The sequence below is a fragment of the Carex rostrata genome, chromosome 20 (assembly GCF_964058835.1).
Source record: "Carex rostrata chromosome 20, lpCarRost1.2, whole genome shotgun sequence".
In the NCBI taxonomy this organism is placed as follows: domain Eukaryota; kingdom Viridiplantae; phylum Streptophyta; class Magnoliopsida; order Poales; family Cyperaceae; genus Carex; species Carex rostrata.
The window spans coordinates 1,915,491-2,059,669 of NC_135937.1; the positions used below are offsets into that span (position 1 = coordinate 1,915,491).

The 144,179-nt window shown below is 33.7% G+C and overlaps 9 protein-coding genes, 1 long non-coding RNA gene and 2 other non-coding genes across 15 annotated transcripts; 4 read left to right on the forward strand and 8 right to left on the reverse strand.

Annotated features, from left to right (window-relative positions):
• Window positions 1-11,698: 11,698 nt before the first annotated feature.
• On the forward strand, window positions 11,699-12,168 carry LOC144572487 (SAUR-like auxin-responsive protein family). Its single transcript, XM_078322078.1, has one exon. It carries the CDS (start codon window positions 11,762-11,764, stop codon window positions 12,119-12,121), a length of 360 nt encoding a protein of 119 aa, XP_078178204.1. The 5' UTR covers window positions 11,699-11,761; the 3' UTR covers window positions 12,122-12,168.
• A 7,345-nt stretch (window positions 12,169-19,513) lies between these two features.
• On the reverse strand, window positions 19,514-20,719 carry LOC144572523 (uncharacterized). Its single transcript, XM_078322123.1, has 2 exons — window positions 20,317-20,719; window positions 19,514-19,991 (listed from the first exon to the last, which is right to left on the reverse strand). Exons 1-2 carry the CDS (start codon window positions 20,633-20,635, stop codon window positions 19,720-19,722), a joined length of 591 nt encoding a protein of 196 aa, XP_078178249.1. The 5' UTR covers window positions 20,636-20,719; the 3' UTR covers window positions 19,514-19,719.
• A 2,096-nt stretch (window positions 20,720-22,815) lies between these two features.
• Window positions 22,816-34,028, reverse strand: LOC144572361 (anaphase-promoting complex subunit). Of its 2 annotated transcripts, XM_078321904.1 has the most exons (20): window positions 33,707-34,028; window positions 33,092-33,251; window positions 32,548-32,669; window positions 32,010-32,274; window positions 31,408-31,501; window positions 31,088-31,166; window positions 30,897-30,982; window positions 29,431-29,569; window positions 28,738-28,770; window positions 28,161-28,418; window positions 27,665-27,742; window positions 26,964-27,220; window positions 26,628-26,687; window positions 26,230-26,297; window positions 25,658-25,763; window positions 25,025-25,166; window positions 24,335-24,433; window positions 23,846-24,110; window positions 23,512-23,579; window positions 22,816-23,152 (listed from the first exon to the last, which is right to left on the reverse strand). In XM_078321904.1, the coding sequence occupies exons 1-20, from the start codon at window positions 33,911-33,913 to the stop codon at window positions 22,991-22,993; spliced, it is 2,748 nt and encodes a 915-aa protein (XP_078178030.1). In that variant the 5' UTR covers window positions 33,914-34,028; the 3' UTR covers window positions 22,816-22,990. The 2 variants fall into 2 exon arrangements, with proteins under 2 accessions (XP_078178030.1, XP_078178031.1); XM_078321905.1 differs by lacking the exons at window positions 25,658-25,763; window positions 26,230-26,297.
• Window positions 34,029-40,821: 6,793 nt separating this feature from the next.
• Window positions 40,822-48,144, forward strand: LOC144572080 (S3 self-incompatibility locus-linked pollen protein). The gene is made up of 14 exons (XM_078321480.1): window positions 40,822-41,165; window positions 41,711-41,773; window positions 42,457-42,846; window positions 43,087-43,168; window positions 43,458-43,519; window positions 43,817-43,911; window positions 44,533-44,612; window positions 44,982-45,065; window positions 45,530-45,646; window positions 45,902-45,987; window positions 46,285-46,391; window positions 46,784-46,875; window positions 46,987-47,063; window positions 47,518-48,144. Exons 1-14 carry the CDS (start codon window positions 41,001-41,003, stop codon window positions 47,932-47,934), a joined length of 1,917 nt encoding a protein of 638 aa, XP_078177606.1. The 5' UTR covers window positions 40,822-41,000; the 3' UTR covers window positions 47,935-48,144.
• A 3,107-nt stretch (window positions 48,145-51,251) lies between these two features.
• Window positions 51,252-54,985, forward strand: LOC144572750 (uncharacterized protein At4g15545-like). Of its 2 annotated transcripts, none has more exons than XM_078322423.1 (8): window positions 51,252-51,724; window positions 52,190-52,258; window positions 52,553-52,612; window positions 52,710-52,770; window positions 53,179-53,424; window positions 53,643-53,685; window positions 54,464-54,542; window positions 54,691-54,985. In XM_078322423.1, exons 1-8 carry the CDS (start codon window positions 51,449-51,451, stop codon window positions 54,778-54,780), a joined length of 924 nt encoding a protein of 307 aa, XP_078178549.1. In that variant the 5' UTR covers window positions 51,252-51,448; the 3' UTR covers window positions 54,781-54,985. The 2 variants fall into 2 exon arrangements, 1 of the variants encoding a protein (XP_078178549.1); XR_013517802.1 differs by having other exon boundaries at window positions 51,300-51,724; window positions 53,633-53,685; window positions 54,691-54,748.
• A 112-nt stretch (window positions 54,986-55,097) lies between these two features.
• LBD4 (LOB domain-containing protein 4) lies at window positions 55,098-58,294 on the reverse strand. Its single transcript, XM_078322424.1, has 2 exons — window positions 57,888-58,294; window positions 55,098-55,667 (listed from the first exon to the last, which is right to left on the reverse strand). The coding sequence occupies exons 1-2, from the start codon at window positions 58,083-58,085 to the stop codon at window positions 55,278-55,280; spliced, it is 588 nt and encodes a 195-aa protein (XP_078178550.1). The 5' UTR covers window positions 58,086-58,294; the 3' UTR covers window positions 55,098-55,277.
• Window positions 58,295-78,600: 20,306 nt separating this feature from the next.
• LOC144572901 (U5 spliceosomal RNA) lies at window positions 78,601-78,718 on the reverse strand. The gene has a single exon (XR_013517827.1). It is a non-coding gene; the product is annotated as a U5 spliceosomal RNA (small nuclear RNA).
• Window positions 78,719-79,923: 1,205 nt separating this feature from the next.
• LOC144572693 (uncharacterized) lies at window positions 79,924-82,750 on the forward strand. Its single transcript, XR_013517784.1, has 3 exons — window positions 79,924-80,150; window positions 81,063-81,146; window positions 82,411-82,750. It is a non-coding gene; the product is annotated as an uncharacterized LOC144572693 (long non-coding RNA).
• A 1,648-nt stretch (window positions 82,751-84,398) lies between these two features.
• On the reverse strand, window positions 84,399-84,516 carry LOC144572899 (U5 spliceosomal RNA). Its single transcript, XR_013517826.1, has one exon. It is a non-coding gene; the product is annotated as a U5 spliceosomal RNA (small nuclear RNA).
• Window positions 84,517-91,238: 6,722 nt separating this feature from the next.
• LOC144572309 (phytoene synthase 2, chloroplastic-like) lies at window positions 91,239-93,779 on the reverse strand. Its single transcript, XM_078321840.1, has 6 exons — window positions 93,262-93,779; window positions 93,111-93,161; window positions 92,624-92,796; window positions 92,266-92,501; window positions 91,972-92,164; window positions 91,239-91,627 (listed from the first exon to the last, which is right to left on the reverse strand). The coding sequence occupies exons 1-6, from the start codon at window positions 93,587-93,589 to the stop codon at window positions 91,469-91,471; spliced, it is 1,140 nt and encodes a 379-aa protein (XP_078177966.1). The 5' UTR covers window positions 93,590-93,779; the 3' UTR covers window positions 91,239-91,468.
• A 6,196-nt stretch (window positions 93,780-99,975) lies between these two features.
• Window positions 99,976-106,484, reverse strand: LOC144572527 (Haloacid dehalogenase-like hydrolase (HAD) superfamily protein). 2 transcript variants are annotated; one of them, XM_078322129.1, is made up of 11 exons: window positions 106,192-106,484; window positions 105,585-105,634; window positions 105,438-105,501; window positions 105,284-105,332; window positions 104,890-104,958; window positions 104,376-104,437; window positions 102,183-102,263; window positions 101,600-101,754; window positions 101,144-101,228; window positions 100,883-101,026; window positions 99,976-100,482 (listed from the first exon to the last, which is right to left on the reverse strand). In XM_078322129.1, exons 1-11 carry the CDS (start codon window positions 106,464-106,466, stop codon window positions 100,380-100,382), a joined length of 1,137 nt encoding a protein of 378 aa, XP_078178255.1. In that variant the 5' UTR covers window positions 106,467-106,484; the 3' UTR covers window positions 99,976-100,379. The 2 variants fall into 2 exon arrangements, with proteins under 2 accessions (XP_078178255.1, XP_078178254.1); XM_078322128.1 differs by having other exon boundaries at window positions 105,589-105,656.
• Window positions 106,485-111,196: 4,712 nt separating this feature from the next.
• Window positions 111,197-114,067, reverse strand: LOC144572819 (transcription factor JUNGBRUNNEN 1-like). Its single transcript, XM_078322493.1, has 3 exons — window positions 113,734-114,067; window positions 112,430-112,731; window positions 111,197-111,988 (listed from the first exon to the last, which is right to left on the reverse strand). The coding sequence occupies exons 1-3, from the start codon at window positions 113,924-113,926 to the stop codon at window positions 111,578-111,580; spliced, it is 906 nt and encodes a 301-aa protein (XP_078178619.1). The 5' UTR covers window positions 113,927-114,067; the 3' UTR covers window positions 111,197-111,577.
• Between the last annotated feature and the right edge of the window lie 30,112 nt (window positions 114,068-144,179).

Genomic DNA, 144,179 nt, shown 5'->3' on the forward strand with positions numbered 1-144,179 from the left:
CCACATTAAATTTTATCATTGGATTTAATAATTTCTTAAAGATTAAATGCATTGATTAATTGCTAATAGGCAGTAAAAAGATAGGATTCAAACCCGCAGCAATTCCATGTTAAACGCATATACGGTGAGTTTGGATGCGGAGAGAATAGTGTTTGTTTTGGATTAGTGTACTATTTTTTGTTTGGATCACATAAAGAATAGCGTTATTCTCTGTATTAGCGTTGTTCTCGCTAATCCGTCCAAACCATAAGCTAGCGCTAATTTCATAACAACATTATTCTCACTATTTCTGCTACAACATTCAAACACATCCATAGAAAAGAGAGAAAGAGAAGAAAAAAGGGAGAAAGATATAAAACAGGAGTACTCTGTTATTCTCGAAGAATAATAGCCGATTTACAAGCGAAAGGGAAACAACTGAATGTGAAAATAGTAATGGGACCCGCTGAATTTTTAGGAAGTCAAATGGATCTTGATGGATAATAGAGAATTAGAGATTACTGAATATGCCAGCTATATAAGTTATAAATAGAGGTTTCAAATGCCTCCATTTATAATGGAGTATCTTAGTCATGTTTTCATGTTTAAAATTTTAATAACTAAATATTTAAAATTTAAATTTTAAAATAAAACCATTAAATATGATCTACATTGTTTTCTCTATGAACATATAAGAGATTATGACATTTCAATTTTGTTTGGATTGTTAATTAAAAGCTTGTAAAAATATACTGATGATACTGATGTGAATAATTTATGGACATTGATTTTTCAACTTATTAATTCACATATAAACTAAACTAAAAAGTGATACTTTTTCATATGCATATAGAAAAATAACAAAAATTATATTTAACAATTTAATTTTAGGATATAAATTATGTAGTTGTTATTAATAAATTTAAAAATGGAGACATTTAAACTCTCAAGTTTTAAGTACTCCATACTTAATCAAAACCCAAGCCAAAATAGATACAAAGATGTAGGGATAAATAAATTGTCTTTGTTGAGTTTTATTTTGTGATCAAATGCAATATCTTATTTAATGTGCATATACATAGTTATTTAAAATAAAATGATTTATTTTGCCGTTGGTTTACTTTTTCAATCACTATATTTCTTCGAAATTAAAAGAATTATGGAGAATAAAAATTGATAACAGTTCAACTTTCTCATTATCCTTGTACATTTTTTTTTTCTTGAGTTAGTTCATGCTCATGAGAAATACATTTTTTTTTATTCGTAAAATATTTGAATCATTTAATTATTTATATATAACAAAATCAAAGTGTTGAGATTTATGAATCATAATAATAAGTTTGCAAGACAATTACAGATATTTTTAATTTCCTTCAAGGTTGGGCCACCCCTGTTCTCACCTTCGTATGGAATTTCTATTTAATGCATGCTGAGGTGTTAATGGAACTTCTATTTAATGCCATTTTTTGAGTAACTACTCCGCTCCCATAATTTGTTTTTTCTTTTATTTTTTGGTCAGGTAGGATCGCACTCGTATCTTTTGCAAGTCAATGAGTACAGGGAATTTTAAGAGAAGAGTTTGATAGTTGCAGAAAAAATTTGAATTGTATTTCAATGATCATAATTTCCAATCTGTTAAAATAACTGATTGCCTAACCCCATGGAGACAACGCAATAGGCACGTTTGGCTACTAATCACGATGGTAACCCTATGGAGACAACGCAATAGATTGGAAAATTTGAATTGAAAGACCACAAATTTTCTTAAAATTTCCTATGGAGACAACGCAATAGGCACGTTTGGCTACTAATCACGATGGTAACCCTATGGAAACAACGCAATAGATTGGAAAATTTGAATTGAAAGACCACAAATTTTCTTAAAATTTCCTATGGAGACAACGCAATAGGCATGTTTGGCTACTAATCACGATGGTAACCCTATGGAGACAAAGCAATAGATTGGAAAATTTGAATTGAAAGACCACAAATTTTCTTAAAATTTCCTATGGAGACAACGCAATAGGCGCGTTTGGCTACTAATCACGATGGTAACCCTATGGAAACAACGCAATAGATTGGAAAATTTGAATTGAAAGACCACAAATTTTCTTAAAATTTCCTATGGAGACAACGCAATAGGCATGTTTGGCTACTAATCACGATGGTAACCCTATGGAGACAATGCAATAGATTGGAAAATTTGAATTGAAAGACCACAAATTTTCTTAAAATTTCCTATGGAGACAACGCAATAGGCGCGTTTGGCTACTAATCACGATGGTAACCCTATGGAGACAACGCAATAGATTGGAAAATTTGAATTGAAAGACCACAAATTTTCTTAAAATTTCCTATGGAGACAACGCAATAGGCGCGTTTGGCTACTAATCACGATGGTAACCCTATGGAGACAACGCAATAGATTGGAAAATTTGAATTGAAAGACCACAAATTTTCTTAAAATTTCCTATGGAGACAACGCAATAGGCGCGTTTGGCTACTAATCACGATGGTAACCCTATGGAGACAACGCAATAGATTGGAAAATTTGAATTGAAAGACCACAAATTTTCTTAAAATTTCCTATGGAGACAACGCAATAGGCACGTTTGGCTACTAACCCCGATGGTAACCCTATGGAGATTACTTCATTGCGTTGTCTCCATAGGGACCACAACACTGACGTGAAATAACTGATTTAAACATGCCTATTGCGCTCGCTGTTACTGTTGCAATAGAAGTTACATGAAGCCTCTCAAGTATCAACAAATTGAGGCTAGTGAGAATTGAACCCAAGCTCTCTCCAAATATAAAAACAAAAGCATTGAAAATCTCATATTTAAGCATTCGTTACTCATATAATATCCTATTAATTAATAGATTTGAATCTCATTCGCTATTTTTGACAATAATTATGAATTTGTCCCTGTTGGATCATACAACGACCAGTCGACCAGTCAAATATGTAGGCCCCACGGTTGAATTGCAAATCCGGATAAAGATTTGAAGGGTCCAATATGTCCAAGACAAATCACACTTAGAATCAATTTGATTCTTTCACGGAAGGTATTCCAGGAATTTGCGTTTGTCGTTATTATTGCGGTAGCATCGTTCTATAGTTTACCTGATTAAAAATCTAACCTACACAATCTGATTAGTTATACGATTCTTCTGTTACTGACAATGATTATTTTGATAATTTTGAAAATATTTAATTAAAAATTTATAATTAGTTATTAAACATAAAAATAGTCTAGTATTTAAATTTGATGTAATTTTAGAATTATTTGAAGATGCACAAGGACTTTTATTTCAGACCATTAAAGTCTAAAGACGTTCAACGTACACCAAAACATACTAGAATGTACCCCAAACAAAGTACCCGCTTGTGTCCCCCAACCTTCTAGAATGTATGTTTTGTGCATATAACATAAACAAAACATTGAAAATTTGTCCATATAAACATGTGTTTACAAACATATTTTAAAGCATATAAACCTGTGTTTACATACATTGAAAAATATGTGATTACAAACACATTTTAAAACTTATTCTTTAAACACATTAAAGCATATAAACCTGTGTTTACAAACATTGAAAAATTTGTGTTTACAAATATATAAACCTGTGTTTACAAACACATTTTAAAGCATATAAATATGTGTTTACAAACATTGAAAAATCTTCATTTAATAGATTAATTGTTCAAAATGAAGACTATTTTTTTAGTTATTAAATATCAAAAGCTGTTAATTTGCATAATTAAAATTAGAACAAATCCCCCCACCGCGTCCTCGAGCTAAGTGGGTTTAAATTGTACTTTAAAGTACGTTCAAGTACTTATAACTAGTTTAACTAGTTAAAGTACTTAAGTAGTTAATTAATTATTACAGGACTGTTAACAAGCTGGGGGACTAGCTCGGGAATTAGTGATTACAACTCCTCCTAACAGACTGTCCACGAAATTAAAACGTAGGACAAAACCGTGCAAAGCTAACATTTAAAACAATCAACGTAGAACAGCAATGTGTTAAAACAGCGATTCGTTAATTAATGGCAAATTAACAAATTTTCGTTATTAGCGGACTGTTAAACCCAATTAAACCAGTTCAAAGACAAGTTCGGATTTGATAGCTCGGAGTACCAAAACATTTCTCTAAATCTCATTATTTATAGACAAAATAAGTGAAGTATATAAATCGTTCTTATGATATTAAATTTCGAATTTGAACTTTACTAATAAAACTTGTTAAGATTATCAAAATAAAATATTATTAAATAATCCCTTTCAATATAGAATTATAGATATAATATACAAAGGTAAATTAATGTACCTGGTTCTCAATTCTCACCAGTGTTCTAAATAGCTAGCTATAGCGATTTTGGACCTAGAAAGCTAAGCTATGGAGTAAAACTGCGCTAATCGAGCTACAGCTGCTATAGCGCTAATAGCGGTCCGCAATAGCGTGTAGCGCGTAGTGTAAATAGCGGTCCGCTATGCTACATGGACTTATGATTTTGTAATTTTAATGGGCCTTAATGTCCAGATAGGCTTTTTTTTTTTTTACTTTATCAAGTTATATCAATATAATAGAACATGTGCGGGCTATACCTCTATATCAATTAAATTTTGTATCATGCATTAATATATGGTAGTGGTATATTTTTTAATATAAAATATATCAATAGTTTTTGAATTAGGGATATTTTGAATGACAATTTAAACTTTGTATTGGTTCAATATGAATATTAGAACTTCTTAATCAATTTAATATTTTTTTCTTGGTGAGACATGTTAGAAATATAAAATATAATTTTTAAAATAAAACAAGCGCTATTTATGATAGCTTTCGTTATAGCTGCACTATTCGCTAAAGTTTTTTTTTGTCTCCCCGCTATGCCGCTATAAATGCTATTTAGAACCTTGGTTGTCACTATTAATTGTCATGTGCTGTTACGGAGAAGTTAATTTGAAAGAATAAATATAAACAGGAGCAAGGTAAAATGTAAAATGTAAAAATCAGGGTAATCACCAAGCACGCTACTTGAAATACTTGAATCATTTGGCATTTAATATTTGAATTTGACCAATACGATATTTATATATCATGTACATGAAAAAAGATGCAAGTTTTTTTTATTTATTAAACAACTTTAAAATTACACCAGTATATATTTAACAGTTTTTGATGAAATATTAAATGCTATTGAATAGTACCACAACTAATCCATAAATCCTATAAAATATTTACCAACCTTTTATTTTAGTTAATTCGAAAAATATTATCAAAAGCATGCATATTAACTCATTAATGTGATTGGTTTCCGACCATAAAGACACTGAATTATAAATTCTACCGAAGCGAGAGATAGAATCTTCCAGAAAGGAGTGTAAAATATGTTTCCGGGGCCCGGGCCCAGTAGAGAAAAAATGTAATATTAAAAAAAATAAGTGGGTCGTTCTGCTCTAGTCATGCTCCATTCATGTCAGAGACAGATTTAAGTAGATCAGCAGTCAACTTTCTCTCTAGACTAAGCACAAACAAGTCAATAATTGATAATGGAATTTATCAGAATATGCAGAATGTTTGATCCTCTATTGCAATTGCACCCATTTTTTAAATACAGCATCAAGTCTTTTTTTTTTTTTTTTTTTAAACATTTTTAAACAATAACAAAATAGCATTCATAAAAGATCAGAAATATAATTTTGTATAAATTTTCTTTTGAACTACAATTAACAATCTAGATTTATGTTCTTAAATAAATTAGAAAGTTTCAAACAACGTACAAACATTTAAAATAAATAAATGTGTACTTATAATTTACATACGATAGATATCTTATACGGTACACATATTTAACGTTTTTGGTACTAACTCTCTTCAAAATTATCAAAATTAAAAAAAAAATGTAGTTGCGGTACTTCGTTGTAGTCACTAGTCAGTTAGATATGATGTATGTTATTTTTTTTGTCCAAATTATAATTTGGTTGATCATTCATTTAAAAAATATTCAATCTCAACCTCTTTAAATTTAAAATTACTTGATAGAAAGCTAATCCACGTTTAAAATGACCAAAATAAATTAAATGCACTCTAGCTATTTAAATACGAAGAACACAACTATAGTTTAGTTTTTCTTAGTTTCGATGTGTTGCCAAAAACATCATATGAATGTATAAAAATGAGATTGTGCTATAGAATTAATAACCACAAATAATCACAGACGATTAACTACATGTTAAAAACATTTCATGATACAACATTGTCGTTGGTACAGAAAATCAAAAGAAAAATTATTTTCTTTTTCCTTTTTTAAAAAACCCCCTCGACTTGTGTCGCTCCACCAAGAAATAGAAGTTGAATGTTTATTGGATAGGAAGGCACCTCTAGATTCAATTAGAACGTGCTTTGTAGAGAAAAGACAAGTACCACTAATTCATTTTGAAAAAAACATTGTCAATGTTTTTTTTAGACCCGGTAGAAACACTTGGCCCGTCTCCTATTGATTTTCTGTGGCTAGAGCTAATGAAGATTGTTATCGAAGACAACCAGAAAAAAAAAAAAAAAAAAAAAAAAAAAAAGAGTTTCCATTTTTTAAAAATCAGGCGGAGTTTTTTTCTAATCGGATTCATGGAGTTGACAAAAAAAAACTCTTTGTTTTTTTTTTTTATCAAAATCAGGCAGTCTCTGCCGGATGTGTTTGTATTGATATGAAATTATGAGATAGGTTACAGTGTTTCATCCTCTTCCCGTTTACCCTGCGCAAACGCAGTCTCATCCCCTACCAAACAACTAACATATATACCATATATATAACATGACCCTATCTCACACTCATTACATTAATTCAACAGACATACTAGATTCTCCAAATACTATCTAGGGGCCAGAGATTTGTGAATTCGTTCAAGATTGGCTTAAGAAAAGTTTGTAATTAGCTTGCTCGATTATAGCTCGGCTTGTCATTAGCGAGTTCAAGTTTGATCTAACATGACTCAAGCTGGTTCAGCTTGTTACTCAGCGCGTTACAAAACGAAGGAGATTTATTTATCGACTCTTTCACTAATTCTCTTTGTGCTCATCATAAGATGATGAAGCTCATTGTAAGAAGAAGATGAAAATTTTTTGGTGACTCATGATCTATGAGCAAATCACAATACCAAATTGACGAAAATCTTTAGTCTATGTGTAGTTCATAGTACAAACGAATTGTTAATAAACAGATTCAGCTCGGGCTCGTTCTTGCACTAACCGAGTTCAAGCTTTGTTTAGCTCGACTCGTTGATAGCCCTACCAAGCTAACTATTTTATTCGAAAAAAAAAATTAATTCCTTTAAGCGTTTTGCCAACAAAATTTTTAGGGCGTTACTATTTGAAAAAAGAAGAAGTATGTATGTCCTGAATCAAGCTAGGAATGGAGATTAGGAGGGGACGAACAAAACTACAAGGTGTTTAATAATTAATATTGCGTCACAACTAAGCGCCACATGGGTTCTTGATAGTGCAAACTGCAAAGGATCCTACATTTTGGATATGTATCGAATGACAGATTCTAAGGGATGGAGATGAGAATCCGTATTCTCCCAGATACCTGACTGAGACAAATTATTGATGGACGGCTCATATTAATTTCAGCTGGGTCAAATTTAATTCGGTATTTATGAAAACTATAGGGGTCTGTTTTGTAATTCATGTCAGATTAAAAGAACGTTTGCTACTTGCTAGTGATTTGTCTCAGTCAACCTAGGGGATCCGAATTCTGGAAATATATTAAAGACGTGAAATTTATAGATTATATTAGGATTAAATATAAATGTGAATACTTTATGAAAGTTTATTCAGATAATTTATGGATGTTGACATCTATATCTATGACAAATATGCAAATATCTATATCTATGACAAATATGCAAATAAGATATAAAATAAATATTTCAAAATTCAAAGGTAATAGCATAATGTTTTAAAATTACAAAACTAATACAAACTTGTAGATAGTATGTCAATTTGAGGGTGAATAGATTCAGCATCCAATTTTACATCTTTTTGCTAACAGTACAATGGTATATCTAAATGTAGAAGTGGAGTCAGACTTTCAAACTATAAAAGTCGTCAATCATATATAATTTTCATACTAAAGATGAGAGTTAATTTTTACAATATTCATAACATTTAACTCTAAACTATATAGAAAATCATGTACAAGTACATAAATTTTGAAATTAAATGTGGAACCAGAGTAAGACTTTCAAACTATGCATGTCAAAAACACGTTTGGAGAACAATAATATAAAATTTTCATGTTGTGTATAAGGGTAAATTTTACAGTACACACATCATTTTACTCTAAACTATATTGAAAATCACATATAAGAGCACACAAATTTTGAAAATGAATAGATCAATTAATACAATATATATAGATCCGTCTGAGTTCAATTGATCACATTCACTCCATATAAGACCGTCTCTGTCTAGATGTAAAGTTCAACACAAACTTTGATAACATGTTGATTTTTTATTGAACAACTAGAAAATTTAACACTTCAATTTTACTGATACTAAATCAATAAAAAATAATTTTAAATGCATTAAATTTAATACATAACTTATTTTATTTTATTTTTTATTGAAAAACTCCGGTATACTCAAGCATCTTTTAAATACTACTTTCGAAAATTGAATCTACGACATCTTCGTAAAGAAATGACTCGTACCACTACACTAAATCGGTAGTTCTAATACATAACTTATTTAAACTAAGAAAAACGTACTTATTAATTAGTTTTCCATTTCAAAGAAAATAACATTAATTATCCCTTCTCAGAATTATAAACCATCAATAACGCTCCTCTGCTTTATCGATATAAGCGTGTGTTACATGTCCGTTTATAATGGATTCAAAACCGTTGTTTTTCTTTGAGAAAAGCATGTCCCCATTTTAGAATGAGTGATAGAAAAAAGGAACAAAGAAGAGTTTTACTTATCTTAGATAATTGCAACGGATTTGATCATTAGATATGGATTCCATGATGTAACTCAAATTTACTTAAGCGCCGCTTTGCTTATTAGTAGAGTTTTACTTTTCCATTTCCATTTCGAGGCAATGTACTTAATCAATTAGAGCATCTACATCCCTGAAACTTTTGGAGTTTCTAATCTGATGTGGCAGTTTCTAAACCAGTTTCAGGGATGCAGATGAGTTTCTTATTTAGCAACTTTGCTCCAAAGTTTCTTAATAAGAAACTGTTTATAAACTCTGACGTGGCCAAATAATTCGTTGAAATTCTTCTCTCTTGTAATTTATTTGCTGATGTGGCAATTAAGAAACTCTAATTTTAGTTTCAGGAATGTGGGAGTTTAGAAACTTTCAGAAACAAAATTTCTAAAAATTAGTTAACAGTTATTTAGAAACTCCAAGAGTTTCACGGATGTAGATGCTCTTAAGCGCCGCTTTGCTTACACTTATAGCCGTGTATTTAATTATAATCATAACAATTAAAAAAATAATTATTAAAATAAAAATTATTCATTAGTGCCTTACATAATCAAAATTCAGTGCCAAACGCTTAATTATTTCTTTTATCTGGCCTTTTGTATTAGTTTTTCATGTTTAAAGAAAAGAGCCATTCTATTCTAAATGCAACTATATGAAGATACGCATTTTGTGTTGAAAGTAGGTGAGAAGTGATTATCAAAAGAAGCTAATGTAATTTTATTAATCTATCCTCCACATATCACACATTTAATATATATTTTGAAATTTTTATTTTTAATTCATTCCATTGTTTAAGTAAGAATTTGAGGGTATCATTTCTATATTAATACTAATTAATATATGCCTTTTCTAACTCGGGATGAGATGCTTCATAGTCTCCTGAAATCTCTTAATCGTGAAGTTCATGATTAATCTTCTATGGATGGGATTGGGAAACAAAAAAAAAAATGATTGATGATCAATGGATTTACAAATTGTACAAAATTAATATATGGTCAATTTAAACAATAAAAAGAACAATTTGTAATTTTAGTGTTCAACTGTAATGAAGTTTAATTAAGTACGATTGGATGATTAGAGTAGTTTAGATTTAGGAATGATGATCATTTGACTCATTGTAGATTTTTTTATCAATGAAATCGTTAAGAGACATTTAAAGTCACTAACTTAAAAAATATATATTTATTTACATTTAATTTGATAGGTTTTGAAATTCAGCTCATCAAATCTTTTGATAATTTGAAACACACCCTAATTATAGTCTTAAAACCGTCTTTAATATATGTTTCTTAACGATCCTTAGATACACTAAGAAAACAAATTCAATTATTTTTATCAAAATTGAAGAAGTAAAATTGTAAAAATATTCACTATAGCTTAAATTGGATAGTGCATTAAATTTGGGGATTCAAATCATTTGATCAGTTATCAAATGTTATGAGATTAAATAGCATATGATTGATGATTAATCGACTTTTAAGTTGCTTCAAACTTAATTCATAACTATTTTAAGCTATGTAAAATATGTGTAGCTTTTTTTTTTTTTTTAAGAACGTAGCTACAAGACTCTATCACTATTTACATAGGTGAAAAATGACTATTGTTGAAGATAAACTGACAAAAATAATTATTTCTGAAAGTATCACTATTATTGACGAAAGTATCCACGATAATATTGATTGTAAAAACACTTTTAAGTGTTAACACTTGAATCTGTAGTCACTATTTTCAAATAAATAATTGTAAGTATATTCTTATAAGCTTTATATATTCTCTGAATTTTTTTTAGAGTAAATTTCATGAATAGTCGGAATCAAAGTTATCATTTTGATCTCCATAATTATCATCAATATGTACCAAATTTCTCCGATCATTGAAATTTAATCAAAAAAATGTATCCTAATCCAAATCATTATAAAAAAATTTGATGATATAGATTCTAATTCGGATTAAAATTTGAGCATACAATGCCATCATCACTCATATCGTCAATAAAAATGAAATGGATACTAATATTATCATCAAGATCAGTGTTGAGAGTGTAGGACAGACTGGGTATCAACGTATCATCAAACAATTAATTGAGAATAATTGAGAATAATCGGCTATAATCAGGTCTAATTGGCTGATTAGTCAGAAAAAATTGTAACAGTTTGATCGCGCCAACGACTAATCGACCGATCAAGATAAGCAAATATTTGTTATATGAACGATGAAATTAGCGTTCAAATCTTCTTAGATCTACATATTTCAATTATCTTTTTGTATTTTCTTATCCTTATAACTAATTTGTTACAAATTTATAATTTTAGAGACTAAATTGATCATTTTAAATTCTAAAACAACAAAATAATATATAATAATATTTTAAGGACCTATCTGTATCTTTGTATATATATTATTTTTTTGAAGAAGAAGAAGAAGAAAGAAGAAGTTACTCCAAGTCGTAACTGCAGCTGAAGAGAGAATTAAAAAAAGGGTCGGTTACATCCCACGTGGCAGGCCTTCACTGGCAAAAACGCTGTACCGCATGAAAACATCCTGACCCAATGTCCCAATCCTGATTCCACCTGATTCTTTTCTTTATTTCTCAATTTCGTACCTGCCGTGCAATCCCTCTTGTACTCAAAAATCAAGATAAAAATATAAATCCAAAAAGTTGAAACAACACCCACCTAATCTCCGTTATATATAACCCCCCCTTCCTCCTAAACTCTTCCAAGTTCTAACCCTCCTTCCCTTCACTCTCAAAAATAAATCTCGACTGTTGGAATCCATGAAGCAGATGATCCGACGGCTGGCGCGTGTTGGCGATTCCTCCCACTGCCACTCCCTGCACTCTGGAAAGGATAGCAGAATGCGTCAGAGTCACGTGACGGAGGTTCCAGAGGGTCACGTGCCGGTCTACGTGGGGGAAGAGATGGTGCGGTTCGTTGTCCGGACCGAGCTGTTGAGCCGCCCGGTTTTTCTGGAGCTGCTGAGGAGGTCGGCGCAGGAGTACGGCTATAAGCAGCGCGGCGTACTCCGTATCCCGTGCACCGTGAGCGTTTTCAGTAACGTCCTGGATTCGCTGCTCGCTGGAGACGGGACCTACTCTGACTCCGATCTGCTTCGGTCCATTGACTGCGACGCTTGACCAGGAGGCCTGTTTGTTGTAGGGTTTTTTTCTTTTTCTAATTTCCATCTTTCTTTTTTTTGAGGGACTAGGTGGTGGGGTAGTGTGGATATTCCAATGGCAGGCGCATGGAGGGGTAGATAAATTGGGAAATTCGCCGCTTGGTGTTGTGTGCTTTTTTTTGTACAATACCGTGGTGTGTTGCAACTTGTAAAGGTTGATTCGATCTTTACAGAAAATTTACATATCGGTCCTTGTTGTTACATCGAAATTTCCAAATATTTCCTCAGCCGAAAAAAAACATATAAATATTTCATAGTTTCTTTTTGAAAAAAATTAAGGATAAATACAAGGATTAATAGGTTTCTTTTGCGACACTTAAAGTCGTCACTCGTCAGGTAAAATCCAATTAATATGTGCTATATTATATAATAGCTTAAATAATCTTTTAGGCAACTTCTAGCCTATCCCAGTGTGACTTAATTACTATAGCCGTTCTGCGCAAGAAAATATAATATTTGCAAAGTCGACCTCTTGAGGGCTGATGTTCACGCTAAAAAATTGTTATTTAACCCAACGTAATTCAAAATTTATAATTTATAGACAAATTTATCCCTCATATATTTCTTCTAGTTCAATTCACTTAAAATTCTTTAAAAAAAAAAAACAACTCACTATAAGAAGAAACATCGAACTTATAACTATTTCCTTTTTATTTTTTTGAAATTAAATGAAAGGGAATTTTAACAAAATATTATATTATTTGATTATGAAAAAACTAGATTTTTTTTCAAATGGCTCAAGTTTGTTCCTTTTAATTGTTTCAATTGATTGTAACAAGATTTGTTAGTGGCACTTTTATTAGATTGTCTTGTTCTTGAAATTGTTAACTAAAAGCTTAGTTCACTATTTTAATGTTTGTAAGTGTATGGTCACTAGAATGAACATGCAAATAAAAAACGTGCAACTATAATACAAAAGGAAAGGTTGATAGCTACAAGAATATTAACTTGCTAGAGGCATTAATTGTACAATTTTGTTTTATTGGATTGGTACTGGAAAACAATATTGCGAATTAATTAAGAAAAGATGATCAAGTGTTTGATAGTCAATTGAAGGGTAAAGTTGTCTATCAAATTAAAATAAAAATAATATGCTATTAATAATAAATTGAATAAAGATTTATTTTTCCCAATTTATTTCTCCCATCCATCCCCCAATCATTAATTATATGAGGGGACCACAACTTCTAGCACAAAAAGACAAAAGAAAACGCGTATCAGTCATTAATAATGTGGAGGACCGCTAATTAACTGGGAGACCACTTATATTTGAAAAACTTTACAACTGTTGCGCGTAAATATGTACACACGCAAGTATTAACATCTAATATAGTAAGTATTCATATGTAAGATATCAAGTATTCTTTAAAAACAATATTTCTTATCACATACTCATTTTTTATACATTTTTAAATATGTTTTTTTTTCTTACTTCAATGTCGCTCATATTTCTGACAATTTGTGATTTTTTTGCAAATCTAAAGTAACATACATTTTTTACGTAATTTTATCTTTCAAATGAGATTCATGATGAAGTACTTTTGAGTTGTCCGCCGGGCAAGTATTCATACCTCGTAGTGCAAGTATTCATACCTCGTCATGCAAGTATTCATAACTCGTCGCGATATCGATCCAGACTGCATCACCTCCGACTTCCTATCCATCGACTCCTACCGATCCGCCGGCAACAAGGTAGGTTGTCACAGGCGATTTATTAATACTTTCCCAACAAGGTATGAATACTTGCTCGACGAAGTATCAATACTTGCACAAAAATGTATGAATACTCGCTCAACGTGGTAGAATACTTGCCCGACGAGGTATGAAACTACATGACAAGATATGAATACTTACGCGACGGACGACCTGAAAATATATCATCATGGATCTCATTTGAAAGATAAAATTACTTAAAAAACGTTCGTGATATTAGATTCAAAAATTTCATCACAGATCGTCAAAAATATTGGCAAGATTGAATGGGGGAAAAAAAACTCACTTCTAAAAACGTGTAAAAAATGGATGTGATGTGTCCAGTTTTTTTTTTTTAAATACTTGATCTATTATATATTAACACTTGCGTGCATATGTATCCATATTTACGTACGCCAGTTATAAAATCTATCTAATATTCAGCGATCCCTCAAGTAGTTAGTGGTCCACTCAGTAAATGAGCGGCCCCTTAACTTAATAATCGATATTTTGTTTTGTCTTTTAGTGTTGGAAGTTGTGGTCCCCTATTAATTAGTGGTTAACAAAGATAGTTATTGACCGGGAGATAAATGGAGAAAATAAATTGGGAGATAGTTGGCCCTAATAAATTATGTTGTGCGAGCATCCGTACGGAAGTCAAAGGTACTTGTCCTTTCTCAAAAAAAAAAAAAAAAGATAATATTGATGGTTTATTCTTGCAAAATTCCTACTGCACGCTTACTTTTTCTCCGAAGTCGTAATATTTCGTTAATATTTTTTTTCTCTGAATGTGTAAATAAATACAAAAGCATATCTTATAATCTAAATGGGAATATGCTGGCATGCTACGCGTAGCATAGAGGGCTTCCGTGCAACGGCTTAATATTCGACTTTTCAAAATCCTAACAGTTGATCCGAACCGTTCATCTTGTTCTCCATATTAATATGTGTGTGGAGACCAAATTTTACATTTTTTAGAATTTTCTTACTATATATTTAGATTTATTGAAAATTATTGTTTTCTGTAAATCTGGACCATAAAAAAAAAAAGCGATTTTCAATAAATTTAAAAAAATAGTAAAAAAATTTCAAAAAATGTAAAATTTGGTTTCCAAACACATATTAATATGGAGAACAAGATGAACGGTTTGAATCGACTATTAAGATTTTGAAAAGTCGAACATTAAGCCGTTGCACGGAAGCTCTCTATGCTACGCGTAGCATGCTAGAAGGTTCCATCTAAATGAATGATTATCGGTTTAGAAATATGATACCTTCTGCGGGGGCGGGGAGGGACCACCTCTGCAACTTGTCTCTAAATTCAAACAAAAAAAGGCATCCAATATCATATTACCATCATTAGATGCATGCTCATGTCCTTATTTCTAACTCTCTTGAAATCTGCTGTATTTATATATTAAAAAATTTAAATCTCGGATCTTATCTCGAACTTAATTTACCCGGTATTGATGGGCTAGGCTACTATGACATTGGTGTTATTTGAAATTAAATAACACCAACTTTTAAATCCTTAGATCTGCCTTGAGATTCGTACAAAATAAAGTGCTTGAACAGTAAAAGCGGATATTACGAATCTCAAGGCAGATCTAAGGGTTTAAAAGTTGGTGTTATTTAATTTCAAATAACACCAATGTCATAGTAGCCTAACTCGGTATTGATTCCCTACTAAACTTTTACCTACCCGTAGGGGTGTAAACGGATAGGATATAATCTTATTTCATCCGAATCTGAATCTAAAAATTACTTAAATTATTCGATCCGTATTCGAAACTTGACCACTATATGATCCATATCCGACCGTTTACACCCTAGCCAGTTACCAACCATTGTACACCAAACTTGCCCAAAATTTTTTTTACCATATTTTAAAAAATAAACAATTTAACCATTTTTTTTTATTAAAATTTACATTTTTATGACCTCCGTAGTCTAAACCTGAGAAATCATAAAATTGATTCTACAGGTTTAGACTACGGAACAAAATTAATACAATTTAGGGTCATATTTAATCTGCTTTGGTCCTACAGTCTAAGCTTGCGGAACTAATCTTTTGGTTTCGCAAGTTTAGACTGCGGAGGTAATATAAATGGAATTTTTCAAAAAAAAAATGATTATTTGATTTATTTTTATTCAAAGATGATGAAAATAAAAAATTCTGCCAAACTTAGGGATCCGATCAATATATATTTTGTAAAGTATTTTCTTTTTGAAGTTTTGTTTTGATGAACCACGAATTTAGATACTGCCATTCATGCTAATGCAAAACCAATTTTTCTTTGCCAGCTAATTTGTAGTATATAATATGACGTCGCATCCGCATCAATGTATCAAAATCCCCATATATTCTTTGTACAAGTCAAAACCACTATTATATCTATCACTTCAGTTGTGATGTAAGTTTGGAAAATTATATCTAACATTCAAAGTTTATTAAGATTTCTTAATCACAACAGCAACTAAAATAACATTCAATGTGTGGATCGATTGCTTGTTTGCATTACAGATGCATTTATTTACATGCAAGAATATTTTGCAATCAAACAATTAAACACTATTCTTTTTTATGTCAAGTCACTCTCATATTAAAAGCTAATGCCACTCGCAAAAATATAACAGTACTGTGAATTTAATGTTTGCTTTCAGATGCTTCCGTAAGCTAATTTCATTGGAGAACTATATATATATTAGCTTATAAGATCGTGTCCTGTGCAGTGCATTCATTCTTATTTGGTGTTGTTTATATAAAAAAAAAATAATTCTAGCATACATCTAACTCATATGTATATCTTAAAATAATATTTAGGCTAAAAAAATATTAAATGTACTTTTTTTAATTTCTTCATCACATGTGCAACAAATTTAGACCGACTTCATAGATATATAGCCTATATACTATCAAATAGTTTTAAATATTAAACAGTGGAGTTTTGCTGGCTAATGATGAATGACTAATCATATTTTCAATTGACATAATTTTGATATAACATATCATGTCTAAATAATTAAGAGTACATCTATAATTTTTTAATTTGGATGATATTTTCTCAGATATTAAATGAATGCACCATACAAATTTGATGTACGTTAAAGTTAACCAATAGAAACATAACCTTATCCTATAGGAAAAAAAAAAAAAAAAAAAAAAAAAAACACAGAATATCCTTTCTGCATAACATAAAACACGATCAACAAATTTAATATATATACCACAAAATTTAATTTATATTATAAGGAAAGAAGTTTGTGGAAGTGATTGCAAGTGCAATTTTAATTTTACACTGCGAATTTGACTCGCTTCACACAAAGCTACTCTCAGAAGGCAATATTTTTCCCTGTCGCATAGTAGGTAAGTTATTTCAATTAGTCCTTTTTAGTTAGCTCGATATTCATAATCAGTTTCTGGTATTGTATCAGCATAAAACAGTTTATGAGTATGTACTGTTCCCTACTGGTAATCTTTCCTTTTCTCACTTGAGAAACTAGGCAACAGATGAACTGAACTCACTATTATCATATTATGGACAGAAAAAAGTCTCCTGTGACGATTTCTTTGTAGACTCCTGTGTTACTGTACAATTTCTGACAGCCTATGTTCTTCTTTGCTATTGTGGTCCCAATTACTGCATGTGCTGACAATGATGGTATCATCTCAACAGCCAATGTTTTATGTTTTATGTTTTATGTTTTATGTTTATGCCATGAATGGAGGATCGGATTAAATTATAAAACACAAAGAAAAGTAACCTTTTGAACTATAACATAAGAGATATGCAAGGACCTGTTATCTCAAGTAATTATGATATATGCAGTAAGTGGTTTTAAATAGACGAGCTGTTCAACTACTTCAGTGATATGCAAATGAATCACAGCTCTATAAATTTAACAAAAGACAAATAATATCTGAAAACATTAAACTTAATAACTGATATAAATATAAATTTGGTATCATTTTAACTTTGATAGTGTAAACATGCAAAATCATTAGTGCAAAACTCAAACGCACAATTTTTGCATATAAAGCATAATTCTTTGGTAAAGATCATTTGATTCAAAGAACAAATCAGCAAATTCCTACACTGGTAGTTTGGCAGTTTGGCACATGGGCTCAATAAATAAAGCGCCTCTTTTACTAGTTGGGCTTAGCTCGTCGTATTCGTTTCCACTAAAAGCCTAAATAATTGGCAAATTTAATCGTACATTATTCACATGAAATTATTCCACATGACCCCCAAAGTCAAAACCTCGTATACCATTTAAAAATTTGACCGTTATACAACGGCTACATTTCTTCCCCTTCTACCATTAAATACCCCTCTCTGCCTTTACAGTCTTCAAATTTCACACAAGCTTCTCAAGTTTCTCAATCCAATTCAAGATCTAAGCAAATAGAATGGGTTTTGTCATAGTGATCTCTCTCCCCCTCATTCTTTTCTCCATTTTGATGGGGTTTGGTTGCTACTTCTATGGGAAAAGAAAGGGCCGTGAGGAAATGCGAACAGGAGTGGGGTCCCAGGTGTATGGCATTCCCTTGCCACCACATGGCACTGCTGACTCATCACCGCCTCCAGTTAAATGTGAGAAAGAGCGGGTCAACAATGTTTGAGCAGATTATATTTCTTTGTTTGGTTGATTATTTTTTTATTGGGTCGATGAATGTTTTTGTTCATTGTTATTTTTTGTTTGGTGTAAGTTTATACAAACCTGTTTTATTTGTTAATTATAAGTGATTAATATAATGTGATGTGGCTGTTTTCAAGTAGAACTAAGGTGTTCCTAAGTTCATCAAGCTTCTTTGTGAACTCAACTCTAAAACCTATTAGATTGGTTTCAAACGACAAATCCAAGCCGTTAAAATCCTTCTACCTTACGAGTGATGCATGCAAAAAATTTAAAATTTCGAATTAATTTTGTATAGAATCAAGTAGTCAAAATTAGAAAGTTTATAAATTAATCTTAATGATATTTTTTGAACATCCTTTGACCACTTGATAAAATTAATTCGTAAGGTAAAAAATGATTTTAACGGTTTGGATTCATCGTTTGAAGCCAATTTGATAGGTTGAGTTGAGTTCACAGAGGGGATTAAGCCAATTCCACTGTTTTCTGCTCAATGGCATTATCATCAATACATTCACGCTGTGAAAGCATTTCCCTCCTTGCGATAATATTGCTGGCAATGACAGGATTTTCTCAGCTTTGAAATACGTTATTTTGTTAACTTTTAATGAAAATCAAAATATAGATAAAATATTTCATTTTAATTTCATTAAATTTTAAGTTTAATTTTATAAAATATTTTATAGATAAATTTTTAGTTTCATGAAACAGATTTAGAACATTACTCAGACAAAAAAATCCACAAAGAAAAACTAAATAGAGTTCAAGAATTGGACTAAATTTACTTTTGGCACTGCAGAACAGAAAAAAAATTCAGCTACTTTTGTCAAATTGCATGAGAGCTGAAGTTAAAACGCAAACGGCCATATTTTATGCTAAAATTCTCAATTAGCAAAAAAAAAAAAATTGCATCCGATTTTGCTGGTATGTTTAATTGTTTTAATGGAATATTTGATGCTGGATGCAATATACCAATTTCAAATACTAAGAAAATTAACTGTTTATAAACCCAACAATTAACATAATTTATCCATTTATACACTAAGAAAAATTGGATGCAACATACAACCAAGTTATTCCTGGAACGTACAAAAATCAACAAACAAAATCAAAAATAAAAAGTACCCAAAGACGTGGGAAAAGAAAAAGGCAGAACAATAGTTCTGCTACTGAGCAAGAAAAAAACAGGCCCAAAAGCCACCATATCCCAAATCTTTCATTATCTTTCTAACTACAGAGCACAAATCTAATCAGACCCAAAACCGCAAAAGAAACAAGAAGCATAACCATGGTGGCGAAATCCCTGGCCGACCATTTCTTGGTGCCGCTCGCCACTTTTGTCTCCACGCACAAACTTTTGGCACGTCTCAGCGCATCAACTTCTTTCATCAGATCAAATTCAAGACCTTTTCTCTTTAATTCCTCAACGCATCTGGCTAGCATTAGTGCGTCCTCTCTTTCTCTCTCTAAAAGCTTTCCAAGAGATGCCTCCGTATCACCTGATAAAGCCCCAGATTAATTTTGGTTATCTTATAAAAAAAATTATGCCATGCGGTACTTAATTGTTGGGAAAAGAAGTGTCATCCGTTAATTTTCTAGAATAAAACAACAAAAAGAAAGGTTGACCAATTAAATTGAACCCAATATTGTAGAAACTGTCTGTCAAGAAAGAAAGAACAAATCTTTGAAAAAGGTCAAAATTTTAGTAACTCTCCAGTAACGGTAGTTAAGAAAGACCATTGCTAATTAATAGTCACAAAGTGACAATTACGCAAGATCTTTCGACGACAACAATACAAAAGAAAAAGAAAGATAAGAACCCACCTTTATAGCGCAGGGCCCACAAGACGGAGAGAGAACAGAGGAGTGAGGTGACTGACGGGACCCACGCCCGTTTGCACCCAACGGAGCCGCGGTCGTGGGATGACGTGGCAAAGAGGATGAGGAGAGAGAAGGAGTGGAGGATGAAGAAGAAGCAGTAGAGAAAGGTAATTTCACGACGCACAGAGTCTATACGGGATTCCTTGAGGGAGATGCGGCGAGAAATCAGGTCTTGCTCCTTCAGCCACTGCTTCAGGAGGAGGCGGTGCGTCGAGCTTTCGGCGATTTGGTGCAATGGATGAGGCATTGACGTGGATGCCATCTGTGTGTGTGTGTGTGAGAGAGGGGGGGGGGGGGGGAGGGAGAGAACGATGAATGGGAGCGGGGTTGCCAACGGTCGAATATTGTAGACACTCGGGAATGGGGATCCTTTTGAAAGGTTGTGGAAATAGACCGAAAGTTTGGAGAAATTACAGGAGTGCCACGGGGACTCGGTTCAGATCCGCACGATCGTTTTTTTAATTAGCGTCAAAACAAGATTAACGGCTAAATTGGATCTAGCGATTTAAATTGGAAGCTGGTGCTAAAAGAGAGCAACTACGTAATAAAACCGTTGAATTAATTCGAAACGAAATTCAAAATTAACAACTTATGTACAGTATGCGGTTCAATTTATTTGGCTATTTCTTTAAAAAAATTAGTTCTTTTCTTATAAGAAAAAAACGAGTATCGGTCTTTATTGAGTTGACAAAACGTTTCTTTCAAGTTTTAACGAAGCACCTTTTGCCTTTGCAAGTATTGTATGGCAGCATTACGGATTTTAATTTTACTGGTTCTGATTGGCGTTTAATTTTTTTTTTTTCTTGTTTCATATTATTATTTTCTTGCTTCATGATTTTTTGTCACGATTAGATCAATAAAAGATTATAGGAGCTAGTTTTCTCAATTCGTCACATTTGATTAAATATTATAGAGTAAAGATGTTGTCCCCTAACTATCCCCCTAACTGTCTAATTAATAATTATTCCTCCAACCTTCTAGAATCTGCATCTTACCCAACGGTCCAGCCTTCTTTTCTCTTGGCAGAGCCTTCTTCTCTAGCCACCCAACTATCTCTTTTCATATCAAACAAAATTTGTGCTCTTCACGGCCTTCACAGCCTCCGCCTCTTCTCTTTCTCGGCGTGGTGCACCGTCGAGATCCGGCGAGGAGAGCGTGGTGCACCGTCGAGATTCATAGAGGAGAGGAGAGCATGGTGCACCGTCGAGATCCGGCAAGGAGAGCGTGGTGCACCGTCGAGATCTAACGAGGAGAGCCTGGTGCACTGTCGAGATCCGGCGAGGAGAGCGTGGTGCACTGTCGAGATCTGGCGGGGAGAGCGTGGTGCACCATTAGAGGGGATCCATGCTAAGCCCAGCGAAGGTTGTCAAGAGTGCAACATATGAATACTTCATTTGTTTGATATGTATACTTCATATTGTTAGATATGAATACTTCATATTATGAATACTTGATATGTTATATATATATTTTTTAGAAATACAAATGCCATATGTAAAGAATTCATACTTCACTTATAAGTATGAATACTTTATTAAGTATCTATCAATACATTCAAGCACCAAATAAATTAACTTATTTAAGTTACTTTACACCATAGCAGTTCACACTTCAATGCGTAAGATATGAATACTTCATTTGTTAGATATGCATACTTCATGTTAGATATGAATACTTCTTGGAAGAGGTGGGGTGAGAGAGATAAATCTGACAATGAGTTTTGAATTGTACAAATTATTTCGAACATGTATGAATACTTCGTAATCGTCAATATGAATACTTCTTGGAAGAGGTGGGGTGAGAGAGATGAATCTGACAATGAGTTTTGAATTGTACAAATTATTTCGAACATGTATGAATACTCCGTAATCGTCAGTATGAATACTTCTTGGAAGAGGTGGGGTGAGAGAGATGAATCTGACTTTGAATTTTGAATTATATAAATTATTTCAAACATGTATGAATACTTCGTAATCGTCAGTATGAATACTTCATTTGTTTAGATATGAATACTTCTTTATTTAGATATGAATAATATATAGATTCGCTCTAGTGGTCCCCAATCTTGACAAATGTCGCTTTCAAACGGTTGTGATCCCCAATCCAGGCTGTCACAAGACGTCAGCGGTCCCCCTGGTCGTTACTGGTCCCCTCCCGCTTGTGTTTACATATGACAAATGATTCTGATAATAAGTATGAATACTATAAATTCGTAGGTATGAATACTATACGTTTTGACTATTAATAAAATAGCATTAATCTTGCTCTTTGGTGGTAGTTAGCGCATTTTAACTATTTTTTTGTCTTTTAGTGCGGGGGACAGATAGGAGACTGAAGTAGGGGGACGGTTAGTCGATCCCAATATTATATAGCTTTGCAGATTGTATTTGTATATCAATTAATCTTTCCGTGTATCGAAACTATTTGTATGGAGACGTGGTGAATCCTTCCTGCAAGTATTTTAATCCATTCGAAGGTGTACGGATCAATACAGAGGTGTTCTGATTCAGAACAAAATTTTACATCTCACTGGTTGCTATCAGAAATATCCTCCTCTCAGAACCCCAATGCACGTGCGTGCAAAAAAACAAAAACAAATAGCTAAATACATATTACACTAATAAGACATCAATTCCTCATCTTCTGCTTCATTATGTTTTTCAAGAGCAAACACATAATCTCTAAAGGATGCAGCTGCTTGCTCCCTTTCATCTGCCATTCCAAGATTATTGTACACCATCGCAATCAAGTAGAATGCCTCTGCTGCCATCTCATTATACTGCAGGAAGATGCATTTTAATTCAATACTTTCAGAACATCAAACCCACACAGTCATCTTGAAATCTATTTTCATTTTATTCAATTTTGTCTATTTGGACCCTAGGTTTGTTTACATTTTCCTGTAAATTTTCAGTACTACAAACCAACATCACCAAGTATCCATATGCCAGTAGTGCTGGCTTGGTAAAACTAAAGAAATTAAACTAAAACTATATCTTCCAAGTAAAAGGTGATGAAAGGCAAATAAAGAGAGGATATAATATAAACATGTACAGACAAAATTGTTATTCATAATTTTTACCCTACTGGCAAATGGTGCCATTGCGACTTTTGAAGTAACAAATCATTTAGGCTCACCTCTAAAATTTGTAGCTCTTCAGCAGCTTGACAGAGAGGGTCCAACACGCAAGATGGATCAACCGAGACTGCAAAAGACAAAAAAAAAAAAAAAATAGTGGAAGAAAGAACTTTTCATTGCTCTAAATGTTTCAAGTGACAAAAGTTCCATACAGGTGGATGCCAATTAAACTTTTTTTTTCTAATTTATCTGTCTACTGTTGTTACCTAACTCCTTCACTTTCTGGGGTATTGTTACAGATAGGCAAGTATCAGATACTTGCAACCATGTAAGAAAAACAAAACAAATAGAAAAATACACTAATGAAATGAAAGTGTCAAGGGAGAGAAATACTTGAGAAGGTTGGGTCAGAAAGATAACACTTGGCAAGGGCAATATTAGCACGGGCACGCAGTTCGAGGCCACCATGGCCGAGAATCATGGGAAGAGAACGGTGCACGAGGGATGAGGCCCGCTTGGCATGGCCAGGCCCAAGCACAAGCCAAAGCTCCACAATTGTCAGAGCAGCACATGCCTCAAGCAGATCCAAGTTGAATGCTTTGCAGAAGGAGAGGCTCGCCAGAGCGTATGGCAGCCCCAGTACGGCATTGCCAGATTTCTGCTTCACAATATTGTAAACAATTATGTATATAAATAAGAGTAAGAACCTAGAAGCTACATATATATTATCACACATGCAAAACGTATTAAATCTTAAACTAAAACCAAGCTATATTTCCATGTCTAGTTAAGAATGGTGTTTTTCAGCAAATTTATGCCTTTTCAATTGGCAACATAAAATTAACAAACTAATGAGAAAAACTCAGAAATTAACAGAATTACCTTTTGTATTTCAGCAAGCAAAAGAAGGACAGTTGCATTCTCAACTTGCATATTGTACTTGTAGCAAGTGCAAAAAAGATCACTTGCCACAGTTTCCGCCTAAGAATAAATAATAAAAAAAATGTCACATGAATGAGTGCAACTCCAATTGCTTGAGCTAATTTTGGACTCATTATTCTGCTTTTTCAAGAGAGAAAAGCAAAGAGTACATAAAATAAGACGGTCTATCTGCCACAGCTTACCTTCTTGTTTTTATTTGTTTTATTTTATCTATTTCTCTCTGTTGGTGTTTTTCTAATTTGCACTTTTCTATTAGAACAATATCCATCTGATCTTTTTTAAACTCAATAGTTTTTGTAGGCAAGTAATGAACAACAGCATGGTAAGCGCATCGACTGTGCACAAGAACCAAATAAGTCCCTAATTTGCAACTGGTACACAAATTTACTAAATTGCACACTGTGCCAAAGTACCCCCTCAGCTGAACCCAATTTAGACTCTGAACTTACCCAAAACGTCCAATTAAGACGCAAAGCTCATGTTAAAAGATGGTCTAATCCAATATTCATGTACCTTACCTCACCCCAAAACCATGTTATCCTCCGCACCCAAACAAAGGAAACAGCAGCTAACCCACACAAGCTCAGTATTTCTAAAAAACAGAAAAGGTAAGGATTGCAAAGCACAAACCTGTCCAAATTGATTTGAGGCAAGGAGAGTGCGGGCTTGGCGAAGGCCAGCCTCTGTTTTAAGATCCATATCTACCCCATTACCAGATGATGCCAAAACTCCAAGCTCATCGCATATACTTTGAGCTAACTTCAGATGACCTCTGTGTTAGATTTGTTCATTTTTAAGTCAAGGAAAGTTAATAAAAAACAGTACCTGACCTACCAAATATAAGATAATTATTTACAAGTACCAAAAAAGACACTACTGGTAAAGCACACCATTTCCTTACCCAACAGGACCCTTGAACCGTAGACCATAAACCCAAAGTCTGGCTAAACAAACCCTGATCCAGATCGATGCTATGAAATCCCAAATTCTACATAATCTCTTATACAGGTAAGGAACCAACTAACTATTAGGCCCAAACTATCTCAAATGGGCAATGATAAGCACAAATGTAGACCAATTTGCCCAATATATCCCCTATTGTGCAATTACACCTCAATCATTACCACTTTACTTCAGTTGCTCATGGGAGTGCTCAGAATTCAACAGTTAAAATAAATGGGGTCTCAAAATTGGTAAGAGTATCAGATACCAGTTTTACACACAGGTATTACACATACAGTGTAGCTAAACCTGGAAACGAACCTATGTAACGCACGATCATGCAGCAATTGTAGCTTCAGCAAACTGATTTGAAATTTTGATGTGGAGGGCACTTTCTCTTCTGCAAACTTCAGAGCACTGAATGCCTCTAAGGGCCAAAATGGTGATTATAGAGGACACATTATTATGTTAGACACCTTATTAAGTTATCTGCTAAGGACGTGTTCTAGTCTATTGTCATTTAGATTGTTTAAGTTAGCTAAAGGCTTTATGGCTTAAAATATACTGAGGTACAATTAGGCTTCTGACTTAAGGTTCTGTCGATCGGACGGAACCTTTAATCAGTGTCAGTATTGTACCGCTTGTTTCAATATGTACAATTCGGATGGAATGATTGATTTGAACAGGACTAAAGGGGCCAGCATCTTGGGTCTGGAAAAGGGTAACGAACCAATTTTTAACCAAAGTTTTTTTTTTCTGATGGCCTTTAGTTTAAGGTGGCTGGCATTATTTCTTACTCTTCTTTTTACTTTTAAACCTGTCAAAAAAAGAAATAACAGAATCCAGTACCCTCACTAGTCAACACACACAAAGACACACACAGAGAGACGGACCTGTATATCCATTAAACACAGCCAAGTGTTGAATGAGTTTGACATATGCGAGGGACAGCTCTGACGAACTGGAAGATTAAAATTAATCATTCAGTTTCTAATCTTTCCCCTTAAATTCAAAACCCTCAAAAAGTAATAAGACAGGGTCCATGTGTGCTGCTCATTGTAAATTAACAGGTGTGCTCTTATTTAATCCAGATCGTGCTGATCAGCACCCTTGAATAATGGGAGGTTGCTTTCCTATTCCAAATCCAACAATCTGGCATTAATCAAACGGCCTGGAATAAATAATGGCATGCCCATGCCATAATTTATATTGGCATCTGAAACCAATCCTTGGACAAGTTTATATATGTTCCCCGGAAAATGATTAATTAAGAGTTTTTCAATTCCCTCACCTGGCAACATCCGCGAAGCAAGTGGCATAAACCAGTGCATTTGCTCGAACTAATGGAGCACTGCCAAGTCACATACAAGAGTTAGATAACAATGACAACAAAATATTATTTTTCATCAAACATAATTTATTCTATTGTTTATTCTTGTGTAGCTTTTGAATTGCTCAGTTGCAGTTAAAAGAGGGCTCATTGGCTTATGGTATTAAAATATGGCCATAAAAAAAATGAACATCAAGTCATCAGCAAATCCATACCAGTATCCTTTCATGGCTACCTCTACTTGTTGAAATCAATATCCTTTAATAACATACTGATACAAAACATTTTTGTATGTACCTGCCATAGTGCTCCCAGGAAGTAGACCTCAGCAAGTACGACGACCCAGCTAGTTGCAAAACAGAGGCTGGTATAGGACTCGGTTGCACATACCAATTGAACACATCATAGTCATTTCTGCATAGGCCCCACATGTTATTATTATCCACTGCTGCAAGGTTTTTAAGCCAAGAGGTGCTAAAAGTACCACTGTCATTCAACAAGGATATGTTGTCCGAACCAAAATCTGTGAGAACACGACCACTTAGCCTCAACTCCTACATCAGGACAAAAAACATACAACAGTGAATCTTATAGAAGCAGCAATTTAAATTTGTATTTCCTGTGTCCTTATTGTAATTATTAAAACAGTAACCATGCAAGATAAACGGGAAGGATAGGCTATAAAACCAGAACACTATTAGATGGTGGAAATCTAGCATTGGAAAACAGAGGGGATATACAGCTGTTAACTTTATTTTATAATACAGGTCACGTCACAAGGTGCTAGCCACTTGTGAGCATACCAAGTACCAGTCTGGTCATGTAGCATCGTAGCAGAGCCAGAGACTATGCACTACCAGGCACACTGCATTTGCAGCCTTCATCAAAACAACCCTATTTTTCTTGAACCTTCTTCATAGGAATAAGTTTTGCATCCTGTTTTGTCCATCTGGAACAAAGGGCCTACATATCTTACTTGTAAATATTAAAGATCATACCCGGCATACATCAATGGGGCATGTCTTGAGATTAGTCGAGGCCTTTGGACCAAATGATAGAAGTGGTCGTTTGACATGCTGAAAGAAAAAAAGGAATGAATTAAACCAAATTAAAAGGAAACATTACTCTGTTTCAAGAAACCAAGTTTAATATTGACGTTAATGTGTTAGTCAATACCACATTTACAAGCTTTTACCTCCCTATCAGAGGACCATTACTATCAAATATCTAAAAAGATTAGCAATGTTCTTCAAATGTCTAATATCATCACTTTGAGAGTTAGTACGGCATCATCTAGTAATATGCAGTACAGTAAAGTCAGCAGGCCCAAGGTTCAAAGCCTTTTGGAATACAAATACAGAAGTTATATAAATTATTTTAGAAAGGTGGGGAGCAGCTTATTGGGGTTTTAGGAACAAAACAGATGTTGTACCAAAGTGCGCAGTATTTTATCACCCATGTGTACATTACCAGTAGCCCTAGCCTTAAGCTTACCTTAAGATCAAATTTTGCAAGTGTAAGCCTGTTGTGTGCTAAGAGACTTGTTAGCTTCAGGCTATCAGCCCTCTTAAGTGACCTTTTCAAGAGAACAAGTAGTAGTTGCTGCGTGGAAGATGGTGTACCCATACCAGTACTGGTACCGAGTGAATGCGGAGATCCAATAACCCCAATAGAGTGTCGACTTGTACCAGTCTCAAACAAGAGGTTGCAAATGGCCGCGAGTGTATAAGTAAGACATGCATCGTCATTGTTCTGCACAAGAGATTGATTATATTATTGTACAAATTGCACCAATAAGGTCAGGTAAGCAGCACGTTTGATGACACCTGACCAATAGCCGTCAACTGCAACTTTTATCAAGGTTTCACAGACGAATCAGGGTTTAACTTGATAAATATACAGTTGCACCAATCAGGTGTCGTACCATTCTACCATGTGAAGTAATAGGTACATATAAAGGCAATTCTTATTCTGGGCTTTCCTGCCTAATAAATAACAAAAAAAGTATATTTTTATTTTTTCATTCTACTACTTTGCTGTAATTTTTTTCCCAAAGTGCAAAAAGAAATACCCTCTGAGAGAAGCACACTGCTTCAGTTAGTGCCTGAAAGAATAGAAAATAGAGCAAAGTAAAAAATTGTGTATCAGAAGAAAGTTTCAGAGTATATTTGAATAATCTTATAGAACTTGCAATGTTTGGATTTCTTGAGAAGCACACCCATCATCTTTATTAAAATTTCCTTTGTCAAGCACCCACATTTCAGATGATTACTTTTATTATAATTTCCTTTGTCAAATATCCCAAAAGAGTGCTAGTCAAAATTTTCACATTACAGATTTTGCAAGACTAAAGCTAATATTTGAACACCAGTTCAACAAGCATTCTTAAGAACACCAATCAGTATACAGATAATGAAGAAGTTTATTTTCCATGTTTTCTTTTTGCTCTTCTTAAAAACTCCGCCTGAGTAGTCAGCCTGTAGCAAGCCAGGAAAAAGGAGGAGGGTCGAGATAAGATGTGGCGAGCCAACGGTTAAAAAACAGCCTTTTTTATGGAAATGAAACCCGTTCATATTCTGGTTGGGTTTCATTTCTAGCTTACCCAACTTGTTTGGGACTAAAGGCTTGGTTGTTGTTGTATTCTTGGCTTTGGACTTAATTGATTTACTTTTCAGTTTACTATTCGTGTTCACATAGCTGGATTACAAACTAAGGAACAATCAAAATTTACGCTTCATTCCAATGTTTGGTCCAAGTAACATACATCCAAGGCAGTCTTTGAGTGCCCAAATCGTGAATGCAAAGTCCCTAGGCTCAACAAAGCTGCCTCATATCTACCTAGTATAATTCCGGACTGAGGCACCTGCGGAGAAATGCGGTTAAATAGCCCATCCTTCCCTGCACTGAGAGAAAGCAAGAGATATTAGACCAATAATTAAAATACAGCATCTAGTGCCATTTGTATAGGTGGTGACAGCAATCGGGTCATGTCAAAAAAGATTTAGGTGAATGTTGGGGCTTGGGCTGTTAGGATCAGATCATTGCAGCCTGGGTTTCAGGTGTTGGGTCATCAGTTTTGGAATTTGCATCATTATACCCCTGAACTTGATGGTTATTGCAACCAAGATTTTATTAAGGCAGAGGATTGCTTCTATGATGATAGGTCTTAAGTTTCGGCTCAGGGTGGATAGCAGTTCTCAGTTGGGTCAAATTAAAATTCTGGTTTTGTTAAAACTTAATTACGTATTAGGGTGGATAGCAGGTTTTTAAAGGTCGGCTCAGTTTTGTTGGGTTTGCATCTTGTTTTGTCAGGCATGCATGTCATCTGCCAAGACGGCGGTGTGTGGTAAATGGGCTTTATGCAATCACTAGACTTAATCCTGTTAGGCCACAGTAGTAGTTGGTAGTCCAATACACACAATAGCATAAGCATGGAATGAAGGAATTTGCTGCTGAATGTTAGCTATGTAGGCATAATGCGGTTGGTACCGATATCTAAAGATTGATATAATTGCTATACAGCATGAATCCAGTTAGGGTCATACTGACAATTTGGTACTATAAATCTTTCTTTTGTTCTTTCACAGGTCATGATTACTTCTGTCTTATACAATTGCTCATGCTCGAGATATTTGTTTAAGAGCATAGAGAGCAAAGTATAAAATACAATCAAAGAATTTGCAACATTATAATTTAGCAGGGTTCCGGGCAACAGGAGTCTATTATGTTGTGAGAAAACATTGGGGCTTCCTTTTGAACTAATGGTTCGGATTTCTGTAGTTTCACTTCAACTCATAATTTACAGATCAGGAAAATTTTGCAACTCAAACATAGAAATAAATCCACATAACACCAGAAAAACTAAATCCCGGTACATAGAAAATACCATCAGGCACTGTACAATGAACCAGTATGTTCTCGAATTGAAATACCAACAGTAGCAGATTGCAAGGATTAAAAAGCTTGTTGCCCCCATCTTATACTGATTAGTTGATTAGTTGTTTTTCTTTTTCTTAGAAGTTCATTGTTATACATCTGAGCATAAGAAGTGAGAGTATCTTTACCGGTACTGATACAGATCCAATTCCAAAACTTGACGCATAAGTAATGAACCTAATCTCACTGAACACATATTTTAAACCACCAACCACTGGCGGAAACTCAACCCCCCACACACACAAACAAAAAACCACACAAAAGACACCTGCTTGGTAAGATCATAGTAAGAACCTGTAGTCAAAATAGTGGTGAAGGCTGTCTGCTGCAGAAACAAAGTCATCATGGTACAAAGCATTCAAGTATTGCAAATATTGCACCTACAAATAAATTACACAAGTTCATTGTTTTTAGGAATTAGTTGCTTTCTAAAACTGAAAAAGAAAAAGTTGTATGATTGCTTTGTTATAGGATTAACCACTTACACGGTGCAGATTAGGGGCTAGCTTTTGGATATGTGAAAGGGCCGCATTAAAAGAATTTAAGGGAACTGAGCTGGAATTCCTGCATTAATACATAAAGACAATATAAAAGATAGAAAGGATTCAATTCCATTTGGAGCTTCTGTGGTTTAAATTTTTTGATGTTGCAATCTAATGCTGAGTTAAATTATTGGTAACAGCATGTACCAACCATGGGTACACAGATGATAAATAGATTCAAACTTCCTCAAATGGACATCAAAAACAGTATGCAGGCATAAAAGAAATGAAAAGGGAGAGTTTGCCCAAGTAAAATCACATACTTCTCCAGTAGATCCGCTTGCTCATTAAGATAACCTTCTATTTGCCATCTTGACCTCAGAATGTCTAAATTGTGCTCTTCTCTCTGATTATTCCCTACCACCCAAAAGAAGAATATAGATAAAACTACCGTTAGTAACAAATAGAAGTATTGAGTCGTGTGCCAAGCTAAGGTCAGGATTCAGGTCTCGAGTAACCAAATAATAAGTAGACTTACCAGAAACTTTCTCGACTATAGAAAAACCAAATCACCAAATTGTTACTTTGCAATAGAAAAATGGGTAACATAACAATGTAAGCATCTCATATGCACCTTCACCATTTAAATATCGTTAGAACTAACCCATTTTACTCTACATAAGGTCATAATGTTTCTATTTTTTATGATATCAATTTTAGGGCTGTTTTTGTTATTCCATATTCATATATGTAAGCTGGAAAAACTTCATTGTATTTGGTGTATGGAAACAAAGATGCATCTACATGTGAATTTTGTACATACCAACAGATATTTTGTTCAAAAACCTTCCCAAGGAGAAATAGAAATTGCCAAACAAACAAACAAAAAAACTGTACATGTAGAAGTTTAAATTGTTGGCCGCACCTCCATGGTAACGAAATGCGCTATGCATACGAAAACCACTCGATGAACTTTCCCCCATAGGTGTTTCTGGCCCAAAACCCTGTCCATATATGGCCAATATGGAGGGTTCCATTTCCTCATCATCTGTCAGCTCTCTTTGCATGCCTTCCATTTGCATGTGCATCTCAAGCATCTCATGGTCGGTATTGAATTCTTCTTCAGCCAGCTCATATGCAAAATTGGCAGTGCAATAGGTCCCAATTTTGGCTAAGAGGTGGCAGATGCCCTGAAATTTTAATTCCAATAAGCATGAGTTTAGAACAAGAAGAAAAGGAATAATTGATCAAAGTTTTCTTTTGGAGCATGTTGTGTGTGAGAGAGCATGTTTGCTCGGGCTTTTATGGCTGAGTCAAGCTCACATCAAATGAGGTTCCCTTGTGACATTCTTGGGCAAAGTTTCAATTGAAACAAAGGCAAACTATTTCCATACCAGAATAATATATTTTGATAATCTAAAGAAGATAAAATACATGAAAAGATAACTGCAAGAATCTGAAACCTCAAAACTCAATGAATTAAATGCAAGGATGCAACAACGAAGAAAGATGCCAAGATGACTACTTGGATCAAGGAAAATCTGATCCCCATCCAAGTTCCCACCTTCTGGGGCCACAAGAACGGCTGTAAAAAAGAAGGAAAAAATTATAAAGATCTAGTAAAAATTAAATCAAAGGATTGTACTCAGGCTAGTACATGCTGTAGATCAGTGAGGTAAATCTTGTGCAGAAGTTTGATTAAGTCTAAATTCCACCTATTGATGGGCTCGATCAACCATCAACTTGTGTAACTAAGCATCAATCTTAATTCATATTCAATTTACCCTGAACCAAGCAATTGAGAAGCCAGAAAAAGAATAGAATGACAATTTTCAACATCAAAGAGACCAAATTGTAGTGAACTGGAAATTTGTATGATACTGACAAAAAATTACTGTCCTGGGTGCGACTTGTAAAATAAATAAATAACTATGCAGGAGTTTGCCCCGATGCATACTCAATCCTTTTTCTCTCTGTGCCAGTGAAATGACTGTTATTTATTCATACTTTGTACTTTATCGAAGAAGTTGAATAAATCATCAGCTGAGGTTAGAGTGTCTAGTTCAGTAGTCAGGTGGTCGCGAAACCAGTCATGTACTGTAACATCAATTGCCTTGAGCTGGTTCAACAGCTCTTCTAGAGGTGGCTCCAAGTAATCCTCACATGACTATAAATACATAAAAAATTAGTAAAGAGAAGGCATATTACAACAGAGTCTGCTTATAACCAAGATAGTGCTTGAGAGATCTAAATTTATACTTTCAGTAACGATGGATTGGGGTTGATTTGGGCCGAAGGAAAACTAAATCAAAACACCAAGATAGCTAATTTCAGTATAAAGTACTAACCCAACGGGTAACTAATGTAACATTGGAGTGTTTGAGGTATAACTGAGCACCAAAAGCATAATTAGCGCGATATTGTCAAACAAGTAGCGGAGATTAAAACCTCGCTGCACCCACACAGTCAAGGAGGTCCCTTATCTGCTAAATACGGACCCTCACTGTGCACTGTTTCGCAACACTGTCCCCTCAAACCAATTTACTGTTTAAAACCTAATACTCATAGCAATTCAAGTGCATGTAAAATGTGCGTGTGTGTGTGTGAGAGAGAGAGAGAGACTCGGGTGAGTGAGAAGAGGAGGAGGCCGAGGCGATTGTGGTGGGAGACAGACTGGAAAGGAAATGGGAGGAGATTCTGAGCTGGCGGAGCGAAAACATGGATGAGCTGACACAGCGCAATCTTGTGTGGCGTCAGGTCGTAGACTGCAGCCCCGCCTCCGCCGGATTCCCTCGAACCTTGGCCACCTCCGAGCGAAAACAAGCTCATTTTGGCGGGAGGTAGGGGGAGAGGCTACCGCTAAAGGGCCCTTTTTGTAGGGTTTTTGCGTTGGTTTTAGAGGGAGAGTGAAGAAGAAGAGGTTTTGATTTTGATCGAGGGCTTGGGTGCAATCGGTTCGATGAATTCATATCGCCTAAAGTAACTCAAAAAACGAGTTTAGATTTGGACCGTCAGATCTAATTTGGCACGAATATTAAATTGTTGCATTCCACCTCGGACCGAATTAATTTCAAATAATCAAATCTAAACTCAAAATTTTTATTACTTCAAAGGATTCCGATTCTTATTTGATGGGGAGAACTTTTTATTCGTAGAAATTAATTAAACAACATATACAGAAACAGTAAGGGTGTTGAAATTGCAGCATTTGTAGAATCGGAACTATTGAGTTAGATTAAACTTTTTTTTATTTTGGAAGCAGCTAATGGTTTCAAACTCCAGTCTCCCAAAAATCTTTGAATATTTTTAAAAATCATGTAAACTAATGAAGCAAAGTCAGTAAATTTCAATACTAAATTCTGTAAACTAACTCAACAAATTCTGTCAACATAAAAAAAAAAAAATTCTGTGTGGTCCCCAATAACTTCCACTTTAACTTTCACTTTAACCTCCACTTTAACAACTTTAACTGCTTTGACTGTGACTACTTTTAGACCTTTGACCATGACCACTTTAAAATTCTAGAAATAGATATATGTAAAAAAAATTCAAAAAATTTTATTCAATTTTTTTTTTCAAAACTTTTTTTCAACTTTTTTTTTTCAAATATCCTTCTATATGCTACTTTCAATTATTTTAAATTCTGTAAACCTTATCACATAACTCTGTAGATAATTTTGTTGAATCCTGTAAACGGTAAAAAAAATTCAAATTTTAATTTTTAATTTTTTTTAAATCTCCTTCTAGATGCGAGTTTCAATTATTTTGAATTCTGTAAACCTTATCACAAACTCTATAGATGGTTTCATTGAATCCTGTAAACCTGTAAAAAAAATCAATTTTAAATTTTTTTTCAAAATTTTATTTTTTTTAAATTTGCATCTAAATGCTACTTCCAATTGTTTTGAATTTTGTAAACCTGATCACATTACTCTATAGACAATTTCGTTGAATACTGTAAAAAAAAAAAAGTTTCAAATTTTGTTTTTTTTTTAATTTGCATCTAGATACTACTTCCAATTGTTTTGAATAATGTAAACTTTATCACATGACTCTGTAGACAGTTTCGTTGAATACTGTAAAACGATAAAAAAAATTCAAATTTTAATTTTCAAATTTTTTTCCAATTTTTTTTCAATTTTTTTAACAAATCCAATTCTTACTAGTTATAAGGGTGTTAGGAGATCTTCCTACTTAACAAAAAGAGAGGTAACAAAAACAAACATATATATTTATCGCGACATCATCAATATTTACACCTTAGTTGTTCTGTTGATTACCTAATTTTACAAAAATGCCAACGGCATAGTCTTAGTAACAAACAACTATCCTACTCAACCCGGCAATTCTATTCATAAGTCACAACTTGCATGCTTTTAAGAGTTTCAACTGACCATTAATCATCTGGCACTTCCCCTTCCATTACCATCCAATGTAGCTTCGGCCCCTAAATAAATGCCAACAATACAACAAAATTGGTCACGTTTCCTTCAAGAATCAAGATACTGTATAGTCAAACAAGTCACTCTTGTGACATCTTCCAGTCTAAAAAAATAGTCCTTACCACAAGCATGACTCCCCTTCATCGATTTTTGACTAAAAAATGATTACAAGAACAATGCTACTACAAAGTAAAATATGTAAAGACCAAAATAGGGACTCCAAGAGTTTCTGGGCGAAGTTAGGAAATTATTGATACTTCTCAGATAATGTACTTTATTCCAAACAAAAATCAATTACTGTGTTTTGATCTCAAGTACCATCAATTAATTTGACAATAATTACTATCATAACAAATCTCTGATATACTCATCTGTATTGATGCAGGTCAAATTTCTGCCTATGACGGATAAGGCTAATTTTTTATGCTTCAGGGTTCTGACTTCAGTGTTCTTGGTGTTCAGTTGAGACAAATTTATTAAAACAAAAAAACTGGCTTCATACAAGTACAAACATTTCCAAGACGAATTACAGTTGGGTAGTCCCCAGTCAAATCAACCACTGTTGATGGCTTAGCTACTCTGACTCCATCATCAACGATAAAATCAACATCCTGAGCAACAATTAAGGAAAAAAAAATTAGATGTGAGAAGATAAAATTTAAAACATTGAAGTGGCCAGTATGGCTGTTACTTGCATTTTTAGGAATCAGATAAAAGAATGGACAGATCAATCCTAGTACTAATATGTATCTGCTAACCTGGAACCAACATCAGTTGGTCACATTTTCCTATTCTATTCATGGGTTTCCATGGTTGCATTATGATTTCTTATGCTTTGTGTCTTTACATGTTTCAATTTGGGGGAGAATTTTTTGCCATGAATAAAATAATCAATGCACCGAATCAATCACAGCAAACCGTTAGTTTTTTTTTATTGGAAACAAAATGCAAAATCTATTTTATTCTTGACTTGAATCTGTTGCAGTTATAGATAATACACGATCGATAATTTGTATTTTTCAGTTGAAATTTAATTAATCGATAACGATATCAATTCATTCCTTGAAAGTGTAGCTAACTACAATATATAGCTCGGCAAAGTCACCACATAATAAATATTTTTTTTGGTTAAAGCCTGTAGGCGCTTCATTAAACTCCAACAAGTAACTTATAGGGTTTTACAAAGTTGCGTCCATACTTACAAAATAAAACACCTCTAAGACCTGTTATAAGAATTTTCAAACCAATTCTATATTCAGAGAAGGAAGGGAGGGTTAAGCCAGTGTAAGTGAACTGTTCCACATGCGCTTTATTAGCCAAGAAGTGCACCTTTGTATTCTCTTCTCTTGGTATCAGTCTGCAGCAAAAATTGGAGTGAGCTTTTAGGATTAGAGAAATCTTACTCAACTCCCTATAGCATCTCCAATCCAGCACATGTATAGCTTGCCATTTTCTTCTAGGGACAAAAGTATCCACCAGTAGCTTTGAGTCAGTAAAGAACTGACATTGTTCAATTTTCCGAGAGACCGCCTGTTCCATTGCCATCAATAATGCTATGACCTCCATTTGGAATGGTGAGTTAGCGTTTTGAAAACCTTGTACTCCATACTCCATGAGTTGCTGATTGAGCTGGATCACATATGCCGCTCCTCCTTTTCCTGACACATCAAAATAACCATCTGACCACACACAATGCCCCTCTTGGCAGTAAGATGGTTGTACTTGTATTGATGATGGGCCAGTTGTTCAGTTTGTCCTTGTACTCGCCGAGTGATTGGGTAGATCACATGCTGCCGACACTACCTCTTGAAAGACCTGTTTGCACCTTGCTTTCCAGATGTTCCAAGCTAGTGTCATGAAGAATGTTATTTGTTCTTCTGTCAGACAGTTCCAGAGCTCGGCAAGAGTTTGAGCCAGATGTTCTTGAGGTAAGTCTGCAGTTCTCAAGCCTAGAGGGGACATGAACCATATTGCTCTTGCATGGGGACAATGGAGCATTGCGTGAGCAGCATCCTCTGTTTGGAATTGACACAAATTACAGTGCGGTGCATGGATAGTGCGTATTCTCTTAGAAAGTGCTCCAGCTGATGGCAGAGCCCCATTGATCGCCTTCTAAAAGAACATACGCACTCTTGGAATTACACCTTTATTCTTCCATATTCGTTTCCAAAGTCTCTTTTCCAAAGCGGTTGTTATAGGCCTCTCCAATGCTTGCAGAGTGTCAAGCATATAATATGTTTTCTTCACGGAGAACTCCCCATCTTTTGCCCATGTAAACATGAGCTTATTCGGGACTTCTGGCATGAGCATGACCCCTTGATGTTCACCAACAATCTCCATTGCCAAATGGTTGCCCGCAAAATTAGTCACTTTCTAAAGGTACCATTGCAAAGACATGCTATCGAATAAAGCTCCTACCTTGAGTTGTAGCTGTTGTGATGTTGGTTTAGGTAGCTGCCTCCAACTCTCGAACCATGGTTGACCATATGCCAAGCAGTTTAGCCCATTACCCAAGGACCATCTTGAGTTGTGTGCTAATACTGCTTGCAGTTGCATCATAGCTCGCCATAACCTTATGCATGGTGCGTTTCTTCGAGTTAGCCAGAAAGATGATGCCGGGAAGTATTTCGCGCGCATGACAACAACCCATATTGCTTCATTCCCCGAAGCTATCTTCCAAGCACATTTTAAAATCATTGCATCGTTCATTGTGACCAAATCTCGCAAGCCTAAGCCCCCGTCAGCCTTTGGCCTTGTCAGTTTATCCCATCTGACCAAACAAATTGGTCTTGTTTCAGTTTTCCCCCAAAAAAATCTCACGCAAGCTGATATAATTTTATCCAGAACCGACTTGTGAATCAGCGTGCTACTCATCAGATAAATGGGAAGTGATTCCAATACTGACTTGATGAGAACTAACTTACCGGCAGGCGAAAGAAGCTTTGCTTTCCAAGCATGTATTATTGTGTCTATCTTTTGGATTAGTTGCTGAAAAGCTCGGGGCCTTGACACATTTACTCATCCTCCCAAATATGTTTTGTTCTCATCAGCAAATTTTGCATGAAAAATTCTCATAATGGATCTCACTTGAGCCAGTGTTGTAGCTCTCGAAAATCAGAGTTTTGATTTTTTTGGAGATATTTGTTGGCCCGAGAGATGACAAAAAGTTTGGAGCACATTTTTTATACGAAGTGCCTCTTGCCGATTTGCCGACCCCATCAAAAGTAGGTCATCGGTATACATGAAGTTTGTTAGGGGTGGTGCTTATCGCGCCAGAATTAGTCCTTTGATATTGCCTTGTTGAAGTTGGTGTTGCAACATGGAAGTCAGAATATTCATGCAGAGAATAAATATGTATAGCGACAGTGCACACCCTTGTCGGAGGCCTTGCACCGGAGTTACGACCCTCTCCCTGAACCTTGAAATAGGACAGTGAAGCATGCTGAACGCACATAAGCCATAATTCATGTGATAAAAGGTTTTGGGAGTTCATGCACTATGAGTGCCTTCTCGAGGAAAGCCCAACTCATTACGTCAAAAGCCTTGGATAGGTCTGACTTCAAGCAAAAAGCTGACTGCCGGATGTTACTTTGCAAAAAAAAAAAGTGTAGAATTTCTCTCATGATTATGATCTGATCCGAAATCTGACGGCCCAGGGTGAAAGCTACTTGGTTAGGTTGAACCAGGTGTTGCAAGAGGGGTTTTAGTCGGTTTGCAAGTATCTTGGAAATGATTTTATAAATTACATTGCAATGTTAATCGGTCTGTAGTCTGTAACTTTCGTTGGGTTATCTGTTTTCGGAATCAAAATGACCTTGATATTTCCTGTGGTAGTACTGCCGTGGCAAAGAATTGATATACCTCATGTTCAATGATTGGCTTAAAGAAAGACAAGAAGATTTGTACAGATCTTGCATTTATACCGTCGGGACCCGCTGCCCGATCCGTACCCAAACTAACCACATAATAATCACCACATGATAAAAATTAAAATTGTGGGAGAATTTCATATATACCACTCAAAAACTGTGAAATTACGTATTTACCATTCAAATTTTTATAATTACATATTTACCATTTAAAAATCTAATAACTCACATATTTACCAATATAACTTTAGTATATATCAAATATGGATTTGGCTAATATGCTATGGGTAGCTAAGAGGCCTCCCGTGCTACGGCTTAATATTTGACTTTTCAAAATCCTAACGGTCGATCTGAACCGTTCATCTTGTTCTCCATATTAATATGTGTTTGGAGACCAAATTTTACATTTTTTGGAATTTTTTTACTATTATTTTAGATTTATTGAATATCGCTGTTTTTTATGGTCCAGATTTGCCTGAAAAACAACGATTTTCAATAAATCTAAAAAAATAGTAAAAAATTTTCAAAAAATGTAAAATTTGGTCTCCAAGCACATATTAATATGGAGAACAAGATGAACGGTTCGGATCGACCGTTAGAATTTTGAAAAGTCAAATATTGAGCCGTAGCACGGGAGGCCTCTTAGCTACCCATAGCACCGTAGCCAAGTCCATCAAATATACCCAAACACAAATTAATTATGTTTAATTTACCTAAAATTATAATTAATCAATGATTAACTTAACACCCTCTCTTTCTTTTATTAGAAGCCGTTCTCTTTTATATCCAATATAAAATATTAAAAAAGATATTCTAAATTAAGCCAATAACAAAACACAGATTCTCAAACTCAGTACTACTTTTGTAATGGATTGTAATATCATTGTCAAATTCAGCATGAGTTTTGAAAAAATTGGAGTGATTACCTTGTATTTAGATGTTTAAGCTGGAGCTGGATCCTAATATCCAGTCTGCTACCCCCTTCTCTCTAAGTTTAAGCGGGAGAAACGAGATGAGGAGAAAGTTTCAATAGTAATGAGAAAGTTACGTCCATAAAGACGGGAGAAAAATCTGTGCGCATAAAAAAAATGGGTGAGAAAATATTAAATAACTTATTAATTATATTTAAAAAAATATTAAAGTTGAATTAATCTTTTTTTTATTAATTAAATAAATATGAGAGTTATTAAATTTTTAGATAGTAAATACGTAACTATAGAAATTTGAACGGTAACACGTAATTTCACTATTTTTGAGTGGTACATGAAATTCTCCCTGCAATCCTTTGACATGACGCTAGCAAAGATTATTGTCTCAACTCACTCAACCGAGGACAGAATCAGTAATCAAGAAAATTCAGCACCGCGGGACACCACACACTCGTCGTCATCCACTGGTACTTGTCTCTTTCCGGAAACGAATAGCAAAATTACTGCGACCCGTTTCCCAAGAAAGCACAACAACAACAAAATAAATAAATAAATAGATGCAGGAAAGAAAAAGAAAAGGAAATCTCTCTCGTCTAGGGTTCAATTATCGGGCCTAACAAAATCCAGGAAAAAGGCCTTAAATTTTTCGAGAAGAGAGAGGGAGAGTGAGCAATCGATGGATCCAGAGCAGACCTTTCTACGCGTGCACGCGCGCCTCTCAGGAATGCTATCGCAGCTCCTCACGCCCCGAATCAGGCTGGCGTTGGAGTATGTATACTTTGGTGTTGCTGTTGCTTTGTTTTGCTTGCTAGTCGTGATGCACACGAATTTCGTACAACAGGTGAGGGACGTGCCTGTGAATTCTTGTTTCCTGGTGCTAATTGCGAATAGTGACTGTTCGGATGTATAATTTGTCTTGATCATTACCTTGACTAAATCAGTCGGTCCAAAGCAGTTATTGTTTGAACGTGGATTTTGCTTAATACAAGTGAAGTGGTTCAATTTTTTGTTGGGTATACAATTTGGTGCGGATGGACTTTAGCTTTTATCTTTCATACATACAATATGCTTCATATGGTATTATAGCAGTTAAATGTTATTTTGCTCGAGTTGCTAGGAGACATTGTAATCTCTAAGCAACAATTGAGCTCCCAGCTGACCTGGATCAGGCATTCAAGTGCATAGAAAAGGTTAAAGAAAATTTTAAACGACATCCAAAATCAAATTGGAGATTTGAGACAAGCTGCTGGTCCCGAAGCTTAATAACTGCTTCATATATCAACAATGTCCTCGAATCCATTCTATTCGTAACAAGTTACAATGTTTCTTTAGTTTAAATTTTACTATTTTTATCTAATGCGGGTTTATTAATTTTGTCATGCCAAGCCTGGATGCTCAAGCGAGTTTACAGGAATTGAGTTTACCGAAGCTCAACTTGTCCAGATTAAGGTTAGTGCAAAGTGCATCTCTAATTATTTACAGATTTTACATTATGATGATCAACAAATTGTGTCCGTGTCGTGCTGTCATTTTAGTACAGAAATGTGCTGTCATGTTACATGATACTGATGTTGCTTTGACTGAGGTTAGATGGGTCACCATATTGTTTGTTTGATGTTGTTTATAAAATATGTTGAATTGTCTTTCATTATTTCTTGGCACCAAGGGTAAACTGTTTGTTAAATTGAGTCTCCAATTCCATAAAGGACTTTTGAAATCAATTGGTGGAACCGATCTAAACTTGGTTATACTGTTTTCCTGTTGTTTTTACTTCTATGTAAGCGCACAAAATCATATGACTGTGGTACACCTCAGATAGGCTCGATGTCGACCAATGGTCCTATTTACTATTCAAAACTCTTCTCATGCAAGTAATTTGGAAAATAAATTGAGTTATATATATCTATCTATCAGTCTACAGTTCTTTTTTTTTTGTCATGCAATTTTGGTCCAGTTGGATCCTGTGCTCAATTGAGAGTTAATTGAAGCAAAAATCATTTAAAAGAATTGTGCATCGGTTGAGCTGTTGACACTTAATTTAGCCTTAGTTGCACATCTAAATAAAATTGGGCTGAACGTGTGCCATACTGTGAATTCTTGTGAATTTTACAAACCATTGAAACATATATTAGATAACTGGAGGCGGTCTTTGGGCGGTAAGTGGTATTGATCAATTGTCAATCGCCTCAACCCATGCAATATCATCAGAGCTGAATGCTGATGAGTTCACATTTCTGACGACCAAGTTCTGGTCCAACTGGATTGGATCTGGGGCCCGACGAAGCAAGGTCATCTTCAGGCCATGGAAGGCTGAGAAGGAGTTCCTTGAACAGTCCCAGACACAACAGCAGGAAATCAACACTGGAAATGGTGGCACTGGTGGCAGCGAAGATGGTAAAGCAACGGTTGATAGCACTGATATTAAAGCAGCAGTAGCACATTTCATGCATAAATGGTGCAGACGTGTTGTCTCTCTCTGGAGGAATGGGGTGAATGCTGTGGCCCAGATGACCCAAGTCATGGTAAGATATTGGCATAGTAAAAATCTCAAAATGACCTTATGATCTTGTTCCCCAAAACAATAAATTAATAGTGCATAAATATTGATACTTCAACTACGAAAGAATATTGGCATAGTAAAAATCTCAAAATGACCTTATGATCTTGCTATGATATAACTTTTTGCTCGTCTTTTATTAGTTAATTTTGTACTGCTTTTCCTTTTCAAGTGGAATTAACTTGTTTGGCATTGCTTTGGACAGAGCAGTCTAACTTGGAGGGGGTTTCTTGATGTTTCGTGGTCATATAAACTATTCCGTGCTGCTCATGTTAAATCCTTCATAGGTAAACTAGATTGCAATTGGCTAAAGTGTTACTGATAACTCTTTTTAAGTATTGCCTCATTCAAACACAATGAAGTTCACAACTGATGTATAAATGAAAAAAGCTATAAATTGTTGCAATATCAGGGCTGGTACAGTTGGTTTGATACCTGTACATGAGCCAACTAGAGGTAGGAACCATGTTGAGTACTACTGTGCAGGTTGCGTTTAGAATTGACAAAAATAGTTTCAGAACTTTTGTTATACCAAAATTGTCACTTTATTCTTATCTGTACTTGTGGGTTTTATAGTGCAATGGCTAGAGAGAAGAAGTAAAGCATTTGAGCCAACCTATCTTTATGCTGTTGAAAAGGTACTATAAATTCAGTTAGTCTGTAATTTGCTACGTTGAAAGTAGAATTTGGGGTGGGGGGTATAAAGAGCGCTCAATTATTAATGCACAAATAATGCTCCTAATATAATTTATTCTCACAATTTCTGTTCATTACGAAAAATTAGTTTTAAGAAAATTTGACCAATTCAACCTTATGGAATAAAATAATAGAATCCAAGAGAGAGAGAGAGAGAGGTGTCTGTAACTTCGATGGTACTTGCACTCTTTGTATTTTGCCTGTTTGCATGACCTATCTTCAGTTTTTTCTCCACATAGGGTTACTTCCTGCTTTCAGAAGGCGTCAAAACTCGGCACGGTATTAAAACTGTCAACGTTACAATATCGGCCCAAAATTCCTGTTTTGGAAACAGGTTATCATTATTAAGATTTTTACAGATTTTAATGTCTCATGGATTACTGATTAACATGTTTACAAATAATGGCCCAATTCTTTAATGGCCCAATTCTTTCCCAACTTATCAAAGTAATTTTTTTTGTTGCAAATTAGAACCTCTAGTTACATGTTTGCGAATAACAACTAACATGCTCCTGTTTCTAATCTACCTTGTTTGTATGTAATTTTGAGCTATTCAAGAATGGCAAGTCAGAAAAAAAGAAATTCTATGTTGCAGCTTTTATACATTGCCTCCGGACGTCCTTTATAACTAGATAATTTGTCTGTTTTTGGAAACTAACACCTTTAACACAAGGACTGTTTTTTTTCCTTGAATTTGGTTCAACATAAGATTGGAACAACCATGAATGCTTTACTAGGATAGGCCAAAATTACAAGTAGTTAATGTAGCATTTTTCATACACTAGTTAGTATTGTAAAAGCAAATAGACTTGTTCGTCTGTGAAACTGATTGAATTTATTGATCTTTAGATTGTAGTTTTTTTATGTCTATTTGCGAAGACTATTATGACCTCTAGTGAATTGAGAAGACTATTATGACTGTTTGCATCTTACATATCTTTGCATCCTTTTTCAGGTGGCAACAGCTTTTGATAAACAGCCTTGTTGGATATGATACTATTCTCACAAATAGTCTTCTCAATTCACCTGGCCAAGGTAATAGCATTATTGACTGTTCTTCTTTGAGAATGCTATTTTGACTGACTTGTTCTGTCTTAAACTTTGTGTTAACAAATCATTTTTCTTTATATCACAAGTCTTAATATTCTTTAGTTTCCATAGCGTAAGGTTCATACATGATGAACTCTTTTTTAGGTGCAATCAGCCACTAGATGAAGAATATATGGCCATGAATGCAAAGTTCATTAAGCCTGAACAACCCTGAATATTTCATTGTATTTTAGTTTGTTTTATTTTTAACTTGTAATTTGGGACAGAAGTCAGGAGATTATAAATGACCATGAAATAGCCTATTTACTTCTTTTGTCCACTTAATAATATAATAACCCATGAACATGTCAACAGGTTATCTTTACAACTTTCAGACGAAGGAGTTCTATGATCTCAGTTATGGGCATGAACCGGCAGTGGGCCCCTCCAGGTTTGGAGGTAATGCATAATAGTACAGTTCTGCCTGTTGACAGATTATTAGTGTCTTCATGCACCTGTTTGATTGCTAGTTTGCTTTGATTTTTTTTGTTGTTGTTGTCATTGTTGTTGTATTGCCCAAACAAGTGTAAATTGAGGCCATATTACTATTCCATGGGGCATAATTGAACACCCGAGGGTTAATTTATATCGATTTGGATTATACCAAGGCTGAATTGCAAATTCAAAACCAAAAGAAGATAATCTGGGTTGCAGTACTTGTTTCTCACCAGATTAATCAATTTGGTTAGGATTATGCCTGGTAAGTGCTGGTCAGCATTGAGGCTTATCATCCCAAATCCATTTCTATGAAGGACAATGTTGCAATTTTATAAAAACTAGATTGCAATTCTTTGCTTACATAGGTTCGTTACAGGCTTGTCATATCTTATGTGATACACATATTATGTATATTGAAATGGCAGATTACTTTGTTACCAAGTGTGGGGTGCTTATCATGTCTCTGTTTGTATTCTTCACGACCACCATGTCAGTCTCTTTCACTCTCAGAGAGACCCAGTCACGCATGCTTAAATTCACAGGTTTGTTGTTCTACCCTGAAGGGCTTGATCACTGTATACATATTATGTATAATGAAGTATGCATGAAATCATTACAATTGATTTTGCCTGATTAAACCTCAATTAAACTCAATGGAGCCTCATTTAAAGTGCAGTTGAGCAACCTAAAGAAGATAAACCAAGTGAAATTGATAAGAATATAAATAAAAAACTTCTAGGATACCCTGCTTCCCGGATATGCTTCAGGGTGATCTTATCTATCTAAATAAATTTCAGTGCAGCTTCAACATCATGCCCGCCACCGACTCCCTACCTTTCAGTTGATTTTTGTACATGTCATCGAGTCTTTGGTTTTTGTTCCTGTGAGTAAACCCTCTCCTCCCTCTCTCTCTCTCTCTCTCTCTCTCTCTCTCTCTCTCTCTCTCTCTCTCTCTCTCTCTCTCTCTCTCACGCGCACACAGTTTCATACCAAGGTCTTCTGGTCTTCTAGTGCTTGGCACTGTGCCCCATGTTGGTCTACTCTTAACTTACATTTTTAATAGTACTTTTCTTTTATTTCTTGCCCATTTGTTGATTGTCAGAACCTTGCAAACCAGCTGATGTTGATTTGTTTGATCATTCCTTTTTTTAATTTGATCTTCTTTGTGGCATTATTGCAGATAATGATTGGGATATTGTTCTTCCTTTTTGAGTTCTATGATGACCAAATGCTGGCTTTCCTTGTTTTAACACTTGTATGGCTCTGTGAACTGTTTACTATGATTAGGTATTCCTTTTTTTTTTTTCCTAATTGGAATTTACTATGTATGCTTGAGTCAGCTGCTTTAGTTCCAAGGATAATATGATACAGGGTCACTAAGAAGTACTAATGTCAGGTTTCCTAAAGCACTGGTTTGTTAGTAATTGGATTTGTTTGGATATAGAGTAGAGACTGAAATATATATTATGATATATAAAATTAAAGAAAAATAAAAGCTGAGAATAAACTTTGTTCAGTAAAAATGAGGTAATGGAACAGTACAAATATTTTACAGATGACTCGTATATTCTGTTGCAACTTGATAGTCTGGTTTTGGATATGCCATGTAGCAGTGAATGTTGCTTTACATTTTAACTTTGCCAATGAAGTATCTTAATTTTTTAGGGTTTGTTATGCAGTGTACGTACATCAATATCGATGCAGTTCTTCCCTCGGTTCTTCCTTCTGTATTTTCTTGTTTTTCACATCTACTTCTTTTCCTATGCCTATGGTATGTTTGTTGTGTTTTTATTTTATTTACTAGGACATGACATCCATTGGTATCAAGATTATCTCTTTTACAATTTCTTCTAAATGCACCTTGGTGTTTGTTATCTTGCAGGATTTTCATATTTGGCCTTCTCTGCAACTGCCGCTTTTATGCAACACTTGATTTTATATTTCTGGAATCGCTTTGAGGTATTTTGTTCCTATAATTTACTCAATTTCTAGCAACTATTTACAAAGTTGCCTTCAATTCATGTTCTCTCTAATTTGCAATCAACACCTTTTGAAAAGTTTGCAAAAGACAGTCAATTGTTGGATTACCTTTTGTTAAAGATACACTTTCTTTAAAATGAGGCAGTTTTAGCCCTTCTCATCATGCCCTTTTTCCTAGGCGATAAAACTTGGGTTAAGCCATTAGGCTCAGACATTTGGTATCAAATTTATAATCTGGCTGAGGTGCAACTTTCTCGACCTAATTCTTGATACAAATAAGTCAGGTTCATTACAGTCACTTTTGCCTGCTTGACTTTGTTTTAGAAAGCCCCTGAATGGCCAATTTGTTGTTTGCTACTATGGAAATGTCTTGCATTTAATGTGCCAAAAGCCTTGCATCTTTTGCCTGTTCACAATTTGAATTTAACATCAGGTCCCAGCCCTTCAAAGGTTTATCAGGAGTAGGGGCCAGCTACAACAACCTGGTGGGGTACACATTACTTCCTCTACAATTTACACTTCTACAATTCAAATTGCACGAGTAAACATGAGAGAACAGCCGCCTGTTGCACCACCTAACAATCCCCAGTTAGGGTCTGGCCCCGAGCTTGAACTGAGCCCAGATCAGGCCCATCACACTGAACAGGCAGCTGTAGATGAACATGTGAATGTGCCTCCAGGGGGATCCAATAACCCATTAAACCCATTTGGTTCCCTCTTGCTTTGGTTGCTTGGGGGTGGTGCCTCGGACGGAATTGTTTCATTCTTTTCAATGTTTAGAGATATGCGGGACCAACCTCAAGAGTTTAATGCCGACCCTCCTCAGGATGAAAATGCACAAGTTACGTGAAGTGGAATAGTGACAAATCTGGATAATGTAAATCTAACAAGGTGCTAAATGTCATATATGTAATAAGTCGGTGATCGATCAGCTTTCAATTTTTGTTTTAGTTAGTTTCAGTAAAGCAAGGTGCATTATTTCACTACCTATGAGATGTAAATTATGTAATGGATGCATAATTTGATCATGCTGCAAATAGGGTTCCCATTTTGTATAGAACCTTTTTTGATGGTTTCAAGTCCTTTGTAATTTGTATGCTCGGAATTGAAGATGTTTTGCTTATGTTAGTGTTTTCGTATCATCTATTTGGACCCATGCTGATTTATTAGAGAGGAAGTTGAAAGTTCTTCTTGAAGCCCGTTCTGGGCCGCTAGTATTATTTGGCAGGGTCTACGAGTGAGAATGGTTTGTGTTCGTTAATTCACTGGAAATGTCTAATTATCTATCAGTAGCATGCAAATGTCGGTTGACTACCGGGTAGCAATTTTTTACTTTTAAAAGGTTTTGTATATTTGTTCTACCCAATCAGCTACGGATCTGCATAGAGCTAGAGAGGCCATCTGCCCTCTGGTTAATTTTGTTTTTTGTTTGTCAACAATATGCTTTTATTTAGACTTTTTTTCAGAAAAAAAAAATATAAAATTATATCTATCAAAATGCTGGCTCTGCTAATAGATAGATTTAGCCGTCCATGTGTGATGTGTCTATACTCTATAATCATCAGGTAACCATAATGCCCGCAGATCGAATATCTGATCACAACATGCATTTTTTACCTGCAACTATTTCAGATTGATACTACATTCTTACACATCTTTGTATGTATCTAAGAAAATACACGGAGAATTACCTCTAATCTAGCCAATGTACTGTAAATGGGTTACATTAATAATGACCTAACGTGATATTTTTGGCAATATTTTTTAAAATTAAATAAAGAAAAACTTATAAAAATTGAAAAATAATTATGGAAATGTTGTTGGCCAGATTTAAAACAATTTAAGTATCACTTGATGATTTATTTAAGATCGTTATAATATAGACCAGAGTTGATTTCAAATCGTTTGATAAACAACAAAAACTATATCAAGTTCCATCATTTTTTATATGCTTGTATAGATATACTATAGATTATATTTGAAATATCTGATTTCAAACCTAAATGTTAAGTTTTTATGATTATTAATACTGTAAGTTAGCAATTGTCAATGATCCTAAACTAAATAAAGATCCATTTTCTGTAATAAAATTAACGCAACTAGTATAGCAGAAACGGGGAGCATACACAAACTTCTCACAGATTTATACGCTCTTCTGTGTACTCTGTCCCACCCCCTTTTTTTTTTTGAAGTGGGATCCACTTACATATTTGAAAGTTACATAATTTGATGTTGTGATTTTCAAAGTCCAAATAATTGATCCAAACCGTTAAACATGACCTCTATATTAAAATGTGGAGTAGAACTAGGGTATTCTTAAGTTCACCAAGTTCCTTAGTGAACTCAAATCTAAAACCCGTTAAATCGGCTTTAAATGACGAATCCGAACCGTTGAAACCTGCCTACCTTACGAGTGATGCGTCTACATGTGAAAATTGTAAACATTTGAATTAATTTAGTATAAAGTCAAACAATAAAAAAACTTAAAAAAAATATAAATGCATTAAAATTAATTTATTAACCTTCTAATTTTGACTGATTGACTTTATGCTAAATTAATTCGAATGTTTAAAATTTTCACATGTAGACACATCACTCGTAAGGTAGGTGAGTTTCAACGGTTCGGATTCGTCATTTAAAGCTGATTTAACGGATTTTAAACTTGAGTTCACCAAGGAGCTTGGTGAACTTAAGAACACCCTAGTTCTACTCTTAAAATGTGCTGTAAGATCAAATTTTACATTTTTTTGAATTTTTTTTTACTATTTATTAAGTATTTTACCAGACTGTTACTTTTAGACAATTCTAAAACACTGAAAATGACATTTTTGTAAAATACTTAATAAATAGTAAAAACAATTTAAAAAAATGTAAAATTTGATCTCCAAGCGCATTTTAATATAGATACCATGTTGAATGGATTAGATCGACTGTTTAATTAGACTTTAAAAATTGTAAAATCGAATTGTTGCAAGATGTTGTAACTTTTAAATGTTGTAAGTGTATCTCTCTTCTCTCTCTCTCTTTTTAATCTTTTTTAAGGTTAGTTGGCAATAACCAACTGATCATTGCATTAAAAACAAAATGAAAGTCACAAAGAAATACAAATAACATTTTTTATCTGAAAGGAAATAAAATGAATATATATATATATATATATTTACATTAACCCGTTTCGAAGCACTGACAACATGCAAATCATCTTTGAATTTTTTCATTTACCTCTGCCACACTGAAAAAATTCATCTATTCCTTTCACAGTGCAACTTGCTCGCCTCTAGTTTTTGCTCAGATTGGCGGTTCTGTAAGAAAATACTACTACAGTAAGTAAAAATTATTATTATTATTTTATTTTTATTTTTTTTGGTAAACACCATGCCAGATTGCCAGTATCACTTTTTCACTCGACAAAATCCACGCCGAACCCAATACAGTGAAAACTTCTAGAACCCCCATCGGTACGAAAACTATAAATACAACTCTCAAGTCTCAACATATACCGAGGTAAATAACTGAAAAAGAAGTAACCGCAAATTTTGTACTTCGAAATATTAATTAACCATCACCAGCACCAGCGGAAATTTTTTATTGATAGAAATTAATAAAAAAGTTGAAACAGAAATAGAAAGAATACATAAATTGTAATATTGATAGAAAGATCGGTAAAATTTATACCGATCTTTCTATCAATATTACAATTCATGTACTCTTTCTATTTCTCTTTCAACTTTTTTATTAATTTCTATCAATAAAAAATTTCCAGCACCAGCAGTTCAAAATTCAAACCGCACTGGAGGAAGCGAAGGCACTCTGCCAGTCTCCAATATGATTCGCGTCTTGTTTTTAATCTGACGGCAGTAACATTACAGCATCTTATATCCGTGCTTCCTCTGCCAATCCAACGGTCAAAATGGGAGAAGTAGCTACTTCAAATCCAACACGACTGCCACTGCCAGATAAGCAGAGCGCGATGGCTATTTTGGTTTTAGGCGCTAAAGCGGCCCCAATTTTTGAATTTCAGAAGGGCAAAAACTAAAAAGGCCTAAACCCAACAACGGAAACAAAATAATTTTTAAAAACAGCGGTCCCGGTCCCAGTAGCAGATCCCAAATTCAATTCCTTTTTAATCTAAAATAAGTTTCGTTTTTTTATTTCCCCATTGTAGTAGCGTGGTCCCTCAACGCCTCGCCTCAATCTCGCTAAGCTAGCAAATGAGAAGCGCCAATTTCACCTTTATCATTTTCTCAAGTTGAAATAGCTCCAATTTCAAAGAACTTAAATTTCCCCCACCTCAAAGCTCAAAATTCTCAACAGAACAGATCTCATCTCTCCTCAAAACGACCCAAAATAAGAGGAAAACAAAAATGGCACAAACTGGAGGTAAAGGGGAAGATGTTATACCAGGAGAGTTGATGGCAGTGATGCCGCGGGACCCGCACGAGCAACTGGATCTTGCAAGGAGGATCACCAGCATGGCGATCGAGTCGCAAGTGTCTCAGCTGGAGGCCGAGGTAGTGCACTTGAGGGACAAGATGAGTGAGAAGGACAGAGCCATATTTGAGCTGAAAGAGAGGCTGATGGAGCTTGATCAGTCTTTCAAGAAGGCCGATGGACGGCTCAGATCTGTTCTTGAGGAGAATGTCAGTGTCTTTCTTTCTTTTTTCAAATTGTTACCCATCCTAACTAACATAACAATTTTCGATTACATGTATCCTTGCATACCAAACCCAAGTTATACAACTGCCAAAATGATAGCTCACTCAATTTAACAATGACCTTCACCGATTAGAAGGACAGTGAACAAACCAATCCTAAAAAAGGCCAAGTAACAGTTTATTCATCCTGATTTTACACAAACTCACAAAAAAAGAAATTGATTGTAGAAGGGCAAAAGAGCAAAGCTTTATTATTATTATTTTTTGGGGGGGGGTCAGTTGGCGAATAGCGCAACTTTAATTAGTAATGTACAATTCTCATCACACTAATAATCTGTGGTCCTCCAATAAATTTACACAGAGCAATTCCTATTGTGCATAGGTGATTTTCTAATTAGGTTAAATTTCTAAACTGTAAAGTTTGTTGTTTTGGGCATGTGTATTTTATAGATTATGATTTGTAAGGAAAGGGACTCGTTAGCTCAGACATCTAAGAAGCTAGCTCGCGATGCTCAAAAGGTACATTTTTATTGTTTTAATATTGTTGTTTTCAAGATAATTGCTCCTCCCTTACATGGTTAATTTTGTTTCTGTTACCACAAAAGCAGCCCACTGATTAAAATTTATGCTTCATTAGAAGTTTGTTTGTTTCCATTATGTTCCTAACCTTTGATAAACTTGTAAATCTAACCATCTGTAATCGTGAATTATTTATTGAATTTAATTATTTCGTATTGCATACAAGTCTAATTTAGCTAATGCAAGTGTGGCAATCAAAGATAATTCCTAACTAGAACTCTTTAAATTTGGCAGTTGGAGAAATTCAAGCGGCAAGTAATTCAGACATTACATGAAGACAGTCCATCTTTTCACGTATGCATCTATCAACTTCTTATTGCTTCCTGAAACTTCATTACTTCAATTTTTCAAGTGAGGTTTTCTGATGTTTACCTCTTGATTTCACTTTCAGAAGGAAGCAATTGATATCACAACTTGTGATCAGTTGAGCACTGAAGTATCAATAGATGGAGGTGCTAGCACTTTTCTTGGCTACTTAGCCCATCAATTTTTTTTGGGATAAATCTCTGTGACACTTAAATTTTGAATTTTTCTGGGCATTTGCAGACACCAATTAATGTTAGATCACACCGTCAACTGATGAATAAATTATATTATTTGACAACTCTTTTGTACTCCATAACAAGGCTATTTTTCTTTAATTTGAGTCCAAACTTCCAGAATAAACAAAACTAAGAGTCAATAAATTATCAGAATAATGAATTTGAACTCTTTTAAGTTTCTAATCTGGTGATATTTTACAAGGAATGCTATAGGGGGAAATTGACCATTTTATCATGAGTTATTTTTATTTTATGGCCCAGTTCACGAAAAATGTTCTGTGTATAATTGCAAATAAACTGTATTGATTCTTCGTGCAGGTGCAAGAAAAGATATTCGAGATTTTTCAGCACTGAGCTCAGTACGGAAAATCAGGTCTACTGCTGGATTCCCAAGAGGATCAGTCTCAGCCATTGGATCGCCAAAATTGATACCAAGCTCAGGTGCCACATCACCAACTAACAGACCTCATCCGGAGTTGCGTGTGGCGATGACGCCATGGCACAACCCCTCGAGCAAGCGCTCTTCAACTGTCGGCTCGCCAACTCGTGCCCGGCCAATCTCAGGTCTAAAATTGTATAAAGCGTGTAGAAATTACAATTACAACATCGGTGACGAATCACTCTTGCTCAGTATCGTTCCCAACTTTTGAATCAAATAACTACCTGCTTTTTTAAAAATGATCCTTCTATTTGTCAGAAAATTCAACAGCATCAAATATGAAAATTCTATAAATTATCTTCTTGGTTATTATTCTTTTTAATTTTACTTTAGCTTCTTTCAGGACATGCTCAAGTAGATGGTAAAGAGTTCTTCCGCCTGGCCAGGTGCGTTAGTATTTTTTATAAATTGTATTGTTAATAGATCCTAGGAACACCTGTTGGTGAATAAGGTACTGGCACTCAAATCTGACCTTACCAGTACTATACGGACTGTGATGTGGTCCATGTTGAGGGTTAACACTTCAATATACAACAGGAAATTGAGCTGAAAGTCTGAACAATCAGAAAAGAAAATGGATCTGTCTAGAAAATTTACCTCTATATGCAATTTATGTGGTGGTACAGTTCTGAACCTTCAATTGAGATTTGACATGCTGTCTAAAAAGTCATGGACCCTAAATGGCAAGTAGCAGATAGTTATTCTGGGTCTGGTACCTTACAGCATGTAACGGGTATTGTAATGGACCAGACATGTTTACTACATAATAGAGTTGGCCTATGCTGGTAGGTTTTGACTCTCAACATTTGTTGATTTTATAAACTGAGAAAAAATATTTTATTATATTTTGTGTATTTTTACAAGGTTTCATAAGTGCTATTTATATTACAAAGGCTCTTGTAGCCATTTATTGTACCATTGGCCCCTATTTCCATTTTCGCTATGCATTGGTACCAGTGTATCAATGTACATATACTTGATGATATGATCTTGGTCCTTGATCAATGATGAAACTATCTTATGAGATCATCTTTATTTTCAACAACATTCAAGCTTTAAGCTTCACAGAGCTGAACAAGTACAATATACTAAGGATACAGGTCTGGTACCAATTATATGCACCATTACTATTTAGCAATGTTAAATTTGCTATTCATTTTCCAGGACCCGTCTCTCATATGAACAATTTGGAGCATTTCTAACTAATATTAAGGAGCTGAATTCGCACAAGCAATCAAAGGAGGTTTTACTCCTGCTTTCTAAATTTTCCTTTAATTTTGCAAGGAATATCTGAAAGTGATAATTGAGTATAAACCTTAGTCCTGCCAGCTTTCAGCAGCTGGAATTTCATGAGAAATTTTTATCAGACATGAACCCTCCCTTTTTTGTAGGAAACCCTGAAGAAAGCACAGCAGATTTTTGGTTCAGAAAACCGGGATCTCTATCTATCATTTTACAGTTTGCTTAATCGTAACATGTGATGAATACTACAAGATGTCCCTCTTCCAGTTTTATCGAATACTACAAGAGCCTGGTTCTAAACTAGAAAAATTATATCACCAGTCATAAAATTTGTAATTGGATGGGTTGTATCTGCAATTGTTTTTGCAATCTTTGGTATAGTTGGGGCTTGATTGTTAATCTTTTGAGGCTATCTAGACCTTGCATCAGTGGCACACTGCACCATATGAGGTGTGCTTTCTAGTTGTCGCTACTTTTGGATACCCTTTGTGCAATCAATGTGAAGTATTGAAAGTAAAATGTACAAGAGTGATCTCAAACAAGAGTCACATGATCAGCAATCAATATGTAATAGCAAAATGACAATATTTCTTTCTCATGGCATCATCTTACTATACATTGATCTATTTCCAAAACACCCTATTATATTAGCAAACTCCTAGACTCACTAACAGAGTGTTGCAATTTTAAACTTGACAGCAATATGCAACCCAGAAAATCCAATTATGCCTTTACGTTAGCAAGACCACATTGGGCTGTCCAAATTGGTTTGATCCACAACTACATCCAAATTATACATAGCTTTGAAATTAGCATCACACTCGACTAATTTTTGTGAAGACATGCCTGATGAATCTGTGCTAACAGTACCACCCTTGCCAAGACCAATGTAAGTATTGTTTTGCAGTGTTTCATGCTCTAGTTGGTGCGCTAGATAAGCTGCTTGCCGCATGCGGAGATTTACCATCTCAGCTTGGGCTAAGGCTAATTGAGCCTGGAGAGATTCAACTTGGTGTTGCAGGGATGAGATTGCACCGACGCAACCATAGATTGGATCTCGTACACGTGCATTTGCCTCATAGACTAGGCTGCTAACTGCATCTCCTCGGTGTTGCACTGGTATCTCCTAAAAATCCATCATAAAAATATTCAAACTGATGTCAAAAGGTTTAGTTTGCTAAGAGAATCTTAATTGCTTGCCAAGAAGGAAAATGAAGTCACCCATCTAACACAACTGCTTGTCAAATAAATAATCCATTTTACCAGTGTATAATTTTTTTGAAAGGGGATGCAACTTCCAACCATTTTCTGTCTCAACTTTCTGTGCAATATACAATTTTCTATATATTCATATAATTTTAATTAACTTGGTTCATATTTGGACAATTCTTTGATTGCATCTTTTTGTTAAGACTATATATCAAGGGGATAATAGTTCTGGTTCTATATTAGGATATGTTTAGAGTTGTGTAAAACAAATGGCATTAAATGAAAGTGAAATGGTTCTTTAATTAATATCCTGTTTGGGAAAACCTGAAATAAATAAAATCTAGCTTTTAGTTGCACTGTAACACAGCCCCAACTTTTTTATTACTTTTAAATCCAGCTAACTTGTGCTTTTATCTTTCGGTGAGCTTTTATTAACTGTGACTGCTTCCTCTCACCCAACAAAAGCAAGGCCACTCATTTCCTAGAAAGAGATTTTGCCATTTGCATTGTTCCACTTTTCTATGGAAGGAAGAAGCCTAGACAAGACGTGATAATTCTAGAAGGAGAGAGGGGAAGTTGAGAGCACGAAACTAATTGTATTAATCTGGTGTGATTTGATTACAAACAAATACATGGAACATATATAATATTTTCTGTAAACATGTTCAACTAAATAGCTCCTATCTATCACGTGGAATATTTCTAGCAGTAACTTAAGTACTTAACTGATCAACACTCTTTATTAACATTTGAATATATAAAATCCTAAATACGGATTCTGAGCGTAGGTCGTATTTTTTATCAATGAATTTATTTAAATTTATCTATAATAGAGGACTTGGATAAAGTATGTTATATTTTACCACAACATCGATCTGTAGAGCACAACAAATTTAAGAGCTTGTATATATTTTTGCAACACCATTAAAATTTATTGAGAAAATCTGTTATACAGGATATGGAAAAATTATGCTAAAATTTGCCAAAGCATTTGTAGTGTATAATAACTAAAATCAGGGACAGAGTCTAACTTTCTTACTATAAGGTCAATCGTGAAAAAAAGTCGATTACAAAAAAAAATTCATGCTCTAAATGTAATCAATTTTAGAGTCCAATAATATTTTACTCTAAATTATATAGAAAACGGTACATAAAGTATAATTTTTTGAAAAAAAAATAGAGTCAATTAACCCCATTACTTCTTACTCCGCCTCTGACTGAAACACTTGTAATTAAAAAAATAAATTCAGTAACTTGGTTTTTCTATTTGATGACTAAATTGCAGTAATTCCTGAAATAGAGTACGATCAAAATTAAGCTTTATTTAATTAAAGGACAGGATACGGCTAGCGGAACTATAAAATAACTTATCCCTAGAAAAAGAATGCATGGGACATTAGAAATTAATATTCAGTAATTTTCACCAGATCATAATTGTACTACCAAATTATACAGTAAAGACATGATTTGCATCGAAGGTTAAATTAAGAGAACTGACACAATTATGTGATATACGAAATAAAAATTTCGCCGCCTAGGCGGGTAGGTCTGATTAAATAAGGAACTATGTAAGGCATCTCCAACATTCATTAAGAATAGTACTTTGTTTGTTAAGTGAAATTACGTAAATATTTATTGAAAAACTAACTATTTATAGAAAAAATTATGTAGATTCTGTAAATATTTATATCACTAACAATTATATTATATTTAATTAATTTAACATATCTTTTAAGTTAACATTGCAATAAGGGATGGGCGCGATAATATTTCCCTTTTTTTATATTCGGTAATCTTGATTTGTGAGTTTGACAGCATAATTATATTTTAACTTGATCTGTGCCAAAGTTTGACTGTCTTCATGTATACAGTATACATAATGCATTTCTTTTATATAAGAATAGACCCAATTGTCAGATTTTAAGTTGATTTTAATTGGGGATTTCAAGTTGAATGCCTGAAGAAGTGCAGATCGAGTACGTCAAATAATCTTAACTCGTTTAAAGGATAAAATATCAGCACAATATGTTGGGAATAAAATTTACTGCTTGGTGTTCAGTTAAATATTTATAATGTAAGTTGAATAAAATTTAGCAGCTGAAGTAGTAGTTAATTAGTACAAGTAAAAGATGAAAACCTGAAGGAGCTTGCTGACATTGCTGGCACCAAAAACCTTGTGAACTGTTGCAAATTTGAGAGGTTCTGATGCCGGGAAATACGGCGCGAAAACGCAGTCATGAGCGCATCTCCGTCGCAAAAGCTTACACCCGGCACACGGCGATGACGACGCCAATCGACAATTCTGCCCTTGCTTCCTCCCTCCCATGTCTCTCATCCTATCCTATGCATGTCAATATGCCACTCTCTATCCCTCTCTGTTTCTCTTTTGACAACACACTCCCTTGCTCTTTTGGATGTTATAATTTTTCTTTGGTAATATGTGTGATCTTAGATTCTTCTAAAGAAGGTTGTAAGATCTTTGAAGGGTTGATTGTAGTTTGTGGTAGACTGGCAGTGAAGTGGGGCTTTTGAGGGGTTTATACAAGGAGTCAAGGACCAAAAAGTGACAGGCAGTAAGGACATGACAGGATAAGAGCTGCAATAGGTAAAGGAACTGGGTAAAACTTAAAAAAGTAAAAGAAACATTTTTTTTTTTTTTGAAAAGAAAAGAAGAGTGGTGAAAAGTAGTTGGATGTAATTGAAGCAAGAGATGTGAGATGAGATGAGATTTTTGGTAGACAAGAACATCCAACATGACATGATGTTTTGTACAAAAGAGTATTACCGTGTTTGTGTGTATCAATCTAAAAGATTTCGTTTCTACTACTGACAGTACTATTGTTAGTTTTTTTTTTTTTGGGAGACTGTACTATTGTTAATTGATTTATTTGTTTATTAGATAGATAAAATTGTAATAGAGGTGGGGGGATTGGACTGCTTAGAATGGTTGTCTACTTGCCTTTTTGTCTCTATTTCTACTTTGTCTGATTGTCTCTTGGGACTTTATAATTAAAGTTGTGTATATTTTAATAATTATGTTTTTGCTGGTAGAAACTTTTGGTCAATGAACAGTGAGGCACTGCAGGTGGTTCATAAATTTGTATGCATGATCTCCTTCACAGTAGTTCACTATAAATATAATCCCTGTCCCTGATATGACATTTTTATTAGATTATAAGATGCTTTAACATGGTTTATTAATTAAATCGTTTGTCTGCACCGTCTTGTAGTACAAAAGTTGGACTTCTCCTAATATATTATTTAAAGTTCCTTCAAATAATAACTCAAATTTTAAACCCATAAAGAAGCAATATTGTTGGCGATCATGCAAGATTTGAAGATACAATAACTCGAGACACTTAGCAGTATATGTATATGCTATGTGTAATTTTATAAACACGTGCAACCAATGTAATGAAAAAACACCGATCAAGGAAATAATTTATCTGCCAATTTAATCTCAAATTCTAACATTATCAGAGCAAGAATTTAAGAATTTAAGAAAATGATAAAATATATTTATCGATCGAATTACGTCGTGCCGTATCGCTTCCAATGACAGATCCGCATTAATCGCTGATATGTTTTATCGCAAATTAGTAAATTACACATCCCCATCTGGTCTTCAATTATTTATGTGCTTTGGCAGAAATATTTATTATAAATAGAGGTCAATTCATCCTCTTTAAGCTCTGCTGCCCTAGAGAGCTTTGCACAGAGAAAAAAAGCTGACTCAGAAGGTGAAAACGAAGATGGTGTTTTGAGAGTTGATTTGTAGCCGGTTTTTCCACTTTGCCTCTCCACCCACTTTTTTTGTCTGTTTGGTTCATCTTGTTTTATCTTAATTGAGCGGATGGCCCCGCTTAAGAGTTCCGCCGCTCATTGTCTTTTTTGTTCGTCTCGATTTTTCCGATTTGATTGAGGGTTTGTGAATTTATTCCACCCCGTAGTATCTACTATATCTATATGTGAATAAGGTATATGTTTTTTGGTTGTTTGTTGATGATGAGTTGGTCCCCTTCGTTCTCTCTGAGTAGTGACCGTCATGGTCCGGTTGATTTAGTTTGCGGTTCCGATTTCATTCAGTGCCATCTCGGCTGAGTGGTGACTGTCATGATTCGGTTTGATTCAGTGCCCTCTTCTTCTTGCTCTTGAGTGGTGACTGTCCCGATCCAGTTTGATTCAGTGCCTCTTGGCTGTGAATTCCTCTGGGTGGCGTCAAATTCGGAAAGAAGACGACGTTTCGTCCTCAAGGAAGAGCTCGACGCGGCGTAGTTTGCGAGCTATGCAACTCGAAGAAATTATTGTTGTGTCTACATTCTCATATAAGAAAACCGAAAGACATAGCAAATTAGATGAGTATACAAGTAGCTCAATATATAAATTTTAATATTTTTTAATTTAAACGAAAAAAACTTATGGAATAGCTACTTTGTAAATCATTGAATCAATGCAATCGCTTAAAGCTTTCAACAAAAAAAAAAAGATTCTCTTTTATTTTAAAAATATATTTATAAATAATGTAAAATTAATTCTTATTTACAGTATAAAAAGACCTTTATTCACAGGATAACAAAATTAATTCTATTTAATGTTGTATATTAATAAAAAAAATCGGAACCTTTTGTGGCAGTCATCATCTTATAGAAAGATATGAAAACAAACCAACGAGTAGTACAATTAAGATAAGAAAAATAGGACGTCCATCGGCACATCCGCACATGATAAAAAAAAGAAAATAAAATTTATATAATTAAAATAACATACATAATTAATTGCCATTGCGAAGCACGTTCGAATGTCTAGGCATTGGGGAGGGGGGATTTATGGGATCAGGAAAAACGGTCAACCGTCTCTTTTGAACAATCAACAGGCAACAGAGAAAAGATAGGGGCAGTTAGTGGCTATCCACATAGGTGTAGAGAATTCTCTACTTTCTGAGAAGCTAATAGCCTGGTCCGTACATTTCTATCAACTTACACAGAGAAAGAAACTCCATGTTTTTTTGACTTGAACGATGCCTAAGGGCTTTCATTCAAAAAAAAAAAAGACTTGAACGAATTACTTTTTAAACTAAATTGAGTAACTTTACTTTATCAAAATAGGTGGTTTAAACCCGGCTCAACCATTTCTTTCATTAGCTGCACTGGAAGACAATTAAAGTGGGTGTATGAGACTTCCTCTGTGGCAACTGCACTTGCTTCTGGTGCATTTCTTGGTGTGGGAAGTATTTTCTTCAACATAAGAAAATTCACTTAATTAATAACATATAATCAATTAATGGTTACTCTTCCAAAACTCTTTAGATTGTGCAAATTATGAAAATTAATAAGCTGTAAATAATCTGATACAATATTTTTCTTTCTAAGAAAACACTCCGAAAAAGTAAACCTCCCTCCATTGAATTTCAAAAGCTATGATGTACATCATTTAACAATCCAGTACAAACAATCAAAATTGTTATAAATAAAATAAGTTATGAATGGATGTTCATTTGAAACTCTTCACTAATTGTATCAAAACTTCTCCTTAATGAAGTATGTTTCACCTCCCCACATTATCAATTAAATTAAATTAGATGACTTGTTATTTACATTTTCTATCTATAAACAGAGGATTGTAAGCTTGTATTTTACACAATCAAAAGTATATGAATAAAAGATAGTCATCTCTGTACATTCTCAATATCTTGTTTACTTTCTTTATCTTTATTTTACAATAAAAAAAACAAAATTTTCAACATATTCATGACCAAATTTATTGTCCTATAGGGTCTAATGTAATTTTACCACTTTTGTTGACCATACTGCAAAATTCATTTAAAAAAGTAAACGCATCTAAAAAAAAAGAAAAAACTAAGACTGTCAGAATTTTATGCGGTTCTGAAAAAAATGGAATCTTAAAAAAAAAAAGTAGGACCGTGATAATTTCTAGCAGCCCGAATATTTATAAAAATATTTAAAAATGTTGGTTATTTTTTGTATTTTTTATTTAATGGTAGATATTAATAAAAAAAATTCGGCTACGTAAACTACTCCGTAGGTTAAAGAAACACATACCATAATTTTTTATACAAAGAAATTAAGAAAAAGACAAGGAAAAATATTAGAAAAAATATTCTTATTTTTACACCCATAAAAAAACCAAACTCATTATTTTCGATTCAAAATTTGAATCGGATCAATGTCTCCGATCCAAACCAACAATTGTTTTTCTTAATTAGGTGTATTCTATGACGAAATTTTTATTAATATAAAAAATAATAATAAATTTCAAATTCTATCCATTTTGCACATGATTTTGCAAATTGTTCAAATTGGTGAAAATCTCTCCAATTTTGGAGCTTCTTTCCGGTGAGGAAATAACCGGTTTCAGAACCATTTGCACCAGTGAAAAACTCACCGGTTCTAGGACTGATGAAAATCTCACCAATTTCTCTCCCTGGAACCGGTTATATTCCCACCATTTTTTTTGCAAAACAGAATATTTTATAATTTATTTATTTTTTGTATTGAAATATTAGAAATATCTAATATATTTCCTTCAAAATAGATGGAATACAGTATAATTTGGTTTATTAGAAAGACTGCGACAAATAGTCTGGATCAACATTTTTCAGGTCGGATTTTTCGCGGTTGTAAGAAAAATTAATATATTTCTTTATATGTTATTGGAAAAAAAATAAATATGTTTTGAATTTGAGTTATTAATCGCGGTTTAAAAATCACTTCTAAGTAATACATAAAATATTGTGATCCTACATTTAATTTCTAAAAAGTTGTATTTATTTTGAGAATTTTTTTTGAATAACAATCATTAAATAACTTAAATTTCTTTTAAAATAAATACAACTTTTTAGAAATTAAATGTACAAGGATCACAATATTTTTCTGTATTTACTTAGAAGTGAATTTTTGAACCGGGATCAATAACTCAGAATCCAAACATTTTAATTTTTTTATCCAATAACACATAAAGAAATATATTAATTTTTCTTACAGCCACGAAAAATCTAGCCTGAAAAATGTTGAACCAGATTATTTATCGCAGTCTTTCTAATAAATCAAATTATATTGTATTTCATCTATTTTCAAAGAAATATATTAAACATTTCTAATATTTCAATACAAAAAATAAATAAATTATAAAATTTTCTATTTTGTAAAAAAACATACACACACAAAAACTGGTGAGAATATAACCCGTTCCAGAGAGAGAAATTGGTGAGATTTTCACTGGTTGTAGAACCGATGAGATTTTGACCGGTGCAAATAGTTCTGAAACCGATTATTTTCTCACCGAAAAGAAGATCCAAAACTGAGATTTTGACTGGTTTAGTTATTTTTCAAAATCCTCTGTAAAAGTGAGTAGAATTTTTTTTTTGGATATTAATAAATTTTTTGGGATTATATGTATCCTCTCATGTTAGATGCAAGCTGGCCATTGATTCGGTGCCTCCACGTGTACCATATATAAGAGAGAACCAAATCAACTAGGGTTGGCAACGAGCCGGCTCGGTCCAAGCTAGACCAAGCTCATGGCTCACTCATTTTAGTAACGAGTGATTCAGATTTGAGCTGAAAAAATGGCTCGCGGCTCGCTTGTTTTGACAATGAGCGAGCCGAGCCAGCTCGTGGGCCAAAGGCCCAAATGTATTAGATAATGTAATATAAAGTCAACTACTATAAATCAAGTTTGTAATTAAATTTATACATACTAAAATACTAAATCTTCAAATTCATACAAACATAGTTCGCAAAATAAATTAATGCATACTAAATTCACACAAATTCATACTTGGACCGAGCTGGCTTGTCAGCGAGCTAGATCCCAGCTCAAACTTATTACAATTAATGTATCTGGGCCGTTCTTTTTAACTCGGTACGAATCTCAAAGCCAAATAATACTGCCTCTGCTAGTCCGAATCTCAAATGAACTGAGAGTAAATCTCAAACTGTAAAGTGAGGAGAATCTTGTGCAGTACTTGAGAGGATATTGATCCGGCCAGCCATTCTTTTCGGCCGGTATGAATATATTGACAGTTATTTTTATCGTCTTATTAGGTTGATTCTAACTGTCTCTTTTTATTAAAAAATTATAAATTGTTATATTTTTAAAATTTTCAATCAAAATATATTTTTTAGATTATTAACAAAATATTCTTATAGAGCTCTGTTTTTCTCTCATTGTACCTCCTTCCCTCTTCTAGCTACTTCATGTTTACTCTCATAATATAATATATGACTAAAATTCATTGTTGTAAAATTAAAATTTGTCATGTTTGCTCGAGATGTGGTAACTTGTTTATATATCAAATTATGATTAAAACTGTATCATTCATCATTGTTTCTACTGGTTCAACTTCAATATTTAATACACACAGATGTGAGGCATAGAGTCACTGAGATATTACCAGAAATACAATAGGACAATATGTTTCAGAGGGGGAAATATGAACATATCATATTTGAAGGATCCTGCCAGAAACTCAGACAAGTGCAAGTAACACTGTGATTTGTAATTTGAAGAGAAAGATGCATGATAATATTCAGAGAGGAAAGAAAAACCCCTACAATATTGGCAACCACGATTAGAGAAGAATTTACAAGCTGGTTCTCTAGTGGAGACGGATCTCAGATGACGTAGTACAATAAACAGAGAGAATTTATATTTTTCCCTCCTTTCTTATTTTAACTTACATTTTGTTTATTTGTTTTTTAGTTTTTTCTTTACTTGTTTCGTTACTTATTTCTTTTGTTTTATCATACTTTGTAATTTTTACTATACACCACCACTGATGTCTATTAATGAAATTTGGGGGTGTGATCCCACATTTTTTCTTCTTCAAAAAAAAAAAAAACTTTAATATTTAATTAGTAAGAAAGCTGTGTAAAATCATTCCATTGTAACTAAGAGAAAGAATAACTAGGTAACAAAATTTTGTGGTCGATGAGAATAAAATCAGAGCATGCATTCTCATATTGCGGCCGTGGTAAGTTTGGAATTTTTCAGAAATGAGGATTTTTTTGGTTTATTTTTTTTTTTGAACAAATGATATATTTAAAAATTTTGGATTTTTGAGCTCTTTAATTCCTTGTAGCAAAGTAAAAGGATGGAGAAGAATCAACTGTTTTTGGCCTCCCATAAGTTCATTAGCAGATCATAAGTTTAAGCCTAAATTAAAACTAAAATTTTGTTTGGTACTTTTTATCATAAAAAAGATCATAAAATTTAATTAGTTATTTTATTTTATTTTATTTCTAGTTGTGGGCTTATTTGGCTGGACTAATTAAGACAATTTGTCTTTCGGAAAGGAGAGTGATTTAAGGTCTAAATTTCAGCAAAACTAAATTTCTTAATTTTTTTTTTGTTCGTGAATGTAATGTAATTGTAATTACTTATTCAATATAAAAGATTGGTTGTAACAAATAAGCAAATGACATTTTTCTTTTGAGATAAAAATAAAGATATGGTCAAACTGTCTAATTTAAATATTTACAAAAGACTCTTTAATTAAATTTCGAATCAGCGATTTTTCACATGTAAGATATTGTTTTAACTACCACATAAAAATCTCATTTTCAAGCACATAATATTTTAAAGAGACACAATATGAGAAATCTTCATTATTGTCATGCTATCATTGACTTGGGCTGTGTTTAAGAATCACAATTATCAAACTTGAATTCAAATTTGATTTTACTAAAGTAGAAAATTTACTAATGCCAACTAATTTTCATTAATTAAATAAAATATGTAGAGCTCAAATTTGAATATAATAACACATTTCTTTATGTCTCTTTCAATGCAAATTTTCAAGATTGAGTTATTGAGTCATCTTTTGTTTGGGATTTATGGATCTTCTCATCTATGTTTTTTTTTTCTGACTTCTCTATTATTATGATTTTACATAATGAGGAGCTTCTTCCTTCTATTTAATGTGTTTTATTGTTGTTCTTATTATCAGAAAATTTTAGATATCAATATGTGCAATTATCGAACATAACTACAGAAAATATAAATAATTTGTCCCTTAATTACATATATTATGGGAATAACAATTATGTATTGCGGTATATCAATGATAGTTAGCTCACTTGAAATAGATACATAATCTCACGAATGCAACTAAAATAAATCGAGAGAACCCAAACCATACTCTTGTTATATATTGTGTTTTTTTAGTAAAAGTTAGAAGTAAAGACACTCAACTATTTAATATTTATAGGAGATTTTCGAATTTTAAACCTGCAATTTTCCGCACTATAGATATTACCTTAACCCTTAGACCAAAGTTCTTAACTTATATACTAGGAATCGTGCCCGTGCACAGCAACAGGAGCAAATTATGTAGTAGAAATCATTGAGCTTCTTAATAAGGAGGAGAGATAATTTAAATCAAATTTGTAGAGAAAAATAGTTAAATACTATATTTATCTACAAGATAACACATGTGAACTCTAGTGTAGTGGTAAGAATTTTGGCACCAACAGAACCCAACTAGGTTCGAATCCCGCCTTCAGCAGAAAAAAGAAAAAGGGTGCGCGATGCACAGGCTCGGTCCGCAGGTGCCGTGCGTGGTTCAGAGGCGTGTTCCACGGGTGCGGCGCGCGGTCTACGGGCACTGGGATCATATGCGGTGCGACCAGTGCATACTTAAGTGTTGAAGCTCATAATTTGAAAATTTCATCTATGTGCGATTTGAAAATTCAACGGCTGAGTATCATTTCGAAAAAAAAACAGTAAATCCTTGCAGGATCTAGACATTGAGTTCCTTAATAAGGAGGAGAGATATTATGAATACAACCTTAATTATATAGGTTCAGAGGTTTAAATTTGAAGGGTTGTGAGATTTTCTTTTACTTTTTTGAGAGCATTGAATGATCTTTTTAGTAACGTCTGACCAAAGATTATAATAAAGTTGGTAAAATTTTCTTGGAACTAATAAAATAAACTAATTAGGTCATTAGGGCCACATGGTTTTGCTTTTTTTGGTTGGTCTGTCCTTTTCTTTTCTTTTCTTTTTTCTATAACATGAGTTTGTCTTTTTTTGGTTTCATTTCTTTTGTAGTTTTCTAGTGAGGGTTTTATAAATTATACTCTAGAAACAAATTAATGTGTAAAATATGACAATAAGAATCATAAGTATTCATGTACAAAATGTATTTCTGACAAATAATGATTCATTCACATGAATAATTCGTGCAATGTTCTATGTAACTCATCTTGTATTTGCCAAAACAACTTGTTTAAATCACACAAACTTGGTGATACGTACCATTGGAGCAATATTCAATTGAAATCTTACCAAAATTATATTTACGACCCTAACCGAACTGAATATGTATTTCATAATCTTAAACTGAAAAGAAAGAAATTACAAATACTATAACAATATATAGTATGGGAGGAGGGATCCACTTGCAACATTTGTAAGTTACAACATATTACAACAATTCGATTTTACAATTTCAAAAGTTCAAACAGTCGATCTAAACTGTTCAACATGATATCTATATTAAAATGTACTATTTATTAAGTATTTTATAAAATTGATGTTTCTCAGTGGTCCAGAATTAAAAATAGCAGTTTTATAAAATAAACTTACAAATGTTGTAAGTGAATCCCTCCAGGGGCAGACCCAATATAGAACCAGGGGGGTAGCCGCCCCCTCCCCTGAATTTTGAGTTTTAGTGGTGATCTATCGATACCGATTGACTTTGTTTCTCCCTGAAATTTTTTTTCCCCCTCTGGATGTTTGATTTGTACGTATTTCAGGTTAAATTTAGTGTTAAAATTAAATAAATTTCTTGAATTATGATTGGTAATTAAGATTATAAGTTAAAGCATTAGAAATTATAAGTCAAAGTATAAAGTCAAAGCATTGTTTTTTTGTCGAGTACCCAATTAGTTAATGGCTTTAAATCCGATAAGTTATTTAAACCCGATTCGATATTTTTTTTTTGCCTCCCTCTAACGAAAATTCTGGATCTGCCCCTAAATCCCTCTTCACATTATAGTCAAATTATTAGTTCAAAATGATATTAGAGAATAATCAATGGAACTAGCTAGAGAATCACTAATGGCTTGAGAACATTCTGATATATTTATTAAACAAGACGAAACTTGACTTACTGCATAAATGTTCATTTGATCTAATATTCGTTGTATTTTTTCAAGATTTTGCACCTACGAACATGCTTGAATACCTCATGTCGGTTGGAAGTGTTCTCCATGAGTTGTCACTCGAAAACCAATGGTCATTTGAGAAACCAATGGATCACAGTGCCAATTAAGTTGCAGTATTCTTTATTTATATTCTGATTCATTAAAGTTGTTCTTGTTGCTATATAAAAAGTGTTGCAACTAAAAAAATAATATAAAAAATTTGTATAATTAATCATTTCTCTGTGGCATATCCTAATTAATTGTTTAAACATATTCCAAACTTCAAACAATCACTTTCAATTTTTTTTTTGTGAAATTGATATTTGATTTCTCAATTTAGTTATTTTGTTTGGCAAGACATACTTTTATGAGAAACTTTGTGACTTTTGGGCTCAATTTGTAGTCTAAATAAATATTTCAAATTATCTAATCTTTTATATCTTTCGAGAAAGTTCATTTTAAAAGTTTATATATTAAAATATACATGTCAGTTCAAATTAAATATTTAGCAGTTATAAAAACTGGAAAATGATGAAAGCATAAGAAACTGGAACATTTAAACCCTCGTAATTTAGAACTATGGAAATGTCATTGCTTAACATTAATCTTATTCTTGCTAAATAACAATTTGCATGCAATTATAGTTTTTGGCGTCTAAAGTGTACTGTTGCATCTCCAGTTGCACAGTGATTCGTGTAAAGACAGTACGACCAATAACTAATTATAACGAGCAGTAGGTCCTGCAATTGGAATTACAGCGTTTTTAATTTTTTTATACAATGGAACGGATTAGAGTGTTTGTACAAAAAAATCACTAGATGGTATAAAATTGATGAAAAGAAAGAAGTGTGTAAAAAGCTACACATAAATTGTGAAAGGAAAATTTAAAACAGCGTGCAAGGACAGGACCAAACAAAAGAGAGACATGGATACAAGTGAAAGCAAAACCAGTGAAACAAGCAACCTCCACACTCTGTCTCTATACGCATGGCAAACAAGGCATGCGCATTGATGGGATGTGTATGCGAGCGAAATTCATTACCATGCAATGCATAGTATTACTGTTTTAGCTAGCAATTGTATTTTGTTGATAATAGTTTTTCTAAAGAAAAAAAGGCAAGCAAAGCATGCGGTTATAATAAAAAGCAAGATTCCCATAAATGCATTACCAAGGGCTTATTGGTCGCTTTTATCATTTTGATTTGTTCGCTAAAGTATCGTACGTAATTATTAATAAGAAATAAGTAGGTACTAAATGGTTATACCACTCTTGTTTTTCAGATGGATATTTACTTTAAAAAAGAAGGAAAAATTATACGGAGTCAATTAATCAAATTAGATATGTAAATCTTGTGGTTCACATGCGCTACCGCTATTACAGTATAATGATGGTACGCTAAACACAGTATAATGATGGTACGGAATCAGACTTTACAATCTCTTCTTGCGGTATTCTCTCGGAGCAAGCAATATCTATATTTTTTTTATTATGAAACTTAAAATTAGGGGTGTCAATGGGTACGATACGGGGAGGGTGGAACCATTTTCATCCCCATACCCACTAAGAATTGACCTTACTCATACCCTACCCATACCCGTTAAGAATTTGTCTTACCCTACCCTACCCATACCCGTTATGATTAACGGGTAACGAAACGGTAGTGGGCGAATAACGAAAATACCAATATAATGTATCGGACAGCATATGGTCAATTTTGTCATTTGTTACATTCTTTCTTCTAACATTTCATTTCATCTCATTCAATTATTAAATATATATATTTATAGTATAACCTTGAGAAAGCTGACATGTAATGCAAAATTCAGACGCTAACACCTGAGCTGACATTAATTGATTACTTATTTAGACCAAACAATACATTATTGCCAGAAAATAAGGTGAGGATATATTTTTTTTTTAAACATGGAATATTTTCATTTGTAAAATTGAGAAAAAGGCAATAACGATGAATAAGGAAGAAAACAAGGAAATGAATTCGTTGATATATATGTCTCTAGCGTTGATACAGGCATACAACAATATGAAAAGAAGAAAAATAAATAAATTGGATATAATATTGATATATTTATATATAATATATTTCATATAATTACCCATTACCCAACAGGTACGAAATAACCTTTACCCGTACCCATACCCGTTTATCTAACGAAAAAAAATCTTTACCCATACCCATACCCAATAAACTAACGAAAAAAAAACCTTACCCATACCCGTCTTATCGAATACGATACGAGTAGGGTAAACGGGTAAACGAGTGTCATTGACACCCCTACTTAAAATCGTCTGCCCGCTAAAATTTGGGTATTGACCGAGTAAATTTTGCTTCAAGCAGCGCTACAAATAATGAGGGATTCAATACCTCATTTTTTTTCATACATCATATTTTCGTTTTCAAAGTCCAAACTATTAATACGAACCGCTTAATATGTTATTTATACTAAAATATGTATGGGATGAAATTTCATAATTTTTGAAAACTTTTTACTATTTTTTAAGATGTGTACAAAATCACTGTTTTTTTACCGTTAAAAAAACAATGATTTTCTACCATCTTAAAAAATAGTAAAATTTTTCAAAAATTATAAAATTTCTTCCTCAATCATATTATAGTATGGATATCATGTTGAACGGTTCGGATCGATAATTTAAATTTTGAAAATGAAAATATAAAATATGAGGTATGATGAGATATGAAAGGCATGAAGTATTGGAATCTCTCACAAATAATAGAATTGAAGTAGCATTTCATAGGAATCGTGCGTTGTATGACTGTATCAAGCAAAAACTACTCTGTCAATATTTTTACCCTAAAATTTACTTGTGTATACAATCCGAGTGGTCGATTTTTTCAATCAATTCATAACTGCACGAATTTTTTTATTTACCATCTTGAAAAAAAAAATTAAACCATTTAACCATTTTTTAAGGAAAAAATCATTTTGACCCTGTTTGCAGATTTAAACCATACTACTACAGCATCTACATTCGTGAAACTCTTGGAGTTTCTAAATAACTGTTAACTAATTTTTAGAAATTTTGTCTCTGAAAGTTTCTAAATCCCCACATCCCTGAAACTAAAATTAGAATTTCTTAATTGCTACATCAGCAAATAAATTACAGGAGAAAAATTTTAGCGAATTATTTGGCCACGTTAGAGTTTATAAACGGTTTTTTATTAAGAAATTTTGGAGTAAAGTTGTTAAATAAGAAACTCATCTGCATTCCTGAAACTGGTTTAGAAACTACCATATCAGATTAGAAACTCAAATAATTTCAAGGATGTAGATGCTCTTAATGCACTTGGTGCGTATTTAATGCACAGCTGGTTTTGTAGTTTAATGCTGCGAATCTGATAAATATGGTAATTCTTAAAAAACAACACTTATTTGATTTATTTATTATTCTACAAAGTGCTTTATAAAGATGATAAAAAAAATTCGGCCGAACGGCGGTAGAATATTTTAGAAGATAACAACTATTTAAAATTTAAATTATTGACTATAACCGGACGGATAACAACATTTATGGGATGACCCAACTTCTGAATTAGTTTTTTTTTTTTTTTTTTCTAGTGCAATGGTCAAAATTGAATGAGCCGTCTGAACTCTGAGTTGAGATCCCCAAAGTAACCCAATCTTTGGGTTTCCCTAAAGTAACTCAATTTTTGGATTTTTGATCGGACCGTCCGATTCGAATCTGTGATAACATATCTGAAGTGGAGCGACTCGAGAGATGAATTCGAATCGCGAAGCCATTTCAAGCGACGGATTTGAATCGGACGGTCTCAATCGGGAACCCAAAGATTGGGTTACTTTAGAGGATTCAGACCCCTGAAGTCTGTACTACACAGCTTTCAAGTCCTTGTTCCGTTGACAATGCCTGTTTATTTCGGACCGTCCGGTCTACAGCATGGACACGGAACATCCCACATTTCCACGCTACCATTCTCCGGTTCTTGTTTATGAGTAACTTAATAATTATTTATTTTGATAATTTTAATAATTGTAACAATAAAATTTATGATTTAAAATTTATTATTATAAGTGTGATTTATATCACACGACCTCCAAGATCTACCCACAACAGCATCAGACCATGCGCCACTCATGCTAAGAGTTAAACCACACCGGAATCCATCTAAAAGACCTTTTAGATTTGAGAATTATTGGTTAAAATATCAAGATATTTACCAAGTAGTTCAACACACTTGGAACTCAGTATCCATAGCCAACCCAGTCAAGAGAATACATCGGAAAATACAAGCTATTAGGAATGCATTGAGGTGTTGGGAACAGGAAAAATTCAAGATGAAGGAAACCTACCTCAAAAGATCAAAATGGGTACTTCAGATGTTAGATAGAGTTGAGGAACAGAGGGTGCTAAATACAATAGAATTTCGACTTAGAATTAGCTTGAGAGAGCATATCTTCTCCTTGGCTTCGGACAAGGAAGCGAGATGGAAACAAAGATCAGGGAACACATGGTTGCGGCTCGGTGACAACAATACCAAATATTTTCATGCAATAGCAAACGGAAGAAAGAACTCCAACTCTTTAATAGCATTACAAGCTTCAAATGGGGAAAGAATAGGACAACAACAATTGCCTGAATTAATACTAAGGTACTTCACTAATTTAATGGGAAAAAAAAGGATCCGTTTAATTCCATTTAACTTGTCAAATAAAGTGGGTCCGCAATTCACAGCTGCTCTAGAAGAATTAGATGATCCAATCACAGAGCAAGAAGTTCTAATAGCTATTAAAGGGTTGCCGAATGGTAAGGCCAGCGGCCCTGACGGGCTGCCGGCAGAGTTTTACAGGGCCTTTTGGCACATCATCAAGAAGGATGTCATGGATTTCGTCACCGACTTCCATCAGAAGGGGGCTAACATCCACGTGGTAAATAAGGCAGCAATCACACTGATAAAAAAGAAACAAGCTCCGACCGGAATATCAGATTACCGACCGATCAGCGTGATCAACACAATTGCCAAACTAATCACCAAAATCTTGGCAAATAGGCTTCAACAACATTTGCCAAAATTGGTGTCTCCAAACCAGACTGCCTTTGTTAAAGGTAGATCGCTCATGGAATCCTTCTTAACGGCACGAGAGTTCATGTCATTTTGCGCAGAGAAAAAACTTCCGGCGGTATTATATAAGGTGGACTTTAAGAAAGCATTTGACACGGTGGATTGGTGCTTCCTGATCAACCTACTCATTGAGCGAGGCTTCCCACCGCGCTGGACATCGGCAGTACTCGGTATTCTCCGCTCCTCATCTTCGGCAATAAAGGTAAATGGTAACCTCACTAATTATTTTACACATCAAAGGGGATTGCGTCAGGGGGACCCACTATCGCCGATGCTATTCATTTTAGTCGCGGACACACTGAGCAGGTTCCTACAGGCGGCCCGACAGGCCATGCCTCCACACGCAAGGATTGCACCTGAGACAATACAGTATGCTGACGATACAGTTATTGTAAGTGAAGCGCACCCGGCTGCCTTGAAGATCATCACTCAGGTATTGAAAGCATATGCATTATTGTCAGGCCTAAAAATCAATAAAGCAAAAAGCAGTTTCGTACCGATCGCCATCCCGGCACAACTCATAGGTGTCATACAAAATATCCTCTCTTCGCCATCATCACATCTGCCGATAACATATTTGGGTCTGCCGCTATCTATTAAGAAGCCAACGAATATAGACTATCAACCGATGATAGCTACGGTACAGAATAAATTGGAAGGATGGAAGGCGAAATTACTGTCATATGGGGGAAGGGTCACCCTGGTCAAGGCGGTACTTACTGCAATGCCGCTACACTACATGCAAGCTTTGAAAGTGCCAAAAGAGGTTATCCGACATATCGACGGATTAAGAAGATCATTCCTGTGGAAAGGAAACGAGGTATGTAAAGGGATAAATTGCCTGGTTAACTGGGATAGGGTGTGTGCTATGAAATTGAATGGAGGTATGGGAATTATAGACCTAAGGTGCCAAAATGATGCCTTACTGATCAAGTGGTTATGGTCGATTAACAACAACCCGGAGGGGTTATGGGCCTCAACCCTTAGGAGGCTGTATGGAATCAGCAGCGCCGACCAGGTAAGAACACAGGCGACATCTTCCTTCCTGAAAGAACTGACCGAACTATTGCCTTTCTTTAATGTCTCGGCAGTTTTTGATCCTGTAACGGTCAAATGGAGATGGCGGTGGTCTACATCGGATATTTATACATGTGCTTCTGCATATCAGATGATGCACAACACAGGGGAAATTGCGCCAAACCACAAAATCCTGTGGAAAATGAGGGTCCCATTGAAGGTTCGGGTATTCCTGTGGCTAATGCTCGAAAATAAAATCTTGACACAAGAGATCTTACAGGTAAGAGGGTGCAATGTGGCATCAGGTTGTCACCTGTGTCACCTTAACGGAATGGAAACAACAAACCACATCATATGGGAGTGTAACTATGCGAGACTTTTTTGGAGAGGGCTATGTGCTCACTATAACATTAGGTGGGGCAATCGAACGGATGCGAGAGACCTATGGCTAATAGACATGGCAAACTTAATGCCAAGAGAGAGGATGCTGCGAAGAATTATCTGGGCTGCTGGAAGCTGGGCAATTTGGAGAGAACGAAATAGAAGGCTTTTCTCCAATAAACAAAAACCGGTGTATTTGTTAATCGATGATACGACCAATGATATCATGCGGTGGTTGCGCCATAATTAATGACTCAAGAGACAAAGGTGGTATTGACCAGGCAGGGGAATTTGTTTCACTGTTGACGGTCCTAGATACTAGTTAGAGATTATTCTAAATATGGCATGATATGTAAATAATTTACTTTTTTTCTTGATTAATATATGTTGGCTCTCAGCCAACCTTCAAAAAAAAAAAAGTGTGATTTATAGAGATTTGATATATGTTTTGTCATTAGAGTTGTAAACTAATTGAATTATGTCCAACTCAAACTCGACTCATAAATATAAGAGTAAATTTCGCTGTAGGTCACTAAACTTTGTTATTTGTCACGAATTGGTCACTCAAGTTTGATTTGTCCATTTTTAGTCACTCAACTTTGTTATTTGTCCCAATTAAGTCCCTTTATTTTTTCATCCAAAATTTTAACGGAATATGCTAATTCCGTTAGTATTTTGGATGAAATATGCTCATTCCGTTAATATTTTGGATGTAATTAGTATATTCCGTTAATTTTTTGGACGGAATAGAAATATTCCGTTAAAATTTTGGATGAAAAAGTATAGAGGGACTTGATTGAGACAAATAACAAAGTTGAGTGACAAATTCGTGACAAATAATAAAGTTTAGTGACCTACAGCGAAATTTATCCTAAATATAACGAGTCTGACTCGTCTTGAGTTGTATATTATAACTTAAAATTGATTAACAAAAATATAAACCGAGTCGAACCAGCTCGTTAACAACTCACCAGATCTCAAAGCCCTTACCTCGCTATCTCGCTCACTGGATCTCCAACCCCTTTTCTTTCTCCCGCTCATCACACTTCAAACTCCTTTCCTCTCCACTAGATTTATATTTATTTGGATTTTAAAACAATGCTCTTGCCTGTTAAAAGCCTAGCAAGTGTAGCTCATTTATAGGAATCAATTTAAACTATTAAAAGACTTTTTGTGAAACTTAATAATGATTACAATACGAATCGAGTGGAAATATTTTCACATCCGTACTCATCATGATAATAAAAGAAAAATATTTACCCTTATCAGTGCCCGATAAGTTAACAGAATAAAATCTTATCATTATCCATTTTTTTTAATACGGTACAGATCAAGTTAACAAATAAATAAGTGTCATTGACATCTCAATTTTTGCTTTCGATAAACTATTTTTCAAAACAAGAAAAAAATTATAATAATGAATACAACTAATTTGTACTTTAAAATATTAAGAACAAAACTTTATCATATCATGTATGCTCTTTATATATAATTTTATTTTAAAAAATTATCTTTAGAATAACATGTAAAAATGGTCGTTATCATAACAAAAAGAAAAACTCTATCTTTACCCGTACTCGATAAAAAATCTTACCTTTATCTGTTTTTTTTTATTACAATATAGATTGGATAAATAGATAATTTTTTTATTACGATATAGATTGGATAAATAGAAAAAAATTGTCATGGACACTCCCACTAAACAAGAGATTCGTATCCTCTCAGGTACCTGACTCAAGCAAATTGAAACGGACGATCCAAATTTACTCTCAGCCCGCGCCTATTCAGGATAGCATGGGGCCAATATTATTTGTACTTTGAGATCCGTGCAATGTTAAAAGAACAATTCTGAATTGTCCATTTCAATTGTCTTAAGTTAGGTAACATGAGGGTAGAGTGGGAAAAACGTGCCGTGCTGTGACTTTGGTCTCGTGCCGTTCTATGACTAAGTGAATAGTGACACGTGCTGTGACCAAAATTTTAAGATGTGGTCACAGCACATGAATGGTCATGACACGCGAGTCACGCCGTGACTATTTGCGTACGGTGTCAAAACGTAACTGGTTTCGTTTCTCACGTTTAACTATTTTTTTCATAATTTAAGTTAGTTTATTCAAGATTCACCATTTAATTAGGACCTAACGGTCATAATTACACGTGATTCGCATGTTTACGTGCCATGCTGTGATCGGATCTTTTGTATGACGTGTCGTGCCATGCCAAATTTTCAAAAACTGATCACCACACGGGACACGCAAGTCACGGCACAGAACAATCACATGTACCGTGCCGTTTCGTGACGAAGACGACTCCGATGAGGGGAAGTAAATTCCTAAACGAGTCGAGTCCAGTACAACAAAAACGATATAGGTCGTTAGCAACTTAGACTTAAATCAAGTGAGACAATTTTTTTAACATCAAGTGATTTAAATTTTCAACGGTTGAAAATTAATTATTTCTTATCTATCATCAAACACTATTTATATTATGAGGATCATCAAACACTATTTAAATTTGCCAATACCCCATATCTTTCCTACCTCATCATATCTCATATTGTATATTTTTGTTTTTAAAGTTCAAACTATCGATCCAAACCGTTCAACATGATTTGCATACTAAAATATACTTGAGGATGAAATTTTATAATTTTTGCAATTTTTTTACTATTTTTTATGATAGATACAAAATCACTGTATCTAGACCGTTCAAAAACAATGATTTTATGCCTATCTGAAGAATAGTAAAAAAAATTCTAAAATTCTAAAATTTGATCACTAAGTATATTTTAATATGAAAATCATGTTGAACGATTTAGATCGATAGTTTGGACTACGAAAATGGAGATATACAATATGAGGTATGATGAGGTATTGGAACCCTCCTCTTATATTATATATAAATATTATTATTATGCAGAAAAGGCTAAAATGAGCCATGGAGTAAAGCAAGTTTTTGTTTCATGGTACTATATTGAAATGTGCTTGGAGATCAAATTTTATATATTTTGAAATTTTTTTAATATTTATTAACCACTTTGAAAATTGCTAATCCGGTGATTCAAAAAATTTTACTGGTTTTTATTGTTCACAGAAAAACAATAATTTTCAAAGTGACTTAACAGATAGTAAAAAAAAAATTCAAAAAATGTAAAATATAGAGAACATGTTGGAAGCTTCGAATCGATTGTTTGAATTTTCAAAATGAAAATATAATGTTAGAGTACAAACGTGTTTTACTTCATGGCTTACCTAAATCAACCTCTTATTAGGCTGTCTATATGTCTAATAATATGTTTAACAAAATAGTTTTTTAACTTTTTAATATTATTTGAATTTTAAAAAGTTGCTGTATTATCAAGTCGTGACTCCGTTTTACACAATGCAACAACAATTATTCATACGTCAAAGAACAAAGTGTTATTTGGCATTGCCTTGCAATTACGTTCCGACACATAAGAAAACGTTCTGAACGGTTCAGAACTTCAGATCTCATCAGAAGGCCTAGATAAAGAAGGTCAAAATATCAAATATGAAGGTTGGACTGCTGCACCAAGTCCATACGAAAATACTGTGTTCATCCCTCATTCTCAGGCGGAAAGACTCGTGGCGTTCCGTTTCTCAAATCTTCTCCTCATTCGGGCTTCCTCTTTCTCCCTGATTCAAGTTTTCTGTGCGATTCATCTAATACGTAGCAACCTCGACATGGTCGAAGAAAACTTCCCACGCTGTCAGCGCACGAGCCGCCACGGAAGCCGCGCCGCCGTAAGGGCTAGGGTTTGAAAGGGTAAAGAGGGATCGATTTGCTAAAATACTATAAGATATAGATTTGAAATGAAAACAAGGTGAGGTGAGAGCCTCGGACTTGTAAGAGCTCAACTGTAAACTGATAAAGTTTTGAAAATAACAACTTTTTTTTGTATAATCAAAGTTGCTCAGTCGTATTTGATTTTTCATAGAATTAATACGTCGTTAAACACTTCATTTTTGTTATAAAATCTAAAAGAGGGCAAATAAATTGTAAAACAAGGTTCACAGCGACGGTCTCTAGAGAATTAGAACTTGAAATCTTCAATTTAAACTTGTTGGGGAAGCTCTAAGAAAGAGAAACTCCCATAACCGAAACAAATAAAAAAACTTAAAAATTTAAATTTTAGAATTGTTGGGGCCAGCACATAAAGTGAGCCCCTCCAAAAATAGATGTATGCTGCTTAAAAGTGGCGTGCACACGGTATTCTTTAGTAAAAGGCGAAAGAATAGTTCGCTCTGTGCTCACCACACAGCTCCATGCCTTTGGCTACCAGCGGTCGCTGCATATTTATATTAGCCTGGTTGGGCGACACTTGATTGTAGAGCTATTGTGGGACTACAACGACGAGCTACTCTAGCAAAGAGAAGTTTTGTTCCGGTGGTCTTACCAGGTTGTCACCAGCTGGGCGTTACATGGGCCCATTTATCGGTTCTATTATATAATCTATTTATTTCAGGCCCGGTTGAAGCAACCATGCATTTGAAAATTGTTTTAACTATGGTTAAGTAATAGACGCAAGTGGATTGGGCCCTTTTAAATTACAATGAAAAATAATTTTAAAATAGAGATTTTGCTTCTATTCAAAAAGGCACGAATTCATTAAGATTTTAAGATACCTGGATAACTAATTGACTAATGTAAATATATTTCTCCAGGTCTAGAGAAATAACATTATTAATATATACATTATTTAATTGACAGAGAAAATAATTATCTAAACATTCAGTTGATCGCTTCTATTGTTGTTTTTTTATAGGTCAGAATTTTTTAAAAAATAATGATTTTTAAATTTAAAAAAATAGTAAATAACTTTTAAAAATGTAAAATGCGGTCTCTAAGTACATTTTAATATGAAAATATATTAAGCGATTCAGATAGGTTATGTAAAATTGAAACATCTTCGGTATGTGCGCTAAGGATATTATGTACATTTCAACAAACTTCTTGTTCAACACCAATCATCATATTGGGTTAATATTATGATTATTAGAAAATGGGGGGAACTTATGTTTTCCGTGTAGTTGTAAAAATAGATTCATTTTTCCGAGAGAAGCTATGTAAGATAATAATTTGGTTTTTATCGTGTTAATTTAAGAATAATGACCAAGCCAAAAAATATAACATTAAAAATATCGGAATATGCACTCATGTTTTGTTAGCTCTCACTTTTGTATCTTGAAAAGGGGAGGATTATATAATACTTATTTATGATAATCAAAATTCAATATTATAAGCATGATCTTTTATAGGCACATATCTTGCCTGTAAAAAATGATGAAATTTGATGCTTGTGTATAACACCCGGAAAATTTCATATTTTATTTTCTTGATATTATTTTGGACTTAACTGTGAAATTGGAAAGTTGAGAGTTTATTTTATTGGAAACTTATAGCTAGTGGGATTGATTTGTAAAATATGAAAATCTAAGGTTGAAATAGAAGATATACATGTGGGACCCACGCCTTTATTTTCTCATTCTTTATCCCTTTTGTTCTCTCTCTTTGACCAATACATGGAGTCCCTTCTGGGACCTTCTGCTCCCCTTCCTCTGTGGCTTGCGCAAAAAGAAAAAGAGAAAGAAATAGAGAAATTGAAAAGGAAAAATAAGGGATTATATCTCTTGCTCCTTGATCAATCTCATGGATAAATTTGTGCTCTTGCTCCTCAGTCGTGTTGTCCGGCTATGGTTTATTCTCTTCCCTCTTCTCTGTTTACTCTCTGATCTGATTAGGGTTTTGGATATCTCATGATAAATGATAAAGTGAATCCTATGGTATGTTGAATCGAGTTAAACGAGTTGACTGATTGAATAATCTTATTCTTTTTCCTTCTTTTTCTTTATTAAGTTAAACCCTAGCTTTGTACCGATGCCTCATGGTACCAATTTATAGTTCACTCAAAAGAGTTAAGACTAGTCAGTTGATGATTTTGCATCTTTGAACACTAGTATCATTTAGTACCAATGTTTGTTTTTGGTTTTGGTATAGTTCACTGTTTAGTGGGCTAAATCGTAAAGTTTTCTAAGTTGTTAATATGGCTGACTTCTTGGTCTCTAAATTAGAGCTTAAACTACTTGTCCTTATTAGTTGATGCATTTCAGTATACTGAATATGGGTGTCAGGGTTCAACATTGCAAAATTGCTCAAGTTTGCTAGTTTGATTTTGTCATATATATGGACTAAAGTGAATAATGAAAAATATGAAGTATATGATCAGCTATAGAATGGAATGCATGAAATTAAGGAGCATTCGGCTCTTATATTTAAGAAAATTGAAATATAGTTTTGTCTTGAGTTTGCTCTAATAAGAAAATAAAATAGATTTAGACTAGATATATGTGGATTTGAACTTTGATATTCAGACAGCTTAACTTGAACTTGAATTTATTATACATAGTTAAATTATTGTACTGCAATGAATATAAGTTAAAGGGATCAAGGAAATAATAGATTAAATAATAAATGAATTAACACAGGTACTGTTATAAATTATACAAGATGAGGGGATAAGTATATATGTGTTTTGTTATACATATATTGGTAAATTTAATTGATTTCAGAGAGTAAAATTTAATAGAATATATATAATTATGATATAGGCATGCTTACAGAAGAAATTGACGAGGTGAATATTCAGGAAGAACAGATTGCTATAGATTTCACCTATTGTCCTACGATATTAGGTGCGAGGTTATTGGATTAGTCTGAGATTCATAACTAGAAATTAAATCATAACTCGCTGTGCATTTTGAATATTGGATTGACTGCATTGATTGAACTGTTGCATCATATGCATAGCCCAATATAATTGAAACTGAATTAGAGGTAAGATTGTTGACTGTCATGTTGATATTGTTCATCGATTGGATGATTCTTATTGCAAATGATTGATTGAGACCACAGTGATTGAATTGATTGAATAATAATACTGTAATTCTTGAACCTCCATATAGTGGAGAAAAAAGATTAATATATCGTAAAGTCTAGCTAGCTACTAGACTTTACTCCAGGATCCTTATGTGCATATGGTGAATGGCCCCAACTGAATCCAGTACCGGTTGGATAGGAGATATTGAATAAATGTGAATTGTGATTGTGAAACTAATGAACTGTGGAAACTGTCTTATCATTTATTTTCTTTCCGATAATGACAGTATTTAATATTGTTTCCGTATTGGTTCTGTTAATAATATGTCAGAATAGTTAGAATGGTATAAGCCCTAACACGACAGATACATGTTATAGTATCTTTCAGTGTTACCAGACTATAAATTGTAAAGTTAAGAAACCAAATGTTACCAGACTAAGTGGTTCTAAAGATTAGGTCTCAAACGTTACCTGACTTTATAGTTTAAAAGACTTTGACCCAAACCATTTATTCTGATAAGATTCTTGGGTACGTTTGGATCGTGCAAGGAATAGCTTAAGAATAGCGATTTTTGGGTTAGTGATTGAGAATAGTGCTAATCCAAGAGATTCAAGAATAGCACTAACTTTGGCTATTCCGAATTTGTAGAAATGTTGTTTGGATTGTATGTTAGGAATAGCAAATGCCAGCGGGTGCTAAATCGCTATTCTTGCGGGTGCTAAATCGCTAACCCAACGTTTTCACGGAATAGCGGAATAGAGCTAATCCGGAGCTATTCTTAATCTTTGTTTCACGTTTGGATGACCCTCTTCTAAGAATAGCTCCGCTATTCTGAGAATAGCTCTATTCTTTGAGCATCCAAACGCACCCTGAGTCCTGATTTATTTATATAATTTTTGTTGTTCAATTGGATACTGTTATTGAGCATTTGCATTCGTCATTATAGAACTGAACTGATAATTTCTCGTGCGGTGATTTCATTCTGAATATGGATTTCCTTCGAATCCAATAATCTGAGTGGCAATCAGCACTGAGAAATAATTTATTATTTCTCACTCGTTTTCCCTTGTGGGTTACAGGTTTATTATACAAAGATATAGAGCGCTTCCGGATAATATTTGACAGCAGGGCCACCTAAAGGTATGAGATTTGAGTTTATTATATATGACATGGTGCAGAGAATATATCTCTAGCATCATCCACTATAAAAATGTCAGATAATTATTGTAAATAAATTGGGATGTGGCAAAAATAATGGATGCTATTGGTAATGCATAAAAAGATCCATGCCTTATGTTACGTATATTGAATGGTAAATAGACGAGGTAATAATCGTCGCACCTCCTGATCGGGGGTGTGACATTGTGTACTAATTATTAAGTGATTTAAATTTTTGTAATAGTTCGAAATTAATGACTCTATATGCATTACCGGACGATACTAAAATGACATGAAATTTCTTTTGATACTTTATTTATACATCTATTATTTTTTTTAAATCTTATTTGAATTTATTTGAGAAATTATTATTACTATTTGATGAAATAAGTCATTGTCAAGAGATCTCTCATACATTTAAAATATTTTAAATGATATGATCATATCTTTGATTTATATGCTTACTCAATTAAAAATAAAAAAAATAGTTTATCACTGAATATATAATGCATATACTCTTTCACATGTGATATTATTTTACATAAACATATGCTATAAGCGATATATGCACATAAAAGTTTAAATATTATTTTAAATAAATGATAATTTCTATAATTTCTGCAAGTTCTAAGTATTTTTTTGCAATATCACTGTCAATTTTGGCAATTTATTTCAAATATGTCCAGAATTAAACGAAAACATCTAATATGCATTATTGTAGCATTTTTGTGTAATTTTTTTTTATTAATTTAAAAATTAGTCTAATAATCATTTGTGCAAGTATATGATAATATTTGAGGTACGACTATAAATTCTGATCGTTTTATCACTTTGAATGTATCTATTACAAATGCAAATTGACTTTATGATATTTCATTTCAGTATTACTCTAATAATATTTTTGAAGGTTTTAGATATTACTTGAAAAAATATTATTAGTTCTGGTGGTTTAATCAATTTAAATGTCCAAGATAAAATGAAATATCAAATATCCATGCATGAAATTCGTTATAAATGCACAACTATATATTTAGTTTAAAAAAAAAAAACTTGATGTATTAAATGTTTTCATAACAATTATTTGTGCACGTATAATATATAACAGTTATTTATGCCCGGATGCCAAAACCATATGCAAAAAATATTCCTACAGATACACATGTGACATGTGGATTCTTTTTTATGAATTCAAATTAAATTATCAAATTATAAATACTAGTGCTATTTTTTTCGGATTCTCATAAATAAATATTATTTTAAGAAATGTAGATTTTAAAATTTATATAAAAAATCGGAATATAGCAAATTCAGAAATAAATAAATATTTTCACAATTCTAAAACTAAGTACAGTAGAGGGCAACATAATTAACTGCTTCAGAATCTTTATAGGATAATTACAAAGCAGTCATATATATTTTGTAAATTACATCACACCTTAGACACATCAAGCACACTTTAGTAACACTAGCACAAATTTCATGACCCAGAGCACTTTTGCACGTCTTTGTTTTAAATTTCAAGCATACTGCTGCGAAAATTTAGTTTTTATTAAATGCAACCAATATATTTTTTCTTTTAAAAGAGTGATGCGACATTGCAAACACAAGCAAAGAAAAAATGGTTTAATGTAAAATATTTATAAAATTTTTCTGTTCGGGACTTTTCTTTTTATATAATATCAATTGCTCTGGTCGTATTTGATTTTTCAAATAAATAAACTTTAATTTTTAAATAAAAATGTCAAAACTGCAACCAAATTTAAAAATATTCAAACAATTGACCACATTATAACAGAGGAATTACCCACATGAGAGTTAGATCTATAAAAGTTATGGCTTTTCTAATAACAGAAACGGTCAATACAGATAAAAAATAAAAGAAAAAATTTATAATTTAAAATTGTTGGGGCCAGCTCAAGAAGAGAGCCCCTCCAAAAATAGATGTATGCTGCTTAAAAGTGGCGTGCACACGGTATTCTTTAGTAAAAGGCGAAAGAATAGTTCGCTTTGCGCTCACCACACAGCTCCATGCCTTTATAAACCACGGTCGCTGCATATTTATAATCCTACAGGGAGTGACGCTGAGTTATAATTGCAATATGGGACTAACCAAACATATCCTTTATTCAGAGCCTTCCGGAGCTCTCCTATCAGTCCCCTGTATATGGGCCATATCTGGCCCGTTAGTTTGTTACTGTCATTTTAGGCCCATTTGTCTACCTATCCATTTGAAATTGGGTCCAAGAATCTTAAGTTGCAGACAAGCCTAAATTCTCTCCTCGTTATTCGGTCTCTGTGCTGTGGAAATCAAATTTCTTGAAGGCTGTTCTTTTAAAAGAAATTTGTTAGGTGGATGCACTCCCCATGATTTTCTTGAGCACAAAACATTAAGTTATGGCCAAATTATTAATTATTTATAGGTAAATATATTACTCTAGTATGAACGAAAAATGAACAAAGACTAACCAGTTGCATACTTTTACAAGAAGAAAATAAACCATCGATCAATTCAGAATTACAACCAGTTTGATATGCGAAGGAGGTTCAAATGTCTTAATTTTTACAATTTAATAACCCAAATTTAAAAATTAAATGTCAAAATAAAACTGTTGGTTATAATTTACATTATTTTCTTTATAAACATGTAAAAAATTGTGATATTTTAATTTTGTTTTGATTGTAATCAAGAGTTTGAAAAAAATACATTGCCGTAGATAATTTATCAGCATTGATTTTTTCAACTCATTAATTTGCATAAAATCAAAATAAAAAAAATGATCATTTTTACATGCATATAGAGAAAATAATATTGATTATTATCCAACGTTTTATTGTGACACATATTTTTTAGAATATTTGTGGTTAGAAAATTTAAAAATAAAGACAATACGGAGACACAAAAAACTAAAGGTATTTGAATTCTCCTCTTGATATGTTGATTGCTCTATTGCACAAGCCATTTACAATGCACAATTATTCTCTTCATTACTATATTAAACTTCTTTCATAGCATTACATGGATGAAGGTTAAAATGCCTCCGTTTTCTATGTTTTCCTTTTGTTTTAAAGAAAGTATAAGACTATTGCATATGCTGAAGATGAACCATCAACTATTGCGAAGCAACAAGAAATTATTTTCATATCGAAAGAATTTTGAACTTAAGAGTCACTTGACAATAAGGTCTGGTTTTTCTCAAATAAAATAATTGAAAAAAAACGATATTTCATAGAGTTGAAATTAGGGTGTTCATCGGTTTAGTTCAGTTTAAACTGAAATAAAATAAGTAAATCAAAATTGTATTTGATTTTCAAAATATAATTGAACCAACTGAAAGAAACTTATCTACCGAATCAAACAATCCGAACTATATTTATGTCTGTTCGGTTGAACCAAAACAAAAAACATTAATAAAAAATAATCAATTTTTGTTAAATTTTGAATGTTTTTGTAGGCTCAAAAGAATTATTTATTTCAATACACAAAATTGAATTAGAGTTTAGTGATTTTTACTCAAGAAGAAAGAACATTTATAATTATTTTTTTATAGACTTGAAATAATTATAACGATCGGTTTTCTCTGACCAGTTTTAAAAGTTTCTAAACTGAACCGAATTAAATTAAACCGGTTTTAAAAATGAACCGAACCGATTCTTTTAATATAAAAAAAAAAATTGTTTAATTCAAACACTCTCAGTCTAGTGGCAAAGGTACATGGTCTCTGATGTGAGAGATTATAGATTTGAAATTCGAATAAATGAAATCCTCTATTGTAATAATAAAATTATTAAATAGTTGTGTAGCTTGAACCTCCAACCTTTACTTAAAAAAAACTCAAACGCTCAATTCGATTTAAAACCAATTAAATCGAACCTGATGAACACATACCCTAGGTTGAAACTAAAGACCAAAGTGCAACCTTTTGAACTTATTTACGAAAACACAACTCGAGTGACAAAGAAACTATGTTGCATGGATATGGATACGGGTATCGTATCGGATATGATACAGATATGACAATACAGTAATTTTCAAAAAAAAAAAAAAATACGTCTATTATATAGAATTAGGCTAAGGTGCTATGCATATTTAGTGTTTATGAGATGCTATGTATTTTTTAACCATCAAATGTGCTTTAAGATTCGTGTACAAATTAAACGCTGAGAAAGTTAACAAAGAACAAATTACTGTATTGTATAAATTATATTATTAACTCGTATTATATAAAGTAATTTTTAAAATACAAAATTATAGCTAAATATATATTATATACAGTAGATACTGTGTTCTAACTTCTAACAACAATGTAAAGTGGTGTAGTGGTAAACTGGTAATGCGATATGGGTACGATGCTTTGATTTTGGTGCAGTTCATGGTGACCAATGTTGTGCAGGGTGTATGCGTGGTGCATAGTGGACCATGCATATTTAGACATATCAGAGGCGTATTCCAGCGAGTTGATCTGTATCGAAAACTATATTAAGAAATTAAAGATAGGTCACGTAAGTTAATACTTCAACTGGCATATCTAATACGTATCAGTATCGTATCAGAGGCATATTGGTATCCGATACAAATACAGAGTCTATATTGAAATATCGGGATAACATAGCATAGAAATAAACAACAGGGTAATTTTGGACCATGACGAAATAAAAAATTATTTGGTCCATACAATTATTGTTCTTTCTTTCTTTTCCCCTGAAAATGGTCCACAGTTGTTTGTGCGTCGTATAATTGCAATCCTGAACATTCCAAGGCTCCTTTGGGTAATGCGTGGTTGGAAAGCTCTGTACACTGGATAAGTGATAACACTAATGTATGTGGTACTGCCTAACTGTGTGGCTCAGCTCAAATCACAGTGACAAATTTGAAATAAAAAAAAAATGGGTGAGATGTAAAATTCTTAATTTGAGTATAATACGATATATTTCGAAATATTAGTTTTTAAATAAAAGTAATGTATTAAAATAGAGGGGATCCAATTATATTCTTTTTTGATGACACCGGATTACACCCTATATTTTTAAAGTTCAAACAGTCGATCTAAACCATCCAATATGATGGATATATTAAAATGTGATTGCAGATCAAATTTTACATTTTTTTTTGAATTTTTTTACTATTTATTAAGATGGGTACAAAAATTCAATGGTCTGAATATAGCGATTTTGTTAAATATTTAATAAATAGTGAAATTTTTTGAAAAAATGTAAAATTTGATCTGCAAGCACATTTTAATATATCCATTATGTTGAATGATTTGGACTGACTATTTGAACTTTGAAAACTTTGTAAATTGAGAGTATAATTTAATGTCACCAAAAAAGATATAATTAGATCCCTCCTCATTAAAATAATAAAATATTAAAGAGAAAACAAACATAAAATGTATAAATGTTACAAATAAATTTCAAAATTCGAAGTCACAGAAGATCGTAGTAGAGAAGTAATAAAAAGCTGATCGAAAGTTTTTCAAACGGAGAGAAAAAGGTTTTTTAATTCACTTTATATATAAAACTTTCTGACAACATCCGAATTATTTTGAATACTATGAGATTTATTCGTGAAATCCATTGTATGCGCGAATAATTCGGTATTAACGGTTAATTCCCGGTTTCCTGATTTGAATAATTTATGAAATATTCGGGAATAATTCGCAGTTCTTCTTACCATGACACAAACTATGTGAAACACAATTCAGAAAATGACATTGCAATCACAATCCGAAAAATGACAATTCAAGGATCGCAAATTCACGCGAAAGTACCATTGTAGTTTGTAGCAAAAGCGCAAAATGCGTTATCTTCTTGCGCCACATGTCAACTAGAGGAACAACGTGTCACCGAGGATGATTGAGCGGATAACAAATGAGAGACCAATCATTTTTTCCTTCCAAAAATACAAACAACTTTGAAAATATACCAACCTTTTCATTCCAAAAGAAAAAAAAAAAGGAGAAATTACTTTTGAAAGAAATTACAAAATAATGTAATTGACAGCAAAATGTTGCTGGTTGAAAGAAACTACACCATTTTTTTTGCTTTTAGAAAAGAAAAAAAATATAGTAACGTAATTACGTAATTGACAGCAAAAAAAATGCATTATTATGAACGGAAGTAGAGGTGTCAATGACACTTTTTATCTATTTATCCGGGCCGTACTGTATCCGATAAGATAGGTACGAATAAGATTTTTTTTTGTTATTTAAATGGGTAAGAGTACAAATATATTATATTTTGTACATGCTACCTAATCGGGTAATTATAAAAGAGTAAGGCTACGTTACTTCGCGAATTAAACGGGCAGTTTTAATTCGCGCTCATATTTCTAGTTTCGAAGTCCAAATAGCCGATCCAAACCGTTAGATGTTTAATCTATATTAAAATGTACTTGGAGACCAAATTTTACATTTTTTGAAATTTTTTTACTATTTATTAAGATGGTTTGAAAATCACTGTTTTTTAACGGTGCAGAATTTTAATAAAAACATCGATTTTCAAACCATCTTAATAAATAGTAAAAAAATTTCAAAAAATGTAAAATTTGGTCTCCAAGTACATTTTAATATAGATTAAACATCTAACGGTTTGGATCGGCTATTTGGACTTCGAAACTAAAAATATGAGCGCGAATTAAAACAACCCGTTTAATTCGCGAAGTAGTGTAGCCTTACTCATTATAATATATATATACATTAATAAGTACTGAAAAGAGTACTTTACTTGATTTACTTGCATTTGGCATGGATGATCACATTTTTTTTCAATAAAGTATTATAAATGTGTAAAATGAATGTATATGTTTTAATTAAATAATAAAAATAATTATTACATTAGCATTACCAGTTATTTATCAACTACCATTTCGTTATCCGATATTATAATAATTTTGAAATACAGATAAAAATAATTTATAATAAGTATGAATATAAAAATGAGTAAGACTTGAGTGTTTTGGATAGCATAAGGTCATCCGTGCTACGTCCTAAAAAACTTATCGTATAAACTTCAAACTTCGATTTGAGTAGTTAAATAAATTGGTTATATAATAAACTTATAGAATACTATTTTTGAATTTTTTTACTATTTTTTATGATTTATGAAAGATGACAAAAAATGACCTAAAATATTGACAATTTTTTTTTATTTTTAGATAATTTTTTGTCATCTTTCATAAATCATAAAAAATAGTAAAAACAAATCAAAAATAGTAAAAATTATTATTTTACAAGTTTATTATATAATCAATTTATTGAGCTACTTAAATTAAAGTTTGAAGTTTATACGAGATATTTTTGAGGTCATAACACAGATGACTTTATACTATCCTTAGCGCTCAAGTCTTACTCTATAAAAATACTTTCCACAGTTCCACCCCTAAACGGGAAGTCGTCAATCCAAAAATTAAACATTTTACATTACACCTCAACATATCTAGTTACTAGATTCTAGTATCGGTTCGGTTTCGAGTCCTGAAACTCACAATTAATTTATGAGAACCTATAACCGTGAATATTCGGTTGTACTTGTATCATGATAAAAGTTATATTATATTTTGATTTGAAAAAAATATGCACGAAAAAATGTATTTCCTTTTTTGAAATACGCATTATCAATATTAATTATTTGATTAATAGTTATTAATAAATTTGTATCAATTCTAATAATAAAAAAGTCTAATAATTAACAATTGAACATACAATAAGATTAAAGTTGTAAATTGTAAAAGTTGCAAGTGAGGTGAAAATAAATTTATAATTAAATAAATATATTCAGAAATAAAACAAAATGCACTAATTTGAAGATTGAAATATAAAAAAAAATAATGACATGTAAAGGGAGAATAAATAAGAGATGACGTATGAGGAAAAAAAATTCAACCTTGGAATGTTTTTTCTGATTTCTGTGTATTTTTCGATAGTTATTTTGTCCATTACCCCAAAAAAAAAAAAAAATCTAACATACTTTGGAATATAAATTTCTTCTGACCTAAATTTTCACGAATTCTCATAAATAATGAATTTTCTGAACATGTCCTTAAACATTGCCGATATATGTTGTCTCGTCACGAGTTGCATCCAGCTTGAACTCGTTATGAGCTGGCTCGTTTGAGTCACAAGTGAGCTAATTTTTGGTGTCCAAGCTGAAATCTCAGTTTGAAATCGTCACAAGCTGAACCAAGTTACTCGCCATGTCTGACTGAATCTTGTTATAAAAAGAAAATAAATTTTACAAACTTTTTGTACCCAGCTGAACCGAGTTAGATAGTATAAAATATTAATGCACATAAATTTACAAATTAATGCCTAACTGAGCTGATGAGTAAGTCAGACCCCAACTTGAACTCGTTAATTATGAACCGAGCTAGTGGCAAACTGACTTGTTAATAGCTCGATCCAATAATGAACAAGATATTAGCGAGCGAATCAAATATAAAATCACAATAGAGCCAGAAGCTACGAGCTCTTTTGGCCACCCGTAGATATGCGCAAGTTAACGATAGTATTTTTATCCAACCAATATCTTATCATTTTGATCACATTACTAATGCTCAATATTATTAATGACATATCTGCTAGCATTTTTTTTATGTCAGGTGTAGAGTCATTGTGAGTTGTAATTACATTTCAATGTAAAGAAAATATCAATTAGCCTTCAACATGCACTATTTTTTCTTTTTCATAATGGAGTGGACTTGATTTCTCAAAATAGAAATTGCGATGGAACGATCAAAAGAAAAGAATGCTGATTAAATTGGAAAATTACATTCTTTTCAAATCAGCCTTGTGACAGTATACAATTAAATTGGGGTGGAAGTCACCCCAAATAGGACCAAAAAGAAAGAAATAATAATAATAATAAAAAAAAAAAACTAATGATGGCGCTATACACTCGACCACTATACCCAAAAAAAAACTAGAGTTAAAAAAAATTTAAGAAGAAACAAAGACTAAAAAAGGTGGGGAGGGAAAAAATTAATTAAGAAGATTTTCGTCCTAGAGTAGCTTTTCCATATGCCACTGGTAAAGATAATAATTTCTTTGCCTTACTGACATAAGCACGCTTTGTAAAATTATTATAATCATTTGCTTCTATGGCATCTAGTATCTGCCGGTACAGCAAGGATGATGCTAAAACCTGTAAAATTTATATTTTGAAAGGAAACAGATTAGCACCTTGCTTTTAAAGTGCATTTTTTTTACTACTACACATTAATTTTCCCTTGTTATAATTCAGGAGAACTGGAATTTAATGCAAATGTAAATATGTAATTAGATTAAAAATTCCCTTCTACATTGGCAGTATATCAGGTTTAAATTGGTCAAGTTGAAGCATAATCTATGCACCATTGCACAACAAAGGTTTATTGAAGCACAATTGGATCTCAACTTTTGGTGCTTTGTTCATACCAGTCTACCAGATGCTGACTCTAATTGTAAGGAATAACAAATAAAATAAGAAGCAAATATACAAATTTTTACCGGCCATCTGCTGGCTGGGTTGAGCTCGAAAATACCCCTCTCTGCCTCATCATAAAACATTCTGGCACGTTTGATCTGAACCTTCATGAAATTGCGCCACCTGTCAGTCACCTTTCCAACAAATATGTCATCCTCTGTCAGCCCGGCTTGTGCCAACTCATCCAGAGGAAGGTATATTCTCCCTCTCCTTGCACTATAACATAACAATACCAAAATATTCAGAATCTTAATTCCAATCTTGCCACAATTGAGGGTGACTAGCTATATATATTTTTTATTGAGATAGAAACATACTCTTCTCCAACATCTCTAAGTATATTAGTTAGCTGATTTGCAACCCCAAGTGCCAAAGCAGCATTATACACGCTTTCAGTTGAGGCCTTCGAATCAGGAGCTATGCCCATGACTGGTACGCTCATCAATCCAACTGTACCAGCCACATAATAGCAGTACAAGTACAGCTCATCAAAATTTCTGTACCTTGATTTCTTCAGGTCAAGCCTCATCCCCTCTATCATGTCCTTGAATGGCTACAGAAATCACATTTGGTAATAAAGATTAATTTTACATAGTTATAATCAATTACTACAAGTTCTAAACATTATTAGCTTGAGGAGCATTCGCAGAAAATTAAATTATTAAATTGTGATACCTGAATGTCTATGGGATAATTTGATATGGTATCAGAGAGAGCCGCATCATACATATCATAAGGCCGGCCTTGAAACAAATCATCTAATCTCTTTTCCCACCGGTCAAGAGCTGTTGGTGTGATGTATGACGCATTGGGCCCATCAACCAATTCGTCAGTTCGTCTGCACCACACTGAACAACCAACCACACAAATTACAAATGCAGGAAAACAAAATACTTGAAATCAAGTTCCCAAAGCTTAAGATAGTAATATAGACACAATATTTAGTAAAATATATATTTTTTTATAAGAACATTTTGTAATATTAATATGCTTAAACTTGTGTATAGGTAAATATATTGGTCTTTAACTCTACATGGTATTCTATAGTACATACGCATATCAGGTAAATATTCCCAATCTTATTTTCTAATTTATTCAAAGATAACAGTGAGAAAGATGTATTCTACGGAAGCCAATTAAAATGAGTTAAAAAATGACGTACCATAAATTGCCCAAATTGCCTTTCGCCTCTCTGGAGTCATGAGCAAAGCACCTGAAATAATCACGTTCCTTGTAAATTGAAGGATATTTTATTTTTGAAATGTACCCAGCAATTAAAAGCATTATTTAGAATATGAAGAAAAGGAAACTACCCAAATAGAAAGTCTTCGCATACTCCGCACAAACCTCGCCACACCTCTCATACGCGTCAGATAACAAATCCCAGGAAAGTGGCACTGATTCATCAAGGACTCCACGATTATTTCTCTCCTTTCTAGTTAAAGCCGCCTGCTTTAACACTACTTCATACACCATTTTTTCATACGAGTCATACGACCTTGGTCCAGCTGTCGCAACCAAAGTAGCCGAGACCAAAGAAGAAGAGAAGCGACAAACTTTTCTTCTTCCCCATCCGTAGCTTGGTGTGGCGAGAGACTTGGTGTGCACTGGAGAAACCAGCCCGAGAACCGAACCAGACATGAATGGCGCTAAAGATTAGAACTTTTCGCGGTGCGAAGGGTTTTGAGTGAGGAAATTTGATTTTTCTCTTTTTCTTGGTTTATGCCTCTGATTTGGCGAGATTTAAAGTAAGAGAGCTAGAGCCTAGAGGCAAGGTGTGCAAGATTGAATCCGGTATTTTTTTATAGAGAAGGTTCGTGCGCCGCTCGGTGCTTTTTTTTCTTTTGAATCTATAATTTATAACGGTTGGTTGGCGAGTTGAGACTGACGTGGACTGCATAGGACCTTGCAGTGCCGACTCCGTTACCAACTTAGTCCAGTCATTTTTTTTGTTAATTTATTTATTATTTTCCTACGGCAGTTCACAAAAATAAAATAATTAATCTTATTATTTGTTTGGTGCTTTTTCTCTAGGTTTAATTTAATGAAGTCAAGAACCCTCTCTTTCATCTGACACTTGAACAAGTTAGCATCAACCTTTTTGGTAGTTACAAATCTTTCATTTTCATCTACGTACTGTTATTGAATAGGAGCTAATTGAATCAAATGGAGTAATAGAGCAAGTTTGAGATTATCAAAATAGTAGAAAATAGTGCTACAAATTATATATTAATTTGAGAGAGATGATTAAATACTAGAAAGTGGTCTAAGTTGACAAGAAATCACCACAAGTACAGTCTAATAATAATAACCTAGTCTTTTGAGATTAAACAATAAATTCAGCAAAAAAAAAAAAAACTTAAATTTAGGGGTTTGTGTGCATGAGGTGTCCGTGAGTGGAGCACTGAAAATCCCGAGTTAGCATTTGATGATTAGTTTGATTAAGAGGAGCAGCATTTGTTATGAGCCATCACCATGTCTTTACAATAAGGAAATCAAATCGTCTGCCTCCCCGGAGGTAGGAAATTCCTGCCCTAGAGTCACTGCAGAGTGGGTTCCATTAAAACCTAAATCCAAAACCCTTTAACAGTAACCGGGCCCACTCCGCAGTGACTCTGGGGCAGGAGATTTGATTCCTACAATAAGACCACAAATTTAAGACAATAAGTGGGGGCGGCCAGTCATAAATCACCAAATATTCCCTAGCATATGGGCATGCATATATGTGCATTAATTATCTACTTAATTATTACGCTTCATCCAATCAAAGCAGCAGGTTCACCCGCTTACATATTATAAATATATGATACGGACAGTCTAAATCTGATTAGATTAGAGAGATTCTAGCTAGATACTATCCTATATAATACAAAAATATATAATTGGTGAGCTGGAGTTCTAAACAGATTTGATTTGGTTGACTCTGAATGAACCACACCATACTACAAACTACAAAGCAGTTGAATTCGTATCCTATGCATTAACTCAAAAGGAATCTTTTGAGTTAATATATCTGGACCGTTCAATAAAATTTAAGATTCGTGCAGATTAGATCCGCACTAATATTAAAAATCTTTCTACGTTATAGACGAGATCCGGATGAACTCTATTTACAATCAGATGGCCGAGATGCATTAATCCAAAAGATAATCTTTTGGACTAGCTAGCCAGTAGCCACTATCAAATCAAATTATATTTAATCTGGTCCGTTCGATTTAAATCACCCGTGTCATTGAGCTGTCGTGGACGTGGTGAGCCCACAGCGAACTATTTCTTTTGCGCTTTTTAAATCGTTTGTGTTCAAATTTGACTGAGATTTAATAGTTACCAGATCTTTCTTCAATCTCACCAGAGAGCATATTCTAAATTTCTAATGCCAATGAATTGTATGGTTCAGGTTTGTGGCTTTGTGCAGATCAGTTTGTGGTGTCTCTTGAGCAAGGTGCACGGTACCTATAGGGTTTGGCCTCTAGTGGCACAAAGAAACAAAGTTGTCTCTGTTACATTTGTTTCATTGTGGTACAAATGCATACTCCTTTGATTTCAATTGAACTTTTTGCTTTTGTATAAGGAAAATGTTGAAAAGTATACAAGTGACCAGGACGAATTTCTTATGTATTACCAAGTTAGAAGAATGTAGTTCACAACATTTATAATAATAACATAATTGATGAAGAAGAACAATTTTTTAATCTAGCGGCTAAAAAAAGAAAAAAAATTATGTAAAAAATGACAAAATGTAGAGATTTAATTATTTAAATGATAATTTTTTTTATGAATATTAAATAATTGAACATCCTCATCTCAATCGCTACTCAAATCATCATTGATGAGAAAGGTACGAGATGGAGATTGAAACAATGGTAGCGGTTGGTGTAGAAAGAATTATTAATAGGTGATTACTGATTAGCGAAAAAAAGATGTATATTTTTTTTTATATTTCTTCAGTATAAAAAGAAATGCTAAAAACAAAAGAGAATAACGTTAAAGATTCGAGTAAGTAATCTTTGTTTAATTTACTAAAAAACGAAAATTAAAACAGAATATATACCCAATACGATTATTTCCTAAATAAATTAGTTTATAGATCAAGTACCGGTGATAGCCTTAAACAAAAAAAGCAAAATATAAGCGTCCCTTATTAGGTATGTTCAGATATTGAGCCTGATTTTGGAAAGCTTTTTATTAAATGATGTATTTTTTAATCAATTAGATGTTCGGTGTGACTTCTTATAACTTGTCAACAACCACGACTTTAATCTCGAAACTAGAAAAAAACTAATTAAAGAAAGTTTCGAATTTTGAAAAAAAAATCCAGCACAATTAGCTTTTTTTTTTTTTTTTTTTTTTTTTTTTTTTTTTCTTTCAAATAAAAAAGTCATCTTCCTTTATTGAATATAAAAAGTAATGAGCATTGAATAAAAAAAAAGTAATGAGCATTTTGATAATATAGAATTGTGAATTTAAAATATAACTTGATCATTTTTATTGATTTCATAAATTTGACAATAATGTTAACAACGACAACTTAAAAGAGCATACATTTTGACTATTATTGATTCAATGGTTGAGCAAAGCTAGTGTGTTTTATACTTACCAAGAGGGCTTTGTGAATATAACTTTAAAATATATTAGATTGACTTTAAACGATGAATTCAAACAGTTGAAACTGATCTAATTCACGAGTAACTCATGTACATGTAAATTAAAAAAAAAAATTATTTAGTACAAAGTCAAGCATAAAAAAATAATGAAAAATAAATGTATTAACATAGCTTATAAAATTTTATTTTTTTAATGCTTGATTTAAAATATTACATGTACACGAGTCGCTCTTGAAATACATCAATTTCAACAGATATGCTCACCAAGCTCTCTCAATAAACTTTACTCAAAATATCATATAAAAAATTATCAGAAAACGTCCAATACTTTAAAATGAAGTCAACTTCAAATAAAATATTGTGGAATAGGTCACAAACAAAAATAAGAAAAATACATACTAATTGTTTTAGAGTTCGATACCTTAAATTAAAACGTTACAATTTATTAAAACCATTATTTTTCAAACAAAAATTTCTTAAGACACGAATTTACTTAAATCAAGATCTAATAATATTTTTGCGTCAAACTTCTGAAACTCAAACATTTTTAGATTCTCAAGGCTTCTTACCATATTTAAAATATAACATTTGTGTGATCATAATTTTCTATAATATTGTTTTTAGAAAGTGCACCAATTCCATTAACGAAATTATATATTGTTATTTGAGTAAGGCTTGGGTGCTATGGATAGCATAAGGTCATCCGTGCTACGGTCTCAAAAACCTATTGTATAAATTTAAAACTTCGATTTAAGTAACTCAATAAATTAGTTATACAATAAACTTGTAGAATACCAATTTTTACTATTTTTGGATTTTTTTTACTATTTTTTATGATTCATGAAAGATGGACTAAAATAGCCTAAAAATAAAATAAATTGTCAATATTTTATGCCATCTTTCATGAATATAAAAAATAGTGAAAAAATTGGCATTCTACAAGTTTATTATATAACCAATTTATTGAACTACTTAAATCGAAGTTTGAAGTTTATACGATAGATTTTTGAAACCGTGACACAGATGATCTTATGCTATCCATAGCACCCTAGCCTTACTCTTGTCATTTTCTATAATATTGTGAAATCGTATAAAAAAACAGGGAAGCCAATCTGCTCCTTTTCTTGAGAAAAGATGGACCCTCCTATTCTCCAATTTGAACAGTTCAAAATCGATCAAACGGCTTTAATTACATTTTTCTTTTTTATCAATATAATTTATTAAAACAAATCAGATGTAATTGAAGCCGTTTGATCGATTTTGAACGGTTCGAATTGGAGAATAGGAGGATCTCCTTTTCTCAGAGTTCATTCCAAAAAACAGGGCCTTTCGCTGGGCTTGATCTGCTTGTCCTCTCCTCCTAGTCGAATTGCATGATCGGTAAATTAGGTTGTCAGCCGAAGTGCAACATATAAATGATGTACGGTTTTGTGTACTGCATGTGAACCTAAAAAAATATGCAATCTCTGAAATCTTCTCATTTTTTTTCTGTAAAATAATTTGATACGGATGTTTTTCAATGACACCTCTGAGCAATGCTATTTTATATCACTTAGACAAACATGTCCGTACTCTGAACACCAAATTATAAAATCAGAAGAGGTTTGATGAACATCAGATTAAATTAGATCTGTTGTTCACTCAGATTCATTCGATTTACATCTAAACTTGCGCATATAGTTTCAAATTTGTGTACATAAATTGTATTGGGATCTTAACGCCAATCAAACAATTTCAATCAAATATAGGACCGAATTTGATTTGATGTCCATCGAATCCCCTAGTCGTTGGAATTGTCATTAAAAGAGTTCAGTTTGAAATTATTTTACAGAAAATTAAGATGACGACAGCACGAGTTATTTGCCACGTAAAAAGAACAGATCCGTGTAAACAGGATCGGTTCATTTTTCAAAAGTGATGACATCAATTAGATATTCGATTGTTGAAGTAGCAAATGACGATGCACCGGTTTGTTTGTAGTGCATTATTTTGTACCAGGATCTGGGGGAAGATGCTAAGCTTTCTTGATATTATACGTACCGGACATCTCGTCCTATTCCATATTATAATATCCCCACCATGACTTCCTTGAAAGAGGCACCGCCACAGCACATTATCAATAAATATTTGATGAATTTCGGGGGTCAGGTTTGATTCGTATACATAATAGAATACAAGTGATATACTTGTTTCCATTTGCAACTACAATAAGTATTTGTACGGTTTTGTTTTCTATAGTTAATAAACCAGACTATTACTAATCAATACTTTTGTTTTGGTTTTTAAAGGTGGTTGTTCCATCCCTCGAATTTGATAAACTCAAGGTTGTTGTATAATACTTCGTCTGGTTATCTTTCTAATTATTCTCTCGGAAATCGTGTTAGATAGCTACATCTATTTAAGATACATTAAACACTTGAACCAATTGGATGTCCCATGCATACATCGCACCTGATATTTTATTTTTAGGAAACTTCAGGTGAAAGTCACTTCACTTTGATTAAGTAAACAAATTTAATGTCGTGATATCGAATTTAGACTATTGTTTGACCATGATGACAAACAAAAACAAGCTAAACAAATAGTAGTTTTCAAAGAAAACTTGAATACTAGCGGACAAGCAGAGAGTGCACCTTGTAGTTGCCATTGGCTATGGAACTCTTGTAAGATTAGTGTCCACTTTTGCGAGAGACAAGGTAAAAAGTGCCCATAAAAAGTAAAAACGAAGCAATGTCAAAGGATATATTGCATATTTATAGGGAACTGGTAAAATGAGGAGGGATTTACTTACACTCTTTTTTTATAATAACAGATTACACTCTACAATTTTAAACTTTTTAAAGTCCAAATAGTTAATCCAAATCATTAAACATGATGAATATAGTAAAATATTTTTTTATAATAACAGATTACACTCTACAATTTTAAACTTTTTAAAGTCCAAATAGTTAATCCAAACCATTAAACATGATGAATATAGTAAAACATTTTTGCAGATCCAATTTTACATTTTTTTTGAATTTTTTTACTATTTATTAAATATTTTACAAAATCGTTGTTTTCAGACCATTAAATTTTTGTATCCATCTTAATAAATAGTAAAAAAATAAAAAAATGAATATGCAAACACATTTTAATATATCTATCATGTTAAACGGTATGAATCAACTGTTTGGACTTTAAAAATATAAAGTAATCCGGTGTTACTAAAAAAAAAGATGTAAATGGACCCCCCTTCCTACCACATAGTGCAATCGCAAAATTGTAATAAGCATAAACGATAAACTCCTATACCTACACATAGTAATGTATTTCATACAAAAACAAATCTGCACTTGGAATTAGGCTACTCCTTAGTCCTTTATCTTGTCAATTTGTAACAAATCATAAACCAAATAGTTTTAGAAATAATACATTCAAAACTTAAAACAAAAGATTATTTCATTTTCACATCAAAAGCAGCACAAGATCTGTAATATAATTTACAACTTCATGCTGACAACATACAAAGTAATTTGCCTTGCTAATAACGCAACCATACCTCTAGTTCATTGATCAGGTGGCCCTTCCCGAAATGAATTAGACACCCACAGGATAACATAAGAAGTGGTTATTACAACTCAAAAATAAAGGGATTCAGATAAACCATGGCAAAACATGAAATATACTGTTTACCCTCCTATTTCTTCTCAAACAAAACCCAGATATCCAAATTTACATAATTTGGTTTTTGGTACTTCTGAAAAAAAATTAAGAGACAAGTGGTTCATATGATACTCTGCAAGTAGTCTATAAGAGAGTTTTTCAAGTACTTTAATGTAAATCTGTCACTCCCCTATCTTGCTACGTACTTTGGAGATTGTCAGATCAGCCCCACCGAACCCATCCATGACAACTTTTGCTGAGTGAAATTCTGCTCTAGCTGTCAAACTGGAAAATGAAAACTCACAGGTTGAGAAAAACTTTTTACATACTCCAAATATTTACCCCCTTCCAAAGGGACCCGTTGGAAAGTATAAGACTGCTCTAGTGCTGGTTCCCGAAATCATAACAAGAACCATTTAACATAATTGAGATTAGTAAATCTAATCCAATTAGCCTATTTTCACCTTAGTCAGCAATTAAACGTTTATACACTTGTTTAATTTTCCCATCCAACCCCCAACCCCCAGACACACACTAAAGTAAGCACACACACACCTAAACCAGAAATTAAGAAATAAGTTAACAAGAACGTGAATAAAATATTCAAAGTGGACCACTGTATCAGTCCTGAACAAGAAAACTCCCATACAGTACAAGTATGACACAGGATTCCAACAAAATGTACCTGTTCCTAATAACAACACAAGGCATCGCGACACGCTCGGCCGCGAGAACACCAGTCTGGGATCCCGAAATTAAAACACAATTTTTTACTGGTAGGTCTGCCAATTCTGCCCCCGCACGGAGTGTCGCCACCACCATCTCAAAACTGCATTATTATTCACAACCCATGGATTCTGTTTATGGACAACTTTGCTGATTTGACCTTTTAATTATTCGATTGGCATAGAGGAAAATGAAATAATAGAGTAGATAGCAAAAGAACCCTTCGGATGGAGGTGTAGAAATGTCCACACTGAGCTTTAAAATAGATGCAACTTCTTCAGCAATCCTTTTCTTCTCCATGAAAGCTATTAGTTCAAAAGTTGAACAAAATAATTCTTTAATGTAAATTAAAATATCTATTTCTGGTAAGGATAACTAAGCTACTCTAAGACAGAGATTGTTTAATCAGCAACGACTAAGGGCACATCAAGCCTTAACTGTTACACCAAAGTTCTCTTTCAAAAAGGTCCTTAATGCAGGTTTATGAACCCTCATATAATTAACTCTCAGTTTACTGAACATTTGCCTTACTAGATCCTCAAAGGAACAGCATATCAAGCATCAGTGCTAAAATGTGCAATTTGAAGACCAAAAAAGGTATATAACCAGTGCTTTATCAGTTCATGCCAATTGAGAGCCACCAAATCAAGAATGTGCAATTTGTTTTTAAAAAAACCTGCTTTTGTTGCTTCTTTCAGTAGTTTTTCGTCCAAACTAGAAGACAATCCTTTCCCTAATATAAGCTGCCCATAAAAGCTTTCTTCAACCTCTTTCTTCCCAACTATTTTTACTTTTGATACCCGATCTTGCCCTAATTTTTCAATCAGAGATCTATATATGCAGCGCAACAGAGAGAACAAAAAAAAAAAAAAAATAGGGGAGTGTCAGGTGACTGAGAATTTAACAGAGGCATCAACTTAGATTTCACGGTGGGGAACAGCAGAAAACTTGGCACTATATAGTACTTGATATCAGTTGGTAAAGGGTAGTGGTACACATTGCATATTTGGTTTAATGTTAAGCTTCTGTAGGGACCCCGAACCTTAAATATCTAATATAATCACCATACAGTCAAAAGTACGGAGCCAATACAATCTTACTTCCAATATGAAAACATCCTAAGTTTAAAATATGGATAACTTTTTCCATAATTGAGGAGTTCTCAAATTACATAACATATATAATGACCTAAAGAGCAATTTAATATATATATCAAAAAAGAAAATTTAATTTGGACAACACTAATGTCAAGGTCATACCTAGCAGTTTTCTCTCCGTTTCGGCCGTACGTTGTAAGCATAACGACATGTATGCCTTCCTTCAACGCATCATCTATAAAACTAGTGTTTTGACATGCAAAAGCTAGTCAAGAGATGCTGGTGAACTTCTGTTGAGAAAGAAAACTAAATGGAAGCAAAGATTGCAATTTTCCATGAAGTGCATTGCAAACAGCACAAAGTCCACATTTCCATTTTTTTCCCTATATAGTTTGTTAATAGTTGGCAAATTAATTAAAGAGTTATGGTTTTATCCAGTACAAGGATTTCAATTGCAGCCAGGCAATTGACTTAAACATCCTTTAGTGCAAGTACTCTGGTTTCCCAAATTCGCAGCTGGGTGCAAAAGAGCAGCACGTAAAGCTTCAGTTGTGAAATAAACTCCCAGTAATCTATTTCTTGCAACATTTACCATCGTCCCCTTCTCGCCACTAAATTACTCTGAATTGTACAAGCAATCATAGAAGAAGTCAACAAAAAGATAAAAAAAATGCAACCCTTGTTGGGAGTTGGGGAGTACGATGCTGATATGGTGGTGGTCATGGATACTATTTGGGATCATTTGGTCGTCATGCATGCTCTTTGGGAGTCAAAGAGTTTTTTCATTTTTAGGTGTAGATGGGGTATAGTGAAATAGTTGTTTTTAAATTTTTTTTTATTTGATAGGACAAGATTAACCATGATCCTATATGATGGGCTCTCTGACATATTTGAATGTATTTTTAAAAACAAAACTCTCTCTCCCTGAAACCTTGGCAGTGGCTGCCAAGTACTCTCTCTCTCCCTCTCTCTCTCTCTCTCTCTCTCTCTCTCATAAACTTGGTAAAATTCTCTTAAAACAATAAAGTCTAACTGACTTTTTACGGATCATAATGTCTTTCCAAATTTCTTGCGTCACTCTAGTATCTTTTGTGTTGTGCAAGTTTTTTGGTGCCAGCTTATGTTTCCCGTAAACGGGTAACAGAGGCTAAAGTTTGCCAGCGACTTAAAATTGAATAGCCCCCTTACAACGTGCATCTTGTTTGACGTTGATGGTTTAGTATACATGTTTGTGAGTGCCTTGAAGATATCGTGGGTAGTCTTTTAGTTGACAACATTGATCACACCCTCCTTGGCAAGGTTTGTCGTATCGTGCCTAGGTTTCATCAATCTAATTTTATGTCACTTCAAGAACAGATTCAGGTCTTCATTGTGTAGGTCATCACCCAACTCCATCTCATGGAGCAAATCAACAATTCATATCTTCCAAAACCCGACTGTGTGTGATTATCTCTCCTCCACAAGCAGTCACTAGTGAATATTTGGCTCCAATACTAGTTGAAGGGGAAAGCAAGGAGCCACTAAGACACAGAAGTGACAAAAGGAGTTAAGATAAAACCGGCTACAAATACAAGACCCCAGTCACCAAACGAAACTTTATTACTTTAAAATATTTTACAAGCAAGAGAGAGAGAGAGAGAGAGAGAGAGAGAGAGAGTGGCAGCTACTGCCAACATTTCAAAAAAAAGAGAGAGAGAGAGAGAGAGAGAGAGACTCCTTATAAAGGAAAGTCATGACTAATTTTATCCTACGATATACAAAAAGCTATCCTACTATAGTCATCTTTATCTAAAATTTGACAAAATACTATACAACAACAACAACAACAACAACAACAACCAAGCCTTTAGTCCCAAACAAGTTGGGGTAGGATAGAAATGAAACCCAATCGTAGTCACAAGGTGAAGTAGATAGTAATAAAATAGTAATAGTAGTAGTACTACTAATAGTAATAATGGTACTGCTAATAATAGTAATAATACTAATAATATACTAACTATATCATGCCTACACTATAAATTGTAGGGTAAAAGTCCTAAGCTCTATGTCCTTAACCCCAAACCCCTAGTCATATGGCCTAAAGCCTATAATACTACCCCTAAAATTTGACAAAATACTATAATATATTATATTACTCTGTAATTAAAATTTCCACCTAAATTAGCATCCATCACGCAACCACACTGCCACGTCAGTATTAAGCTCAACATCTCTTTAATTCTTCCTTTAGACGATGAATTATAACTATAGTTGTGTAGATTTAAATAAAGTTGCTGACGAATGCATAAATAAATAGCTTTTCAGGGATAGTATGTAAACTTCTTCTAATATAAATGTAAATTATCCAGAATTTACCTTTCAACTCCAGGACGAAGTGGTAGGTCGCTGGATGAAACATATTCCTCAAGAGCTTTTTTCTGCCAGAAGTAACATTTCAAGTAAAAAAATACTTCTATTTAAAGAGGATTTCCATCAGACGTGTACAGTTTATTAATTTCTCAGATAATACTTTAATTTTAACTTGAATATTTTCTTCTCTCAATGTGAGGATCGTGTCTTATTCAAGTTGTACTGCTTTAAATAATTTACTTCTCAGATAATCTCACGAATGAATGGATTGTAAGAGTACATTTACTCTGTAAACTAAATCTAGATCTCGCTCTCCCTTGTAGGACAAATGGGAAAATCTTCGTATCTTACTAAAATCTTGCCAGTTCGAAGGGACAAAGACTTCATACTTTCATGTCTTTTAACTAAATAGCCAATTATTTTATTTTGTACAGCCAATTCCATCTAATCACATGTTGCTTTCTAAATTGATATAATGACAACAATAGAAGCAAAATGTGAGATCCTTGGAAAATACAACCTTTTGGCGCAGAACACTTTTCACAAATGAATCTTTCTCATTAGTAGGCAATGATGTAGGCCAGCCAATCTAACAAATCAAACCAAAAGTAAATCATAACAAAAAAATCAAATATAATATAACCAATTGTACTCCGAACAATGTTACAAATTCCAACAAAAAATGTGTTTCTTCTTCCTAGGTATATCAATTGCTGGCTCAGTTCTCACTTTTGAAACAAATAACAATAAAAAAGAAACATAAATTTCACAACTACCTTACTAATACAACTCTGAAAACTAGGTAAGTGCTGCTATTCGGAAAAGGATGAACCACAATAACTAAGGTCTACTTGTGAGTGCCAAAAGAAAAAACATCAAAAGATTTGAAATAACAAAAAATTAAGAGAGCTTACTCTGTTAAAGAATAAGGTCAGCATTTTTTCTTCATCTCGACCTGACCTTCTGCAAAATATAATAGTTTGTGTAAGAGTTATACAAGTTGTATAAAAAGAGAAGATTTACTTTCTAAACAGTAAGAAAAATGTAAGAATTAAGTAGATTAGTTACCTCATTAAGTCAACATAAACAGGTTCAGGCCAATTAGCACAATCCAACCCTAGCTTCTGAAATGCTGACCACACAAGGACAAAATGATACTTCAGATATCGAACAAATAGTACTTTTATCAATATCATCTCTGCAAACTAGCCGCACCTACATTGAAAGCTTGGCGATTGCCGAAGCGGTAGACATCTGCTATAACCCTGAAAAATTTGCATAGCAAACCTGCTATAAGTTCTGTATGAAAAACTATGTATTCGAGGAAACCACACCATAGTGAAAAATATATGAAAAACAATATGTTGACATTGTACAAGTCAGATGTCATACTGATCACTACCACAGTGAAGCAAACCACAACAAGATCATTTGATCTACACATTTATTTTCACCTCTTTTTTTTTCCCATTTTCATAGTTTGATTTATTTCAACTGCTTTATCAAAATATAATGTCTACCACTTTTCTATTGGAACAAGCTAACATTCAAAATATTTCGGTTCTTTGCAATCAATCAATCTAATCACTAACTTATTTGTGAAAATAGTGGGCTCTTGTATCCTACACAAATCAATTTCATTGATTGAATTACCTTACCAAGAGATAAAAAGCTCTGAATGACATTAAAAAAAAGTCCTACAATACAAAATCAGGGAAGGTATACACCACTCTATAAGAATACTAACATCCCAGCGGTACAAGTCCATCTTATACTGTGATGATCAATTAAGTCAGACATGTAACGAATTATAAAATCTAACCCTTCGACTTCAAAAAGGAGCGCGAGATCACGTTCTGACGAACTGGAAGAGGGAGAAGCGCAGGGAGCCGGATATAACACCCTACTTGGCTTGGAGAATTTCGAGTTGGTGAAGGGTCCTTCTCTAAGAAACCAGAGAGGCGCCGGAGACGGAGATGGTAGCTTCTTCGCGAAGGGAACCGAGCGGGGTAGGAGTAGGCAGCGAGACAAGGCGCAAGCTTCCATTGCTTCTCTGCAAGAGAGACGATGGAGAGGAGAAGAGTGAACTGTTTGCATCCGGGTTTTCAAGAGCTGAACATGTGAGCAGAGAAGAACAATCAGTACGACGGATACATTTTATCCTGTAACAGACCAATGGGCCTCCAGACTTAGCCCGTTTCAGTTTAAAATCCAGGCCGAGAAACGGGGGCTCAATTTTGTGACGAAACATCGAAAATATAGCCCAATATGACATCAGGCACTAACAGGTTTGATACGCCGACGAATCGAGAACTTAAAATTGATGTACGATATTAAAATATTCTAAAATCAAAACTTTAGATTTAAGTACTAAGAATGTAAAGAAGAACATGTTGTAACCTTATTGTTACACTAAAACAATTTAACCACATAAACAGTTCAATTCAATATGCCACTATTGATCTACCTATGTCAAAATGATCATCATATCGAATTCATCAATTTTTAGGGAGCAGACGCAATACCTGACTCCATTAGCGTGTTTATGCAAAACTTCTCTCAAAAGCGGTTGATAAACTTATGAGACAGCGGCAAGAAAACCTTCGTGCCGATGTAGAGGTTGAAGCGTCGGCGGCCTCCTTAGTGATAGGATGAAGCCTTTCAAAACTACAAGACTGCCCTTGTGAGATCGTGTTCATAATTCCTTAATGATCTTACCTCTCTATTATTTAATGGGGAGAAGAAGAGAAGGCCACAAAATTGACTAGATGATGATTAGAAAATTCTGCAACTTTTCGTATATTCTTGTGCTTTGGGGACCGACATATTTATAGAGATGTAGAGTCGACATATTGCCAAATCCTAACTCTAAATCGATTTTCTGGCCACATGCTAACTTAAAAAAAAACGTGCAACTTCATCAAAATCCGTGTAGCAGCTGGATAATTGGTTTTCTTAATTGTAAATTTCAAAATCAGTCCATTAATAATTTGATCTTTGCCTAAATTGTTCTACACATTTGTGGACCACATCCTAATGAATATATTGATTGTTTATTTCCTTATTTGATCACTTTAATTGACAACCATATATGACAGTAAACAATGCATAATTATATTACATATATGCTCAATATTGACATTAAATTCAATGAGGTTGGCAATAAATTCAATAGATCAAACTTGTAGATATGCAATATATGGGTAAGGCTAAGGTGCTATGGGTTGCATATAGGGCTACGGTGCTATGGCTCAATATTCGAGTTTTCAAAATCCAAACGGTTGATCCGAACTGTTCATCTTGTTCTCCATATTAATATGTGTTTTGAGACCAAATTTTACATATTTGAAAATTTTTTACTATTTTTTTAGATAAGTAGAAAATTAGTTGATCTAAAAAATTCTGCACCATTCAAATATTTGATTTTCTACCTACTAAAAAAATAGTAAAAAATTTCCAAAAAATGTAAAATTTGGTCTCCAAACACATATTAATATGGAGAACAAGATGAACGGTTCGGATCGACCGTTTAGATTTTGAAAACTCGAATATTGAACCATAGCACCGTAGCTCTCTATGCAACCCATAGCACCTTAGCCTTACCCGCAATATATTATGTACTGTAAGTCTTTGATTTTTTATATTTATGTATATATGTATTGGCCTTATTAAAGTGAAAAAAATAACATATTCTGATACTATCTCAATAACAAAAAAAAAAACAACATATTCTAAAGCCTCAATACACAAAATCTTACAGAAAAGCCCTCAGATGAAATAACGAACGATCTGTAATATCTCAATATTCCTTCATCAACAAGACACAAAATACACAAAAATGGGGTTCTGCAATCGTGTATATGGCGTCCCCTTCAACAGACGACAGGTAACCAAATTAAAGTTCCCTTTTGAGACTAAACTTCTAATATTTCAATATTTTAGACTAGTTCTCACGCGTATATTATTGTTAAAGATAAAAAGAGAATCGTCGCTCATATATTACTTGACATCTGCTCCTGAATATATAGTCTAGCCTTTGAACTGAAGTTATTCCTAAACAAATCATCAAGATGGACCATCATGGGTTCACACGTGTCTTGAACCTAGTCGAAGTATGACCTGACAACTATATTTATATTGAAGTTCTTGTATGAGACCATGTACTGATGAGTTGGCTGCCGCGTTGGGTTTGGTAAATAAACAAAGAGTGAGTCTATGGTACTATGCATATCACATGTTGTTACCGTGCTACGACTTTATCTTCGAGTTTTCAAATCCTAATGGTCGATCCGAACTGTTCATCTTGTTCTCCATATTAATGTGTTTGGAGACCAAATTTTACATTTTTTGAAAATTTTTTACTATTTTTTTAGATATTTAAAAAATCACTTGATCTGAAAATTCTGGACCATCCAAAAACAGTGATTTTCAATAAATCTAAAAAAATAGTAAAAAAATTTCAAAAAATGTAAAATTTGGTCTCCAAACACATATTAATATGGAGAACAATATGAACGGTTCGGATCGACCATTAGGATTTGAAAACTCGAATATAGAGCCGTAGCACGGTAACAAATCGTAATATGCATAGTACCATAGACTCACTCATAAACAAATGTATAATATATTTTCAAAACAGAAATAGATATTCTAAATGTTGACGTGCAATGCATTAATAATTGAAGGTGTTATTATGATTGATTTAATTAGCCAAAGTAGGGGGGGGAAGAAGCTCCAGTGCACCAATCACAATGAGATACAATCCTTATGCTTGGTACAGGGCTCCTTATGACTTACTGGCATGATGATCAGATTGCTACTACTCAGCTAGTGTCTTGTTTTGATTTTAGCAATATGCCCGTTATTATTTTGATGCTCTGTGAGCATTTGGCTGTAACTGATCCATAATTTCCTTTTTAGTTTTGCTACTGATCTTTCAGTGGTTTATATGTAGCTGGTACTGCTCCTCATGTTTGGAGTGCATACCAACATAACAGGTCATGATTTCTATTTTCTAATGAAATCGGTGGGTTTTACCCCACTTTATCAAAAATAATAAATTAGCTAAAGAAGGATTTGTAATCAAATGTCTTAAACAAATAATAGCAGGATCTAATGGCTAGACTTACATGCTATGTATCTATGGCGAGAGCAATTAATTACTTGGTATCTTGGTGATATCCAAAAAGAAATAAAATGTATTCCTATAATGGAACTGTAAGTACATATGTAATTTAACTGCCATACACTAATTAATTAAGTTTAATTCATTCATGTTTTCATTAAAAATCCAATGACCATCATTATCCCTCTGGTTCATTTTTCCCTTGTTGGGTCACAAAAGGCAGATATTATACAGTTTGTTTCAATCTCATGAGAGTCAGGCTAAGCATTAATTAGTACTAAAATCAGATAGAACAAATATATATAATCTGTGTGGCTATTTGGGCATATTATATATTCATCGTTAGGTTTCGAAAGAACTATTTAAATTTTACCGAAACCTTCCGATGAACAGATCTACAATTGAGAGGACCTGATCCTCTACGTACGAACTATCACATAAGATCAATCGTAGGCATCACTCGATGAAAATGGTACCGTCTAGAAATATGATGAATAGTTCATTAAGAATTCATGCATGTTGATTGAAACAAGTAGTGTTTAGGATAACTAAATGAGTTGTGTTCTTGAGAGTTTCAGTACATAAGTTTAAAAGTTCAAGATAGTTGTTAACAGCTATTAAAAAACTTGAAGTTGTAATTATACAGCTAGTTATTTAATTTGAACTGAAATATGAGTGGTCCTTACGGAAATAAGCATACATTTTTAGCAAAAAAAGCTAATTAGTGCTCATTTTTAATCCCGGCGAACGAAATATAGGCGTGAGTATATTTTAATGATTTTGTCAATAGAACGTCATTACCGGCGATTTATTATTTAGTTGTGATCTAGCGATCTATTGACAGTTGGGGTTCTATATATTTTAATTAATTATTTGATTAACTGATGTTATACTATTTAGCATAATAGTATAATATTTATACTTTTGTAGTGCTTTATAAAAATAAAACTGTCATTCTGTCAAACCTAAGAAAATTTCCCGTATGCAGAAACAGAGATGCCAATTTACATAGTAATTGGGCAAAAGAGAAAAAGTGATTCTATATGAAAAAAGCATAAGGCTCATCTATCTACAAATTTGCTTTTGATAATGAAGTGATATTCATATTCTCGATCCGTAGAACAAGTAAAAAGGCAAAAATGCTTTTAACGAGATAAAAAGTACTGTGCGATAAACAAAGTATCTCCTTGAAATTATGTGTATATATATTGATTATTGACCAAGTCTCATGAGCAAGATTAACAGTTTGACATTGTTGTATGCTTTCTTATATATGCACCTTTTAAAAGGTTGAAAATTCAAACTTCTGGAAGGAATTCAGAGTGCAATTTCTTTCTATTTTGTGCCTTATTGACCAAGTCACAGCATGACTTTTTTTTTCGTTTGGATCTAATTGAGCTAGAAGCCTAGAACAATACATATATATGCTACATAAAAAAGGTGATGCACATGCAACTGTCATATAGCAGATATAAAAATTCATAATTGAAGAAGTAAAATCTAACCATTGTACACAATCACAATCACATATACTATGTTTTATGTCATTTACATCACTGACGTCCTCTGCATGAAACTGTCATATACAAGTGAAGCCAGCATCTATAAATTAACACTGCATCTATATTCTATAAGACTATAACACTGATGTGTCGACCAGACACCAATATCAGCAAAAAGTTGGCCAGAGATGATAGTACCCTAAAAGGAAAATAAATCATGTGTACCCGTACAAAAGCTTTAGATATCACTAACACTCTAACAATTAAAAGTTTCTTGTATGCCTCTATATAAAACATGAAAAATGCCTTCCATTGCATATATATCATCTCCTTTATTCTCTTAATAAAAGAAAAGGATGCATAAACTATCCTCCTTTTAACTGTTGCATCTCTCTGGAGAAGAAAAACATGAGCCAAGAAGAAACTCAGGCTTTTGCGTAAAGCAAACTGTGAAGTACCAGACTACCAGTATCCATGTATTACATTTTTCTTGCTTTATATATAGAGGCACTTTTGTTAGGGTACACACGACATGGACTATAGAAAGGAAGAAACCATCAAAGTGTGCTAATCTTAAATTCTTAATTAAGGTATAACCTAGGATCATAAAATGCGTTCGAATCGTTCACGTACTCCATGATCCTTCCAAGCTCATCCCAATTTCCATCCTTCCATAGCTCATTCATTGTACCGGGATCCTGAAATCCAGGAATCCACGGAGAAGAACTAACCTGTGCCTGAGCCATCTGCATTTGGTTCCATTCTAGGGGGAGGTGGTTTTGTTGCAGTCTATCTTGCATGTAAATTTGATTAGTAGGGTTAGTGCCGGGAAGAAAGGAGTCTCTTGCATCGGATTCAGAGCTGTTGTTGGTTTGTTGGGAAGTGGACTGCTCATGTGCTTGGCTTTTCCTGATGAACGATTGTTTTAGATCATGCTGATACTTCTTATATGTTGTGTTCCTCTTGAAGATCCTACAAATGGTCCAGACCTCCTAGAAATAAAGAATCGAAGCTTAAATATTATAAGGCATAGAGATATTTCAATATGCATGACAACAGTTTTCTTATTTGTTTTTTCTCGGTATATGGAACTCCCTACCATGCATTTCTGTAAAATATAAATCAAAAGGAATGTCGGAAATTTGTGTTTTGGATGCCACACTACATACTACCATTTAATCTAAAATCTAAATAGTACAGTTGTATAAAAGCTCAACGTGCAGCAAATATATGAATGTACATCTACATTATTGTGCATATTGATCCTAAGAATTAGTTACATGCATTTGTTTCCGGTAACCAAAGTTTAAAATATATGCAACTTATATTACATTAATTTACGTTGAACCAGACATGCAGCATGCATATGAGTCAGAGTCAGTGTGTGTGTGAGTGAGAGAGAGAGAGAGAGAGAGAGAGAGAGAGAGACTCACTGCTTCTTGCATGCTAGGAGGACAAGTATCATTTTCATCTTGATTTGATGGCAAACGAAACTCGTGCATCATCCAATCAGTCTTGGTACCTTTACCAGCACTTCCTCTATAATACACCAGTGATTTTTTTAGGCCAATACATGCAACACTTCCTGAATCCGAAGAGTATATCGGGCGGTCTATTCCTGTTGCTTTCCAAAACCCAGATCCAGTAACCCGATTAGGCCTGATGCTGTTTCTGTATTTTCTTCCTCTAAGGCAAAAAAAATACCATTCTTTCTCACCTCCAACTGTACTTGCTTCTGCAATTCCCATCAGAGATATATTTGTTCAAGTCATTGTCGTAAACTGACATTGAAGTCGGAACAAGCAATAGTATTTTTCATGGCCTATATATTCTCGTATATTCCCTTATATATGTTATATTCATTTAGGGGAAAACATAGCTATAATGGGGCTGTAAATAAGAGTAAAGGCATTTGTTTTTGAAAAAAAAAGAAAGACTGTAAATCGAGAATTGGTGCAACATGTATAAATCTTTTTTCCTCTATTGAAATGTCTAGTTTAATATTGCAACACTTGTGGAAGTAATCAAGAAGCTATATCTGAATTAACCAGCCTGGTTAACGAATTATAGTTCTCATACTATTCTATATAAATGCATTTGATTACTCTTATATCTAATCTCGTCTTAATTTATGCTAAGCAACGACGTGCATGACTAACTTTTCATAAGTAAAAAAAAATGAAAAAATTAATGCTTATTCACGATAATTAAGATGAATGAAAATTTAAAGAAAATATGCATGCTTATCTAGTTCTGACTATGCTCTTGTCAACTAATATTGCACCAATTGCTAGTTAATTGGACAAACATGTATACAAAGTTAATTAATTTGAAATTAAAAAAGGAAATAATTTTTTTGAATCTTTATTTTGTTTTGAACATAGAAAATTAAATACAAAGGAAGTTTTCTGCTATTATTCCCAGAAAATGAAGGAATTAAGTTACTACTCTTTTTTTTAAAAAAAAAAAAAATTTGCGTAGTTCAGTAAAGAACATATGTAAAGACCGGGAACAAAAGAGCACATAAAAGAAGCAGCATTAATAACAAAGGTTCAAAATGCAGAGTCTAAATTATTTGGAAAAGATCTTTCAAAAGCTTACTGGGAAATCCTATGGGCAATTGAATTAGCTTTTTCATAGGTATAACGAGCAATTTCGATTAGGAACACTCATTTCATGAAGCACTTTGTTTGATTCCAGAACTATTTGAATTTCAGTGTGAAAAGTGAAAACTTACTTGGTAGATCCCAAGGATCATATTTGTAGATGTCGATTTGTTTGATTATCTCTATACTCAGTGGTTTCTTATCCACCTTTCGTTGTAGATAAAACCCGACAAGCTCCTCGTCTGTAGGGTGAAACCGAAACCCAGGCAAAACAACACTGTCTTCCTCTTCTCCTTTGTAATCATTATGTTTCTCCTTCTCCATAGGTGCTTGCTTAGTTGCTTGCACTGGTTATTAATTATCGATCCCTTCTGATCCTGTGGCCCTTTTATTTAAACAGGGTATGCTGGTTGGTAGTTGAGTCACCTGGCTTATAAACAGGTATAGAGTTGCACTGTTTAAATTAATATTCATCATAGCACAATCAACAAATGAGGTCACTGAATTGAATATCTTTGGTGCATGGTCTTAGTCAATGGTGTTGAAATTGCTGTTTTTTATATTCTTGATATGCTACATGTTATCTTCTGCACACCAGGTTGACCATTTCCAAAGTCCGTAAGGGATCTTTTGTGGCAGCCATATATTGTAGATATCATAGTGACAAATGAATTATTCGGGTTCGGTTCGGCGAGATCAAAAATTCGTGATTCGGGTATAATTCGGGAATGATTCGGAATTATCCGGATCAGAAATCTCAGTTTTGCAAGGGAGCAAAAAAAAAAAAAAACCAAAAAAATAATTGTTCTTGGAAAAATTCAGGAAAAATTTGTGAATAATTTGTGAATAATTCGTAAAATTCGGAAAAAGTTTGTAAAATTCGAGAATTATTCGGGTTTAATTCGGTCAAAGTTCGGTCAACCGAATAATTCGGTGTTCAGTTCGGCATCACCCCAAAAAAGAATTAAATGGGTATAATTCGGATATAATTCGGATATTTTGTCACTATGGTAGATATTATCTTTGATTTATTGTTGGTTAGGATCTGAATCTGCTGCTATCCTTCAATACATGTGAATAGTAATATGAAACTTCTGCTTTTTTGAATTCAGCTGTCGAATTATTTCGAGATGCGTGCACAGAAAAATTAACTGTTTCGAGATACATACACAGAAAATATTGGATGTCTAGATTCGAAAAAGGAGAAATTTCAGGGTTACTATTCCCGAACTTTGAATCGCAACATATTTATTTCCTGTTGGTTAGGGACTAGATTTGTAACTAAGAAGATTGTTTAACGTACTTTGTTTTTACTGATAAATTATTATAAAAGAGCTAAGTGCCATGCATCAATCTCTAAATATTTGAAATTGATAGATGAATTATCAATAAGTATCTACAATCCATTAATTATATCCTAATATGATTTGCATGTGACACAGAGATGATTTCAATAAATATATGTAATTAAGAAATATTTAATTTATTGCACATTAATTATATTTTAATTTAGGCTTTCCTTAGAGTTTGTAAAATAACGAGAACTAAAAACATAAATTGAGTATGAAGATCTCTCACTAAAAACTCACATGTGAAATAATTTATTCAAAAAATTAGTTGCATTAATATTAGAAAAACATAACCACTATATAATGTGATAAGTAATTTTTCATGATAACAATATATCATATTGTTAAAAAAAAAAAAACATTTTGAGGAGAAAATTTGTCAGTTCGCCTCATAGTGACAAGCTATCCGAATTATATCCGTTTAATTTTTTTTTGGGGTGATGCCGAACCGAACGCCGAATTATTCGGTTGACTGAACTTTGACCAAATTAAACCCGAATAATTCGCGAATTTTACAAACTTTTTCCGAATTTTCCGAATTATTCACGAATTTTTCCCGAATTTTTCCAAGAATAATTATTTTTTTTGCTCCCTTGCAGGACTGAGATTTCTGATCCGGATAATTCCGAATCATTCCCGAATTATACCCGAATTATTCCCGAATCATGAATTTTTGATCTCGCCGAACCCAAATAATTCATTTGTCACTTTGGTTCTCCCCCTTAAACTTAAAGTAGAGACATGTACTCACAAGATGTCACATAAAATATGAGATATATAGTTGAATTGAAGTCAAAAGGCGGAGGTAATGATCCTTGACTTGTGGATAAGTTTTCATCTCAACCCTCCAATCTAGAAAAACATTTTGTTACCGTTGAAAGACACTTGATTTTTCGTAGTTCCTACTTATAATTACTACAATATTTTCTCCACTTCATTATATTGGAAAAAAAAAGCTTCATTGTAATACCAAATAAAAATAAAATGAAGAGAACTCCATTGGCACTTAATTGACGGATGTTGCACCATTGCATGGGACCGACGTAGCATATTTGTTCTCCCGGGCATTAACAGAGCAGTTTTGACTTTGTACAGTGCACAGACTATATACTCAAAACAACGTTTAAATTACTCTGATAAAATCCCATTGCTCGCAAATTATGTAAAGTTTATAATATAGAATACAATAAGTGTTGGGGTTTTACGGTGCTAATCAAAAACCCGTTTAGGCTTAAGTTGCGGAATGACCGTAGAACAAAAATTTCTACGGCCAACTTAAGCTCAGGATTAAACGGGGTATGTCAGGAAACTTTCCAAGGCGGTCCACCTTCAGTATTCCTTTGGCATCAAAACCCAATTTAATTCTTTTACAGATCTACTCCATGATTGATTTCTAAAACTTTAATCTACTTACCAATTAAATAGATTAATATAACATATTTATACCTTGTTTCCAAATCACAGTTGGAATGCAGACCGAGCGAGTAGAGCCTCACCAGGGAAGGAATCGACTCGGAGTATCACACGTGTGATACCTCTATCGGTTATCCACCAGGACTAACCGGAGAGCGGTTTATTTCTTCTGCCAGAAATACCGTAAACCGCAGAATTCTGCAAAAACACTATTCACGAGAAAAAGACGAAAACCCGTAAACACGAATTTTCGGTTGCTCAGTTTCATCAATATGCAAAACTGACATACCGCTAAATTCGGTAAAACACTATTCATCGATCCCGTAAATATACTCCACAACAACCCGCAAGATTATACGTCAAGTACGTATAACTTTCTTTTCTCAACCGAAACACTATTTGGGAGAGAAACCGAGAAAGAGAGAAAATACCGATCTGTTTCGACACGAAACCCGTACGAATGAATTAGTTATTTTCTCTCTACCCCTCCACCCCTATTTATAGTGTTTAGGGTCGGTTGCAAAAGACCAAAATGCCCTCCAAGTTCGGCCTATTTACAAGGTATGCCATTGACACCTCATCTTTTTATATGTGAAATGACCAAAATACCCCTTCCACACCCTTCCACTGTTAGTTTGTAATAATCTAGAAGTCAATAATACGATAGTTTATCATAAAGCTTTGTTCATGAATTGAATGTTTATTTATATAGCATTTTGTTGCCTTGAGTATTATTGAATTTATGGATCATTTCGAGTTCATGACTGAAATTGTGAAACTCCATAATATAGATGATATATACTCTTAAAAGGTCACTGACCAAGGTAATTAGCAGGAACACTAATTACCGCGATAAGGTTAGTATGTGGATTAAAAGATGGTTAAGTTTTACAAACCACCTGACACGAGATGTCATTTTAATCACATAGATACATGTTTTAGAAACATGGTATTTGACAGACCCCGAATGAAACATTAAATAGAATTGTGTTCGTGTCATTTATGTTTTCATTCAGTGTCACGTTCTACAGTATGAGGTATTTATCGTTCCCACTGAGAAATATGTATGTGTGATTGTTATCCACCGCTGTCCGTAAAAAGCAGTCATAACGGTAGCTTTTCCATATGTATAGCTTAGCTGAGGAAGTGATAGTTTACCAAGAATACTATTTGTCCCTCGTATCTCTATACGAGCTATAGCATCACTGGGCCCCTTGATAGAGTTAGATTATCTGCTAGCGGTATAATTACAAGAGTAATTATATTTGATAATCTGCTCAAGATCAAGAAAAGATTCAGTTAGCAAGGATGACACACATCTATCTTGAAACTAATCTGATAGCTATGAGACAGAAGAACAGACACAAGTAAATTGTTTACTGGATCGTGATATTGTACAGTACAGCATCATCTGTGTAATTGGATGGTCATGATGTGTTGCCAGATGCCACCCATGACTAACAGAAGTTAAAATAGTTTTAACTTTGTTTACCAACATAACACAGATCCTATTGGGTCACACCATATAGGAGCTACTCGGAGAATCTTACTGATTAATTATAAATTGATTATAATTAATATTAAGATGGTTATAATTAATTATACGTGTTATAATTAAATTATAAATGTTATGTAAAAATAACAAGCAAAAACATTGGTTAATTTATAAACGTGTATGACACGTTGTATAAAAGTTAACCGGTTAATTTATAAATGTGCAGGACACATTGTATAAATTATCGAAACAATAAATAACCGCAAGAAAAATATATATAATTATTCAGAATAATTATACGAATATTATTTGTGTTCGGGCCGAGGGCATTCGAGTCTTTTCAGATTCGTCCTTATCCGCATGACACGTCATCGATCCTATCCAGATGACACGTCATCGATACCGAAACAAATAACCGAAAGAAAAATATATATATAATTGTTCAGAATAATTATACGAATATTATTTGTGTTCGGGCCGAGGGCATTCGGGTCTTTTCAGATTCGTGCTTATCCGCATGACACGTCATTGATCCTATCCAGATGACATGTCATCAATCCTATCCACAAGGGCAAAATGGTCATTTCACACCTATGCCACCTTGCATGTGTAGAAGCATGGAGAAGAATGTGGAAGGGTGTGGAAGGGGTATTTTGGTCATTTCACATATAAAAGGATGAGGTGTCAATGGCATATCTTGTAAATAGGCCGAACTTGGAGGGCATTTTGGTCTTTTGCAACCGAATCTAAACACTATAAATAGGGGTGGAGGGGTAGAGAGAGAAAGATATATTCACATATATATATATGCACATTCACATGTATCTTTTCGTGCAGAAACGAATCGGTATTTTCTCTCTTTCTCGGTTTCTCTCCCAAATAGTGTTTCGGTTGAGAAAAGAAAGTTATACGTAGTTGACGTATAATCTTGCGGGTTGTTGTGGAGTATATTTACGGGATCGATGAATAGTATTTTACCGAATTTAGCGGTATGTCAGTTTTGCATATTGATGAAACTGAGCAACCGAAAATTCGTGTTTACGGGTTTTCGTCTTATTCCTGTGAATAGTGTTTTTGCAGAATTCCGCGGTTTATGGTATTTCTGGCAGAAGAAATAAACCGCTCTCCGGTTAGTCCTGGTGGATAACCGATAGAGGTATCACACGTGTGATACTCCGAGTCGATTCCTTCCCTGGTGAGGCTCTACTCGCTCGGTCTGCATTCCAACTGTGATTTGGAAACAAGGTATAAATATGTTATATTAATCTATTTAATTTGTAAGTAGATTAAAGTTTTAGAAATCAATCATGGAGTAGATCTGTAAAAGGATTAAATTGGGTTTTGATGCCAAAGGAATACTGAAGGTGGACCGCCTTGGAAAGTTTCCTGACATACCCCGTTTAATCCTGAGCTTAAGTTGGCTGTAGAAATTTTTGTTCTACGGTCATTCCGCAACTTAAGCCTAAAAGGGGTTTTCGGTCAGCGCACCGAGGAAACCCCAACAGTGGTATCAGAGCACAAGGCTCTCCCGCTGATTGATTTTCTAAAAGTTATAACTTATGCAAATTAGATGCATATACCGCATATCAGTTTAATTCTTACATTTGCAGCTTAAGTCCAAAACCGATTAGAAATGAGATTTTCTTGGATCGGTTCTACAGACTAAGAAAGTTAAATTAGATTTAAGCTTTCTTTATGCTTTCTTATGAAATGTAAACTTTTACATTTCTTGGATCGGTTTTCTGACCGAGAAAGATAAAATAGGATTTTATGCTTTCTTTATGTTTTCGTTTTCAAAACTTTCAACTGCGTTTGAGTATATCTAAGAATGTGATGAAGCAATAAAGTACCCAAGTAAGAACTGCTAATCTCCACCCATAAACGACAAGGTTAATGACAAGAAAAGTCTCGGCTTTTCGTCTAACCCTCGTTTACGTGTCCTGATAGCTGGCCCAAAGGGGACTTTGTCACGTTACCAAATTACTCTATGCTTTTGAAATGGCAAAATTTAGTGTAAGTTTTTCGCCTTTTCGAAAACCTTCGGATAAGTAAAGTTCATCGAAGAATGTGATGAAGCAATAAAGTACCTGAGTAAGAGCTGTCATTTCCACACAAGAAAGAGATGGTTCTGTCTAGGAAAGATTGAGTCTAAGCGGTCCTCGTGACCCCAATCTTTCCTGGGAGCCCCTTTCACGTGTCCTAATGGCTGGCCCAAAAGGAACTTTGTCACGTTACCAAATTGCTTTATGGACCGAAAATAATATCTGATTTTAAAACATATAAATTGTTTATGTGCCTTAAATGGTATAAATAAGAACTGAGCATAGCTGCAAAAAAAAGAATTGGTAACTGATAGATTATATACCCGACTTGGTCCCGTATATAAGTAAATTAGATTTACTACTTTGAGATGAAATGGGTAAAACTAGATTTACCGTCTTTCTAAGGAACCGTGAAAGAAAACTTTCTTTGAAGAAAAATACGAATGTGGGATCACATTTGGCATTGTTTTCTTTCTGACTTCCTTTCCACGACTGCTTGCTGAAGCATATGAAAGAGGTCTTTTAAGAAAATGAAAATGCGATCATATTCACTATTCTTTCTGTCTGACTTCCTTTCCACGACTGCTTACTGAAGCATATGAAAGAGGTCTCTCAGGAAGATAGGAATTGAATCACAATCGGTATTTTTCTGACAAGCAACTTTCACGTGTCCGTAACGCTGACCAAGGTCAACATTACGAACTGAAAGAAATATACGTGACTCGGTCACATATATAGGTAAATCAGATTTACTGCTATCATATAAAAACGTATAGATTAGATTTACCGTTTTTATAAGAAACCATAAAAACTACCTCTACAAGATAGACGGTAGCTAGAGTCAGTTTCAAGAACTGACTGCTTAACCAAGTCAAAGCATATGAAAAAGGTACTGCTAAGAATAGAAAGTAATGGGGATCATATTCGGTATTCTTTCTAGACTTCCTTTCCACGACTGCTTAATGAAGCATATGAAAGAGGTCTCTTTAAATACGAATAGAATCACATTAGTCGTTCTTTCTGGCGAAATGGTACTGCTAAGGATAGAAAGTAATGGGGATCACATTCGGTATTCTTTCTAGACTTCCTTTCCACGACTGCTTAATGAAGCATATGAAAGAGGTCTCTTTAGATACGAATAAAATCACATTAGTCGTTTTTTCTAGCAAACCTCCTTTTAAATATTGTTGGTACTGTTAAGCATAAACACCAACCCATTAAATATTAAGTAGTATGCCCTTCCCACTCTATCCTCCTCAAACCATTGTTCATTGGTTGATGGGTAAACTACTCAGTAGACATCGCCTTTTACCTTTGGTGGTCGAGGGTTATGTCCGACATATCAAACCAAATAGAGTGAGGTTACTTACCGATGATTTCCAAAACAGTTTTGGGCTCGGGGCAAAGTCTTCGTTAAAAACACGTGATGTTTTAACGAAACCAAGAATCACAAAGAGATGTGATTAGCAAGTTTGCTTACCTAAGATAACTGATAGCCATGATATGCATACACTGCCTTGGTTATTGGTGAAAACATGGATCTTGGTCCTACTGCAAACGGGAATATAACAAATTTGCAGTGGGAGTTTTATTATTGGAATAAAACATTACATGAACAAAGCTAAAATCTTTACTTTAAACGTTGTAGAAATATGGCGAAATAAACGTCTTTCTCTTTACGCTCCCTACTCGAAAAGGTAGACATACGTGAGAAAAAGGGAATATATCCTAAATACACCGGTCCCTGCTGAAATAGTAGAGAGCAGCTCTGTCAGTACTCACACGCTTCGTATGACAAGCGATGATGAGAAACTGGAGAAGCTTAACTGTCCGTGGAGCCACGAGTTGGCCACGGAAGTTATCCTGAACTCATTTCCTCCCAGCTATTCGGAGTTCATTGTGAACTCCCATAAGCAAGAGTTGGATAAGAGCTTGCAGGAGCTCCAAGAGATGCTGAGGATCACTGATAAAGACATTGAGAATAGCTCTCATGTCCTCATGATCCAAGAAGGTGGGAGGAAGATCAAGAAAGCAAAAGGGAAAAACGGCGATTAAGTACAAAGGCAAAGGGAAGTTGGTTCCAGGAACGAACTCTCCCAAGATAAATGTTTCTGCTAACTCTGACTGCTATTTTAGCAATAGCAAAGGTCACTGGAAGAGAAACTGCCCGGAGTATCTTGGAGATATGAAGTTTGAGAATGTCTCAAAAGTCTCAGTCTCAAGTATTTATGTTATTGAAATTAATGTTGCGACCTCTTTTAATGATTGGGTACTGGCTACTGGATCATGTGCTCATATTTGCACGAATATGCACGCACTAAAAGGAAGTTACGCAATAAGGAAGTACAACTCCGAGTTGGAAACGGAGCACAAGTTGCAGCTGTTACAGTCGGTAGGATAAAATTGTACTTGCCTAGCGGGTTTATTCTGGAACTAGAAAATGTTTATTTTGTTCCTACCATTTCTAGAAATATCATATCAATCTCGTGTTTAGAGATGAATGGTTTCTCGTTTGTTATAAAGGACAATAGATGTTCTATTTATAAAAATGAGACATATTATGGATCATCTTACTTGTTAAATGATCTTTATATGCTAGAAATGGAAAACCACGTGTTTAACATCAATAACAAAAGACTCAAAACATTTCATGAAAGTATTGACTTACATGAGACATAAGTCTGAATCCTTTGACGAGTTCAAGGAATTTAAGACTAAAGTAGAAAATCAACTGAACAAAAGTATTAAGGCATTACGGTAGGACCGTGATAGCAAATACTTGAGTTATGGTTTTCAAAACGTACTTAAAGGAATGTGAGATAGTCTTACAACTCACACCTCTAGGAACACCGCAATGTTACAGTATTGCCAAGAAAATGAAACAAACCATGCTGGACATGATTCGTTCCATGATGAGTAACGCCACCCTTCCAAAATCATTTTGGGGACACGCACTAGATACTGCCGCACTAACAATAAATATGGTTCCATCCAAGTCAGTTGAAAAGACTCCATACGAGTTATGGTTTGGGAAATCCCAAATATGTCTTATCTTAAAAATAGGGTTGCGAAGTATTTGTCAAACGCCTGACGTCTGACAAACTTGGTCCCAAATCTGACAAAGTGCTTTTTCGTAGAGTATCCTAAGGAAACGAAATGATATTACTTCTATTACCAATCCGAGAACAAAATAGTTGTTGCTCGTCATGGTATACTTTTGGAGAATAAGTTTCTTGCAAAAGGAAGTAGTGGGAGTAATGTAATACTTGAAGAAATTCAAGATACATCACACAATACAATATCTGAACTAGATCATATTAACCCACCTCTTGATTTTTTGGCTGATGAGCATCTGGAAGTACCAAGTCCACAAATAGTTGTGGATGAGGTTCTAGTCTCGTGCTCAAGTGCTTCAACGCAAGTTGAAGTAGAACTGGATCCGCAGACAGTTGTGGATCAAGTTCGACAGCCTGAAGAACAAGTGCTACGTAGGTCAATGAGAACAGTCCATGCACCCGAGAGGTACTTGGGACTGCACAAGGTCTCAGTTTTGACACTGAAGATCCTCTGACCTATGCGGAAGCAATGGATAGGCCTAACTCTGATAAATGGCTGGAGGCCATGAGATCCGAAATACAGTCCATGTATGACAACACGGTTTGGAACCTAGTTGTACCACTTGATGGGGTGAAACCCATAGCTAACAAGTGGGTTTTCAAAAGGAAAACAGACATGGATGACAATATGACTATTTACAAAGCACGGCTAGTAGCGAAAAGGTTTCAAACAAATTCTGGGAATTGATGAAACTTTTTCACCCGTGGCTATGTTTAAGTCAATTCGGATACTCCTAGCAATTGCCGCATTTCATGATGATGAAATATGGCAAATGGATGTCAAAACCGCCTTCTTAAATGAAAAATTTAAGAAGAGGATGTGTACATGACACATCCTACGGGTTTTGAAGATCCAGAGAATGCTGGGAATGTATGCAAGCTTCTTGAATCCATTTATGGATTGAAGCATGCATCACGGAGTTGGAATCTTCGATTTGGCGAAGAAGTCAAAAAGCTTGACTTCGTCAGATGCGAAGAAGAATATTATGTGTACAAAAAAAACTAGTGGGAGTGTCATCGCCTTTCTTAATCTTATATGTAGATGACATACTCTTAATAGGAAACGATATTCCTCTATTGCAATTAGCCAAGTCTTCATGAAAGAAGAGTTTTCTCGATGAAGGACTTGGGCGAGGATGTCTATATACTAGGCATAAAGATCTACCGAGGTAGATCAAAGAGACTTATAGGATTAAGTCAAAGCACGTACATTGACAAAGTGCTGAATCGGTTCAGCATGCAGGATTCTAAGAGAGGATTCCTGCCAATGAATCATGGTGCACTGCTTAGCAAGACTCAGTGTCCTTCGACAACTGATGAGCAAAGCACTATGAGTAGAGTACCATATGCTTCGGCTATTGGCTCTATCATATGCGCCATGTTGTGCACTCGCCCTGATGTCTCGTATGCTTTGAGTATGACGAGTAGATATCAGGCTAATCCAGGCATAAAGCACTGGAATGCTGTAATGAATATCATTAAGTTCTTGAGGAAAACTAAGGATATGTTTCTCGTCTACAACGTTATCACCTAATACGAGAGATCGTAAACATCATAAGATGCTTATAATTAATTATAAAAGATATAATTAATATAAAGGTGATGTAAAGATAAGTAGAGTTGACACAGTCAGCAACACAGCTGATCCACTCACAAAATCTCTTCCTCAAGCCAAGCACGAGATGCTTAATGCTTCTATGGGTCTGGAACACATAGAAGATTGGCTGTGTGATTTTCTCAGGATCTACGAGATCTTAGAGAATAAAGAATTTTGTATATAAGTAGGGCCTACGATGATTGGCTCCTAGCTTAAGTGGGAGATTGTTAGTTTGTAATAATCTAGAAGTCAATAATACGATAGTTTATCATAAAGCTTTGTTCATGAATTGAATGTTTATTTATATAGCATTTTGTTGCCTTGAGTATTATTGAATTTATGGATCATTTCGAGTTCATGACTGAAATTGTGAAACTCCATAATATAGATGATATATACTCTTAAAAGGTCACTGACCAAGGTAATTAGCAGGAACACTAATTACCGCGATAAGGTTAGTATGTGGATTAAAAGATGGTTAAGTTTTACAAACCACCTGACACGAGATGTCATTTTAATCACATAGATACATGTTTTAGAAACATGGTATTTGACAGACCCCGAATGAAACATTAAATAGAATTGTGTTCGTGTCATTTATGTTTTCATTCAGTGTCACGTTCTACAGTATGAGGTATTTATCGTTCCCACTGAGAAATATGTATGTGTGATTGTTATCCACCGCTGTCCGTAAAAAGCAGTCATAACGGTAGCTTTTCCATATGTATAGCTTAGCTGAGGAAGTGATAGTTTACCAAGAATACTATTTGTCCCTCGTATCTCTATACGAGCTATAGCATCACTGGGCCCCTTGATAGAGTTAGATTATCTGCTAGCGGTATAATTACAAGAGTAATTATATTTGATAATCTGCTCAAGATCAAGAAAAGATTCAGTTAGCAAGGATGACACACATCTATCTTGAAACTAATCTGATAGCTATGAGACAGAAGAACAGACACAAGTAAATTGTTTACTGGATCGTGATATTGTACAGTACAGCATCATCTGTGTAATTGGATGGTCATGATGTGTTGCCAGATGCCACCCATGACTAACAGAAGTTAAAATAGTTTTAACTTTGTTTACCAACATAACACAGATCCTATTGGGTCACACCATATAGGAGCTACTCGGAGAATCTTACTGATTAATTATAAATTGATTATAATTAATATTAAGATGGTTATAATTAATTATACGTGTTATAATTAAATTATAAATGTTATGTAAAAATAACAAGCAAAAACATTGGTTAATTTATAAACGTGTATGACACGTTGTATAAAAGTTAACCGGTTAATTTATAAATGTGCAGGACACATTGTATAAATTATCGAAACAATAAATAACCGCAAGAAAAATATATATAATTATTCAGAATAATTATACGAATATTATTTGTGTTCGGGCCGAGGGCATTCGAGTCTTTTCAGATTCGTCCTTATCCGCATGACACGTCATCGATCCTATCCAGATGACACGTCATCGATACCGAAACAAATAACCGAAAGAAAAATATATATATAATTGTTCAGAATAATTATACGAATATTATTTGTGTTCGGGCCGAGGGCATTCGGGTCTTTTCAGATTCGTGCTTATCCGCATGACACGTCATTGATCCTATCCAGATGACATGTCATCAATCCTATCCACAAGGGCAAAATGGTCATTTCACACCTATGCCACCTTGCATGTGTAGAAGCATGGAGAAGAATGTGGAAGGGTGTGGAAGGGGTATTTTGGTCATTTCACATATAAAAGGATGAGGTGTCAATGGCATATCTTGTAAATAGGCCGAACTTGGAGGGCATTTTGGTCTTTTGCAACCGAATCTAAACACTATAAATAGGGGTGGAGGGGTAGAGAGAGAAAGATATATTCACATATATATATATGCACATTCACATGTATCTTTTCGTGCAGAAACGAATCGGTATTTTCTCTCTTTCTCGGTTTCTCTCCCAAATAGTGTTTCGGTTGAGAAAAGAAAGTTATACGTAGTTGACGTATAATCTTGCGGGTTGTTGTGGAGTATATTTACGGGATCGATGAATAGTATTTTACCGAATTTAGCGGTATGTCAGTTTTGCATATTGATGAAACTGAGCAACCGAAAATTCGTGTTTACGGGTTTTCGTCTTATTCCTGTGAATAGTGTTTTTGCAGAATTCCGCGGTTTATGGTATTTCTGGCAGAAGAAATAAACCGCTCTCCGGTTAGTCCTGGTGGATAACCGATAGAGGTATCACACGTGTGATACTCCGAGTCGATTCCTTCCCTGGTGAGGCTCTACTCGCTCGGTCTGCATTCCAACTGTGATTTGGAAACAAGGTATAAATATGTTATATTAATCTATTTAATTTGTAAGTAGATTAAAGTTTTAGAAATCAATCATGGAGTAGATCTGTAAAAGGATTAAATTGGGTTTTGATGCCAAAGGAATACTGAAGGTGGACCGCCTTGGAAAGTTTCCTGACATACCCCGTTTAATCCTGAGCTTAAGTTGGCTGTAGAAATTTTTGTTCTACGGTCATTCCGCAACTTAAGCCTAAAAGGGGTTTTCGGTCAGCGCACCGAGGAAACCCCAACAGTGGTATCAGAGCACAAGGCTCTCCCGCTGATTGATTTTCTAAAAGTTATAACTTATGCAAATTAGATGCATATACCGCATATCAGTTTAATTCTTACATTTGCAGCTTAAGTCCAAAACCGATTAGAAATGAGATTTTCTTGGATCGGTTCTACAGACTAAGAAAGTTAAATTAGATTTAAGCTTTCTTTATGCTTTCTTATGAAATGTAAACTTTTACATTTCTTGGATCGGTTTTCTGACCGAGAAAGATAAAATAGGATTTTATGCTTTCTTTATGTTTTCGTTTTCAAAACTTTCAACTGCGTTTGAGTATATCTAAGAATGTGATGAAGCAATAAAGTACCCAAGTAAGAACTGCTAATCTCCACCCATAAACGACAAGGTTAATGACAAGAAAAGTCTCGGCTTTTCGTCTAACCCTCGTTTACGTGTCCTGATAGCTGGCCCAAAGGGGACTTTGTCACGTTACCAAATTACTCTATGCTTTTGAAATGGCAAAATTTAGTGTAAGTTTTTCGCCTTTTCGAAAACCTTCGGATAAGTAAAGTTCATCGAAGAATGTGATGAAGCAATAAAGTACCTGAGTAAGAGCTGTCATTTCCACACAAGAAAGAGATGGTTCTGTCTAGGAAAGATTGAGTCTAAGCGGTCCTCGTGACCCCAATCTTTCCTGGGAGCCCCTTTCACGTGTCCTAATGGCTGGCCCAAAAGGAACTTTGTCACGTTACCAAATTGCTTTATGGACCGAAAATAATATCTGATTTTAAAACATATAAATTGTTTATGTGCCTTAAATGGTATAAATAAGAACTGAGCATAGCTGCAAAAAAAAGAATTGGTAACTGATAGATTATATACCCGACTTGGTCCCGTATATAAGTAAATTAGATTTACTACTTTGAGATGAAATGGGTAAAACTAGATTTACCGTCTTTCTAAGGAACCGTGAAAGAAAACTTTCTTTGAAGAAAAATACGAATGTGGGATCACATTTGGCATTGTTTTCTTTCTGACTTCCTTTCCACGACTGCTTGCTGAAGCATATGAAAGAGGTCTTTTAAGAAAATGAAAATGCGATCATATTCACTATTCTTTCTGTCTGACTTCCTTTCCACGACTGCTTACTGAAGCATATGAAAGAGGTCTCTCAGGAAGATAGGAATTGAATCACAATCGGTATTTTTCTGACAAGCAACTTTCACGTGTCCGTAACGCTGACCAAGGTCAACATTACGAACTGAAAGAAATATACGTGACTCGGTCACATATATAGGTAAATCAGATTTACTGCTATCATATAAAAACGTATAGATTAGATTTACCGTTTTTATAAGAAACCATAAAAACTACCTCTACAAGATAGACGGTAGCTAGAGTCAGTTTCAAGAACTGACTGCTTAACCAAGTCAAAGCATATGAAAAAGGTACTGCTAAGAATAGAAAGTAATGGGGATCATATTCGGTATTCTTTCTAGACTTCCTTTCCACGACTGCTTAATGAAGCATATGAAAGAGGTCTCTTTAAATACGAATAGAATCACATTAGTCGTTCTTTCTGGCGAAATGGTACTGCTAAGGATAGAAAGTAATGGGGATCACATTCGGTATTCTTTCTAGACTTCCTTTCCACGACTGCTTAATGAAGCATATGAAAGAGGTCTCTTTAGATACGAATAAAATCACATTAGTCGTTTTTTCTAGCAAACCTCCTTTTAAATATTGTTGGTACTGTTAAGCATAAACACCAACCCATTAAATATTAAGTAGTATGCCCTTCCCACTCTATCCTCCTCAAACCATTGTTCATTGGTTGATGGGTAAACTACTCAGTAGACATCGCCTTTTACCTTTGGTGGTCGAGGGTTATGTCCGACATATCAAACCAAATAGAGTGAGGTTACTTACCGATGATTTCCAAAACAGTTTTGGGCTCGGGGCAAAGTCTTCGTTAAAAACACGTGATGTTTTAACGAAACCAAGAATCACAAAGAGATGTGATTAGCAAGTTTGCTTACCTAAGATAACTGATAGCCATGATATGCATACACTGCCTTGGTTATTGGTGAAAACATGGATCTTGGTCCTACTGCAAACGGGAATATAACAAATTTGCAGTGGGAGTTTTATTATTGGAATAAAACATTACATGAACAAAGCTAAAATCTTTACTTTAAACGTTGTAGAAATATGGCGAAATAAACGTCTTTCTCTTTACGCTCCCTACTCGAAAAGGTAGACATACGTGAGAAAAAGGGAATATATCCTAAATACACCGGTCCCTGCTGAAATAGTAGAGAGCAGCTCTGTCAGTACTCACACGCTTCGTATGACAAGCGATGATGAGAAACTGGAGAAGCTTAACTGTCCGTGGAGCCACGAGTTGGCCACGGAAGTTATCCTGAACTCATTTCCTCCCAGCTATTCGGAGTTCATTGTGAACTCCCATAAGCAAGAGTTGGATAAGAGCTTGCAGGAGCTCCAAGAGATGCTGAGGATCACTGATAAAGACATTGAGAATAGCTCTCATGTCCTCATGATCCAAGAAGGTGGGAGGAAGATCAAGAAAGCAAAAGGGAAAAACGGCGATTAAGTACAAAGGCAAAGGGAAGTTGGTTCCAGGAACGAACTCTCCCAAGATAAATGTTTCTGCTAACTCTGACTGCTATTTTAGCAATAGCAAAGGTCACTGGAAGAGAAACTGCCCGGAGTATCTTGGAGATATGAAGTTTGAGAATGTCTCAAAAGTCTCAGTCTCAAGTATTTATGTTATTGAAATTAATGTTGCGACCTCTTTTAATGATTGGGTACTGGCTACTGGATCATGTGCTCATATTTGCACGAATATGCACGCACTAAAAGGAAGTTACGCAATAAGGAAGTACAACTCCGAGTTGGAAACGGAGCACAAGTTGCAGCTGTTACAGTCGGTAGGATAAAATTGTACTTGCCTAGCGGGTTTATTCTGGAACTAGAAAATGTTTATTTTGTTCCTACCATTTCTAGAAATATCATATCAATCTCGTGTTTAGAGATGAATGGTTTCTCGTTTGTTATAAAGGACAATAGATGTTCTATTTATAAAAATGAGACATATTATGGATCATCTTACTTGTTAAATGATCTTTATATGCTAGAAATGGAAAACCACGTGTTTAACATCAATAACAAAAGACTCAAAACATTTCATGAAAGTATTGACTTACATGAGACATAAGTCTGAATCCTTTGACGAGTTCAAGGAATTTAAGACTAAAGTAGAAAATCAACTGAACAAAAGTATTAAGGCATTACGGTAGGACCGTGATAGCAAATACTTGAGTTATGGTTTTCAAAACGTACTTAAAGGAATGTGAGATAGTCTTACAACTCACACCTCTAGGAACACCGCAATGTTACAGTATTGCCAAGAAAATGAAACAAACCATGCTGGACATGATTCGTTCCATGATGAGTAACGCCACCCTTCCAAAATCATTTTGGGGACACGCACTAGATACTGCCGCACTAACAATAAATATGGTTCCATCCAAGTCAGTTGAAAAGACTCCATACGAGTTATGGTTTGGGAAATCCCAAATATGTCTTATCTTAAAAATAGGGTTGCGAAGTATTTGTCAAACGCCTGACGTCTGACAAACTTGGTCCCAAATCTGACAAAGTGCTTTTTCGTAGAGTATCCTAAGGAAACGAAATGATATTACTTCTATTACCAATCCGAGAACAAAATAGTTGTTGCTCGTCATGGTATACTTTTGGAGAATAAGTTTCTTGCAAAAGGAAGTAGTGGGAGTAATGTAATACTTGAAGAAATTCAAGATACATCACACAATACAATATCTGAACTAGATCATATTAACCCACCTCTTGATTTTTTGGCTGATGAGCATCTGGAAGTACCAAGTCCACAAATAGTTGTGGATGAGGTTCTAGTCTCGTGCTCAAGTGCTTCAACGCAAGTTGAAGTAGAACTGGATCCGCAGACAGTTGTGGATCAAGTTCGACAGCCTGAAGAACAAGTGCTACGTAGGTCAATGAGAACAGTCCATGCACCCGAGAGGTACTTGGGACTGCACAAGGTCTCAGTTTTGACACTGAAGATCCTCTGACCTATGCGGAAGCAATGGATAGGCCTAACTCTGATAAATGGCTGGAGGCCATGAGATCCGAAATACAGTCCATGTATGACAACACGGTTTGGAACCTAGTTGTACCACTTGATGGGGTGAAACCCATAGCTAACAAGTGGGTTTTCAAAAGGAAAACAGACATGGATGACAATATGACTATTTACAAAGCACGGCTAGTAGCGAAAAGGTTTCAAACAAATTCTGGGAATTGATGAAACTTTTTCACCCGTGGCTATGTTTAAGTCAATTCGGATACTCCTAGCAATTGCCGCATTTCATGATGATGAAATATGGCAAATGGATGTCAAAACCGCCTTCTTAAATGAAAAATTTAAGAAGAGGATGTGTACATGACACATCCTACGGGTTTTGAAGATCCAGAGAATGCTGGGAATGTATGCAAGCTTCTTGAATCCATTTATGGATTGAAGCATGCATCACGGAGTTGGAATCTTCGATTTGGCGAAGAAGTCAAAAAGCTTGACTTCGTCAGATGCGAAGAAGAATATTATGTGTACAAAAAAAACTAGTGGGAGTGTCATCGCCTTTCTTAATCTTATATGTAGATGACATACTCTTAATAGGAAACGATATTCCTCTATTGCAATTAGCCAAGTCTTCATGAAAGAAGAGTTTTCTCGATGAAGGACTTGGGCGAGGATGTCTATATACTAGGCATAAAGATCTACCGAGGTAGATCAAAGAGACTTATAGGATTAAGTCAAAGCACGTACATTGACAAAGTGCTGAATCGGTTCAGCATGCAGGATTCTAAGAGAGGATTCCTGCCAATGAATCATGGTGCACTGCTTAGCAAGACTCAGTGTCCTTCGACAACTGATGAGCAAAGCACTATGAGTAGAGTACCATATGCTTCGGCTATTGGCTCTATCATATGCGCCATGTTGTGCACTCGCCCTGATGTCTCGTATGCTTTGAGTATGACGAGTAGATATCAGGCTAATCCAGGCATAAAGCACTGGAATGCTGTAATGAATATCATTAAGTTCTTGAGGAGAACTAAGGATATGTTTCTCGTCTACAACGTTATCACCTAATACGAGAGATCGTAAACATCATAAGATGCTTATAATTAATTATAAAAGATATAATTAATATAAAGGTGATGTAAAGATAAGTAGAGTTGACACAGTCAGCAACACAGCTGATCCACTCACAAAATCTCTTCCTCAAGCCAAGCACGAGATGCTTAATGCTTCTATGGGTCTGGAACACATAGAAGATTGGCTGTGTGATTTTCTCAGGATCTACGAGATCTTAGAGAATAAAGAATTTTGTATATAAGTAGGGCCTACGATGATTGGCTCCTAGCTTAAGTGGGAGATTGTTAGTTTGTAATAATCTAGAAGTCAATAATACGATAGTTTATCATAAAGCTTTGTTCATGAATTGAATGTTTATTTATATAGCATTTTGTTGCCTTGAGTATTATTGAATTTATGGATCATTTCGAGTTCATGACTGAAATTGTGAAACTCCATAATATAGATGATATATACTCTTAAAAGGTCACTGACCAAGGTAATTAGCAGGAACACTAATTACCGCGATAAGGTTAGTATGTGGATTAAAAGATGGTTAAGTTTTACAAACCACCTGACACGAGATGTCATTTTAATCACATAGATACATGTTTTAGAAACATGGTATTTGACAGACCCCGAATGAAACATTAAATAGAATTGTGTTCGTGTCATTTATGTTTTCATTCAGTGTCACGTTCTACAGTATGAGGTATTTATCGTTCCCACTGAGAAATATGTATGTGTGATTGTTATCCACCGCTGTCCGTAAAAAGCAGTCATAACGGTAGCTTTTCCATATGTATAGCTTAGCTGAGGAAGTGATAGTTTACCAAGAATACTATTTGTCCCTCGTATCTCTATACGAGCTATAGCATCACTGGGCCCCTTGATAGAGTTAGATTATCTGCTAGCGGTATAATTACAAGAGTAATTATATTTGATAATCTGCTCAAGATCAAGAAAAGATTCAGTTAGCAAGGATGACACACATCTATCTTGAAACTAATCTGATAGCTATGAGACAGAAGAACAGACACAAGTAAATTGTTTACTGGATCGTGATATTGTACAGTACAGCATCATCTGTGTAATTGGATGGTCATGATGTGTTGCCAGATGCCACCCATGACTAACAGAAGTTAAAATAGTTTTAACTTTGTTTACCAACATAACACAGATCCTATTGGGTCACACCATATAGGAGCTACTCGGAGAATCTTACTGATTAATTATAAATTGATTATAATTAATATTAAGATGGTTATAATTAATTATACGTGTTATAATTAAATTATAAATGTTATGTAAAAATAACAAGCAAAAACATTGGTTAATTTATAAACGTGTATGACACGTTGTATAAAAGTTAACCGGTTAATTTATAAATGTGCAGGACACATTGTATAAATTATCGAAACAATAAATAACCGCAAGAAAAATATATATAATTATTCAGAATAATTATACGAATATTATTTGTGTTCGGGCCGAGGGCATTCGAGTCTTTTCAGATTCGTCCTTATCCGCATGACACGTCATCGATCCTATCCAGATGACACGTCATCGATACCGAAACAAATAACCGAAAGAAAAATATATATATAATTGTTCAGAATAATTATACGAATATTATTTGTGTTCGGGCCGAGGGCATTCGGGTCTTTTCAGATTCGTGCTTATCCGCATGACACGTCATTGATCCTATCCAGATGACATGTCATCAATCCTATCCACAAGGGCAAAATGGTCATTTCACACCTATGCCACCTTGCATGTGTAGAAGCATGGAGAAGAATGTGGAAGGGTGTGGAAGGGGTATTTTGGTCATTTCACATATAAAAGGATGAGGTGTCAATGGCATATCTTGTAAATAGGCCGAACTTGGAGGGCATTTTGGTCTTTTGCAACCGAATCTAAACACTATAAATAGGGGTGGAGGGGTAGAGAGAGAAAGATATATTCACATATATATATATGCACATTCACATGTATCTTTTCGTGCAGAAACGAATCGGTATTTTCTCTCTTTCTCGGTTTCTCTCCCAAATAGTGTTTCGGTTGAGAAAAGAAAGTTATACGTAGTTGACGTATAATCTTGCGGGTTGTTGTGGAGTATATTTACGGGATCGATGAATAGTATTTTACCGAATTTAGCGGTATGTCAGTTTTGCATATTGATGAAACTGAGCAACCGAAAATTCGTGTTTACGGGTTTTCGTCTTATTCCTGTGAATAGTGTTTTTGCAGAATTCCGCGGTTTATGGTATTTCTGGCAGAAGAAATAAACCGCTCTCCGGTTAGTCCTGGTGGATAACCGATAGAGGTATCACACGTGTGATACTCCGAGTCGATTCCTTCCCTGGTGAGGCTCTACTCGCTCGGTCTGCATTCCAACTGTGATTTGGAAACAAGGTATAAATATGTTATATTAATCTATTTAATTTGTAAGTAGATTAAAGTTTTAGAAATCAATCATGGAGTAGATCTGTAAAAGGATTAAATTGGGTTTTGATGCCAAAGGAATACTGAAGGTGGACCGCCTTGGAAAGTTTCCTGACATACCCCGTTTAATCCTGAGCTTAAGTTGGCTGTAGAAATTTTTGTTCTACGGTCATTCCGCAACTTAAGCCTAAAAGGGGTTTTCGGTCAGCGCACCGAGGAAACCCCAACATCCACACCCTTCCACACTCTTCTCCATGTTTCTACACATGCAAGGTGGCATAGGTGTGAAATGACCATTTTTCCCTTGTGGATAGGATTGATGACATGTCATCTGGATAGGATCAATGACATGTCATGCGGATAAGGACGAATCTGAAAAGACCCGAATGCCCTCGGCCCGAACACAAATAATATTCGTATAATTATTCTGAACAATTATATATATATTTTTCTTGCGGTTTGTTGTTTCGGTAATTTATACAACGTGTCCTGCACATTTATAAATTAACCGGTTAACTTTTATACAACGTGTCACACACGTTTATAAATTAACCAATGTTTTTGCTTGTTATTTTTACATAACATTTATAATTTAATTATAACACGTATAATTAATTATAACCATCTTACTATTGATCATAACCAATTTATAATCAATCACAATAAGATTCTCCGATTAACTCCTATATGGTGTGACCCAATAGGATCTGTGTTATGTTGGTAAATAGAGTTAAAACTGTTTTAACTTCTATAATCATGGGTGGCATCTGGCAACACATCATGACCATCTAATTACACAGATAATGCTGTACTGTACAATATCACGATCCAGTAAACAATTTACTTGTGTCTGTTCTTCTGTCTCATAGATATCAGATCAGTTTCAAGGTAGATGTGTGTCATCCTTGCTAACTGAATCTTTTCTTGATCTTGAGCAGATTATCAAATATAATTACTCTTGTAATTATACCGCTAGCAGATAATCTAACTCTACCAAGGGGCCCCAGTGATACTATAGCTCGTATAGAGATACGAGGGACAAATAGTATTCTTGGTAAACTATCACTTCCTCAGCTAAGCTATACATATGGAAAAGCTACCGTTATGACTGCTTTTTACGGACAGCGGTGGATAACAATCACACATACATATTTCTCAGTGGGAACGATAAATACCTCATACTGTAGAACGTGACACTGAATGAAAACATAAATGACACGAACACAATTCTATTTAATGTTTCATTCGGGGTCTGTCAAATACCATGTTCCTAGAACATGTATCTATGTGATTAAAATGACATCTCGTGTCAGGTGGTTTGTAAAACTTAACCATCTTTTAATCCACATACTAACCTTATCGCGGTAATTAGTGTTCATGCTAATTACCTTGGTCAGTGACTTTTTAAGAGTATATATCATCTATATTATGGAGTTTCACAATTTCAGTCATGAACTCGAAATGATCCATAAATTCAATAATACTCAAGGCAACAAAATGATATTAATCATCCAATTCATGAACAAAGCTTTATGATAAATTATCGTATTATTGACTTCTAGATTATTACAAACTAACAATAAGTTACTTTAGATATCAAATAATTATTTTGCAAGAGACGTACAATTAATTCTTCTCCGTTTAGTAAGATTGAAATTTATATACTTAATACTTCAGTAAGAGTAAGATTGAAAAAACTCCATTGAAATGTACTTCTCTGTTTTGCTTATTTTCTGTCAGGAGTAGAGAGAGGGGGGAGTGATCCACTTGTACTCTTTTTTTTTTTGAATAATTATACTAATCTCTCCACCCCTGTCCCCCCATTTATCCCCGCACTCTCTCTTCATTAACTGCCATATATCCCCTCACTTATTTCACTAAAAATTTCCATTTATCCCCGCATTAAATTAGACTGTCATTTAATACCAATCCCCGCATTAATTATGTTTTCCTCTAATAACAATTCCCGCATTAATTATTCCTTTAAAAACAATTCCCGCATTAATTATACTGTTATCTAATAACAATCCCCGTTAATAAATGTTTATTTGTTATTTTTTAGAAGTATTTATCCATGTAACATAAAGTATTTATCCATATAACATAAAATATTTATCATTATGTCTGAGAGTATTTATCATTAATGTTTACTGTAAGTTGCAATTATGTTTGAGAAGTATTTATCTATGTAACATAAAGTATTTATCCATGTGACATAAAGTATTTATCATTATACATGAGAGCATTTATCATTATGTCTAAGAGTATTTATCATTGATGTTTTACTGTAAGTGCAATTATGTTTGAGAAGTATTTATCTATGTAACATAAAATATTTATCTTTGTAACATAGAGTATTTATCTATGTAACATAGAGTATTTATCATTATGTCTTAGAGTATTTATCATTGATATTTTACTGAAAAATTGCAATTATGTCTGAGAAGTTTTTATCTATGTAACATAAAGTATTTATCTATGTAACATAAAGTATTTATCTATGTAACATAAAATATTTATCATTATGTGTGAGAAGTATTTATCATTGGGTGAAGGGATTGTTTATTTAATGGTCCCCAGTTGTGCGGGGACAATCCAAAAAAAAAAGGAAATTTTGTGCGGTGATAACTGACAAGTATTTATGAGGGAATTGTTTATTTAATGGTCCCCAGTTGTGCGGGGACAATTAAAAAAAAAAGAAATTTTGTGCGGGGACAATTAATGGATTGATTTATTCAGTCATAAATAGAGATCATTGCATAGAGATTAATACTTTGCAAATCCACGATAAATACTTTGATGCTTCAAGTTAAATACTAACAGTTTCTGCGGAGTATTAATGATTTGAGCGGTCCCCCCATGACTTTTTTGGCAGTTTGTGCGGGGTTTTTTGCGGGGATAGACCTGCGGGGATTGTTATCATGATCCTTTTTTTTTGTGACACGGAATTACATTCTATATTTTCAATGTCCAAACAGTTGATTCAAACCGTTCAACATAATGAATATATTAAAATGTGCTTGAAGATCAAAATTTATATTTTTTTGAATTTTTTTACTATTTATTAAGTATTTTACAAAATTGTTGTTTTTAGATCATTGATTTGTGTACACATATTAATAAATATTAAAATGTTGTTGCTGCTATTATTATCACTACTATTACTATTATTATTACTATTACTACTGTTGTTGTTGTTGTTTTTTTATATTATTATTATTGTGAGAATATATACCGAAGAAGTATGAAGTTTTTTTTAATAAAATATTGTCTGAAAATTTTATCCATAACATAAAATAAATTTAAAAATTCAAACATAACATCAGATTTTCAAAATCTCGAATCATAACCCAACCATTCTCGTCCTACCATTGCCAGTAGGATAATTTTTTTTTAAAAAAAAGTATAACTTGCAGCGGTGCTTCGTCCATGTTTTTATAATCAACATTGATGTTTTTGTATGTTTGACTCTAATTCAGAGAGTTCGCAAAGAGAGAGGGTGTGGCAGCCTATCGCTCCGGGAAGCTGACACAATTAGAATTGAAAAAAAAAAAGTGCTTTAGGGTCTCAAAACTATAGCTGAAGTTTCTGATTCTACGTCATTTTAATTATTCACCAGAAAATTTATTTTACAATAATGAACATTTTAAAATTGAGTATCAATATTTTAAATTGTATTAAAAATATTAACCATGCATACTTCAACCACATTTAGGGGTGTCAACGGATACAGTAAGAATCAAGTGGAAGCATTTTCATACCCGTATCTTACCCTTATCCACTACAAATTATCTTATCAAAATCCTACCCTTATCTGTTATGGTTGTCGAATAACGAAATGGTAGCGAATAAATAACATGTAATACTAATATAATCATTATTTTTTATTATTTATTAAATAAAACATTAAAATATATACATTCATTTCACACCTGTATAGTATTTTATTGAATATTTTTTTCTGATCATGCTAAGCGCAATTAAATTAATTAAAGTAATCTTTTCAATGCTTATTAATATATATATATATATATATATATATATAGAGTTAGGCTGGGGTGCTATGGATAGCATAGTGGCCTCTATGCTACGGCTCAATATTCGAGTTTTCATAATCCAAACGGTCGATCCGAACCGTTCATCTTATTCTCCATATTAATATCTGCTTGGAGACCAAATTTTATAATTTTATGAATTTTTTTACTATTTATTAAGCCACTTTGAAAATCGCTAATCCAACGGTTTTACTGTTTTGTGCAGCCACCGTTGGATCAACAATTTTGTAAAATACTTAATAAATAGTAAAAAAATTCAGAAAAATGTAAAATTTGGTCTCCAAGCAGATATTAATATGGAGAATAAGATGAACGGTTCGGATCGACCGTTTGGATTTTGAAAACTCGAATATTGAGCCGTAGCATAGAGGCCACTATGCTATCCATAGCACCCCAGCCTAACTCTATATATATATATATAATATATGTATTTTTTTATAGTTACCCGATCAGGTAACAGGTACGAAATAGGCTTTACTCGTAGCATTACCCGTTTATATCCGTTTAGATAACGGAAAAAAATCTTTACCCGTATCCATGCCCGATAAATTTATGAAAATAGAATCTTATTCATACCTATCTTATCGGATACGGTACGGATCTAAAAGAATGTCATTGACACTCCTAATCATATTTTTTTTAATTATGTTTGAGAAGTTAAAAAAAATCTCCTACCACTGCCAATGCCGATATGAGAAAAATGGTATTGCTGGCAATGTCAGCGGTAGGAAAGAGAGAGTACCGCTGACAATTAATGCCATCTGTAGGGGTATAGTTTGAGATTTTGAAAAATGTGATGTTATATTTAGATTTTTTTTTATGTTATGGATAAGATTTTCGGAAATATTGTCCCTATATTCTACTTGCAAAATTTATTCCTAGTATCTTATCTGGTCAATTGAGTCTTTTTAGTGTTTACATTAGAGTAAAATTATTATCGGGTTGACAACGACTATTCTGTTATTTTAATGGCTAGTTTTATGATGTTGTCGATGACCTCATGCATGCTCACAGACCTGTTGACAAGTAAGGTGGCAATTTCTTCTAACTTTTATTTTTAAATGCTGTATTTTTCTTAAATAGAAAGATAAGATCTACTTTTACAAATTTTAATTAATATTTATAAAAAAAATTATTTGAATTTCAAATTCATAATCTTTCACATCGAAAATATTCTCCTTTACATTTTATCTGGTTAGTACAATAATAAGTTCGAATTACAATGTATAGTTCCGCAAAATTTACAATTTGTAATTCAAATATAACATAAAATAATTCTTTTATTCCCTTGTTGCTTCTCAACTTGAGGATCTTTTCATTGTTAATAAGTGACCATTTTGTATGAACTAACTGTTTTTAATGAAACATGTGGCTATTTGTCACTTAAGTGCAACGAGATGCATGGTAGGATTAAGGTCTGGATTCAAAGTGCTGACCCAGCAAGCTGGGTGGACCCTTTCGGCACCTTGGACAAGTTATTTTTCTACTTAGCAATCTCGGAGAAAGAGCCGAGAGTATTTTAGTCATTAATTATTTTGAGTAGTAAAATAAAAAATTAATGAAATTTAGAGTGGCATTATTATAATTTCAAATTTCGGGATGACATTTTTCAAAATTGAAGGTTTTGAAGTGGCAAATAACCAATTTTCTCTTAAAAAAAATTTAGATAGGTATAAATCACTATTTTAGATGTTCAAGAATCATATGAAAACATAGATTTTATACCTAACTAAAACAAATAGTAAAAAAATTTTAAAAAATATATAAAATTTGATCTCCAAGTGCATTTTAATATGAAATTATATTGAACCGTTTGAATTGACTGTTAAGACTTTAAAACAGAGATAAAAAAAAATGTGAAATATGATTAAAACACAAAATTAATGGTGCATCATCTTAATTCTACTCATATAAATATTACTCAAGAACTGTTGACAACTTTGAAAAATTCCAAGAAGCATCTAACTTTGTCATATATCGTCAGATGGCACCTACTCCTGCTCTACATGTTTTCTTTCTCAGAGAAAGCTAAGGTGGAAAATTTACCGATTTTTTTTAAGATTCTAACTCTCAACGACCCACACATTTCACCCCTTTTATTTATTATTCTCTGAGCAACTTTGAATTCCCACGAGGCCACGAGGGAAGAATTCTAAACGCTTGCTTAATTTGAATAATTATGCGCCTCCTCGTAACGCATATATTTACTAGGGGTGTCAATGATACCCTTTAATTTTAGCTGTTTATCCGACCCGTACCATATTCGATAAAGCAGTTATGGGTAAGTTTTTTTTTTTTTTTTCATTAGCTTATTAGGTATGAATATGGGTAAAATTTTTTTTCGTTAGCTAAATAGGTAAAAGTAAGGATAAAGGCTATTTTGTACCCGTTACCTTATAAGATAATTATATAAAATATAATAATATGATAATATTTGAACAATAATTAGCGAGTACTTTTATTATTTAGTATATTATTTTTGTTGTAAGAAAATTATTAAACATAATATTTTTTATTTGTATGTTTTGTTCTTTAATTAAATAATTAAATTTTTTGAAAGATATATTTTTGTTTTTTAATTTTCTTGTTTTAGAAAAATATAATTTAGTTGAAATTGATTGGACAATTACTTTTATTTTTATTTTCTATTAGTAACATTATTGTATATGTGTGAAATAAGTGAGTTTTGATGTTCTATTTGTAAAATATAATAAAACTAATTATTATAGCCGCATTATTCGTTATTCACCCACTATCATTTCGTTAACCGATAATTTTAACGGTAAGGGTAGAGTAGGGTAAGGTCAAATCTTAATGGGTAAGGATAGAATATGAGTAAGATCATTTTTAGTGGGTATGGATATGAAAATGCTTTCACCCTACCCATATCGTACCCATTGACACCCCTAATATTTACCAGAAGCTTCCTGCACTAATCATTTCTCAGGATGTTAATTAAATTACCAGCATTTGACCAAACTATGTCAAAAGTACTACAAAGTAACATGGTGTTGTAATTAACCTCTCTCCAATCTGGTGTGATGAACCGTTCAACTTGCTTTGATCAAGAAGTCTGTGGATTTTAATCTGCAAAGTAATTAAACTTGTGTCAATATGTGTGTGCCCAAAATTTCATCCAGTAGAAGAAAACGAGACCTAATACATATACATGATTCCTGCACTAGAAACAATCCGTTTTTCACTTTATGACTATAAAAAAGTATCAACTTTAGACTTGACCAATGACCAACTTAAAATTAGATATTTTACTTGCGTTGTTAATTGTTTACTATTATAATTGTGGTTTAGTGAAGTAATTTTCAAAAAGTTCTTGTCGTTTAAATTACATCATATACTACTAGTTCAAAGATAGGGATGGATTTGTATCGGAGGAATGGATTAATTGGCTGTTTGTTTTCTACTAAAAAAATAGTCAGTTGTATATATTTTATAATCTTTTTGAAAAAAAAAAAATGCTACTTTTACCTTATTTGCTCTCTTTTTTCTCTCAAAATTTTAGGCAGTTGTTCTGATTTTGTATCTTTGGAAAACAATTTCTATATTTACCTTAATTATAATTTGACATCCATTTTTATGTGGTATGATTTTTCTACTATTGATCATCATATTGAAAAATAATATAACTAAAGTTAGAGTACATGCTCACCAAGATTGTTTTTAAATGACAAATTCAAACTGTTGAAACTAATCTACTCCACAAGTGATGTATGTACATGCAAAATTTTCAAAATTTTTAATTCATTAAGCTCTTATGTCAAGTAGTCAAAAATTATGAAAATTGAATACATTAAAATAACTCATAAATCTTTTTTTTTTTTTTGCAGCTTGACTTGTACTAAATGAATTTGAAAATTTTACATGTATACACATCACTTGTGAAGTAGATTGTTTTTAATATTTTGGATTCGTTGTTTGAAGCCAATCTGATAAATTTTAGAGTTATACTCACCAAACTCTTCTGATGAGCATATCATACGTTAGCTTTGTTCATTTGTGTGTACATACATACATATATCCAAATTTTTTATAAATATCCAAATCAAATAACAAATTACGGAATCTACCATGTTTTGCAATGAAATTCGAAAAATATCCAATCCGGTTATCCAATAACCGGATTTGATACAAACTTCCGGTTAACCACTTTCCGGACTCAAAATGCACAAATCCGGTTAATGGTTAACCGGATTTGTGCATTTTGCCTTTTTTTTTTCTTTTTTTTTTAAAACATAAATTTTTTATTTTTTGTATTAAAATATTAGAAATGTTGAATATATTTCTTTAAAAATAGATGGAATACAATATAATTTGATTTATTAGAAAGACTGCAACAAATAACCCGGATCAATATTTTTCAGATCGGATTTTTCGCGGCTGTAAAAAAAATTAATATATTTCTTTATGTGTTATTGGAAAAAAAATAAAAATAATTAGATTCTGAGTTATTGATCCCGGTTCAAAAGTCACTTCTAGGTAATCTAGAAAATATTGTGACCTTTCTAGTACATTTAATTTATAAAAAGTTGTATCTATTTTGAGAATTATTTTTGAAAAAAAATAATTAAATAAATTAAAGTTTTTGATTTTTTTTAAAAATAGATAGAACTTTTTATAAATTAAATGTACTACAAGGATCACAATATTTTCTGGATTACCTAGAAGTGACTTTTGAACCGGGATCAATAACTCAAAATCTAATTATTTTTATTTTTTTCCAATAACACATAAAGAAATATATTAATTTTTCTTACAGCCGCGAAAAATCCGATCTGAAAAATATTGCTTCGGGTTATTTGTTGCAGTCTTTCTAATAAATCAAATTATATTGTATTCCATCTATTTTCAAAGAAATATATTCAACATTTCTAATATTTTAATACAAAAAATAAAAAAATTTCTGTTTTCAAAAAAAAAAAAAAAAGAGGCAAAAATGCACAAATCCGGTTAACCATTAACCGGATTTGTGCATTTTGAGTCCGGGAAGTGGTTAACCGGAAGTTTGTATCAAATCCGGTTATTGGATAACCGGATTGGATATTTTTCGAATTTCATTGCAAAACATGGTAGATTCCGTAATTTGTTATTTGATTTGGATATTTATAAAAATTTCGGTACATATATTCATTCGCCTCTAAATATATCTACTTATTCTCGTTTTAAACGAGATCATACATATTTGAAGTAGTTTTAAATATATAGAGAGTAGAATTAGGGTGTTCTTAAGCTCATCAAATCTTGTTGTGAGCTTAACTTCAAAATATATATCAGAATGATT

Bases quoted from the DNA above. Each gene is read 5' to 3' on its own strand.
- LOC144572487 (XM_078322078.1), top strand. From the start codon at position 11,762: ATGAAGCAGATGATCCGACGGCTGGCGCGTGTTGGCGATTCCTCCCAC.
- LOC144572523 (XM_078322123.1), bottom strand. From the start codon at position 20,635: ATGGCATCCACGTCAATGCCTCATCCATTGCACCAAATCGCCGAAAGC. The intron at 19,992-20,316 runs GTGGGTTCTTAT...GGGCTTTATCAG, and splicing joins GTGGGCCCTGCGCTATAAAG to GTGATACGGAGGCATCTCTT.
- LOC144572361 (XM_078321904.1), bottom strand. From the start codon at position 33,913: ATGAGCTTGTTTTCGCTCGGAGGTGGCCAAGGTTCGAGGGAATCCGGC. The intron at 33,252-33,706 runs GTCTCTCTCTCT...ATGTATTTATAG, and splicing joins TCCTCTTCTCACTCACCCGA to TCATGTGAGGATTACTTGGA. The intron at 29,570-30,896 runs GTTCTTACTATG...GCTTTCTCTCAG, and splicing joins CACCACTATTTTGACTACAG to TGCAGGGAAGGATGGGCTAT.
- LOC144572080 (XM_078321480.1), top strand. From the start codon at position 41,001: ATGGATCCAGAGCAGACCTTTCTACGCGTGCACGCGCGCCTCTCAGGA. The intron at 43,169-43,457 runs GTAAACTAGATT...TGGGTTTTATAG, and splicing joins TCATGTTAAATCCTTCATAG to TGCAATGGCTAGAGAGAAGA. The intron at 45,066-45,529 runs GTAATGCATAAT...TTGAAATGGCAG, and splicing joins GGGCCCCTCCAGGTTTGGAG to ATTACTTTGTTACCAAGTGT.
- LOC144572750 (XM_078322423.1), top strand. From the start codon at position 51,449: ATGGCACAAACTGGAGGTAAAGGGGAAGATGTTATACCAGGAGAGTTG. The intron at 53,425-53,642 runs GTCTAAAATTGT...AGCTTCTTTCAG, and splicing joins TCGTGCCCGGCCAATCTCAG to GACATGCTCAAGTAGATGGT. The intron at 54,543-54,690 runs GTTTTACTCCTG...CCTTTTTTGTAG, and splicing joins CGCACAAGCAATCAAAGGAG to GAAACCCTGAAGAAAGCACA.
- LBD4 (XM_078322424.1), bottom strand. From the start codon at position 58,085: ATGAGAGACATGGGAGGGAGGAAGCAAGGGCAGAATTGTCGATTGGCG. The intron at 55,668-57,887 runs GTTTTCATCTTT...ATGGATTTTTAG, and splicing joins ATGTCAGCAAGCTCCTTCAG to GAGATACCAGTGCAACACCG.
- LOC144572309 (XM_078321840.1), bottom strand. From the start codon at position 93,589: ATGTCTGGTTCGGTTCTCGGGCTGGTTTCTCCAGTGCACACCAAGTCT. The intron at 93,162-93,261 runs GTAGTTTCCTTT...TGATTATTTCAG, and splicing joins TGCGAAGACTTTCTATTTGG to GTGCTTTGCTCATGACTCCA. The intron at 92,165-92,265 runs GTATGTTTCTAT...GTTATGTTATAG, and splicing joins CTTAGAGATGTTGGAGAAGA to TGCAAGGAGAGGGAGAATAT.
- LOC144572527 (XM_078322128.1), bottom strand. From the start codon at position 106,466: ATGCAAACAGTTCACTCTTCTCCTCTCCATCGTCTCTCTTGCAGAGAA. The intron at 102,264-104,375 runs GTAAATTCTGGA...TCAAAACACTAG, and splicing joins CTTCGTCCTGGAGTTGAAAG to TTTTATAGATGATGCGTTGA. The intron at 101,229-101,599 runs GTTTTTTTAAAA...TTGAACTAATAG, and splicing joins GAAAGAAGCAACAAAAGCAG to CTTTCATGGAGAAGAAAAGG.
- LOC144572819 (XM_078322493.1), bottom strand. From the start codon at position 113,926: ATGGAGAAGGAGAAACATAATGATTACAAAGGAGAAGAGGAAGACAGT. The intron at 112,732-113,733 runs GTAAGTTTTCAC...TGGGAATTGCAG, and splicing joins TGATCCTTGGGATCTACCAA to AAGCAAGTACAGTTGGAGGT. The intron at 111,989-112,429 runs GTGAGTCTCTCT...CTTTATTTCTAG, and splicing joins CTCCTAGCATGCAAGAAGCA to GAGGTCTGGACCATTTGTAG.